The sequence below is a fragment of the Lissotriton helveticus genome, chromosome 10, assembly GCF_964261635.1.
Source record: "Lissotriton helveticus chromosome 10, aLisHel1.1, whole genome shotgun sequence".
NCBI classification, from domain to species: domain Eukaryota; kingdom Metazoa; phylum Chordata; class Amphibia; order Caudata; family Salamandridae; genus Lissotriton; species Lissotriton helveticus.
In genome coordinates, this window is record NC_136071.1 from 799,950,393 (window position 1) to 800,094,571 (window position 144,179).

The following is a 144,179-nucleotide window of genomic DNA, read 5'->3' on the forward strand; positions in this document are numbered from 1 at the left end:
TGTACTCCTAAGTCCTCAACATCTGAGTCCTCATCCAAGTCATCATCATCCTCCTCTTCAAGGGGATCAACTGCAGGGGGGTTCCCTCCAGTTCCTGTATCTAGGGAAGCTGCTTTTGCCTTCTCTAAGTCATCCTGTTCTAGGATTTCTACCAGGATTAGGCAGGTGGGGCTTCTGCCCCTTTTTAACCCTCTTGCTTTGCACAAGGCAATCAAGTCTCTGCGGGTTAGTTTGTCATATCCAAAAGTTGCCTGGGTAGGGTCAACTGTCACAGGACTAGACCCTGAGGCCTTTCCTGTGTCAGACATGGTTACTAGTGAGGTGTAAGTGGTGCACTTACCTACACTAAGTGTTTTCCTACTGGACCTTGCTAGTGAGTTGTAGTCAGGGGTGTGCTACTCCCTTCAACCTACAACTACTAAGTTCAGTAGAACTTAATATGCTAAGCTTTTGATTTTATATGTACCTAGAGGTACTTGATGTGATCTTTCAATTTGATATAAAGATTGCAATGGTAAAACAACAGCAAGCTCAAATCCGCACCGCTGCTCACCAATGTGTGAAGTTGGCCTGGTAGGGGATGTTTCCAATTCTGGAACCACCTACTACCTGACCAAACAATCCCTTATGGTGTCTGGTTGTAAGTCAACCTTATTAGACAAGCTATCCTAGGGGTAGCATGGACTAAGCAGCCTAAAGGCTTAACTTAAGAGGTCGTGTTAAGCGAGCTGTTTTACCACATACAATCCTGTAATACCAAATGAAAGGACACCACACAAGTATATATTATAAAAATATATGTGTTTATTACTAAAAACAATCCCCAGTATTCTTTATGAATAAAGGGGCACAAGCGTTAAATCAAAAGCACTGTTTAAACATACAAGTTGCACAATTATGGATGAGGGCGGGGGGCCACTCAAACCATATACTAAACAAGTGGTATAAGAGAGGCCACTCGAACAGTGGTTAGGCCTAGGGCCTAGGGAATCGCTGGGAGCAGTCAGGACAAGCAATGCTGAAGTCGGGAATGGCCCTCGGGATTCGGGAGATGTGCGGAAAGCGCACGCATGCACCAATGTTAACCAATGGTGCGTAAAAGTGAAATAGTTAAAGTTTAAGGACACTTCCGCTGAACCTAGAGGAACCAAACTTAACACACAGACCCTAGAGGTGTGCACCAGTGTGGGAACACCGGCGGAGCAAAGTTACCTCACCCACAGGAAGTGGGTGCACAGGGTCGAAGTGGCGTCGGGTTTTGACACGCAGGCTCTTGGTGCTTGGAGCTGAAAGGGCTGCAGGCAGGGTGAAGACGAAGTGTCCGGTGGAGTCCAAGGGTGGACTCAAGTTGTAGAGTACCTGAAAGCAGAGGGGACAGAGTCTGGGTCACTCAGCAGTGACCAGGGTGGAACCAGGACGGAACCAGGCAATGTCGGGTGCAATCAGGTGGTCGTCGAGGAGCTTCTCTCCGCTGTCACGTGGGCTCTGGGGCATCTGCGACGTCCAGGAGCAGGTCACGATCTGTCCCACGCAGGCTCTCACCGTCGGTGCAGTCGGCTTCAGGTTTGGAGCAAACAAGCCTTGGTAAGAGCAATCCACGCAGGATCGGAAGATTGCTTCTCACTCGGACCAGGAAGGTCAGAGTCGGGGCTCCTTTTCAGGGGAGCTGGTGTGGATCTGGAGCAACCAGATTCACGAGTCTTCTTTGGTAGTTCGTCGGCACAGGGACCACAAGCCAGCTGGCAAGTGACCGGGCCAACGCGTTGAGCCAAATCGTGCCAAAGGGACCCACGCAGCACTCGTCGAGTGTGGAGGGCTGAACTTCGGCTCAGGAGTAGCTCAGGGTGGGGGCTTCTCAAACCCCGGTGTACAGCTTCGAGGGTCACTCGTGGGCTGCACGGTCAGCGTCTCGTGGTCACTTCAAGATGGCGTGCCCCACGCTTCCGGTCGCCTCCACGGGTCTCAGCTTTGCATGGACTGTGGATCGGGCTGTTAGAAGCTGGGCAGGCTTGATCTCGTCGATCTCAGTCGCTCGAGTTCCGGCGGGAACTGCAACTAAGTAGACGTCGAGGGCTGGATGGTGCCTGCTGCTGCAGGGTGGTCACTCCTTGACCACAAGGGAGATTCTTCGGGCTTCCACGTTGAGATGGAGGGCGAAGGGTCCAGAATATCGTTTCAAATGTTTCTTCCAGGAAATCTGATGTGCATTGGCACTGCTCCCACTCTTATTCGAATCTGGTGGGCGTGATTACCTGCTAGGTCCCCTCCTATGGGTGGGACCCAGGAAGTGGGTGGATACACCCCCTTCCTTTGATCCAGGCCGCCCTGGCACGAGGGCTGGAGTGCCCCAGAACCGGTTTGGCCGGATTATGCAAGGGGCAGCCTTGTGCGCCCCAGGCAGTGTCTGGTTTCTTTCAAACCTCCCTGCTACAATACACTATCTCCTGTCTGGAGGGCGGTGACACCCTCCTGTGACAGGAAACCCTTTGTCCAGGACCCCCTTGACTGGGTTTCGGTCAGCTCCAGGGGTCCAGACATTTGTCTGTGGCAGAGGCATCCATTTTGTGGATCTTAAGGCCTTTGGAGAAATCAACCGCATTAAAGTGAAGTAACATGTCTTACCCCTCTAGAGGGGTGGAATGCCATCCCCGTCGCCAGAACTGGCGAGGGGATGGTATTCCAAAGCGTATGACACCTTACACGACATGTTTTGATAAAGCCAAACCAGAGTTGCTAAATAACCGCGAGGATTATAAGGCACTTAATAGTATATGGTATGGCATTATCCTGAAACAGCTTAGGGATTTGTTCCCGACGGCTGCAGACAGGCTCAGCTCATGCTAGAGCTCCATCTCACATAAAAACCATGCACCCAGCCTCCAGGATTGGTGAGGCCTGTCTATAGGAGTGGCTCACAGGTTTACATGTGTCCAGATATAGGTTTAGACATAGGTATACTATATCTAAGCAAGGGGTGTGTACACCACCTTACCCCAGCTGAGTGATCAGCCAGTTGTGTCAATTTAAGAACCAGCCAGGGGTGGCAAAAGATATGCTGCAGCCCCTGGTAGGCCTTAGTGGCTCCTGTGCCCTGTGCACCTATAGTGCATTCTACAGGGGCTGACAAGGAGTCCATTTCCAATTGGTATGTGCCTATAGCACATGTGTCATTAATTTAGTGAGAGAACAGCAGGCTGGGGGTCTGATCAGCAGGCCCACAGCCTCAGTAGTCGAAAACCAGTGAAGCAAAAAGCAAAAATTTGGGGTGACCATAGGATAGCAGACCCTACTCTCCTACAACCATCAATTCGACTTGTTTGCCATTGATAATTAAGTATGCACAACGTCTAGTCAATTTAGGACCTACCCCCTCCACACAAAGTATGCAATTCTCACTACCACCACACTCTTCTTCAACGGCAGCCACCTTGGATTTGATACTCTGCCTACACATATTGGCAAAATGGCATCTTTTACCACATTTCCTGCAATCCTTATTTAAGGCTAGACATTTCTTGTAGTCTGCTGTGTGATACGTGCTGCCACACCTGTATCTGTTGGGCTGTTTTGGTCTAGAATAAGTGGTAGAAGATTTGGTCACCGCCTCAACTTTTGATCCTGCTTTAGTGACACTCATTACTTCCCCCACTAAACTTGCTTTCCTTATATTTCTTTCATACATAGCTGTGATTTCTCAACAACCTCGGCCATGTCTATGGCATCTCTCAGTGATGGATTTTTGGCTGCCCATTGACCTCTCGGATTTTTTTATTTCTGCATTGTACTACTAACTGATCGCATATCAACTCATCAGACATCACCCCAAACATGCACTTTACTAATAACTTTCTCAATCTGGCCACAAATTCATCAATGGTTTCATTTTCTGTTTGAGGAGATGTATGAAATTTGAATCTATTCATGACTAGATTAGCTTCCTTAGCAAATATATTTAGTGATCTTTTCTTTGCTTCAACATATACATCTGTAATAGCATCTCCTTTGGCTTGTCTTCAGGCTGGTAGATACTTAAAAATAAGTTGACCCTCCTTGCCCAAAGTGTTTAGTAACAAAGTTTTCATTCGCGCAGCACTCGATTTTTGCCCATCTATGTACGTCTTAAACATTTCGGTCCAATTCTCCCATTCCACATCATGAGGACCAGATTGAATTAAGAACAAGGGAGGCATGATTATTGGGTATAGAGTCGAAATATCGAGTTTTTATTATCAACTAGACATAATATTGAGTAAAAAATATAGAATAGACATAATATCGACTGGACAGACTATAGACTACCAAAATATCGACTAGAACATTTTAATATCGAATAAAATGGACATAATATCGAATCAAAAATACAGAATGGACATAATATCGACTAGACAGAATATAGACAACAAAAATATCGAATTTAAGGTAAGTTAATAATAATTTTTAATATTTGTGTAATATAATTCTGTAGCGGGTTGTGGGTTTATATTATAGGGGAATTGGGTGGGAAGTAATTTAATTATAATTAAATATGTTATTTTATTTATTGGTATTTATTTAAAATTAATTGTCACTTAATTATTAATTGGTAATTAATTAAAATATAATTGGTAGTTAATTTTAATTGATTAATTGATAAATATGTTAATTTTAGTAATTTGTTTTCTGTAGCGGGTTTTGTGTTTATAGGGGAATAGGGTGGGAAGTAATTTAATTATAAATATTTAAATATGTTATTTTATTTATTGGTATTTATTTAAAATTAATTTTCAATTAATTATTAATTGGAAATTAATTAAAATATAATTGGTAATTAATTTTAATTGATTAATTGATAAATATGTTAACTTTAGTACCTTGTTTTCTGTAGCGGGTTGTGGGTTTATAGGGGAATAGGGTGGGAAGTAATTTAATTATAATTAATTAAATATGTTATTTTATTTATTGGTATTTATTTAAAATCAATTGTCAATTAATTATTAATTGGTAAATAATTAAAATATAATTGGTAATTAATTTTAATTGATTAATGGATAAATATGTTAATTTTAGTAATTTGTTTTCTGTAGCGGGTTGTGGGTTTATAGGGGAATAGGGTGGAAAGTAATTTAATTATAATTAATTAAATATGTGATTTTATTTATTGGTATTTATTTAAAATTAATTGTCAATTAATTATTAATTGGTAATTAATTAAAATATAATTGGTAATTAATTTTGATTGATTAATTGATAAATATGTTAATTTTAGTAATTTATTTTCTGTAGTGCGTTGTGTGTTTATAGGGGAATAGCTTGGGAAGTAATTTAATTGTAAGTAATTACATTTTAAAAATATTTTTATTTGTGTCTAATTTATAATTATTTTTATATTGTACATTAATTTATTGGTAACTGGTAAATAATTAGTATTGGTAGGTAATTTTTATTATTAGCTAATTTTTATTTGTAATTGTAATTGATTAATTAATATGTTTGATAAAATAGTAAAATATTTTAATTAATTTGTAATTGGTATTAATATTTATATTTATATATGAAGTATTTACATTCCCTACTATTGCACTCACTCGAGTGGGAATATTAATTTTTAACCCTACGCTATCCAACGCTTTCCCTACTGTTGCACTATCTGGAGTAGGAATAGTAATTTTTACCCCTACGCTATCCAACGCTTTCCCTACAGTTGCACTCACTGGAGTGGGAATAGTAATTTTTACCCCTACGCTATCCAACCTTTTCCCTACTGTTGCACTCTCTGGAGTTGGAATAGTAATTTTTATCCCTACGCTATTCAAAGCTTTCAGTACTGTTGCGCTCTCTGGAATGGGAATAGTAATTTTTACCCCTACGCTATTCAACGCTTTCCCTACTGTTGCACTCACTGGAGTGGGAATAGTCAGTTTTTATCCCTACGCTATCCAATGCTTTCCCTACTGTTGCACTCTCTGGAGTAGGAATAGTAATTTTTATCCCTACGCTATCCAACGCTTTCCCTACTGTTGCACTCACTGGAGTGGGAATAGTAATTTTTACCCCTACGCTATCCAACTCTTTCTCTACTGTTGCACTCTCTGGAGTGGGAATAGTTATTTTTACCCCTACGCTGTCCAATGCTTTCCCTACTCTTGCCCTCTCTGGAGTGGGAATAGTAAATTTTACCCCTACGCTATCCAACGCTTTCCCTACTGTTGCTCTCTCAGGAGTGGTAATAGTAATTTTTACCCTCCCACTATCCAACGCTTGCCCTACTGTTGCACTCTCTGGAGTTAGAATAGTAATTTTTACCCCTACGCTATCCGACGCTTTCCCTACTGTTGCACTCACTGGAGTGGGAATAGTACATTTTACCCCTACGCTATCCAATGCTTTCCCTACTGTTGCGCTCACTGGAGTGGGAATATTAACTTTTAACCCTACGCTATCCAACGCTTTCCCTACTGTTGCACTATCTGGAGTAGGAATAGTAATTTTTACCCCTACGCTATCCAACGCTTTCCCTACTGTTGCACTCACTGGAGTGGGAATAGTAATTTTTACCCCTACGCTATCCAACGCTCTCCCTACTGTTGCACTCTCTGGAGTTGGAATAGTAATTTTTATCCCTACGCTATCCAAAGCTTTCAGTACTGTTGCGCTCTCTGGAGTTGGAATAGTAATTTTTATCCCTACGCTATCCAACGCTTTCCCTACTGTTGCACTCACTGGAGTGGGAATAGTAATTTTTACCCCTACGCTATCCAACTCTTTCTCTACTGTTGCACTCTCTGGAGTGGGAATAGTTATTTTTACCCCTACGCTGTCCAATGCTTTCCCTACTGTTGCGCTCTCTGGAGTGGGAATAGTAGATTTTACCCCTACGCTATCCAACGCTTTCCCTACTGTTGCTCTCTCAGAACTGGTAATAGTAATTTTTAACCTCCCACTATCCAACGCTTGCCCTACTGTTGCACTCTCTGGAGTTAGAATAGTAATTTTTACCCCTACGCTATCCGACGCTTTCCCTACTGTTGCACTCACTGGAGTGGGAATAGTACATTTTACCCCTACGCTATCCAATGCTTTCCCTACTGTTGCGCTCACTGGAGTGGGAATAGTAATTTTTACCCCTACGCTATCCAACGCTTTCCCTACTGTTGCGCTCTCTGGAGTGGGAATAGTAATTTTTACCCCTACGCTATCCAACGCTTTCCCTACTGTTGCACTCTCTGGAGTGGGAATAGTAAATTTAACCCTCTCGCTATCCTATGGAAAAAATATTGTATATGTTTTGTTAATATTATATATATATATATATATATGTTTTAAATTAATAATATTTATTATTATATTAGTTTTAAATTAATTTTAAGATATTTTAAAAATTCGATATTTTGACTGTCTATATTTTTTCCTATTGATATTTTGGAGTCGATATTGTTGTACTTACCTGTTTGTAGATAGGAAGTCGATATTCTGGCATTCTATATTTTTACCTCGATATTTTTGCAAGTCGATATTTTGACTGTCGATATTCTGTCAGTGATCCGATTATTGCACAGTGAGACAAGGGTTACAATTCTATTGATGAGACAGTCAAAGTTGCTAAATAATATGAAAGGTAGCACTTAATATAAAGGTTGAAGATACACTTGAAACTTTAGCATATGTGTCTATGAAGAAGAGTCACATGGCAGGTAATGAGTAGCTGACACACATAGAAGTTATTGTGAGTGTCGTTGAAAGAACTGTAAAGGATATGTCAAGGTAAACAGTATTTTATGTAGATGATATGGATCAAGATTGGCAATGAGTTGCTGACACACTTAGGAGTTAGCGTGTGTGTCGCTGTAAAGGTTGTAAATAGTATGCACATGTAAATACTTTGATACGTAGATGATGTGGATCAAGCTTGAATGCCTGCAACACACTTTGAAACGGCGTGTGTGTCACTGAGCTGAAATAATAATGGCTACTTACACACAAAAGCGTGCACACGATGAGTGCATGGTGAAACACACCTTGGACGCTAGTGAAAGACCTTTGCTCCATGATCAAAGCGTGCACATCACTGAGTGCACTGTATAACAGAAGGAGTAAGGCATAAACAGTAAGGCATCAGGGGTGACGTTAAAGGTATGAGCGTGCCTGTGCACCAATTGCCGATTCCTGCTGAGGCTCGCAATGGAGCGCGCGTGCACACCAATTGCCGATTCTCGCTTAGGGGCTCGCCCTGTAGGTTTAGCCCAATATGCCTGGAGCACCACTGTAAGCACAGTGGGAACTCTGAAACAGCCACGGGATGACTCCATGAAGATCCACAAAGCTGAGTCGACAAGTAGTTGGGATACACTTGGAACGCCGTATCCTCCACTTGAGTTAGTCACTACCTCTGGGTTGAGAGAAAGGACTGGCTAACTCGTGGCCAAATTCTTGTGGCTGCCAAGGATGATGCAGAGGTAATTTAAAAAGGGCATTTATTTCGATGTAAGAATTTCCCAAGCCAGAGAGAAGCTTCTCTCACAGCCAGCCTTGCAGTAACTTCCGCCACAGTAACGCACCCACATTACAAACCATTCAGAATGTGGCAGACACTCTACATTCCTTTGACTAATTCCACACAGTACACGGCACAAACACGAGATCACAACACATACCTTGCATGGGTGGTCGATGTGTTTCACCCTCAATGGTTTAGGGATCCCCTCAGGACAAGGACTGGGTGGTATTTCTTGTAATCCCAGAAAGAATGATTCTGGGTGTAAAGGCCCCACCTTTACATGTTGCATTGGTCTTTCTGTGCTTCACCACTCAATCAGGATCTTTTTTCGAGTTGGTATAACAAATCAAACAATGTGCAGCATGAGAGAATACATCATCTGGGCAAAGTGAAGGCAGTGCCAAGCCAAATGATTATGGGTACTTGTTAATCTGTCTCTAGTCACCCCTAATAGAGCCGTCTTCAGCCAGACTTAAAAGAGAACTCTGTAAAAAGTGTTCAGGGTGGACAGTAAGATAGAAGATGGGGAGATTTGCTAGTAGGATGAGGGTGAGCTGACAATATAGCCATCAATCAATAAATATGGATTTGCAGAGCGCAACTGCTTCCCCCATGAGGGTGTTGAGGCGCAGTGGGATCATGCTTCTGGATCATGCTGCCTGTACCTATTGGTTAGTGAATATGTAATTTAACTCTTCAAATCGGCTGAAACTGTTTTTGTAAATCTTACAAAAACTTCTGGATGGACTTACTCTGAACTACAAAAAGGGGCTAATTGTGGTAAAGTTCTCAGTTCATGGCACATTTGGTGTACTTGGTTCAGTTATTGTTTTCAGTAGAACAGAAGAAACATTCTTATGATGCCTAAAATTGAAAATGCTTCTTTTGTTACCCATCTACAACTTATTTCACCCTGGATTAATCTGAACAGTCCAAACTACAATCTAGACTACTGCCCCAATTGTGTGACAGATTTCAAGCAGGTCTGCCGATGTTACCACGGTTATTTGCAAATTAATGCTTTAGTGAGCCACCCTCCCTTACTTTTACCTGCCCCAACAAATCTGTACAAAACCATGCATCAGTCATAGTAGCTGTCATCTGAATCTCTTCAAAGTTCATCAACTAATGCCTAAGTTATTTGCAGATTAACACTTTGTTACTGCTCCCCTTATCTTTGCCCCCATTTCACAGCGCCACATGAAACTTAACATAACATAAAAAATTAAAATGTGCTAAGGGTCTGCCAAACTTCATGCAGATTTGTCAGCTTGTAATAAAGTTACAGCAAATATCTATAAATGTAACACTTCTAAGTCTACCCAACGCCTTTTTGTAAGGCAGGTAATTTAACAGCTACTGATTCGATTTACACCCAATTATAAGGTTCTAGATTCATGCAAAGTTTGGTAGTTTAACCACTGTTGCTGTTGTTAGAGAACACAATTCCCTTTGGACATAAAATTGTAAACACTTCGGGGGAGATTTACTAAGAATTTATGCTGTGTTTGTGTCACAAAAGTGATGCGAATCAGCACAAAATCGTTCTTTTCCAATTTACTTTCCAGCGCTAAACTTGTTTAGAGCTGGAAATAACATAAAAGTAACACAAAACAGCGCATAGCACTGCTTTGCATTACTTAGCGCTAAGGGTGCGTACCATGGTTGGAGCATCAACCACTCAAGGTTTCTGATGCTAAACCCAATTTACTAAATAGAGTAGACAGGGTTTAGCATGAGAAAACTGTGCCCTTTTGATGTAGGTGCAACGAAGTAGAAAGGCTTTCATTTCTCCTTCCTTTCCTGACTTTGTTCATGTGCTGCACTATAAAGCACACATGCAAAGAAGGAAAATGGTTTAAGTCAGTCTATGCATAGTATTTTGTACTAGAAGGGTATCCTTCCAGTACGAAACCTATGCTAGGCTCACGGAGACACCCGTACACCATGGCGCAAAGGTGTCTCCGTGGCACACTGCAGCTGATTTCAGCACCGTGTTAGGAAAAGGGGACGAGAGTGCCATATTTCAGTAAATCTGGCCCTCTCCTCCTCTCTCCTTTTCACACAGCGCAGCATTTGCGGCTGCTGCAGTGTGCTGCATGAAAAAGTAGTAAATCTGCCGCTTCATTTTTGACCCTTTACCTGCCCCCTCAATGGCTCTGAATGAAATGACATATACTGAAGCTTAGCTGGATGTGTTAGCCATGTTCAAAATTTCGTGGAAATATATATTTGGAACCATGACAAAGAGTTACCTGCAGTACTGCTGCAACACTGACGGCATCAGTGAGTGACATTAAGCCACCAAATACATGTCAGACAGAAGAAATAAATATGGATTATTGCTTAAACTACATTAAGTATTGGTGTAAGGGAATATAGAGCCACACAATCCATTCTCAGCAAATAGTTGATGGTATTCAACAATGCAAGCCTTAGTTGTTTTATTATCCACTGAGTTTCTTTATTTCCGGGTCATTTGTATAACCCAACTAGCTTACCCGTCGCGCGTTGCTGCGATCTCATAAGAAAGGAAATTTAAGAAAACATCTTATGATAACATTCAATTTACATTGTGTCATTTTTATTGAAACATATTCATTTTAATATGGAAAACATTTTAAAGTGTTGTTTTCATTCTGTTTATTTATTCGAGTTCTTGTGGATACACGGTATTTTTTGTTTTTCCGTCTGGGGCGTACAGGAATAAATCAGAAGGTTTTCCGATGCGTGAGCTGGCCACATACAGTTGTCCACGTGAGAAGACGGATTCTCCAAATCTCATCCACACACTTGCAGCGATTGTCCTTGTGCTTTGTTGATGGTCATTGCAAAAGCGAGCCGGAAACTGTAAACGTTCAGTATTGGAAAGATTATGAGGGCCCTGGGGGGCCGGCGGACGATATTTAATTCTTTTTTTTTTGCCAGAAACCTTCACGGGAGTGTACTCAACAACTTCCCAAAGTTTCATGTTGATCGGATGAATGGTGTAGTAATGCATAAAGGACAAACGGACATACTTTCATTTTTATATATATAGATAGTTGTCAGCTTAATTGGACATTTTTGTTCAAATAAAACAAAAAGTCTCTTTATCTGGTCCAAAAAATAGACTCTTTCCATCTGCTTTCTTTTTCTCTTTGTACAAAGGACCTTGCACTCATATCAGGTGTATTGTCACTACAGAAATTACAATCTTAAAATAACATTATAAGATTTGGCCACTGGCAGTAGTTAGATGCTATAGCCTTTGCTTAAAAGCCACTCTGTTTCCCAAAATATAAATGGCAGTTCATTTATGGGACAGATATTCTAAATGTGATTTCTAGAAGTAATTTTCCTAGGTGCTGCTCCTACCTGGGATACAAAGCATGGGCTGCAGCCGTGACAAAACGTGGGGAAGGGGGTGGACAATGAGGATCGAATGCCTGGGTGTTTGAGGGTAGGTCTAGGTCATGGTCAGACCGGCTTAATTTGAGCCGGTGGTTTCCAGTGCTCAGCACCAGAACTTATTTGTCAACATCAGCACTTGGGGCAGTCTGCCACAAGGTGGCAGTGTCTGGCTAATTTAGAATTTAATTCAGTATAACTTAAAATTGACTATTAGCTGCCACCCAAACCATTCTTATTGCAATTGGGGCCTAAAATAGTTAGAATTTTCACTCTTGTAGGAGTGTGATGGTTAGTAGTTGTGTTGATACTCTCATTGGCAGCATGGCAGTGTGCGGTGCAAACTGCAGTGGCCGCCTAAGTATAGCCCTGGCCGGTATTATTTTACAAATTAAGCACTGGTAGGAACAGTGCTCGTGCCGCCATATTGATTCATATGCTTTACAGCAATATATGATTACTTACCTGTCCTGAAGGTGACAAACAAATGTTCACCGAAATTCCGCGTCGACAATCTTTTCTTTCTTTATAAATCATGTCAATTGTTTTTGGTGTATAAATCATGTTTTAATTTGTAACAGTGTTTTTAACATATTTGTATCTCCTTTACTACAAAAATTTAGAGAAATAAAGAAAAACAACATCTGTCAATATTTGTTTATTGGCTCACATTACTTCATGGAATTGTGCTTATGAGATGCTCTTTTAGAGGCTTGCATAATGTGTATGAGAATCTGATTGTTTTTGATCCTCTATTTGGTTTTATGTATTTTTTATGGAAATGTTTTTTTTTAAATAAAATAATGAAAAGGAACATTCAACTGTGTTTGTTCTTATGATTACTTAAATCACGTATCGTTGTAATTTGTATTACCTTAAACCAATGATGTATTGCCTTTCAGACCAGAAACACATTAAAAAAAATATTTTTTCTATTGATGTACAACACTTGCCGGTTTGCAAAATTAACTGACTTTGAATCCAATTAGAAGGGTCTCGTTTTTTGTTTCCTTCTTTACAGCAAAGATTCCATATTAATAATTGACCAGGCAACTAACACTGCTAATTCTTAAAAGATGCCGTCAGATGGTGGACCCACTGGTGTTATTTTTCCTTACAATGTTTTTTTATATTAAACTCTGAAACAGCCTCATCTTAGAAAGGGTCCACTTCAGTGGGTTGTCAGCAAATGAGAGAAGGTTATGTGCCATGTGATTTGATTTCATAGAAGGTAGATGTGATATATTGTCAAAAAGCCTCTAAAATTCACTGAAAACATTTCATCGGGATAAGTGCTGGCTTCAACTGCTCATAATATACAAATATACCTTTAAATAAGACTAAGAAATTCCCTTAAAAAAACATTTTTAACGTTATGAAATAAAACGAAAACCCGTCTATAAATGCTCAGTTATTGCAAACTCTTAAGTTGCCCCCTATTGTTTTTGGGGACAGAAAAATACTCTACACCTGAAGCCATGTTCTATGCTGTTGCCCTGTGGATGCTGCAACAAGAGTGAACATCTAGCACCATACACAGTATGGTATGTGGTGGGTCAAAACAACATGACTACAACGATAATGTGCAAACGTTGAAACTCACTGTATGGAATAAACTCCAAATGATTGCATGAGGTCACGTTTAGACATATTACCATTTTACCACGCCTCAATACACGACCACAAACATTCCAGCTTCAGATAATTTTTGTAATGTTTTTGCATGATCTAATTCCTCATAATTATTTGGTTTTATCTATTGCTTCATGCTACCTATCTGTCATTTCTAATCTCTGTTGATAACATTTTAATGATATCCAATTAAATGCGCAGGCTTTGCCAGGATATGAACTTTGATCCGCAGATCTCTGCATGTGTCAGCGTCATGTGCACATAAAATACCTGTACTGTATTCTGTTTCCCTTCTTTCCTTAATATAAATTATTTAACATCCTTTCCTAACGTTTCCTTGATTATGGTATATTTCTTTTTAATTACAATTAAATAGCGCATTGCATTATCCGCACAAACCTGCAATACATAGCCAGTAAAATGACTAATATCTAACTAATTGGTGCTACTTCTATTCAGCGCCATGCAAGCCATAAAATGAGTGAGGCTTTCTACATGGTATTATGGAAAGAACTGTTAATGTCAAAGTACGGTGAAAGTATCTAAACCTTTAATCCCCAAATTTGGCTTGGAGTTAGCCTCTAATGGCTACTAGCCCCCTGCTCTTCATGACTGAAATCAGATTAACCTTATTTACAAAAACGCTGTATTACACTAATGGTTCTGCTCCCATGTGTGGTCATTCGTTTGCTTAGCCCAGCGTTGACACGGAGTATGTTGACACAACTGGAACCACCTGGAAATAATTGTGAATGTGTCATACAGTTAGTTCACACAGAGGGCGTAAATGTATTTCCAAAGTCAGTCACTGATGAATGACTGTCCTATGCAAATACATAGTGCGTGGCCTTTGAGGATGTTGGTAGGATAAAAACCCACCTGATTTGACCTGGCACAATTATTCAATATCAAGCCGTGAAAACTGATATGAGAGACAATTGCACAAGCTTACACATAAACAAGGTGTTGGTTTTGGGGGTTGAACTCTCATAAACGTCCTAGCCATTAACAATATCGACTATGCAATTCCTCTACCAGACTTTGAGGTCCACATCACCTTTTTTCGGGTTTCTCAGCAATGTCACCCTTGATTCCCCTCAGGGCCACTTTTTTAGGACTCGACTGGCGTACACTGTGCAGCAGTGTCGCGCAGCTCGAGAAATTTTGTTTTTCACTTACTGGGTTTGAAGCCGCCTCTCTCTTCCATTGGCTAGCTCCATAAATGGAGGCTAGCCATTGGAAGAGAATAATGTCACTCATTCTTGGAGCAGATTCGTGGGCGTTTCTGTGTTTTATTTAAGCCCCGCCCCCTTTGTTTCGTCATGAAGAGATGGCCCATTTCCTTTTTTTTTTTTTTGAGGATGTTTGCGGTCCCCATTTTTTCATGGAGCTGGGGCGGGTGGGTCGCGAGTTCCATCGGGAGCCTGGCCCCCTCGTGCCATAGCCGTGCCTGGCGTTCTTACACAGGCACAGCACCCGGGCCATCAGCGGCCCGTAATTTTGTTTTCTTCTTTTGTTTCCTTCTGCAGGATCTACGAGCTCGACGAGCAACGGGTGTTTCCTGCTCAGGAGCAGCGGAGGAGCTGGGTCTCGGGGAAGAGCAAGCAGCAGCATCGGAGGAGGACTCCAGCTAGAGGCCTCGTAGCATGGTGGGCAGCCTTTGCAGCAACTTTGGAACAGCGTTTGTCGCGGCCATCCCCCGCGGCTCATCGTGTTACCATATGGAGGGCTGCAGTTTGCACAGTGCGGTGAAACATTGGGTAAACTTTCCCGGGCATGCTGTGCACGTTGACCGATTTGTTGCCGCAGTAGATTAGGGTGTGGTGCTCAGAACCCCGTGGTGGGTTCTATCCTCATAATGAGCAGAAATTTTTACTTCGCGCTATTTGCTGAGGGGATGTAGCTCAGTGGTAGAGCGTGTGCTTTGCAGTTGTGAGGTCCCAGGTTCAATCCCCGGCCTCTCCAGTGCTTTTCTGTTTTAGGATAAATGCTCCCGCAGCGTTTTAATTAGTGAGGCGAAGGTTACATGCCTGTAGCATATTGGCGCAGCGAAAACGATGGGATCGGTACTAACCATCCGCGGCGTACCCATTGTGCGGAATTTTGTTTTTAGAAATGCATTATTTGTGATGTAAAGGTTGAAGCAGCTGGTTATGAAGCCGGGCTACGGGGTTCGAGTCCTGGCAACGGCTCAAACACCCTGTGTTTCCGTGGGGGTTACTTTGGGTTGGCATACGCGCGCAGGAGATAAATTAGTGGAACGGGGGTTAAGCAATAAATGGTTTCCGGTTACCCTGTGTGTAAACGATGAAAGGAAATATGTGCACAAATACGTTCCATGGCTTATTATCTCCCCTGCGCAAGCCGACCCCTGGTTTTGCTACTTAAAGTTGGTTCTTAGTTATAAGCTGAAGGAATTTGCTGGGGGGGGAAACAGTTTAATGTGAAAAGGGTGTGGCGCAGCGGCCAAGGTGCTTGGTTCTGAATGCTGGTTGAACGGATCGATCAACGGCAGCAGGTTATCGCAGCACCATGTGACATTGGGCAATAGCGCACTTAATGTAACGTTGTTGTAAAAGCGAGTACACACGTTCTCAATCTTGTGGTAATTGTCCCAGTTGAAAAAAACACAAATTACGGCAAATGTTTTCCCCGAGGCAAACGTACGATACAGTATGCCTGCAGCACTCCCAGTGCAGTACATTGAGACAATAGGGAGCTTCAGGGTAGTGGTCACGGAAATTCTATGTTAATGTTAATGTTATGGGTGTCTTATATAGCGCTCGGCTACTCCAAGGAGTGTCCCGGCGCTTTCTGACCCATAGCTGAAAACAGAAGAGAGATGGAAAAGGAAGCAGACCTATCATTGACTATAAAGCCAAGTTTTCAGACCTTTTATAAAGGCCAACAGGTTTGGAGTACAACGGAGTGCCAAGGGGAGGGTGTTCCACAGCTTGGGAGCGAGATGTTTAAAAGAACGTCCCCCTATCCTAGCTTTCCTGATAATGGGGACAGTTGCCAGACCAAGGGATTCTGATCTGAGGGATCTTGTGGGCTTATAAAAGGTAAGACGTTTCTGAATGTAATTAGCCCCAACAGCATGAAGTGCCTTGTGGGCCAATGTAAGTGCCTTAAAATGAATCCGCTTTCTGACAGGAAGCCAGTGAAGGGAGAGTAACAGATCCGATGCTCTGGCATGGCGGGGAAGGCCAAAAATGGCCCTCGCAGCCGAGTTTTGGACTACTTGAAGTTTTTGCAATAGGTAGTCCGGAAGACCCAAATATAGAACGTAGAGTAATCGAGCCTGGAACAAATTAAGGCCTGAACCGTCATCTTCCTATGGACCAGAGGAAGCAGAGGGAGGAACTTACGTAACATTTTCAGAAGACCGAAACATGTGCCAGTAAGGCCTATGATCTGGGACTTCAGTGATAAATTATTATCAATTTTAACCCCAAGGTTTTTAGCCACCGAGGAGGAAGATGAAGGAGGAAACATATTCACCGGCCACCAATCCTGCCATGGCGGGTCTGCCTGACACCCAAAGAAAAGTACCTCTGATTTGTCAGGGTTGCACTTGAGGCTGTTTCACTGAAACCAGTCGAAAACAGCCCCAAGGCAGCCATGGATGCTCTCTCCATCGAACTCAGCACCCTTTTTACAGGTGAAGAGAAGCTGGGTGTCATCAGCGTATGATATGATCTGGGCTCCAAAAGACTCTGCCAGCACCGCCAAGGGAGTCATAAAGATGTTAAAAAGGGTCGGGCTAAGCACCGACCCTTGAGGAACTCCAACCTCCAAAGGCGGTACTTCGGCAGAGTACGGGGGGCCCAGACCACCTGTCGATGACCCGCCAGATAGGATCTGAGCCAGCTCAACACCGTCCCTCTCAGACCGATCTCATAGAGTCTGCTGAGGAGACCCGCATGAGGGACGGTGTCGAAGGCCGCCGACAGATCTAACATCACCAGCATAGCTCTTCCACCTGAGTCAAGTACTTCCTTAATGGCTTCATTTACGTCCAGGAGAGCGGTCTCAGTGCTCAGATTGGAGCGAAAGCCTGATTGGGTGGAGTGAAGCAGACCATGACTTTCCAAGAAAGTGGCGAGCACAGAGTGGACATGCTTTTCCACAATCTTTTTGAAGGAGTATGCTCCGGCGTGTCAGGTGGGGGTCAACACTAGGAAAGGAGAAATGTTCCTTTTCTTTAATAAACCCCTCACTCACCACCTAGTGGTGACATGCTTCATCATCGGGGTCCACCCTGGTGGCCTAGCGTCACCAGGGTGTGCTTCGACACCTGAAATACAGTGGAGCGGGTTTGTGAAGTGTAAGTGCAAAAAAGGTGATGTTAAAAAATGTCCTGGTTTGTCTTTCAAAATTGAGTTTTATTAAAAAGCAACTGGACAATATTAAAACAAAATGCGAGATACTGGAAGGGGGAAGTTACGACCTACGTATCTCTCTATGTGTTGGTGGTGTTTTTAGGTCAACATGTTTCTACCATATGGGAAAGTTCCCGGTATTCTTCAGGACCAAAGGAGATGGACGGTATGAGCCTCCTAAAGGACTCACCCTATCCTAAATCCTTGTGCAACCTAAGGCACAGTGTGTCTAGGTAAAAATGCTCACAACGTTGTGGAGCAAAAATTAAAACAAAAACCTGTGGGGAAAAAAAGAAATGAGTTGGCGTTAGGCGCAAAGCGTTATTACTAGCCTGTAACGTCGTGCAGATTCTTAGTGCAGTCATTCTGCATGCCACAGTGGTGATTATAGGACCTCAAATTATTGATGAGCATTGTGATATATCGTGGGTGACCGCTTATTATTAGGCCAGTAGGAGATATATCAATATCTGGTAGGTGCGTGCTAAATCACATGCAGATAGTACCATTTTATCGCTGAGGTTAGTTGGATAAAAGAAAAAATATAAGCATATTATCTTAGCAGCGCGTGGCTATTGTGACGCGCAATGTGGTTTATCACGAGTCAAACTCTGGTGGCTGGGGGTGACTCCAAGTGAATAGACAGACAAGACTGACAGAACATGGATTACACAGAAGGTGACAAAAATATAGGATGGCGGGGGTCAGGCTTACTATTTTCGTTTTTGTTAGATGCCTCGTCGGGCAGGGGGTAGGTACATCACGCGATACAACGTACTCTAAATAAAGAGGTGTTGTGTCCGTGATTCAGATCAAGACAATAATATGGCGGTATAGCGGTAAACAGACCGCGCGTGTAAATGTGCACGCCGGTAAGAATGGTCAATTACTTACAGTTGTCTGGCATGGAGTATGGCCCGTTACCTACATCTACCGTCCGCTGCTCGGCTGCAAATGCCGGGCGGGCTTCAATGGTAGATAATGCTTGCTTCCGGGTGCGGTCACGTGGGTCCGCGTCACCGGGGAGGGGGCGGGGTTGGAGTATGGCAAGCCGCCGAGGCCCTCGGTTGCCATAGATACGCAGTACGCGCTGGAAAGTAGAATGCAGGCGTCATTGCCTGCGTGAGGGCGAGGCGAGGGTTGGCTGTTACGAATACTTAGTAGGTCGTAACGAGTATAGATGCTAAAAAAAGTTTGTAGCATGAATACGAATGATTAAACAATGGAGATACCGATGAAAACAAAAAGGCGGGTGAAATCACTCTTAAGGGATGGGTCTTGAATATAGACCTAGGACTTTGTGGTTGTGTCAAATGGACAATAGTCCATGTAAAACGACATTGTTATTAGAGAAAAGGGTGACTGCAACGTGAGATTGTTGAGAACTAGGGGGACGGTCACATTGTTGGGTGGCCCAGAATTGTGTATCTGGAATTTGGCAGGTAATCTGAACAAGATGCTCATTAGTCTCGACACAGTGCCAATGTGCACAGTCAATTGTTGGGTGGCCCAGAATTGTATATCTGATATTTAACAGGGAATCGGAACAAGATGCTCATTTCATCACAGAGGTCCACGGAATATTATCGTTCAACCCCTGTTTATGGGTCGCAAGCCTGTAAATCCAACGCTGCTCTTTCTCGAAGAGGCGGGATTGTACATTAGGGCCTGGTTGCAGTTGCTCTATGACTGTCCATTTCATGTCATTAGGGGTGTGATTGGCTGTCAGGAAATGGTCGGTCAGTTTTGTAATGTTTTTCTTGCAGCGTATTGTGCTTCTGTGTTCACAGATCCGTTGCTTGACTTTGCGGGTCGTCATCCCCACGTAAGGCTTCCCGCATGTACAGGTGATTAGATACACAACATTGCTGCTGTTGCAGTTCGTGTGGCTCCTTTGTTCCCAGATCTTGTCCCTTTCGAGGTTTAACGTTTTGGTGTTTTCCGTAAGGTGGCAGACACTGCAGTCGCCACAACGGGAATGACCTGTTACAGGTGGTAGCCCCCATAGTTGCGTGAGCGTGGGGTTGTTGCTCTCGAGGGTCTTCTTTGGTCTGGTATTGACCAGATTATCCTTCAGGCTTTGCGCCCGTCTGTAAGAAAAAAGTGGCTTGTCCCAATTGAGGTTGCCGGAATTGACCATGGACCAGTGTTTATTTATGCTTCGACTGACTTGGTTTGAGATTGCGTTGTAAGTGGTCACGCATGTCAATGGAGTTGCTGGTTGGTTCCTCACGGTTTCTTCCAGGAGGGTATCCCTCTGTTGGTTCCTCGCTCTCTTTTGACATTTGTTAATGATCTGTGTTGGGTAACCACGGTTTCTCAGCTTGGTTGTTAGTTCTTCTGCCTGGCTCTTGTAGTCAGTCAATTCGCTGCAGTTTCTGCGTAGACGCAGATATTGGCCGTATGGTAGATTTTCCCTTAATGGCCGTGGGTGGAAGCTCTCATACCTTAGCAAGTTGTTTTTTGCTGTTGGTTTGAAGTGGGTCTTTGTTGTGAGCGTGTCATTCTCCCTTTGGATTTCTATGTCCAAGAAAACCATTGTTTTTTTATCCATGCTGTGGGTAAAGTGTAAATTGGGGTCACAGTTGTTAAGCCAAGTGATGAACGCCAGTAGAGATTCCTGGGAGCCTTGCCAAATGGTTAGAACATCGTCAATGTATCTCCGCCAGAATTTGATATTGTCAAAGTAGGGATTGTTGGGTGTTAAGATATATTTCTGTTCGAAGTCGAATACATAGATCCCCGCTACGCTCGGTGCGAAGACACTGCCCATGGAAGTGCCCCCTGTCTGGAGGTATAGTGTTCCTTCGTGTTCGAAAAAGTTCCGTTTCAGGGCTAGTGTGGCACAATTGATGATAAATTCTCTGGGTGTGCGGTAGTCCCAAAGGGTTTCTTCCAGCGTTTTTTTCAGTACCTCTATGGTGGCATCCTGGGGAATGTTAGTATACAGGCTTTCAATGTCCAAGCTTACTAGGATGGTATCTTCTTCCAGTTTGATGTTCTTAAGTAATGTTAGTAAGTTCTTGGTGTCCCTCAGGTATGTGGGTGTCTTCTGTACGATGGGCTTCAGAAAGAAGTCACAAAACCTCGAAAGGGGTTCCAACAGTGAACCTATGCCTGAAACAATTGGTCTTCCTGGGGGGGGCATTTTGTTCTTGTGCATTTTTGGGACCACATAGAAGTAAGGTACTTTGGCATCTGTCTTGCTGAGGTAGTCAGCCTCCTGTTTGGAGATGTGGCCCGCTGCTTCAGCTGTTTCCACAAGTTCTAATATTTCTGCCCGCAGGTCTTCGGTGGGATCCTTTTTGAGTTGTAGATAGTTCTTAGTGTCGCCTAGTAGACGTCTACATTCCGTCTGGTAGTCCGTTATATTCATCAGGACCAATCCTCCCCCTTTGTCTGCTGGCTTTATCACTATTTTTTCATCCTGTTTGAGATCCATCAGGGCTTTCTTCTCTGCCCTGGTGTTGTTGTGATAAAGTGTTGTGACTGACATGTTCTCTATGTCATTGAACACGGCCTGTTCGAAGGTGTTGATTTCGACGGGGGTGGTATGCGGAGGAGGTACAAAAGTAGATTTTGTTCTGAGACCTGTTTCATTGATAGTGGCCTCTGTGTTATCAGTCTGATTTTTTTCGAAAAAGGCTTTGAGCTTCAATTTCCTAAAGAATGCTGCCAATTCACAGTGTAACTTGAATTTGTCTAGTGCAGCTGTTGGTACAAATCCAAGTCCTTTGTTCAGGACTTGTGTCTCTGTTACTGACAGTATTCTTGATGATAAGTTGGTAACTAATTCCTCGCATTGCTGGGGCCTGGCTTGTTGGTCCCCGTTTTGCTCCTGGTGTTGTTTCCTATTGTGTCCTCCTCTTCCCAGTGAACGTTGTTCCCCCGTCTGTTTCGTCCTCTTCCGCGCCTGCCTCTGTTTTGAAAAGGAGGCCGGAATTGGTTGGGTGGAAAGGGGAACTGCTGGAACGGTGGTTGCCATCCATACATCGGGAACTGTTGTGGCGGTTGGTAGGGGTTCATAAAGGGAGGGTGGCTAAATTGTGGCCATTGTTGGTGCCCTCTATATGCTCCTCCTTGTCGTTGTCTTGGTGTGCTACTGTTAGACCCTCCGCTGTTGTTAGAGCTTTGAGAGGTGTTGCTTGAAGCATCTGAGTCTTGGTCAGGTCCCGGAGTAACTTTGTAGTCCGGATCCGAGTACGGGTATGCTTTGACAAATTTGAATTTCTTGAGGTCCTTTTGGAATTTCAGTACCTTTTGTTGGGTAAGGTTGTCTCTGTATTCATTTATTTCTTTATTGAGATCATCTAACTTTTTCTTGTATCCCGTAATCGTGGCTTTGATTTGGCTCTCAGTCAATTGGATTTCTATTTGGATTTTCTCTGAGAGACGTACTGCAGTTTTTAGTATCAAGATGATCCAATCATGGGTGCAGTGCCATGCTATTAGGGCCCAATCCTTTCTAAATTCCGGGTCGTCTAAGAAAATTCTCGGGGCGTTAGTAACCAGTAGGCCATTTGGAGCAATGTTATTAGTTACATATTCTTTTAGTATGGTCCCGTGCAGTATGGTTCGTATACGGTTGCGTTTCATTTCCGTTAGTTTCTCCCATTCCGATGTCTGTGAGATAGTGTTACTGATATTTGCGTCCGCAAAATCATTAAGATTGCTCATGATTGAGTCTATTTCTTCTGTAGAGAAAGATAAGCCTGGGTTTTCCGCCATGCCTGTATCGCGTCACCTCAACTGTGACACCAGTGTTGGCAGTGTCTATGCTCTCGCAGCTGTGCGCTGCCTCAATATCGGAAAAACAAAGGAGAGAGCAAGGGATGGTGCCCACTCCAAGTGGGCAGAAGGTACTCCTGTTCCCCTGGACAAGGATATGCAAAACAAAAGAAGGAGTATGCTCCGGCGTGTCAGGTGGGGGTCAACACTACGAAAGGAGAAATGTTCCTTTTCTTTAATAAACCCCTCACTCACCACCTAGTGGTGACATGCTTCATCATCGGGGTCCACCCTGGTGGCCTAGCGTCACCAGGGTGTGCTTCGACACCTGAAATACAGTGGAGCGGGTTTGTGAAGTGTAAGTGCAAAAAAGGTGATGTTAAAAAATGTCCTGGTTTGTCTTTCAAAATTGAGTTTTATTAAAAAGCAACTGGACAATATTAAAACAAAATGCGAGATACTGGAAGGGGGAAGTTACGACCTACGTATCTCTCTATGTGTTGGTGGTGTTTTTAGGTCAACATGTTTCTACCATATGGGAAAGTTCCCGGTATTCTTCAGGACCAAAGGAGATGGACGGTATGAGCCTCCTAAAGGACTCACCCTATCCTAAATCCTTGTGCAACCTAAGGCACAGTGTGTCTAGGTAAAAATGCTCACAACGTTGTGGAGCAAAAATTAAAACAAAAACCTGTGGGGAAAAAAAGAAATGAGTTGGCGTTAGGCGCAAAGCGTTATTACTAGCCTGTAACGTCGTGCAGATTCTTAGTGCAGTCATTCTGCATGCCACAGTGGTGATTATAGGACCTCAAATTATTGATGAGCATTGTGATATATCGTGGGTGACCGCTTATTATTAGGCCAGTAGGAGATATATCAATATCTGGTAGGTGCGTGCTAAATCACATGCAGATAGTACCATTTTATCGCTGAGGTTAGTTGGATAAAAGAAAAAATATAAGCATATTATCTTAGCAGCGCGTGGCTATTGTGACGCGCAATGTGGTTTATCACGAGTCAAACTCTGGTGGCTGGGGGTGACTCCAAGTGAATAGACAGACAAGACTGACAGAACATGGATTACACAGAAGGTGACAAAAATATAGGATGGCGGGGGTCAGGCTTACTATTTTCGTTTTTGTTAGATGCCTCGTCGGGCAGGGGGTAGGTACATCACGCGATACAACGTACTCTAAATAAAGAGGTGTTGTGTCCGTGATTCAGATCAAGACAATAATATGGCGGTATAGCGGTAAACAGACCGCGCGTGTAAATGTGCACGCCGGTAAGAATGGTCAATTACTTACAGTTGTCTGGCATGGAGTATGGCCCGTTACCTACATCTACCGTCCGCTGCTCGGCTGCAAATGCCGGGCGGGCTTCAATGGTAGATAATGCTTGCTTCCGGGTGCGGTCACGTGGGTCCGCGTCACCGGGGAGGGGGCGGGGTTGGAGTATGGCAAGCCGCCGAGGCCCTCGGTTGCCATAGATACGCAGTACGCGCTGGAAAGTAGAATGCAGGCGTCATTGCCTGCGTGAGGGCGAGGCGAGGGTTGGCTGTTACGAATACTTAGTAGGTCGTAACGAGTATAGATGCTAAAAAAAGTTTGTAGCATGAATACGAAAGATTAAACAATGGAGATACCGATGAAAACAAAAAGGCGGGTGAAATCACTCTTAAGGGATGGGTCTTGAATATAGACCTAGGACTTTGTGGTTGTGTCAAATGGACAATAGTCCATGTAAAACGACATTGTTATTAGAGAAAAGGGTGACTGCAACGTGAGATTGTTGAGAACTAGGGGGACGGTCACATTGTTGGGTGGCCCAGAATTGTGTATCTGGAATTTGGCAGGTAATCTGAACAAGATGCTCATTAGTCTCGACACAGTGCCAATGTGCACAGTCAATTGTTGGGTGGCCCAGAATTGTATATCTGATATTTAACAGGGAATCGGAACAATTCCCCAGGATGCCACCATAGAGGTACTGAAAAAAACGCTGGAAGAAACCCTTTGGGACTACCGCACACCCAGAGAATTTATCATCAATTGTGCCACACTAGCCCTGAAACGGAACTTTTTCGAACACGAAGGAACACTATACCTCCAGACAGGGGGCACTTCCATGGGCAGTGTCTTCGCACCGAGCGTAGCGGGGATCTATGTATTCGACTTCGAACAGAAATATATCTTAACACCCAACAATCCCTACTTTGACAATATCAAATTCTGGCGGAGATACATTGACGATGTTCTAACCATTTGGCAAGGCTCCCAGGAATCTCTACTGGCGTTCATCACTTGGCTTAACAACTGTGACCCCAATTTACACTTTACCCACAGCATGGATAAAAAAACAATGGTTTTCTTGGACATAGAAATCCAAAGGGAGAATGACACGCTCACAACAAAGACCCACTTCAAACCAACAGCAAAAAACAACTTGCTAAGGTATGAGAGCTTCCACCCACGGCCATTAAGGGAAAATCTACCATACGGCCAATATCTGCGTCTACGCAGAAACTGCAGCGAATTGACTGACTACAAGAGCCAGGCAGAAGAACTAACAACCAAGCTGAGAAACCGTGGTTACCCAACACAGATCATTAACAAATGTCAAAAGAGAGCGAGGAACCAACAGAGGGATACCCTCCTGGAAGAAACCGTGAGGAACCAACCAGCAACTCCATTGACATGCGTGACCACTTACAACGCAATCTCAAACCAAGTCAGTCGAAGCATAAATAAACACTGGTCCATGGTCAATTCCGGCAACCTCAATTGGGACAAGCCACTTTTTTCTTACAGACGGGCGCAAAGCCTGAAGGATAATCTGGTCAATACCAGACCAAAGAAGACCCTCGAGAGCAACAACCCCACGCTCACGCAACTATGGGGGCTACCACCTGTAACAGGTCATTCCCGTTGTGGCGACTGCAGTGTCTGCCACCTTACGGAAAACACCAAAACGTTAAACCTCGAAAGGGACAAGATCTGGGAACAAAGGAGCCACACGAACTGCAACAGCAGCAATGTTGTGTATCTAATCACCTGTACATGCGGGAAGCCTTACGTGGGGATGACGACCTGCAAAGTCAAGCAACGGATCTGTGAACACAGAAGCACAATACGCTGCAAGAAAAACATTACAAAACTGACCGACCATTTCCTGACAGCCAATCACACCCCTAATGACATGAAATGGACAGTCATAGAGCAACTGCAACCAGGCCCTAATGTACAATCCCGCCTCTTCGAGAAAGAGCAGCGTTGGATTTACAGGCTTGCGACCCATAAACAGGGGTTGAACGATAATATTCCGTGGACCTCTGTGATGAAATGAGCATCTTGTTCCGATTCCCTGTTAAATATCAGATATACAATTCTGGGCCACCCAACAATTGACTGTGCACATTGGCACTGTGTCGAGACTAATGAGCATCTTGTTCAGATTACCTGCCAAATTCCAGATACACAATTCTGGGCCACCCAACAATGTGACCGTCCCCCTAGTTCTCAACAATCTCACGTTGCAGTCACCCTTTTCTCTAATAACAATGTCGTTTTACATGGACTATTGTCCATTTGACACAACCACAAAGTCCTAGGTCTATATTCAAGACCCATCCCTTAAGAGTGATTTCACCCGCCTTTTTGTTTTCATCGGTATCTCCATTGTTTAATCATTCGTATTCATGCTACAAACTTTTTTTAGCATCTATACTCGTTACGACCTACTAAGTATTCGTAACAGCCAACCCTCGCCTCGCCCTCACGCAGGCAATGACGCCTGCATTCTACTTTCCAGCGCGTACTGCGTATCTATGGCAACCGAGGGCCTCGGCGGCTTGCCATACTCCAACCCCGCCCCCTCCCCGGTGACGCGGACCCACGTGACCGCACCCGGAAGCAAGCATTATCTACCATTGAAGCCCGCCCGGCATTTGCAGCCGAGCAGCGGACGGTAGATGTAGGTAACGGGGCATACTCCATGCCAGACAACTGTAAGTAATTGACCATTCTTACCGGCGTGCACATTTACACGCGCGGTCTGTTTACCGCTATACCGCCATATTATTGTCTTGATCTGAATCACGGACACAACACCTCTTTATTTAGAGTACGTTGTATCGCGTGATGTACCTACCCCCTGCCCGACGAGGCATCTAACAAAAACGAAAATAGTAAGCCTGACCCCCGCCATCCTATATTTTTGTCACCTTCTGTGTAATCCATGTTCTGTCAGTCTTGTCTGTCTATTCACTTGGAGTCACCCCCAGCCACCAGAGTTTGACTCGTGATAAACCACATTGCGCGTCACAATAGCCACGCGCTGCTAAGATAATATGCTTATATTTTTTCTTTTATCCAACTAACCTCAGCGATAAAATGGTACTATCTGCATGTGATTTAGCACGCACCTACCAGATATTGATATATCTCCTACTGGCCTAATAATAAGCGGTCACCCACGATATATCACAATGCTCATCAATAATTTGAGGTCCTATAATCACCACTGTGGCATGCAGAATGACTGCACTAAGAATCTGCACGACGTTACAGGCTAGTAATAACGCTTTGCGCCTAACGCCAACTCATTTCTTTTTTTCCCCACAGGTTTTTGTTTTAATTTTTGCTCCACAACGTTGTGAGCATTTTTACCTAGACACACTGTGCCTTAGGTTGCACAAGGATTTAGGATAGGGTGAGTCCTTTAGGAGGCTCATACCGTCCATCTCCTTTGGTCCTGAAGAATACCGGGAACTTTCCCATATGGTAGAAACATGTTGACCTAAAAACACCACCAACACATAGAGAGATACGTAGGTCGTAACTTCCCCCTTCCAGTATCTCGCATTTTGTTTTAATATTGTCCAGTTGCTTTTTAATAAAACTCAATTTTGAAAGACAAACCAGGACATTTTTTAACATCACCTTTTTTGCACTTACACTTCACAAACCCGCTCCACTGTATTTCAGGTGTCGAAGCACACCCTGGTGACGCTAGGCCACCAGGGTGGACCCCGATGATGAAGCATGTCACCACTAGGTGGTGAGTGAGGGATTTATTAAAGAAAAGGAACATTTCTCCTTTCCTAGTGTTGACCCCCACCTGACACGCCGGAGCATACTCCTTCTTTTGTTTTGCATATCCTTGTCCAGGGGAACAGGAGTACCTTCTGCCCACTTGGAGTGGGCACCATCCCTTGCTCTCTCCTTTGTTTTTCCGATTTCCACAATCTTTGCCAAACCCGGTAGAAGAGATATTGGCCTATAATTTGCATGATACTCAGGATCAAGGCCAGGCTTTTTAAGAAGTGGAACAACCATTGCCTGTTTCCAGGCCAGAGGGACAATGCCACTTGGCAACGATAGATTAAGAACAGGATTTATTAGAGGGTTCAGAATCTTGGCGGTACTGGCCAAAAAGGTAGCAGGACAAGGGTCCAGAGGGGAGCCTGACTTGATCTTGAGAAGGAGATCCAGAGAGATGGAAGCAGACATAGCTGGAAACTCCGACAGAACAGGACTGGACTCAATGGATAAAGTTGATGGGTTACTAAAATTAGAAACTGTACTGAGGCCAGAGGGGGGAAAGGAGTCTTGGATCTGTTTAATTTTTGTTGTGAAGAAGTTTGAAAACGAAGTGACCCAAGGCTCAGAAAACTCGTGCTGAACTGCACTAGCCTTGGGAGAGACGCAGGAGTACAGTCGTAAGTCCGTAGGTAGTCACTAACATATTACGCCGAATTCCAGGCATATTGTATGTGTATCTTGCGTACATCTACAGAGGGTGTGCGTGTAGAGGGTGGGCCATTAAATAAGAAAGCTATTTACAAATACGGGAAAGCTGGGCTGTAAAAATTGCTTTCTCACGTGTGTTAATTCCGTACACATCGTCAGATACATTGTCATGCTTAGGTTACACAGAACGTGCATGCTTTTCTGCCCCCCTTCCCTCGTTGTGCATGCTGTTTCCTGCTTGTGACCCGGTTGCTGTGTTAGGTGGGGCTGGGGGGAGGGTGGTGGGAGGAGTCCGCTGGTGGGCAGGTGTGTGTGTGTGTGAGGGTGAGTTAGAAGCACTGCGGGAGAGAAGCTATGGTCTGAAGAGCACACACCCACCATGGGGCAAGAACCTGGAGCAAGAAAAAAACACAGTGACGCCAATCCTCAGCACCACTGCTCTCACCCCAGCACCCGCGCATTTCCACTTGCTGTTTCCCAAGTTTAACCTGCACGTTTGCCAGAAGGGCTCTATTCTGAGCCCCGCGTCCATCTGCTCAAACCCCCTCTTGTGCCCTCAGCTCTGACCGGTGCCCGGCTCCGACATAGTGCTCTTACCCCTTGGTCATCAACTCTTGCCCCGTACCACCCTCTGACCTCAAGCAGGGCATTCGTCCCTTGCCGTGTTGCTCTCTGCCCTCGTAGGTGCCCTCAGCTCTGAATCCTCTGCCATCTGATCTCACCCCGGGCCCTCACTCACTTCTTACCCCTGTACTCTCAGCTCTTACCCCTCTGCCCTCAGCTCTTACCCCTCTGCCCTCAGCTCTTCCTAGGCCCTCACTTCTGGCACCTGGGCCCTCTGACCTCAACCCAGGCCTCCAGCCCTCACCACTCTGCCCTCTGCCCTCACCTGTGCCCTCACTGACTCCTGTGCCCTCAGCTCTTACCCATGTGCCCTCCGCTCTTACCCTTGTGCCCGCAACTCTTACCCCTGTGCCCTCAGCTCTTACCTGTGCCCTCAACTCTTACCTGTGCCCTCAGCTCTTACCCCTTTACCCTCAGCTCTTACCCATTTGCCCGCAGTTCCTACCCCTTTGCCCGCAGCTCTTACCCATGCCCTCAGCTCTTACCTGTGCCCTCAGCTCTTACCTGTGCCCTCAGCTCTTACCCCTGTGCCCTCAGCTCTTACACCTGTGCCCTCAGCTCTTACCCCTCTGCCCTCAGCTCTTATCCTGCCCTGTGCCCTCAACTCTTCCTAGGCCCTTGCTTCTGACTCCTGTGCCCTCAGCTCTTACCTGTGCCCTCAGCTCTTACCCCTCTGCCCTCAGCTCTCACCCCTCTGCCCTCAGCTCTTACCCCTGTCCCCTCTGCCCTCACCCGTGCCCTCAGCTCTGACACCTGTGCCCTGTGACTCTCGCCAGTGACCATGGCCAGCATGGCGGGGGAGATCGTGGCCTTCCTGCTGGCCCTGTCGGGCTGGGTGCTGGTCTGCTCCACGCTGCCCACCGACTACTGGAACGGCACGGTCATCACCACAGCCACCTTCTGGTCCAACCTGTGGAAGACCTGGATCACCGACTCCACCGGCATCTCCAAATGCAAGGATTTCCCGTCCATGCTGGGCCTGGAGGGTGCGTCCCGACAGGGGGGAAGGGGGGGCTGCTGGGGGCTCTGACCACCGCTGGAGGGGCTGCTGGGGGGCTGTGGCTCTGACCACCTCAGGAGCGGCTGCTAATGTAAAAACATCTTCCCATGCCATTATCTCACCTGTGTCTGTTGTGAAATATTATATAGCGTGCAGTTGTCTGTTTTGGCCATTCAATTATATACTTCTCTTTACTGATTGAGGATCATTATTGTAAAGTTGGCAGTAAGAGCAATGAGGAAGGGAGAGAATGGCAAATCGATTGTTACAATGGGGTTCATTTACAAAGCTTTTATCTTGTTTAAGTTGCTTTTACGCCTGGATCAAGGCAGAGCAAGTGATTGTGATTCATTAAGGTGTCATGTACTTGCACAAGTTCGTTTTATGTATTGTTTTGCAACTGTATTTATATAGTGCTTACTATCCCTGACAAGGTGTGGTTGGGTGGATGGAGTCAGTGGATGAATGGAGTTGAGTGGTGGCTAGGTGGATGGACTTAGTGGGTGGATGAAGTGTGTGTGTGTGGCTGTGTGTGTGTGGCTGTGTGTGTGTGTGTGTGTGGCTGTGTGTGTGTGTGTCTGTAGCTGTGTGTGTGTCTGTGGCTCTGTGTATGTGTGTCGGTGTGGCTCTGTGTGTGTGTGTGGCTCTGCGTGTGGCTCTGTAGGTATGTATGTGTGTGGGACTCTGTGTGGGTCTGTGTGTTTGTGTGTGGCATTTGCGAGAGATTAAGCTATTGGCATTGTAAATGACAGTGCCATTTATTTATCTATTTTCAAAACCGACACATAAATAAAAATGTTGTCATTTACAATGCCAATAGCTCTAACTTTTTCAAAGGCGAGACCGTTGCATTGTAAATGCTTGTTTTACTTCTCTCGACTTATTGCTTACTACTTAGTTACAGGGCTTTATTTGTGCCTGTTATTACAGGCTAATTTACAACAAGGGGTGGTGATGGACAGAGTCTCTGAATTAAGCAGAGTACTCTCACCCAGTCAAGAGATCAGGGCTAGATCCAACACCGTTTTTTAGCTCATTGCACCATCCCAGTTTCAGAACCTGGCTGTATGCAAATTAGTCTGTCCCTGGCCCAGTGCATCATGGGAACAGGGCAGACCAGACTACAAAAGCCAATTCTTACACTGGGAAGGAAACAAGCTTCCGGGGACCGGTTTCTGCCATTTCAGGCGTCTTCGGCCCGGCTTGCTTGAATCCTGATGGTACAATGAGCAAGGGACTCACATCTGAGTATACCCTTCCACGCTTAGGGTGGACAAAATAATTTACAACAAGGGGTGGTGATGGACAGAGTCTCTGAATTAAGCAGAGTACTCTCACCCAGTCAAGAGATCAGGGCTAGATCCAACACCGTTTTTTAGCTCATTGCACCATCCCAGTTTCAGAACCTGGCTGTATGCAAATTAGTCTGTCCCTGGCCCAGTGCATCATGGGAACAGGGCAGACCAGACTACAAAAGCCAATTCTTACACTGGGAAGGAAACAAGCTTCCGGGGACCGGTTTCTGCCATTTCAGGCGTCTTCGGCCCGGCTTGCTTGAATCCTGATGGTACAATGAGCAAGGGACTCACATCTGAGTATACCCTTCCACGCTTAGGGTGGACAAAATAATTTACAACAAGGGGTGGTGATGGACAGAGTCTCTGAATTAAGCAGAGTACTCTCACCCAGTCAAGAGATCAGGGCTAGATCCAACACCGTTTTTTAGCTCATTGCACCATCCCAGTTTCAGAACCTGGCTGTATGCAAATTAGTCTGTCCCTGGCCCAGTGCATCATGGGAACAGGGCAGACCAGACTACAAAAGCCAATTCTTACACTGGGAAGGAAACAAGCTTCCGGGGACCGGTTTCTGCCATTTCAGGCGTCTTCGGCCCGGCTTGCTTGAATCCTGATGGTACAATGAGCAAGGGACTCACATCTGAGTATACCCTTCCACGCTTAGGGTGGACAAAATAATTTACAACAAGGCTCCATCAGGATTCAAGCAAGCCGGGCCGAAGAGGCTGAAATGCCAGAAACCGGTCCCCGGTAGCTTGTCTCCTTTCTGGTGAAGAATTGGCTTGGTAGTTTGGTCTGCCCTGTTCCCATGATGCACTGGGCCAGGGACAGACTAATTTGCATATAGCCAGGTTCTGAGCTGGGATGGGGCAGTGAGATAAATAACGGTGATGGATCAAGCCCTGATCTTTGGACTGGGTAAGAGTGGTCTGCTTAATTCAGACACTCTGTTCATCACCACCCCCTTTTCTGTATCGTTTTTGGCCACTATAGGTGTGGCAGGGTATACTCAGACATGAGTCCCTTTCTCACTGCTCCATCAGGATTCAAGCAAGCCGGGCCGAAGAGGCTGAAATGCCAGAAACCGGTCCCCGGTAGCTTGTCTCCTTTCTGGTGAAGAATTGGCTTGGTAGTTTGGTCTGCCCTGTTCCCATGATGCACTGGGCCAGGGACAGACTAATTTGCATATAGCCAGGTTCTGAGCTGGGATGGGGCAGTGAGATAAATAACGGTGATGGATCAAGCCCTGATCTTTGGACTGGGTAAGAGTGGTCTGCTTAATTCAGACACTCTGTTCATCACCACCCCCTTTTCTGTATCGTTTTTGGCCACTATAGGTGTGGCAGGGTATACTCAGACATGAGTCCCTTTCTCACTGCTCCATCAGGATTCAAGCAAGCCGGGCCGAAGAGGCTGAAATGCCAGAAACCGGTCCCCGGTAGCTTGTCTCCTTTCTGGTGAAGAATTGGCTTGGTAGTTTGGTCTGCCCTGTTCCCATGATGCACTGGGCCAGGGACAGACTAATTTGCATATAGCCAGGTTCTGAGCTGGGATGGGGCAGTGAGATAAATAACGGTGATGGATCAAGCCCTGATCTTTGGACTGGGTAAGAGTGGTCTGCTTAATTCAGACACTCTGTTCATCACCACCCCCTTTTCTGTATCGTTGTTATTACAGGCAGCGGGTACAAACATACATTTTTGGGGAATGTGAATTCTTTTTTCAACATCCGACTCTAAGACAGAGCAAGACAGAAAGAAAACGAACCCGCAGGTGTTAGATAAAGAGAAAGGAAGGGTAGGGTAGGGTGATGAAGAAAGAGGCATGAGGTGGTATGAAAACCAGGCTGCCTTAGAAAATGAATCAACCCAGCACTCGGCAGCACCAGCCTTGGGCTCATAAGGAGAGGTTTGGGCTTACCCGAATATATTTATATGTAGGCATGCGTGTGAGGTGTGAATATATATATATATATATATATATATATATATATATATATTCACTGAAAAAACCATAGGTTATAGACCATATATAGTTAGGAATTAGCATTTAAAAAACCTTATTTTACTCACACAAAACCATTGAAATTCCATATATAGTTAGTTGTACTAACTATATATCGCGCACCCGCAATCCACTGCTGATCATGTCACATATTACATCATTCATGACATGGTCAGTGACATCACTGATGACATCACTGATGACATCTCAAATGACATCACTGATGACATCACTGATGACGTCATCCAGTCTGTATAATTCTGTAAAGTTAAAATATGTCTTACATAATGAAGAATGAATGGATGTATAAGTGTCTTGATGAAGGATTTAGTAGGGGCATGGCTGACTGTATGAGTGACTGATTAAATGTGTCTCACTGAGTGCATGGGTTAGTGACTAAACTGTCTTAATTTGTGCATCATTATGTCTGTTGTTCTGTAAACTGCTGCATGTGTTGATCAGTAGCTATATGATTAACTGTATGGGTTATTGATTGGTTGCCCAAGCATTTGTATGGGAGACTGAGTGTGTGTGTGGGTGGCTGGGAGGTGTATGACTCTCTGCATAGATGTGTGAGCAGTTGATTGACTAGATGTATGGGTTCAAAAGTGCATGTGGAAACAGCTGTATGGGCGGTTGACTGTGTGCATGAGTGTATTGGTGAGTGAATGGATATCTCAGTGCTACATGTCAAAGTAAGTACATATGTAAAACACAGTACATGTGAGAGTTGACATATATAAATAACTGTGCATAAGAGCCAGTGAATGTGTGAGTGGCTGTATGGATCATTGTGAACTTGTATCCAGGATTGTATAAGTGAGTAAATATGTTTTAGTATATGTTTGAATAAGTAAGGTGTGTATAACTGTATGGTTGAGGAAATGGAGGTGTGATTGATTCTTTGCATGACTGACTAAGTGTCTGAGTAACTCCATGGATGAGTGACAGTCTATGAGTGTCTGTTTACACTGAGTGTATCTAAGGTTATATTAGAGTCTGAAGAGGTTCATCGTATTATCACATGAATGATGTCATCAGTGATGTGATCAGTAATGTCAAATGAGATGTCATCAGTGATGTCATCAGTGATGTCATTTGAGATGTCATCAGTGATGTCATAAGTGATGTCATTTGAGATGTCATCAGTGATGTCATAAGTGATGTCATTTGAGATGTCATCAATGATGTCATCAGTGATGTCACTGACCATGTCATGAATGATGTAATATGTGACATGATCAGCAGTGGATTGCGGGTGCGCGATATATAGTTAGTACAACTAACTATATATGGAATTTCAATGGTTTTGTGTGAGTAAAATAAGGTTTTTTAAATGCTAATTCCTAACTATATATGGTCTATAACCTATGGTTTTTTCAGTGAATTTTCAAGGTTTTGTAAATGCTAATTCCTAACTATATATGGTCTATAACCTATGGTTTTTTCAATGAATTTCATTGGTTTTTTAAAAGCTAATATCTATAGCTGTAAAATTTATTCTTCTTTAAATCCAAAAATATATTTTATATGTTTATTAATAATTTTGTTAAATATTTTTTTTGTTTCGCTCCCGGTCCGCGAACCGGGAAGCTTCCCGTTAGCTCAATTTGATTCCGCGATCCGGTCCGCGAACCGGTAAGAAATCAACATAGTGACGGTATCGCGTTGCCGCGTAATGCGTCTTATGACGTACTGCGTTAGCGCACCCGGAAGTGCCCCGGGGCGCGGACCGAGGCGCGAAACGCAACTCCCCGGAAGCGATCCGCGGCGCGAAAGCGCGACGTATCGCGTTGCCGCGAAATGCGTCTTGTGACGTATCGCGTCAGCGCACCCGGAAGTGTCCCGGGGCGCGGACCGAGGCGCGAAGCGCAGCGAACCGGAAGCTAACCGGGGAGCGTTCCGCAGCGCGTAACATGAGCGTTAGAGGTCATGTGACTTGTTAATAAAACTTTTCATTGGTTCATTTCACTTTTAGTTTCATAATTATGGAAGGCTAGGTCAGGTGACCTAAAAATAACACTTTTCATTGGTTGAGAAGTATTGTTTTTTCCAAATGATGAAAACCCCTCCTTCTTTCCTCACTCTGACTTTCATTATTGTAAGAGGAAGACCTATTTTGCTTCTTGGAAGACCTATTTTGGTTGTGTGAAAATGGCTTCATTGATTGCTGCAGCTGGTGCACCCCCACCACCACCTCCACCTCCTCATGGGAAGAGAGGACCACCTCCCCAGGTGGTTACCAACACTGAGGAGGAAGATGAAGAAATGGATGAGGAGGGAGAACAACCACAATTCCTGGAAGAGTTGCCCCGGGTTTCAAGAAAGAAAGCCAGTTTCATCTGGCAGTTTTTTTCCATCCCTCCTGGCCAAAAAAAGGTCAATGCCAGGTACGCAACATGCCTCATATGCAAGGAACAATTGTCCAGAGGGACGGACAAAAAATACAGTTATGGTAATCACACCATGCATAGGCACATGACGAGGAAACATCCCCTAAATTACAGCCGGGCGGAATTAAGAGATATGATGGACAATCCTAGAGCAACTCCTGTGGCGAGATCAACAACATCGGTTTCTTTAACACCAGAGGAGGCACGGGAAACTGTGCCAAATATCCAACCAAATTTTGGGAATATGATACATTTATGTATGCGCTGTCGTGCATTATTAGCTTGTGGCAACATGAGCATCAATGCACTCAACCTTGCATATGAACACCATGATTGCCCTAACCGCCCCCAGTAATTTTTTTTTGCTCCTGTTGAGCCCTTTTCAACGCCTGTTTTTTGTTGTTTCCCCCCCCAAAAAAACCAAAAAAAATATAAAATCGTTCAAAAAATACAAAAAAAACAAAAAATGTTCAAAAAATACAAAAAAAATATAAAACAACAAAAATATAAAAAAAAAAGTTCTTTTCAGAACTACCTTCCCTTTCAAAAAAAATTGCTACAATGTTTAGCACTCTGGCAAGCTCTATTTCTTTTGGTTCGCTCCCGGGTTAGCTTCCCGGTACGCGGACCGGGAGCTAACCAAAAAAAATTTTTTTTTTTTTAAAAAGTGTAAGTATAAGGAAAGTAAACAGAGAGTGATGTTAAAAGAAAGACAGCTATAGGGAGTAAAGAAGAGATACTGTTTAATAGATCTATTTACCGAAGAAAAGACAGAAGAGGGTATAATTGTGAAAAACAAAATAGATAACGAAGTGAAAGAAAAACAAGCATTGGCATAGCCAATAGATCTCGCCTTTGGGACCTTCTAAGTATTTAGTTATGCAGCATAATATCCTTGGTGCAGCAACATCAACTGTTGCATGTCTAAACACGTATAAGGTCCCAAAAGCGAGACCTATTGTCTATGCCAATGCTTGTTTCTTAAGTAGAATTGCAATATGTCTGACTCTTCCATGTGAAAAGATCTTATCTTGTGCTCTAAAGATTGCTAAAGTCTCGACAGAGAACAGGCTAGGCTGTAAGTAGGGTAAATTGCGCTTGGTGATCTGTTTGAGGGAGCGTCTGCTTTGCCTGGTGTCTTTGGAGAGCAATTTTGATTGTTATACTGGACAATATAGCCCTAATATAAATAACATAGGGGCATATTATCAACATAGGCAATAAAAGTTTTGCAGCTTTTTTCGGCAGAAATGTGTCGCTAAAGCTGCTTTTGCGGCAGAAAACTGCCGCTAAAGCCGCTTTTGCACCAGTTTTCTGCCAATAAAAAGAGCAATAATTTTATTGGCTGTATTCATAATATGCCACTTAGTGTGCTTCAACTACACAGAGAAAGCATTAAGAACAAATAGTGATACAGTGATCAGTCAAAGACACTAAGAGTAATAGAGATGGAGTGAGTGAACAAGAGTGAGGAACTATGAGAAGAGAGGGACTGAGAAAAAGAATGGAAGGAGTTGAGTAAGTATGTAATAGAGAAAGGAATGAGGGAAGTAGCAAAGGCAGGAAACTGAGGATTAAAGAAATGAAGCAGTGGAACTAATAGTAGTTCAATGTGATAGAAATGTAACGAAAAGAGTACAAAATATTTACCTTATAATTGTCGTTAAATTACTCACTTTTTGTTTTTATACTTTCAATCTGTGAAAGAGAGAACAAACATTAGAAAAATATAAAAACATGTATTAAAAAATTACAAAAGACAAGGGCAAAGATTGAAGGACAAACAGTTTTTCAACAACTTTGACACTTACAGAAGCTACACAGTCCTAAAGATATACATTTTAAACTAACACTATCTTGATGCAGATGAAGTGAGGCCTATATTAAAACATGGTGCATATTTTGCATTGCTGTTGTTTCAGAAAAGTGTTGCAAGACACTAAAATTTTAAATAATTGCTTCAGGATGCCAATAAGATGTCTACTATCCAGAGTTTTGTTTCAGGTGAGGCCTACTCAGGGTTGCAGATGAAATTTCGAGTTGTTGAAGAGAATAGAGGACATAATACATGTGAAGGTCTACCAATGAAGTGAGTCATGTCCACTGCAATCTTCAACAAAGTCCAAACCTCCTATGTTTCCCTGGACAGACCTAAACTTGATCTGCACAATGTGATTCGTAATGATAGGAAACACAGGTGATGTAATTGAAATACATGCAATTTATTTTGCTCATTTCACAATCACATCACTTGTGTTTCCTTTGCTTAGGTATCTCATTGTGCAGATGTAGTCTAGCATATGAAAGAATACGCAGAAGTGCAGCACTGCATGCAACAACTTTGACACTTACAGAAGCCTCACCTTCTCCATGCCTCCTACACAGTTCTACATATACATCATAAATGCAAACAGTACAGAATTAATTATACATGTTAAATGGTTTATTTTTGCTGTTCTCAGAATGTATCAAAATTCACTAAAAACAGTGACTTGAAGGTATTCATCATGTAACAGCGGGGGAAAAAAAAACACAATCAAAATGATTGTGTTTAAAAAACCCATACAACATCAGAAATCAAAAATCAGAACTCCTTAAAGTTAACTTACTTTCCATGACGTCCAAGGATGTCCTATGAACAGCTTACACTCTTTTGTGCTGTTATTACTTTCAGCCCGACACTTTCTGAAAGAAAATCTCCATCGTTTTTAAAAACATGTTACATACAATAAATGACTTCTTGCTCTCTACCACAAGATTCCACAAGGCCAAATCTTGTCAGAGCCATGTATAACTCTTGGATTTCTTGTTAGCCAATTCCGTCTTTTCACATTTCCGCAACTTTCAGAATTAAAATGTTGAAGATCATTTTCACAATCCTGGAATAGTAATATCTTCCCCTTCTTGCTCAGTCATGTTCTACTTTTCCTATGACACTGCTACAAGCAGACTTACACTACCTCTATGACTACTACAATTATTTAATTCTCTACATCACTTTTAATCACAAAGCAATGTAAAACAGTAGACAGCATTGCAGACTTACATTCCCTCTACTCCATGTTTTGATTGGCTGCTTCAATTAGCTTATAAAAAGAAACAGTTTTTCTGAACTCATTCAAAGTGCACTTATTTCTCCATGATGTCCAGTCTTGTGGTTAGAATTTATGTCTCTGAACTACACCTATCCTCAAGGCCAAATAGTGTAGAAGCCATTAGAACTTCTTGAAATTCCACAGAACACATCCCGAAATTATATCCCTAAAATTTTGGTTTTAAAAACACCAGGTAAGAGTTTTTAAGGTCATACGGCAATTTTTTTTTGAAAATTAAAACAGAATCATTGCAGAATGACCAGCCATTTCTAGACTTTAAATAAGCTGTGTAATGTCCTGATGTTATTGAAGGGCCGTCATGATATATAATTGCTGTAGTTACAAAAGTCCTTCCTGATATTGACAACTGCGAAGCTACAAATTTTTTTATTAAAGTTGTCAATTTTGTTCCATCAGGCCTACACCGTTGGAACATTAAAATGACGTACTGGCCATATGTTCGTATAAATAATGTGGACATCATTTCAGATTTACATTGGCTACACTCCATGTTGTGATTAGCAGCTTTTACTAGCTTATTAAAGGAGACTGATTTACTGTCTGGCAAAGTTAAATATATAAATCTTTCTGAGTCTACACTAGTAGTACTTGATACCATACAGTTCTCGCAGTCATGCTGCCATTGATAAGAAAGCCCAAACAGCTGATCTACATCTACACCTTCAGCATGTAATACATCAAGCATATACATTAAAAACTCCTGACAATCTTGCTGAATATTTTGAGAGAATTGTGTTTGGCCTGAACATCTGTCTAACAGATTTCGAATTTCAGACACACTTTCTATGTTTCTTCTATCAGTGGTACATTTCTCTAACACAGAATTTAACAAACTGCAAAATCTTTGATCAGAATTGACCACAATCTCTTCTTTTACATTTTTTAGAGAAAACAAAACATTAATTACTACATTAGCATAGCAGTTGACACCAGAACTGTTTTCAAACTGAAAACCAACAACATCTTCAACAGAATCCTTTTTGTTTCTGCTTGTAATTTTAGGTTCATTGACTTTTTGTCTTTTTGCTACAACCTCCCCAGTATTGTTCTCATTTCTTCGTTTCCGGCCTACCACACGTTTCTCAAACAAAGGAAACTGAGGCAAATGTGGCGCATACTCTCTTCTTAACCTATTGTATTCCTTAACACAATCTAGATCTGCACAAATGTTTGTGACATCACACTCAATCAAGTACAATCCCGATAAAGTTCTAACTCGTGACAATGCCACATATGCCATACCCTCCTTGAACACAGAACTGCCAATATTCACCAATGCACTGTCTACACTTAAACCTTGCGATTTATGGATTGTCACCGCATATGCCAAGCAAACAGGAAACTGCTTACGGCGAACATATAAGTCTTTTACAAGCAAAAATCTAGCAGAACAACGAGCAATTAGCTGTACTTCCTCAATGCCATCAAATTTAATTTTTAAAAATTCAATTCCATCTCTATTTCTGTATTTCACAAAATCAACAACATTACCCATTGATCCATTTACCAGACCTCTTTCAACATGTAAATTCCTTCTTAAAATTATACGGCAGTTCAAGCACACATTCAGAGTCTTTTCAAAACCTGCAGTTTTAGATATACTCTTCTCTAATGAATCCAATTTTGTTTTCAGATTCTCAGACAAAATAATTGTTGATCCCATATGCTCTACTCTATCAATAGCTTCCAGTTTCACAATCTCTTGCTTTTCTAAATGCAACATTTTGTTGTTAAATTTGGCACATTCTGCAAGAGTTGGCATCAAACATATTCCAGATTTCTTTTCAGTAATTTTCTGAAAAATATTCTCAGGCACAACATCTTGTTCTGGATATAAATTTGACAGTAATCGTGCATGTAAAACTTCTTTGCCATGCTCGGTCACTTTTCCAATTCTAACATCTTGTAGAATAGTCTTGTAAACTTCATCCTTCGCCTGACGCATATTTTCATGCAGTTCAGCATAATTGAAGTTTAACCATATATTGACGTTGCCAATGCTGCCTAGGCACTTCCTGGTATCTTTATGCGTGAGCATTTTGAACACAGGTTGCCCTTTCACTGGTGTCAGCTGCAGAAGATCTCCGAAAACAATGATGTGTTTGCCACCAAATAACACATCATACTCTGTTTTGAGAACTTCTTGCATCCTCAAATGCACAAAGGCAAGCATGACATTGGAAACCATGCTTACTTCGTCAATGATAAGAAGTTTCATTTTCCTCAAGATTCTTGAAACTTCAAAACAAGCATCTCCAGATAGCTTGTGATATTCTAATTTGTTGTCATGCTCCACTGGCAGCATCAGTAAACGATGTAAAGTAATCCCTTTAATATTATGTGCTGCCAGTCCAGTTGGAGCAGTGACAACACAAGACAGCGATGACTCTGTCCTTTCCTGCAAATAGCATGAAATTGCTTTAATGAGGAAACTTTTTCCAGTTCCCGCTTCTCCACTCACGTACAGTCGGACAGGCTTCAACGACGTACATGAGCACTCTTTCTTATCATGACTTAATCCATGATCAATTTGCATGGTAACTTCGTCATATATTTTCCTCTGCTCAACGTTGAGTTGCCTTTCCAACTCTTCTAAGTTAACTGCATCCTCCTGAGCATGTGCCATGGCTCTTTCCACTTCATTCATAGCAGTGGCAGCTTCATTTTCGATAACAGGTCCTCCTAGTGGATCCTGACTCAATGAAGCAGAACTCTGACTGTCCTGAGAACTGTCTCTGGCAATCTCGGCTGCAATCGTTGCTTCCTGCTCAATTTCCGCATTCAACATTTCTACATATTTTGGAAAAGCAGGACATTCTATGGTCTCCTTGGCGGCATTGAAAGAGTCTTCGTAACAGAGAAAATCTCCAAGCAGTTCCTCTTCTGCACGCCAAGGCTTGAAAAGTTGCAAAAGTGCTAAATAGAAAAACTCCTTTTTTCAGGAGATTCGCCACTCAATTTTCGATGGTTTACCAAGTGGCATTTTCTTTGCTTGACCAGACATCCCTCACTTCCTATTACAGCATACACTCCTTTCTCAGTATCTTCTTTGATGTTCCTCTTGAATATGTAATTTTGCAGAACCTCATACAGACAAACATTCTCGAGGTGACTGCTTCGATTTGGATAATATGTATCCAACATGTTTGTCTTCAAAATGTCGGTACTGTTTGGCTCCTTTTCCGCCAAATACTCAATTTCCCGCACAGGTTTGAGAACTCGATTACGCGTTGCAGCAAGACCAAGACTCGCCCAAACGATACTCCTGGACTTGGCATAGAGACTTGCTGAAGACAACCGGTCAGAACATTCGTACGCTCCGATTTCTCGATGCGACAACATCTTCAGACTGAAACTGTACAACTTCTTGCTGAGGCTCTTTTCATGGGAAATGTCCTCCCACATATCCTTCAATTCTGTCTTCTCTTTTTTGGTGATGTAAGACGTCACATACCGAGCCACAGCCATACAGTTATCAGCCACAAACTGTATATCCATGTTAGCATTCCACATGGACAAAATCACCGGGTTGTAGTCGTTGATGTACTTAGACTCTTCGTTCCTCTTCAAATTGTATGTGTTTTTAGGTGATTTCTTCATCACATTATGTCGCAGCGAAGACATCAAACTGTTTACTCTTCCTTTAGAAATCACCGGTCGTGGAAAGCCGAAACGACATTTAGTGTAGAACTTGTCTTTGTTTCGGAATTTACGACGGCAGTACTTTCCACATCGATGGCTTTGGAAACGCAGAACTTTTTCTCTTAGGCTTTTCTTCTCCTTTGCGTTTGGAACAGCACACGTAGAATACTGTTGGATGAAACTCATCACTGAGTCTTCTGGATCCGTTCCAAATTTAGGTGCATCCTTGATCCACAGCAACATATGTATATGAGGAGCACCTCTTGCTTGGTACTCCTTTCTCCAGAAGAAATCCAACACCTCTCCAAGAGGTGGATTCTTCTTATTCATGATGAAAGACATCATAGCTTCAAATCTATGATTGAAGTACCTACATACATTGACTGGATCCAAAGAGCACAGTTCTCCGGGTGTCTTGAATTCGATGTTATCTACGTTAGCATTTGCCTCTCGTAGAAATTGAAGTAAGTCTTCCCAGCCATACTCGGCACAGCTCAGAGTGAGGAACCATGTGGGAGTACCTAAGTTCCTCAGCATACATTTTAAATCACCATGACGACGGTACCAGTACTCATTAGTACCACGCTGACACGCCATGAGATTAATCAGGTGAGAATCCAAAATACTATCTTGGACATTGACTTTATCCATAAAATCACTTGCCGAGATGTTTTGCATGTGTATACCACTTTTCAAGATGTGGTTCACTGCATATGACAGTCCAGACAGATCGCTTTCAAACAGGAGATGAAACAAATAAGGAATGCATTGTCGAAACCTAGCATCTCCTTCATACAATCGCAAAGTCCGGTATTCAGAAGCAGGAATTTGATGAGGTCGCTCATCATATCTTCCTCCCTGACCTGTTGGAAAAAGCTGTGGGAAACACCGAGCTTCCAAACTTTCCTCCCAAACACTAATGGGACTCCCTTTGGCTTGTTTCATTTGAAACAACTCAATAGCATTCCCCATGACTTCCTTGGAATGCAAAGGATGAACACTATAATGTTCATATATTTCTTCACTAGTAGAGGGTTCTACTTTCTCAATTTGACCAGCACACAAATCGCTATCCTCTTCCTCACTTACTTCCTCTTCTGCAACATATACATTTTTATAGTATTTATTATTTTTTTTCAAATACAATGTTGCCTTTTTAACTTTCCTAACATCTACTAAATCTTGCCATATTTTCTTATTCTTTGTCGGAACCCCATTAACTAAGATAACCAGAGGTTCCTCTTCCACTTTTTCTACTCCAATTGTGTTAATGTTTTTCTTGAAATCTAGAGGCAAATAAACAACTCTTCCCTTTAATCCTCTCTGTAAATCTGATGGAGGCAATTTCCCTGTCTTTGGCTCCATTCTTACAATAGCCTGAAAGGGATGGATACTTTGAATCAAAATAGATTCATAAGTATTTAAGTCCTTCAATTCAGAAGGAATCTCAACCAATTCCAGATTATTATGAACTGCTCTAGCAGGCATCTGGTTTTGTTTTAATTTGTTACAACAATAAGTACACACACGTTGATCCAATCCCAAATCAAAACAATTTTCTACCATCAAGTATGTTGCAAAATCCTTCCATTCACTATTATTTTCCCTTTCACTTTTTGCATATAAATCCACTAACTTAGTCTGATTCTTATAATAAGTGCGTCGACAACACACACAAGTGAAATTAGGCCTCTCACTTGATTTCACGTCAAACGTCGCAATTTCCCTCTGGAAATTATCTGTACTGGAAACCTGTACACTATCTTCCACATGACCCTCTACTTCTTGCTCAATTTCAACATTCTCCTCTTTACTTCCAAAGTAACAAAACTCAATTTCTTCACATATATTCTTCACATCTATTTCAGAACCATGCAAAAGAGCAGCGCATAATTGTTTCAGCATAATTGCTGGACTCTTAGCATAATACAACATTCTAACTAATTTCCTCACTTTGTTATGATGCACTGCTAGCATCCTGAAATGATGAAAAACACTCTGGCATACTCTCCTGGAAAGACAAGCCAGTGAATGACCATGCAAACCTGTCACTTCTCTTACTCTGCAAGGATCTAATTCTTGCAACAACATCATTTTCTGCTTCAAACTTTTTTTGTTAAATGACCGTACAAAATCACAAAGCAAATTGATGGAATCCTGTCGCACACTGCAAATACTACTACACTTCCAGGTGTACACAGGACCCTTAGCACGTCTTCCTAAAACCTCATTACCTAACACCTCTTCTGCCTCTGTTGTCACAAGTTTTTCTTTTTCAACTGGACAACCATCTTTCACTTCATAAGCACGACCACTGGTGTCAACTGCATGCACCAAATCATTATCCTGGAAATAACTCTCCTCATTAAAAAATGCCTCACAGCTTGAACTATGCATCCATTCTCCAGAAAAAACTTCACAAAAATTACTACGATTAACTATTCTCTTCCATCTACTATTTCTTTTGAAATCAAAAATTGCCTTGTTTAGCTTCCTAATCCTATTGATTATCAAAATAAATAACTTACGTTTAATTTCAAATGCCTGATCAATAACTTTCTCAACTTTTTTTTTTCTCTTATAAAAAACTAGTTTCTGTTGACCTTTCTTAATATTTTTTAACAAATTGCCAATTATCCTGTTGCGGAACATTCGTTTACGAATCTCCCTAAACTGTTGTTTCCTTCTACTATCATGCACAGATTTATCTCTTGCTCTAGCAGTAACATTTTATGGACTGAAACATTTTCTGTAGTAATATTTTTTTTAATACAAATATTTCTTATGAAATATTTAGAGCTCTTACCCGGTGCTTTCTTCGTGGCTTGAGAAATCTTTTTGTTAGAGGACTGCTGCGTTTTTTTTTTCACCTGCTGTCTTTGACGTTTTGCAGCCTTTATCTGTCTTTGTATTGTAGGCATGGTGAAATCTTGAAATGATCTGCAGTTGAATCTGTGGAAAAATATAATAAAAAATGTTATTAAACATTATTACCAAACAGTAAATCAGTAACAGTGATCAAAAACTTAACATACTACTTGACATTTTAATTTGAAGATTTTTTAGTCATTGGCAATTTTACAATACAGAAATACCAGAAAAGAAATGACATTTATATTTATGTTACCTATGATATTTTATATGTGAATCTGATCTAATTTTATGAGCATATTTTAATATTTTATTGAAGACACTACACATAACCTGTTTTTGAAGGTGTCTTTATTTTTAAATTAAACGGTTTACCTTTTTACTTTTTATTGATTATAAATTTTAAAAATAAATGTTTATATTTCCAAAGGCTCAAGCAGGTCAGCTTCCCATCCTATATCATATAATTCGGACAAATCTGCATCCTCATCACGCTCTTCTTCATCCTCAGGATTTAAATCATCCAAAGGATCAACATCCACTGATGTTTCAATTACAAGTTCAATGATGAGGTCAAAATCAACTGATTGCAGATTGTCGCTCATGTTGAGGTTGTCTTTATCTTTAAAGAAAGATAACAACAATGAGATGTTGCAGAGTAAGAGACAAATCTCACAGATTATAATAGTAAAATTGTTTAACAAGATTAACATTTTGCAGCTATTATTTAGCCATGTCCAGCAATGCTGAGCAGGTGAAGCCTATGTCTAATTTTCCACTGAACAGGACTCATCTCTTCTTAACCTTGGATAAGCCTCACCGACTCTGTGTCCCCTGCACATACTTAAATGTTAAAGGGCAGATTTATATTAAATGGCACATCCCCAGGCATGCACCAGTTAACGTGCACCACTGCTCTGCCACCCATGGTGTGCCGCATTTACAATCAGATAGGAGAAAGCTGCGTCAAACCCTGCGCCTGCTTGAAGCTGGCATAGGTCTTGACGCAGCATTGTGGAGATGGGGCACCCCTGAGCCTTGCTGGAGCTGCATCGCACTTGCGATACAACTCCAGCAATGCGCCACCTTTACGGCACAGATGCGTCACGCATCTGTGCCGTTTTTGCCCCATGCTGCGCCGCATTGTAAATGCAGCACACCATGGGTGGCGGAACAGCGGCGCAGGATGACTGTCACATCCCTGGTGATGCGCCAGTCATCATAAATCTATCCCTAAGCTTCTTATCTTGTTACAGATGAACTGCCATATGTATCATCAAAATATTTTACATTTTCTAAATAGCGAATTTTAAGGAATAAATAGCGATTCTTTACCATTCCTAATTTGCGATGAGCAAATTGCTAATTGCAAGTTACCCATTCATTTCCATGGGCTAGGAGGCTCATAGGAATGAAGGTTTAATTTGCGATTAGCAATTTGCTCATCACAAATTAGGAATTTTTCCAAGGGTGCAGGGGTGTCTCAAGAACACCCTGCTGCACCCCTGAAAAACAAATTTGGGGGCATATGGCACACATACATGCCCTAAGGGCATGTGTTGGCGTCATATGGCACCTTTTGTTTTTTTGAAAGAAAGCTTTTTGAAAAGAATTCACAAATTACCACCAATTTACCACAATAGTTTCCAAATCCTTATTGTCATTTTTTACATAGTTTTTGTTTGATACATTGCATTTAAATAGTCACAAAATTTGCAAATCCTTCAGTGCAATTGCAAAATAAGGAATAGCAAATTTTGCTACTCCTTATTTTGCATCAAACTTGTTTGATACATACCATTTGTCTAATTAACATTTGCAAAGGCCGAAATTCGTAGAATTTTGATATTTGCAAATGCTAATTAGCTTGATACATATGCCCCAAGTGAGGCCTGTCTTGCGACATGGTGCATCTTTTGCATCACTGCTGCTTGGGTTTTATGTGGTACGTTTTTTTTACACCATGACATATCTGCCTAAATGCATCAATTTGTAATGTTGTCGCCTCATAGCAAATCTTTTGCACCACCGCTGCATCATAAAAGTGACGCACAGTGGCACAAAAGAGGCATACACCTATCATAAATCTGTCCCTAGCATTTTAAATGATTAATCCAGGATGACAATAAAGTGTGTCCTATCCAGAGGTTTGTTTAAGGTGAGGCCTACTCAGGATTGCAGATTAAAGTTACGCTTGATGAAGAATACAGAGGAGATAATACATGTAAAGCTCTACCAATGAAGTAAGTGATGTCTACTTAATTGCGCCAGTCACCATAAATGAATCCATAAGCTTCTTATCTTGTTAGACATCAACCGCCATATGTATCATATAACTATTTTGCATTTCCAAAAAAGCGAATTTTAAGGAATAAATAGCGATTCTTTACCATTCCAAATTTGCGATGAGAAAATTGCTAATTGCAAATTACCCATTCATTTCCATGGGCTAGGAGGCTCATATAAATGAAGGTGCAATTTGCGATTAACAATTTGCTCATCACAAATTAGGAATTTATTCCAAAGGTGCAGGGGTGTCTCAAGAACACCCTGCTGCACCCCTAAAAAAGAAATTTGGGGGCATATGGCGCACATAAATTTTAACAACATTCCTTTACCTCAACAACGATTTTCAAATCATAACTTCAAAACACTACACATGGGAAAATTACTTAAATTGTCCTTAAGACACATAAAAGCGTTTTTTGATTGGCTTTCCTGCCTGGTAGGGTCACTCTTAACATGGCTATGTAACACAAACATTCAAAATCTAAATTTTCCATGCACATGTGGGAGCATATTTACAAGCAATTTGCGCCACAGAGAAATGTCTTACACTAAAATGAGAAAAATAACATCAGGGACAGTCAATTGCCTTATAAAGAACCGTACACCATTATGTCCTTGTCATGAATTTAAAAACAATTCCTTTTCCCCAAAAACGATTTTCAAATCATAATTTCAAAACACTGCACATGAGAAAATGACTTAAAATGTCATTAAAACACATGAAAGCGTTTTTTGATTGCCTTTCGAGCATGGTTGGGTCACTTTTAACATGGCTATGTAACACAAACATTCAAAATCAAAATTTTCCATGCACATGTGGAAGCATATTTACAAGCAATTTGCGCCACAGAGAAAGGTCTTACACTAAAATGAGAAAAATAACATCAGGGACAGTCAATTGCCTTATAAAGAAGCATACACCATTCTGTCCTTGTCATGAATTTAAAAACAATTCCTTTTCCCCAAAAACGATTTTCAAATCATAATTTCTAAACACTGCACATGGGAAAATGACTTAAAATGTCATTAAAACACATGAAAGCGTTTTTTGATTGGCTTTCCTGCATGGTAGGGTCACTCTTAACATGGCTATGTAACACAAACATTCGAAATCAAAATTTTCCATACACATGTGAGAGCATATTTACAAGCAATTTGCGCCACATAAATCATAATTTTCTCCTTAAAGCACACTATTCTCTATCTAAATTAAAGAAATATTTTCTCACCTTAGCAAATACTTTGAGTTTGAAAACAGTCTCAGAAACACACCAATTTGTCTTCAGCAGAGCAAAAGGTATGCACTCCAGAGTCTGCAGCTATCAAAAGCACAGAAATGCTGTAATTCTTCACACATATTTCTCATGTCACCCAATCAAAACTCTTCCCTCACTTTTTTTCAAATGAAAACCCTTCCCCCTCTGCCCTTTCTGCCTATTTTCCATAGCAACCACCTCCTGGAATACCTCTGGTGTTTGCAAGTTCACACAACAATGTTGCAATTGAACTCTGAACTCTCAGTGCACCTGCATATCCAGTGCATTCTTTCATTTAATGATTTTTTATTGACCACTCAAAATACATCTTTCAAAGAACACATCTGTGCACCATAACTTTCTGTTTTCATCAATCAAAATCCACCAATCACTGTTACTGCTTCATGAACACAGAAACTCCACAGTTTTTTTTTTCATTTTACACTCTCATTTTTTCAACTGCCATTTCATTGCCACACTTCATCTGACTGCAGGAGAACCTTCTCTCACCATGTTTTCTGTCTGGATTGTTGGTCATAGTTATATTCACTGGGCTCAAAGGTACGTTGAAAGCAGGAATTTACCTAACCTCAATTTACAAGATGTGGAAATTAAGTGGTTTGGCCACAGAGGATTAAAATGTCACCAATTGATACCATTGGTGAAAACCTTTATGCATTTGCCAAAACCTGACCTGTTAATTGTGCACTGTGGAGGTAATGATTTGGGCACTTTGACTGGGGTAGGTCTAGAAATGCTTTTAAAGGACACCTTTGAGCAATTAATGGCACTTTTTCCTCAGACTGCCTTGGTATATTCAAATATATGCCAAAGACAGAAATGGAGGTGGTCAAACCAATTTTGTCCACAAATTGAGAAGTCGAGGAAGCATGTAAACAAATCTGTTTCAGCTTACATGAGAGACCATGGAATGGGCTCCCTGTACAACAATAACTTGCGTTACTACATGCAAGATATCTACAGAGGAGATGGAGTTCACTTCTCAGATGAGGGCAACAGAGTTTTCACTCTGAATTTAAGAATGTGCATTGGTACCTACTTATAAGTACCTAAATGTACCATAAACCCAAAAGCTCTTCTCAGAGCTACCCTACATCTAATCACTCACAATTATTATTTAACTCTAACATTTTCACTAATTTTCAACAAAATACGCTCCCTGGGGCGCTACCCGGTACGCGTACCGGGAGCTAACCTCGCGGAATTTTTTTAAAAAAATGTTTTTTTTCGCACATATAAGCCTCCTCAGCCACCCTCAGAAAACCTAGGGGGTCAAGATAACTCTACCGTGCCCCCTTCTACCCATTCTGAACATTATTTGCCCTCCATCTTGTATCTTAATTCGACTGAAACACAAAATGGTGGACTCCCGGAACGCTTAAGGTCCGCGAACCGAGGCGCTCAACGGTTCGCGTACCGGGTCGCTCCCTGGGAAGATAAAGAAAATAAAAAATAATCAACAAATCCAACAATCAATTAACATACAGTATTTGAAAAGTCTATCATTCATTTTTCATTGTAGTACGCTCCCCAGAACGCTTCCCGGTTCGCGTACCGGGCGCTACCCACGCAAAAAAAACAAAAAAAAAAAAATTTTTTTTTTTGCCCCGCGGGGCCCTTTTAAAACCTCCACATTAAACCTAGGGGGTCAGCGAGGATCTACTATGCCCCCTTATGGTTATTTCCCCCTTTGTTTTGGCCTCCTCTTGTCTCTCGATCCTACCGAGAGACAAGATGGCGGCCGCTCCGGACTGTTTAGAATGTTGACAGACACCGGAGAGCCAATCAGCTTCGCTACGCGAAGTTTTGGTACGCTTAAGGTCCGCGAACCGGGGCGCTGCCCGGTCCGCGCTTACAGATATATATCTTTTTTTGAACGTTAATTTCTCAAAATCCACTACAGCACATATATTGAGACCTACAAAAGGCACATCGGGCTACCAGTCCCTACAATTTAGCCAAGTTTCGTGCAAATCCATTCAGCCGTTCGGGCTAAAAGTGAGGCTAACCGCCCTATGGAAAACTCAATGTTAAAAACACGTTTTGGGACCCCCCTTTTTTCTCGGCCCCCCCTGGACGAACCCCCCCCCAAATTTTCAGGGGCTGCTCAGAAACAAAATGTTCCATTTTCCAGAAAATTTCAGCCAATTCCGTCCACAAACGCCAAAGTTATTAGACATCGAATTTTCAAAAATCCCATAGGGAAAAAATCCTAACTATATATACCTACTGGCGACCGCCAGTAGGTAATATATATATATATATATATATATATGTATATATATATGTATATATATTACCTACTGGCGGTCGCCAGTAGGTATATATAGTTAGGATTTTTTCTCTATGGGTTTTTTGAAAATTCTATGTCTAATAACTTTGGCGTTTGTGGACGGAATTGGCTGAAATTTTCAGGAAAATGGCACATTTTGTTTCTGAGCAGCCCTTGAAAATTTGGGGGGGGTTCGTCCAGTGGGGGCCGAGAAAAAAGGGGGGTCCCAAAACGTGTTTTTAACATTGAGTTTTCCATAGGGCGGTTGGCCTCACTTTTAGCCCGAACGGCTGAATGGATTTGCACGAAACTTGGCAAAATTGTAGGGACTGGTAGCCCGATGTGCCTTTTGTAGGTCTCAATATATGTGCTCCAGTGGATTTTGAGAAATTAACGTTTAAAAAAAGATATATATCTGTAACAGCGGACCGGTTAGCGCTCTGGTTCGCGGACTTTTCGCGCAACGGAGCTTTGTGAAGCGAAGCTGATTGGTTCTCCGGCGTCTGTCAACATTCCAAACAGTCCGTAGCGGCCGCCATCTTGTCTCTCGGTAGGATCGAGAGACAAGAGGAGGTCAAAACAAAGGGGGAAATAACTATAAGGGGGCATAGTAGATCCTCGCTGACCCCCTAGGTTTGATGTGGAGGTTTTAAAATGGCCCCGCGCTGCAAAAAAAAATAATAAAAATAATAATTGAACGGCTGAATGGATTTGCACGAAACTTGGCAAAATATTAGGGACTGGTAGCCCGATGTGCCTTTGCTAGGTCTCAATATATGTGCTCCAGTGGATTTTGAGAAATTAACGTTCAAAAAAAGATATATATCTGTAACAGCGCTCCGCTTCGCGTAACGGAGGTTTGCGAAGCTGATTGGTCATTCTGTCACTGGGCTATAGTTGGGCTACATCTGGCTGATATTTGGGCTACATTTGTTTTTTTGTGTGTCTGGCGGCCATCTTTGGGCTACATTGGGCTACATTGGGCTTCATTGGGCTACATTCGGCTAATTAGCAAATAGCTCATCGCAAACTAGGAATGGTAAAGAATCGCTATTTATTCCTTAAAGTTCGCTATTTAGGAAATGCAAATAACTTTGATGATACATATGGCGGTTCATCTCTAACAAGATAAGAAGCATAGGGATAGATTTATGATGACTGGCGCATCACCAGGGATGTGTTAGTCATTCTGTGCCGCTGTTCCGTCACCTATGGTGTGCTGCATTTACAATGCGGCGCATCATGGGGCAAAAACAGCACAGATGCGTGATGTATCTGTGCCGTAAAGGTGGCGCATTGCTGGAGTTGTATCGCAAGTGTGATGAAGCTCCAGCAAGGGTCGGGGGTGCCCCTGTCGCAGGGTTTCTGTTCTCACACAGAACTGTGGACAGAGGATTGGAACCTCGGCGAATTAGGGTGTCCCAAAACTCACGTTAGTAATCAAAAACTATTTAGCAAGCTAGGTACAGTGTCACATTGGATATAACAAACTCTCAATGTTTAGACAATCCAGAATATGAACTTATAGTACCTCAGGATACGTGGAACTCATGAACAGTCGGTCGTTATATATTTCTTAGAAACCAGAACATGGAGTTAAGAAGAACACATGTGTATTTGAAATGTTTATTTACTAATGCCGTCTTCTCAGGCGTAGTACCTTAGATAATAAAAGTACACATATTATCAGTAGCAAAATTACCAGCATAGTTACTAGTACATAAAAAGTGAATGGTGATAGTATGTTAACATGCTGTAAATGAATAAGAGTTAGCAACACTTATAAGCAGCCGCGGGCCGTGGAGGGAGTTACGGTGAGGCAGGGAGGCGGGGAGGGGGAGAAGCAGGGTGGAGAATACAAGTACACATATTATCAGTAGCAAAATTACCAGCATAGTTACTAGTACATAAAAAGCGAATGGTGACAGTATGTTAACATGCTGTAAATGAATAAGAGTTAGCAACACTTATAAGCAGCCGCGGGCCGTGGAGGGAGTTACGGTGGGGCAGGGAGGCGGGGAGGGGGAGGGGCAAGGTAGAGAGGGCTCCACCCTGCTTCTCCCCCTCCCCGCCTCCCTGCCCCATCGTAACTCCCTCCACGGCCCGCGGCTGCTTATATCTCACCCTCCCTAATACACATATTATATTATTTGCTAAGAAGGTCTCTTTGTGTTGGTTTAGGGCGTGTCCATACTTTAGTGTCTTAGATTTGAAGGAATCACATCAGCATACACCAGCTCTCTCTTCATGTGAACCGCATCAACTGTTGTGTATGTGTGTTCGGCAAAGCAATATAAAACCCGCCTCATGCCCAGAATTGGCAGAAGTTGCACTTATGTTATGAGTATGAAGTCGTGGAGATCAGACCTCATAACAATTCTGTATCGTGTTGTTCTTGAAACTTTAGCACTCGCTGTACAGATATAGTTTAACAAGTAAAGCAGATAGTAGACCAATAACATATTATTCTCATGTAAACCACGATGAACTACTAGGTGGAAAGCTAAAGCAACAACTAAGTGTCGTGTGCAGAAGTTGCAAAAAAGGAAAAATGGCGTTTAAACCGGTAATGAGCCCATGCTAACTTAACACGGTGTAAAGATATCCAGGACCTAGATGACACCTCCTCATGATCCGGAAACGAACTGAATAAGATAATAGAAGTGCCATCTCATGAGAGCAGATTGCAAGTTTATATGTGGACGGTCCGCAAGGTAAAGCATTAAAAACTAGGAAAATTCAATGCTAAAGAAAAATAAAACAGCCAAGTACTTTATCGAGTCTTAAGCCAATAGGCAAGGTAAATAATAAAAACTTGACAAATAAGTCAATGAATTGTCAATGAAATGCTAGTACTCAGCATATCAAAAATGAAAAAGGTCTATGACATAACTGTGTATGCAAAATAAGCTGCAACAGCCTCCAATAGGAAGTCACCGTCTTCATCCGAAAACAGTTCAGCCATCCAATTTAAAAGCGGAAAAGAACATACGTGCTCTCCCAGCACCGGATCCTCTATCACCATCAGAGGACAGCTCGGTGGGTTTTCAAGAAAGCTGTGTTCCAAGAAAGACTGTGCTGCCGCCAGTAAATTCCAGGGACCAAGTAGTCCATGCATCAATGCCACAGCCATAATCCTTTCGCCAGGACAAATCAACTCGTGAGTAATGATAGGAGTCATCAGCTGATTAAAGTCGACGTCAGGAGAAACCGGTCCGCAGAGACACAAATCAATGGCCCAATCGAAATCACAGGTCAGGCAGTGAAATACAGGCTGGACACAGGTGAAGTAGGAGAACCGAAAAGATAATCCATATGCCGTGCTTAATATCGCCAACGGCATTGTGCCATAATATTCTAGCATGCGATTGCGGAACAGTGTCAGCAGCTGCAGGGTCGGAGGTTGCATAGGAGGGACATCCATATTTAAAAATGTAAAAAAGCACAAGAGCGTCCGCTGGTAATGCAAGTAAAAATGCCAATCCACGAACCAGAGTGCAGAAAATACAATGAAAGGGAGCAGGGATGACTCCAAAGATTTTCTCAAATGAAGTCACGAGACCACTGGTAACAACTTTAAAAAAGTGTGCCAGGGATTTTGTGGAGGATGCGTTAAAGATAGTCGGAAACATGTTGCTGAAATTGAAAGGCAAACCTGTGTACGGGTGTTCGCTATGTGAAGTACGAAAGTTTCACGGGCCGAACTCAAGGCCACCTCTCTCTGAGACAAAAGAGCTCTTATTCTTGTCATGCCGTTGAAACGTGTCCCAAGGTTGGTATTTGTGGCCAGATTGAAAACTCCCTATGTTCATGTGTGGGAGGAAATAGAACATTTCTGCAGCAAATAACCCGTTCACTTACTGTTACGATAAAAGGAATACTTTTAATTAACTCAGAACAATCTTCATTATTGAGCATCAAATAACTACCATTTTCCAACAACTTGAACGTGGGGATGATAGCAGGAACTGGCGTGCCTTGCAACACGCAAGCCATATTTGGTCGGTGTTTGTTGCATGAATCGTGTAACTGTATGTGCCTACACATTAGTGAATGATCTGGCGTCTCAGTGCATTCCTCTCCATTCAGATAAACTTCTTGATCATCTTTGAAACATCTGTATGTGTATGGAAGCGACCAGACCTCATGAACAAAAGCACTACCTAAAGGTTCATAAAGACCTATTGGTATATATTTCATACAATTTGAAAACTTATATAAAGCAAAAGGCAGCGTTATTAAACCGTGGATAAGGCATGTTGCCAAAAAACCCGCAATCCTCTGCTGATGATGTCACTGAGCATGTCATGAATGATGTAATATGTGACATCATCAGTAGTGGATTATGGGTAATAGTATCTCTAGTTTACTCCCCTATAGCTGTCTTTCTTTTAACATAAGTGTGTGTTTCCTTCCCTTATACTTACTGTTTTTGGTTCGCTTCCAGTTCGCGTACCAGCGAGCGAACTAGGAAGCGAACTAAGAGAAATAGAGGTTGGCACAGTTCCAAATATTGTACCAATTTTTTAATAACGGGGAGGTAGTTCTGAAAAGAACTTTTTTTTTTATTTTTCTGAACATTTTTTTACTGTTTTTGAATTTTTCGGAACAGTTTTATATTTTTTGGGGTTTTTCTTGGAGGGGGCAATGAAAACGATTCATTGTAAAGGGCTCAACAGGAGCAACAAAACAAAAAAAAGAAGTATTTATTATTTTGGGCGTTTCGGACAAACTTGCATATGATAGTCAATAGCTCTGTTGATCAGAGTGATGCTTCTTTCTCCGTAGGAAATGAATCCATCGCAAAATACGCAGGTGTGTTTTACTTCACCAAATCTCATTTGTATATTTGGCACCATCTCCCTTCCCTCTGGTCCCGTTACTTCCGGTACAACAGATCTTCTGGCCATAATAGGGAGATTATCTAGGTCGTTCCGAAACTGTGCAGCACTGTAGTTGTTAGGATGCCACCTAGTCATATGGCGATGCATTGTGTAGTTTCCGAAACTGTATTTTTTGTCGGTCCCTCTGGACAGTCTATCTTGACATATAAGGCAAGTTACGTATCTTGCATTTACTTTTTTCTGACCTTTGGGAATTTTAAAAAATTGCCAAATGAAGTTTTCTTTCCGGTGAGACGTCTTGGGCTGCTCAGGCAAAAACTGCCTCTCTTCGTGCTCGTCCTCCTGTTCCTCTTCTTCTTCTTCTTGTTGAATTACAACTTGAGCAGGTGGTCCACTCTTCCTTGGATGTGGTGGAGGTGGTGGGGAAGCACCAGCTGAAGCTACTAAAGAAGCCATTGCTCAGTGATCACAAAGGGTCTTTCTCTCACAATGATGAAAGTCAGAGTGAGGAAAGAAGGAGGGATTTTCATCATTTGGGAAAAACAAGAGTTCTCAACCAATCAAAAGTGTTCATTTTAGATTATATGACCTAGTCTTACATCATTAGGAAACCAAAAGTGAAATGAACCAATGAAAAGTGTTATTACCAAGTCACATGACTTGCTGTGTTTACGTTAAGCGCTTTGCAGGGCCTCCCGGTTTGCTTCCAGAAACCTGCGCTTTGGCACTCGCTTCGCGTACCAGTTCGCTAACGTAGCACGTCATATGACGTATCACGCGACAACGTGGAACGTCATGCGTACGGGAGGCGTCACGATGTTGTTTTCTAACGCGGCACTTGCGGTAAAGAAACGTTTACCGGCTCGCGGTCTATTTCGCGGCATCAAGGTCAGCTAACGGGAAGCTTCCCGATTCGCGAAGCGGGAACGAAGAAAAAAAAATATTTAAAAAAAAAATTATTCATAAACATATAAAATATATTTTTGGATTTAAAGAAGAATACATTTTACAGCTACAGATATTAGCTGTTAAAAAACCAATGAAATTCACAGAAAAAACCATAGGTTATAGACCATATATAGTTAGGAATTAGCATTTACAAAACCTTGAAAATTCACTGAAAAAACCATAGGTTATAGACCATGTATAGTTAGGAATTAGCATTTAGAAAACCTTATTTTACTCACACAAAACCATTGAAATTCCATATATAGTTAGTTGCACTAACTATATATCGCGCACCTGCAATCCACTGCTGATGATGTCACATATTACATCATTCATGACATGGTCAGTGACATCACTGATGACATCACTGATGACATCTCAAATGACATCACTGATGACATCACTGATGACAACATCCAGTGACTGTATGCTTCTGTAAAGTTAAAATATGTCTTACATATTGAAGAATGAGTGGATGTATAAGTGTCTGGATGAAGGATTTAGTAGGTGCATGACTGACTGTATAAGTGAGTGATTAAATGTGTCTCACTGAGTGCATGGGTTAGTGACTAAACTGTTTTAAATTGTGCATCATTGTGTCTGTTGTTTTGTAATCTGATGCATGTGTTGATCATTAGCTATATGACTAACTATATGGGTTATTGATTAGTTGCCCAAGTATTTGTATGGGAGACTGAGTGTGTGTGTGGGTGTCTGGGAGGTGTATGACTCTGTGCATAGATGTGTGAGCAGTTGATTCACTAGATGTATGGGTTCAAAAGTGCATGTGGAAACATCTGTATGGGCGGTTGACTGTGTGCATGAGTGTATTGGTGAGTGAATGGATATCTCAGTGCTACATGTCAAAGTAAGTACATATGTAAAACACAGTACATGTGATAGTTGACATATATAAATAACTGTGCATAAGAGCCAGTGAATGTGTGAGTGGCTGTATGGATTATTGTGAACTTGTATCAGGGATTGTATAACAGAGTAAATATGTGTTATTATATGTTCCAATAAGTAAGGTGTGTATAACTATATAGTTGAGGAAATCGAGGTGTGATTGATTCTTTGCAAGACTGACTAGGTGTGTGAGTAACTCCATGGATGAGTGACAGTCTGTGAGTGTCTGTTTACACTGAGTGTATCTAAGGTTATATTAGAGTCTGAAGAGGTTCATTGTATCATCACATGAATGATGTCATCAGTGATGTGATCAGTAATGTCAAATGAGATGTCATCAGTGATGTCATCAGTGATGTCATTTGAGATGTCATCAGTGATGTCATCAGTGATGTCACTGACCATGTCATGAATGATGTAATATGTGACATCATCAGCAGTGGATTGCAGGTGCGCGATATATAGTTAGTGCAACTAACTATATATGGAATTTCAATGGTTTTGTGTGAGTAAAATAAGGTTTTCTAAATGCTAATTCCTAACTATATATGGTCTATAACCTATGGTTTTTTCAGTGAATTTTCAAGGTTTTGTAAATGCTAATTCCTAACTATATATGGTCTATAACCTATGGTTTTTTCTGTGAATATATATATACATACATATATATGTGCATATATATATATGTATGTGTGTGTGTGTGTGCTGTGCAAGTGTGCCTGCATTGCAGACAGGATTGATTTTGTGCAGGAAGGAACACCTTTCTGTACAAAAACAATCCCCTGAGGCATTTTTATCTTTCAATGTGTGCTACAGAATGCAGCGTACATAGAAAGAGGTAAGAATGAGAACAAATAATATATTTCTCCTTGATAAGCCTCCCCTAGGGTGTGTAGCATTTTGATTCATTTCCAGGTCTAGTAGTCATTGAAAATCCGAGAATGCACCAAAATCCATGGGTGTTGTGTGGGAACATCCACACTCCACCCGTGGAATGCCTCCCTGGGGCAGAGAACGAAACGCAGTGATTTGCACTGCGTTGCATTACACTAGATTTATCAAGCCACTCAGTGTCACGCATGGAGGTATTGTGTGGCTTGATAAAGCAAAGTTAAGAGTTGCATCTCTTTTGCACCCTGTTGCATTGTGCAAAAGCAATGTAACCCCTTAATGAAGAGGCTGTGCTTTTTTTCTACACATGATGAACTTATGCTGATCGCATGTAAGAAAGATGGCGATGTGGTCCACTGATTTGAATTGCACAATAATGATACATTAGACAGGATGCCAACAATAGATGTACTTACAACAGTAAATGGTAGACCATTATGACAAATTATCTGCAATCTAGGTATGATTGAGATATAGAGGATGCAATACGATGAAGAAAGAGTATACTCACGCTATTCTGTAGTGCACAATAGTTATTCAAGGTTAGATACTTTCTATGTATTGTCTGCACATGCGGGAGGATTCTAAGAACTGAATATTTGGACAGGTTAATTTTGGGCCATACTGGAACAGCTGGGGTATCACTTGGCTTACTCGAAGCAGGGGGCTAAAATTAGAGGGGTGGCGATATTGTCTAGATCAAAAGATGTCCTAGTCAAGAAAAAGCTCGAGGATCAATGGGGCAGGTGAGTTTTGATAGAATGTATGATAAATGAGAACTGGGTTACACTGGGGTCAATCTATGGATCAACTGAAGATGACCCGGAGATATTCTCATTTTTAGATCTGGAATTGGCAGCATGGGCTTCACATGTGATTCTCTGTGGGGACTTTAATATTAACGGGGTAGGAGGTCTAGGTTTAGAACCAACTGAGAAGTATCAGGGGCGGAAGAAGCAAGTCGGTCGCACGATTTTAACCCTAGCAAGAAACAATGCGTTAGTAGACGTGTGGACAAAATTGAAGCCTCGTGATTCTGGGACCACCTATTACTCAGCCCCCCACAAGGTGTGTGTTAGGCTAGATTATTTTCTGACTTCTAATAGTCTCTTGTTAAATTCCCAGATCGAAAAACTTCCTCGGATCGTTTCCGATCACAACCCTCTCATTCTTTCCTTAGTTATCACAAGGAAAGTCAGGCCTAAGCGCATGTGGACTTTTGAGCGGGGTTATTAAAGGACAGTACTTATGTTCAACACATGAAAGGTTGGATTAAAGGTTATTGTAAGGATCCAGGAGCAGTTTCTGCAGGAGTGCCAGGAACTGAAGACAGGCCCAACCCGTCTCCCCTGCACCCGTTGTGTCTATCAAACCCTAGAACACAAAGGTGGTATGGAGGGAAAGGAGGGAACAAAACAAGGGAAGGCAGGGAAAAAACAAGACTCCACGGACTGGTACCCTCAAGGTGGAAGCAGTTGCTAGAAGGAATGTGTGATGGTTATTAAACAACAATGGAAAACGAATTACAATAAATTGTATAATCTCTGTATATTCACCTCAAAACTTGTATGATGTTTTCTATGAACATTGACCAACTCGATCTTAAGTGTATCTCTCCCCCCACACCAACAGCAAAATAACTAACCCTTGCCTGGTTAGAAGGAAATGTAGATACATCTCTAAGTTTCACTAAGATGGGGAAAAGACATTAGATTCTGTTTTCTCCTACCCTGTGGTGCAAGGTTTAAACTGAGGAAGTAAACTTGTCTTATTAACGGGTCTCGGGTCTATGATATCTGAAATACAATATCACAAGCATAAGCAGATAGGTATCAAAGTCAGAGATATCATTATACAAAAGGAGCGCCAAAAGCGCTTTACCCGTTCTTCTCTTCTGAAGCACTGTGACGAATGCCAGCCTTTAGAAATACCAGGGAGTCCAAAGAAAAGTAAAAATAGGGGAAACAAGGGAATCCTCCAAGCAGACCACCCCGAACACCAACCCCTAGGAACAACCCACACCTGCTCTCCACAAGTCCGGCCAACCGACGGAACGCAAGTCCGGCCGGTGGGCGGAACCGGGAGACGCAGGCTGAGGCTCCAGAGGGAAGGAGAGAGGAAAGCCGGCAAGGGGAAATCAGGATGCTAGGAAAGTTCGGGTCCGTCAATACAACTAAGGATGGAGGCGAAGTGGGGGTAAAATGCCTCGCTCTGAGTATAGAGCGAAAAGACCCCAAAGGAGTTGCAGGGAACAGATAAGTCCAGCATATTCAGATACTGACGCGCGAGTCCGGACGCCATATAACAAAGATGTGCAGCAAAGGACGGCTCTGGGGAAGTGACGCAACGCAACAGCAATGAGACACTAGAGCGTGAAGCACCATGCAATGGGGAAGTCAGGCTTTAGACCCTGCCTGACCTCCCTCGCACATGCGCATTATCGGGCGGCCATCATTGTCGAATAGCGCGAACTAGCCGGCGAGCTGGCAGGCGTGACAGTTATTGGGACATCAATAGGGAAAGCACTTCCTCAGGAGTCACTTGGGATGCCTTTAAAGCAGGTGTTCAAGGTGAAACTTTAAGCTTCAGTTTGTTTAGACAGAGGCAGGAGCTGGTAAGGGCTTCAGAATTGACTAGGGCTCTTGTGGAGGCTGAGGAGATGTTGGCGGTTCTCTCAACAGCAGCTGCACCCGTAGAGCAGGCACTTATTGACTTGGCTAGGGCCAAAGCTGAGGCAGAGGAGAATTTATATAGCAAAGTAGCTGCCACATACTTATCAAAAAAAGAACAATGCTATGAACTTAGCGAACACGTGGGTCACACCCTAGCAGTTCGTGCAAGGCAGAAAGCTGCTTTAGGCGAAGTCAAAGGGGTCATTGATGGTCCTGGCATTTGTTCACAGACTCGAGGGGAATACGAGAGGTTTTCAGACAGTTTTATACAACACTATATGATGAGGAACAACCAAAAGACCCCTTGGAAATTGAATCTTATCTTAGAGGTATTCCTGCCCCATATCTCTCTGAGGAGAATAGAGAAGTGCTTGATTCACCCCTGGAGGCGGAAGAGATTCTAGCTGCCTTGGCGAGCTTACCGTCAGGTAAGGCAGCAGGACCCGACCAGATACCTATTGAATTTTATAAGATTTTTCATGATGTAATTTCCTCGGACTTGATTGCTACAATGCAGCAGGCCCAGATAGGGATTTCTGTTCCCAAATCCTGGGCGGGAGCAGATATTGTAATTATTTTATCAAAAGGTAAGTCTTCTACAGATCCGGGGTCTTATAGACCAATAACGTAGATGAACTCCGACGCAAAAATCTTTTCCAAAGCTTTGGCCGTCAGGTTATCAAAGGTTATAGACACATTGATTAGTGTAACTCAATGGATTCATACCAGGAAGAGGCTCGACACAGCACATCCGTAGAGTCATTACTTTATTTGATGCCACAGAAGTTCCAGGAGACCCTAGTCTGCTATGCTGTTGGATGCTGAAAAAGCATTTGATCGGGTCTCCTGGGACTACATCTGGTCAACTTTAAGATGGTCTGGCATCGGAGAGGGCTTTATTCAAACTATTCAGGTGCTATATTTAGCTCCCATAGCACGCGTCTGTGTGAATGCTGAATATACGTTGCCCCTAGAGATTAAACGAGGCACAAGGCAGGGCTGCCCATGCTCGCCACTGCTCTTTGCGATGTATATAGACCCCCTGCTCTGAAAACTAGAGGCGAATGAGAGGATTCTTCCTATTAAGACCAACCGCAGTGTCTGTAAAATTCTGGCGTACACAGATGATGTGGCAATTGTCACCCCAGCACCCACAGAGGCTGTAAGGGAGGTCGAGTTGGAAGCTATGGGGGTCGGCCGAGTCTCTGGATATGCCCTTAACAGACCTAAAACTCAGATTATTAAGAATGAGAAGGCGGTCTGCTCGGAGTATCGGGTAGTGGATTCTGGTGTTTATTAGGGGATTAATATCTCTGCGGATCTGGACAAAGTGGTGGACAGGAACATAGAACCTATAATTAATGAGGCAAAAAAGGACCTGGATAGATTGCACAATCTTCATCTCTCTATAGTGGGGCGTACTAATATCATCAAAATGATCCTCTTACCAAAATTTCTATACCTCTTTAGGGCAATCCCACTCACATTTGAGGCAAAATGGTTTGGCATTTTAGAACAGCTGATAAACAGATTTATATGGGCACATGGCAAGACGAGAAGGGCCTTACGATACATGGCGCTCCTTAGGGACAGAGGTGGTTGGGCTGTCCCTGATTTTAAAATGTATTATTGGGCATCAGCCCTGCAGTATATGTCTGGGCTTTTAGGGGAAAGGTGCACCAGAGCTAGAGGGTACTTTAGACTCTATTGCAATATACTCAATACTGCTGGGAGGGGAATGTCATGATTCCACAATCTAGTCTCTCCTGGTCATGATCGACCCCGCTAGATCCGCCATGAGTTTTATATGGCGTTATGTTTAATAAAACCCACCCCTTTCCCGTGCACCCGCACGTCCTGGTAGTCAGTATGTGTGTATGTGATTTTTGAGGTGCTCTGTTTATAAGGGTGTTTGTATTCTCTAAATATATCTTTTGATGTGCCAAGTGTTTTGTACAACCTTTGAACGTATAATCGTTTTCTTGTGTGGCTTTAAAGATAAGATGCTGCAAAACTGTTTATTTCCCTCTGATTGCCAAGGTAATCTTTTTTAACAACTTGCAGCAAGACTCAGAGACGCACAGACACTTGTCACGCCAAGCCGCGCTGAGCCGAACTGCTCGCGTCGGCAGAGCGTGATCGTACGCACGTGTCTTCTGGGTGCGGTCTGGGTGCGGTCTACTATTTAAACCGCACCCAGCCTTCTAGAAGACTCTTTGCCTTCCGCGTTTGCTCGAGGAAGGATCGCGTCTGGGGGCTCTTGCTGGAACTTACCTTTTTTGAAGAATCTCAGCAGCTGGAAGTCTTCTCTACGGAGTTTCCTCGATCCCGATTCCTGTAAAGACAAAGATGCAACAAGATAAGTACATTTCTTGATTCTTTTCATTAGGCGCCCATCGCAAGAAAGACAAGAACAATTTTTGGAAACATTTCTTCTTTCAATCTACAAGAAAGAAGATAACAAAGACGCTTTCTAAGAACAAAAGACTTGTGTGATTTTAGGCATTACAAGAAGATATTGTGATGTTAGGAGTTTGTTTGATATTCTTAGACAGATAAGATTCTAGTCTTGATGTTACAATGAAAGGCCTCTGGTAAAGTTATGGTCTATGCGCAGATAGAGTTTCTTCCTGTGTTTTTTCACTAATGTAAAGCAGGTCAAGCCACAAGACCTTACAGGGTCCCTCTTTCCGTGCTTAAAGAAAAGGTTACAAGTAAGTTAAGGATAGAGTGTCACTAGTATGTTTAAGGTGTTAAGAAGGGATAGTGTTTAATAGTACTCGTTTGTTTTTTGTAGCAAATCCTTGTAAAGAAGCATCTAGAACCACTTACCAGAAAGCAACCTGACGACTTGACCATCAAGACAAGATCAAGACATACTGGACGTTTGCCAAGACAAATCTGATCGCAGGTAGGCGTTTAAGCTAAAACTCTCTAAACTAGAAGACAGGTTAGGGAGTTAGTCTTTTGTATAATAGGAAGAAGAGAATTCAAAAGGGCTTTTAATTAAAACCTTGATACTTGTTGCCTCGCAGGTCGACAGCAAGAATCATCCAATCAATCAACGTCCAGTACCGGCCCTCCTCCCCTATTTCTAGTTCTATTTTTACTGTGAATTTAAGATCAGTAAGAGTATAGTTAGTCATTTGGGAAGTTGGTCCCTTGCGTCTCTTCGAAAATCATCTACGTCATCGACGTAGCCTGGTTTGACAGGGATGCAGAGAATGTCTTTTTGAAATATACAGACCCCAGTTATTTTAAGAGGACAAAGTTTAAGACCTTGTTGGCCGCATATAAGATATGGACATCGTTCAGGAAGAAGTATGGGTTAGGGAGGTTTAATGCATATACCCGGTTATATAAAAATGATACTATTCCTGTGGACATTTTTGCAGATTCTGTTTTTACAGATTGGGGATGGTGCGGGGTGAGGAAGGTCGGGGATCTGATGGGTCTGAACGGAATATGTCAGTTTTCTGATATTCAGCTGCTTTATGGGGTCGAGACAAGGAGCTTTTTTTAAGTACTTACAAGTTAGGAGCTTTTTAATATCCAAAAGAGGAGGCTCAGCTGGGTTTGGGGAAAACCCAATTATGGAGGGTAGGGATAGTCCCACGATTAAAAGGCTCTATGCCAAGTTGTTGGCAAGTAGAGAAGATGACCTAAGGAAGTATGAAAGTAAGTGGGCAGAGAAACTTGGGGTACGGCATGAGTGCTCCATCTTTCATTGGAACTAGCATGAAATATCCTCTGCTCTGCCGCACTTCAGGCCCAGCATTATAAAACAATTTACTCGCCGGCTAGGATTGCGCAGTGGGGGGGAACAGTAAAGTAAAAAGTAAAGTCCACATTTGTAAAGCGCACAATCACCGGTAAGGGTCTCTAGGCGCTGGGGGCCGTCGGGAAGATTAAGCGAGCTATTGCCCAGAGTCACATGGTGCTGGGCTAATCTGCCGCCGGAGCCGGGGATCGAACCCTGATCCCCAGATTCCAGCGTCAGTCGCCCTGGCCGCGGCGCCACACCTCTCCCCAGTGGGTATTACCTGCCCCCGATGTGATAGCACAGATGCTGAGATAGTACATGTCTTTGCTACTTGCCCACATTTACAGCCACTCCTCAGAGCTATAGAATCTTTTCTAGGGAGATCACTTGGAATTGAGACCACCCTCTCACTGGCAAGAATTGTCTTAGGCATTGATGGTGACGGCATAGATAAGCCTGCAGGTTATTTTATATTCCTGGCTATGGCTGTGTTACGAATCTGTATTGCCTCAGCATGGCTTTATTAAATACCACCCACCTTTCATCAAAGGTTGGCTAGATTCCTTTCTGTTTATAATCTTGAGAAAGGGATGTATGCAAAGAAGGGCAAAAGGGGAAGAAGATTAGGGTTGCAAATATGAGAGCCTTTCAATAAGTGGAAGGAAAGGCAGGACGTAAGTTTTTAGGTACTCTCCTTGCCTTTAGCTTTATGGGGTTACATTCTAGTTAGCCATCTTCTTTTTTTTAAATCTCTTTTATTTTGTAAGCTTACTGGTATCCTCAATGTAATGAAATGTTAATTCTGGTGCCTAAAATGGCTTTATAGTACCATGCATTTTTGAATTTGTGTTACCCTCTGTATATTATGCAAGTCGCCAAATTGTTTTTGTTTTCCGTATATTGTATACTGTGCTCTGTAAAAAAGAGGAGAAATAATTAATAAATATAATTTTTTTAAAAGATAGATATAGAGGATGCAATACGATGAAGAAAGAGCATACTCACGCTATTCTGTAGTGCACAATAGTTATTCAAGGTTATATACTTTCTATGTATTGTTTGCACATGTGGGAGGATTCTAAGAACTGAATATTTGGGCAGGTTAATTTCGGGCCATTTGCAATGTGTGACAATATACATTGCAATCAAGTAGAGCCAAAAGTTCTCCCAACATGGTGACTCCCCCCTTATAATTTAATGGACATTCCCTTACGAGAGGATTGCTCCCAAAATTGAGTAATTTAACCCCTTGGCCGCGGCGGTAATTCCACCGCGGCGCTGGGCGGGAGGGGGGCCATGCGGCGCTGCCGTGCTCGTGACGGAACCATTCCGTCACGAGCCACGGGCGCGCTGTGCTTGTGACGGAGTGATTCCGTCACGGCCCCACCCGCTCATTAGAACGCACCGCGCATGCGCAGAATCGCGGCAGCGTGGGCGGGGCGGGGCGGCGCGCCATGACGGAACCACTCTGTCACCAGCACAGCGCATCCGTGGCTGGTGACGGAGTGGTTCCGTCACCAGCACACAAGGGGTTAATGAACATTCCCTTACAAAAGGACCTTAGAGCAGAAGTAACAAGGTATTGAAATGTATGAATGATCATGCACAACCAGCAGTGTTGAGTGCAAAGCAAATGATGTGGTGGTGAGAGGTTTTCCAATAGGTAACATAGTAGGGGTCAGCCAACAGCTAGAAGTAGAAATAGAAATAGGACCAAAAGAACACCAGATTAAAGAAATGGAATTAACTGTAGTTGGGAGGCAAAGATTCCAGTGATAAGCAATTTGGGAAGGTTGCAAAAGATATACTAAAATTAGAGGCAAAACGTGAGAGATACCAACTAACGTCATTCAAGTGATAGCTCTATAAGGAATGTAATACGCCTGGTAAAATTTCATATATGAAAAGACTTGACCCACCAACATATAAAGTACCACTACAGAATGTGTTGGGTAGAAATGTTTTTACGCAAGATGGAATAAACAAGATTATCTATGAAAACTCAATGGAGCTGCTTTCATGGCGCTGTATCAGGCTGTGGCACAGGACTTGGAGAATTAATTGAATGAGCTGCCATACTGCCGCACCAGTAAAGAGACTTACAGATGACCAGAAACAGCCATTGGTACAAACAATGATAAAATATTAGATATTGAGAAGCATAGATGATTTGAATAATGGTAAGGCACCAGGAGGGAATGGGTTACCGAAAAAAATATAATGAGAAAATAAAGACATATTAACAGACACATTGCTAGGAGTAATACTGGAGACTAACCAGATGTAATATTTGCCTGACAGGTAAAACTATCGACTTTAAGGCTTATTAACAATGTTTATGTTAAACACAGACACAACATACTTGGTAAAATGATAGCTAACTAACTCATAGAATTGATTGTAGGTATCATCCAACATAAGCGACAGAACACGGACACATTTTACATAGATTGGCACGTTATGGAATCGGTGAAGATACATGTTAGAATGATTATGAATTAAAATCACTAGACACAGAAAAGGCATTTGACTCAATTGATTGGCCCTGCCTTTTCAGAGTTCTTGAACTAGAGTTTGGACCACAGGCTTTGGAATGCTTTGGGCATACAGAGCCCCATGGGCATCAGTTAAAACAAACTCCATAGTCTCAGACCAGTGGGAACTAGGGGAGATACTGGGGAGCCCATTATCCACACTGCTATTTGTAATAACAATAGCCCAACTGGCAGACATGCTACGACAGAAAATGCAGAATGTGTGTATTAATGCCAGATGGAGCATTTGATAGCATTGTATGCTGGTATATTTTACTAAACCAGTAATGTCCATGGAGATATTAATGGAATGGATTGAGATGTTTGGTTGGGTTTCTGATCTGAGGATTAATTGGGAAAAGTCAATGATGTATTATATCCAATCATTTTGGCGAAGTAAATTTAGGAGATTGGACGACAAGGTTGTCCAATGAGATGGCATAGCAGCCTTTTTTATATTTAGGAATGCAGGTAACAACAACCCTGATGATGCAGCAAACTCTGAACATAGGGAAAGTGTGGTGCTCATTGGACTCAATAATAGGTTTTTAGTTGACACTCCACTGTAACTTGCAAGTAGAATTGCTCTAGCAAATATTATTGAACTACCCAAATGTCTGTAAAGTGAGCCTGAATGATATGAAGATGAATGGAGATTACAATTAGCCGACATGGAATCACATTATTTGACTGCAAAAAGGAGATATCACATGACATGCTTCACAGAAGATGAGGAATTGGGTAAACAAGTACTACAGGGCATGCATGGAGGTATGACTATCCCAAGACTAGTATTAAGTAATAACAGGTGGGACTAATATCAACCATATACTATTAGCCTAAAGTGAGGACAGGAGTACAATAGTGTAAACTAATTTAGACATAATGCCCATGCATTCCAGTGACATAATTATGGGATATGCTCTTCTGCCCTTCCCTGGCTGTTGCAAATATTTTGCTTTCTTTTTGTTAGGTGTTTTGAGTTTTATTGACCTCTAGTGCCAGGATGCTCCTAGGGAGCAAGTGGACACGCTGTAGAAGTGAACTTAACATAACATTCATGGACCACCCAAAAAACATAATAGTCAAGCTCAAAGATCAAGACTGCAGCAGCCAGATAAGTCCTCACCTTACACAGATGATGTGACATTACTCCCACTCTAAAAGCACTTCACCAGTTAGTAGTGGCAAGAAGAATATTGATGAAACCCTTTGCATTTGACGCGTGGCTATCCATAGTGTGGAACCAATTTTCTCACAAGCAAAACTCAGTTGATATCAGCAAATGAGGAGCCTTAGATCTAGTATGGTTCCATGCCTGATAATCTCCTATTATCAAAAGCTCACTTGGGTGGGAGGTCCTTCCCAGGATATAGAGGGGAAACTTTAGAATACAATCTGAGAGAGGATAAGGACTATCAACAACCTCTGAGATTATGGAAGAGAAATAAAGACCTAGCTATTCCTAAATGCTGGACCCAACTGAACCCAAATTGCAGTCATTGTATGGTTTGTGTTTGCTGCTTGCAATAATATCCTCACTACTTTGCCTACAACCACAATCATCGGTCGTGAGTATATGCCACTGCACCAAGTTTGGAGCACACTGTCTTGGCCTCATCGACGACACCAAAACTCATCACTAATAAATGCTGCTGATAACTTTCTACCATACATGCACTACATTTGTAGTAATTACTTACCCGCCTTCCATGAAAGCATCTTCGAGCCTCGTCAAGACATAGGAGAGTGCTACACACATGCCATATATAATATATAATATATAAGAATCTAAAAGATAAAAAGAGAACAGTCAAAGAAGGCTTAAATCCATTTACGATGTAGAGATTTCTGCCATGAGTGCAGACAGGAACTGGGCATTCCAATTGTGTGGTTTGCCTTACGAATTTAGGTACACTCAAAAACATCTACATTTGTGTGCATTTCCAACCTCTGATTCATTCCCTTTCTACCCTGGAAATTGTCATGATTGTACAACAGCCAAGGGATGGCGTAACTCAATTTCCAGGGTGGAAAGGGGAATGGATCACCCCCAGATTTGCTAGTAGTGTGGGAGAATGTTTTTCTGCACATCGAAAAGTATTTTCCCCTTTGAAACAAAGAATTTCCATTTGCACAGGGGATCCTATTCCCACTGTGTGGAGCACGATTAGGAGCTGCATGGAAAGGCAAATTGCCTTCTCAGGAGTATGTCTGGAAAGTTGTTGGGTGACTGGGGCAGTTAGCTAAATATTAGGGGAAATATTAGAATGCGAAATGGGCTTAGTGTCTGCACCAAGTCATTTCTGAGCACAAGCGAGTCCAAACAGGGAGGTTACAAGAGAAATATGATCTTAACCTTTTTGTCATTTGTCTGGATGCCATGGTAACAAGGTAAATAGGGTAGGGTATTGTTGTGTGAGCAGGGTGGCAATAACCCAAGATTCTAGATGGACCAATCAGTCAGAATCTAAGGAAAACCCTACAAAGAAGCAGGACTAGCTGTGGTAGCTGTGGTCCACTGGAGAGTGGAAACAAGGTGCAGGTGAGAGTCTCTGTGCCAGGAAGGGGTGGTAAGAATATCTGCACATAAATTGAAGCCATGGGCCCTAAGTCTTGGTATTCAAATAAGGGGGAGTAAAGATCAAAGCTTAGGTATCTAATAGCCCAGAGCACAACCAAACTATGCAGCAGACTGTGGCCCAGAAGCAGTTTCAGTGAGTTAAATTTCCAGCACAGGCATAGAGGTTCCCAAGGAGGGTCCAAATCTCACATAAGCTGATCTAGGAAACCTCCTTCTTACTACCTTCTTATTGTCTGTGTTTCTAAGAGGACTGTTACCACTGCACCTGAACTGGGAAGTTGCAGATCAACTTATTTAACTTATTGGATCAGCAAATTCAGGTGTCCCGGGTTGGACCAATGGCCATGGACAAAGGGAAAACCTCCAATAACATGAAGGGCTGGCTGTAGTTGGTTGTGGAGGCTAGGGCATGATCTGTGAGGCCAAGGTGAAAGATGACTGGTGTGCAAGGAAATGGAGGCTAGAAGATGGACATGGAAGATGGAGCCAGTGGGGCTGGTCTCCTAGGGCTCAAATGTGTGATAATTTAAGTGGGAAGAGTTTGATTCTTCTCCCTTGTCTGGGCATCTACCTCTTTGTGGACTTGGTTCCAGTCCAATACGTCTGGTTGCACTAGACGTACAGTAAGTTGTTGAAGCATGAGTAGCTAGCAAAGTTTTGTGACAAGACATTGCTGAGGCGTGTGGGAGACAGAGGTTGGAAGGCCTTGATTGTTGCTTTACCATACTGCTGAAAAAGACCTCCAGAATTGAGGGCTCAAAAAATAAACATTAATTAAGATGGCATAATCTCCTTATCCTTAACATTTTTTGCTGTGCCAAGAAGAAAAAAACCTGACAGTGATGGGCAGAAAAAATACATCAGACCGTCAGCTCTAAATAGGACGTCTTTTCTGAAGTCCCTACTCTGATGGCCGTACTCCATTGGCCTGTGGGATCACGTTCTTTGACAACGGAAAAATTACAGCCTATCCAAGCCAAAACAGAGTGGACGGACAAAGGCTGTGACAGACAGAGTACTTGCCTACATTTGTGGTGGAGTACTCATCTGCCAAACTGTAAATTGGCCCCTTTATCCATTGCCACTGCAAATACCAAAGCCATTTCATTATGGATTGGATTTGTGTCCCATAGGTTTTGCAGACTTTAGTAATTACCTACAACATATATGTGCAATACGAAAATGCTTCTTGTTCCCTTAGGTACTCTTTGGGCCAGATTTACTAAAAGGCAGGCATCACAGAGTTATGTGAAACCATGCAGTGCTGCGTTGCGCAGTAAAAAATAGTGCAGCGCTACATTTGCAAAGATCCACACGCCAATGCTGACATCCTCCCTACTCACTGACAATACAGCTGGGGCCTTGTGTGACGTTTGCACTCACGCTCCAATCTGAATTTTTACACAATGACAAATGTGCAAGGTTAATGTCACACATTATTCCATTTATCTGTTTTAATTTGCTGCTTGGAATTAATGAAAAAGCAGATCATGCTACCTGAGTAAATTTGGCTTTGTGTGAAAACCTAGGAATTTTTGCTTTATCCCTGTCCTGTTACTCTGCCATTACATTTATCTTAAGGGAGTTTGTGCTGCTCAAGGCAAAGTCGTTTGGTTTTGAGCTCGTGTCAGCTTTTCAGACTAAAATATATTTTGCATGGGAAAGTTGATTGATCAGAGCTGACATTTGCGCCTCTTTCCATCAAGCTGCAGCAATTTGCTCATGATAATGACGCTCAAATGCTTATTTAACCTGTATGTCGGAACGGCGCAGCCCTCGTTTATTAATCAGTTTAAGTACACAGTGTATGATTGGCCTAGCACTCATTAGCAGTATACACTGTATAAATAGCATTTCATTGTGCCAGGGGTATGGTGTGTGATATATATACTACTTTTTTGTGAATTTCAGACTAAACCAGGTTCCTAAGAAATAGGTTGTGATTAGGAGAGGAGGCCAACACGTATGTTGGACAGTGTTTGAAAGCACAGTGGCTAATTTTTCAGCAGGTTCACTTAAAGTATCTTATATTATGAGCAGAGGAAGATGAATAAAGCAATATGTACATGATTTTCTGCAAGTGTCAAAGATGTGAATTGAAACCATGCCTCCGGGGAAAACTTGGGTAAGACGCTAGTGGACAATATACCAGCTTCAGGCGCCAAGATGGAGTAAGTGTCTAGATTATAACTCTAATTACAAAAAAGGGGTGGTGATGGACAGAGTATCTGAGTTAATCAGAACACTCCTACCCAGTCAACAGATCAGGGCTTGATCCATCACCGTTTTTTAGCTCACTGCACCATCCCAGTTCAGAACCTGGCTATATGCAAATTAGTCTGTCCCTGGCCCAGTGCATCATGGGAACAGGGCAGACCAAACTACCAAGCCAATTCTTCAATGGAAAGGAAACAAGCTTCCGGGGACCGGTTTCTGGCATTACAGCCGTCTTCGGCCCGGCTTGCTTGAATCCTGATGGTGCAATGAGCAAGGGACTCATGTCTGAGCATACCCTTCCACACTCATGGTGGCCAAAATAATTACAAAAAGGGGGTGGTGATGGACAGAGGATCTGAGTTAATCAGAACACTCCTACCCAGTCAACAGATCAGGGCTTGATCCATCACCGTTTTTTAGCTCACTGCACCATCCCAGTTCAGAACCTGGCTATATGCAAATTAGTCTGTCCCTGGCCCAGTGCATCATGGGAACAGGGCAGACCAAACTACCAAGCCAATTCTTCACTGGAAAGGAAACAAGCTTCTGGGGACCGGTTTCTGGCATTACAGCCGTCTTCGGCCCGGCTTGCTTGAATCCTGATGGTGCAATGAGCAAGGGACTCATGTCTGAGCATACCCTTCCACACTCATGGTGGCCAAAATAATTACAAAAAGGGGGTGGTGATGGACAGAGTATCTGAGTTAATCAGAACACTCCTACCCAGTCAACAGATCAGGGCTTGATCCATCACCGTTTTTTAGCTCACTGCACCATCCCAGTTCAGAACCTGGCTTTATGCAAATTAGTCTGTCCCTGGCCCAGTGCATCATGGGAACAGGGCAGACCAAACTACCAAGCCAATTCTTCACTGGAAAGGAAACAAGCTTCCGGGGACCGGTTTCTGGCATTACATCCGTCTTCGGCCCGGCTTGCTTGAATCCTGATGGTGCAATGAGCAAGGGGCTCATGTCTGAGCATACCCTTCCACACTCATGGTGGCCAAAATAATTACAAAAAGGGGGTGGTGATGGACAGAGTATCTGAGTTAATCAGAACACTCCTACCCAGTCAACAGATCAGGGCTTGATCCATCACCGTTTTTTAGCTCACTGCACCATCCCAGTTCAGAACCTGGCTATATGCAAATTAGTCTGTCCCTGGCCCAGTGCATCATGGGAACAGGGCAGACCAAACTACCAAGCCAATTCTTCACTGGAAAGGAAACAAGCTTCCGGGGACCGGTTTCTGGCATTACAGCCGTCTTCGGCCCGGCTTGCTTGAATCCTGATGGTGCAATGAGCAAGGGACTCATGTCTGAGCATACCCTTCCACACTCATGGTGCCCAAAATAATTACAAAAAGGGGGTGGTGATGGACAGAGTATCTGAGTTAATCAGAACACTCCTACCCAGTCAACAGATCAGGGCTTGATCCATCACCGTTTTTTAGCTCACTGCACCATCCCAGTTCAGAACCTGGCTATATGCAAATTAGTCTGTCCCTGGCCCAGTGCATCATGGGAACAGGGCAGACCAAACTACCAAGCCAATTCTTCACTGGAAAGGAAACAAGCTTCCGGGGACCGGTTTCTGGCATTACAGCCGTCTTCGGCCCGGCTTGCTTGAATCCTGATGGTGCAATGAGCAAGGGACTCATGTCTGAGCATACCCTTCCACACTCAAGGTGGCCAAAATAATTACAAAAAGGGGGTGGTGATGGACAGAGTATCTGAGTTAATCAGAACACTCCTATCCAGTCAACAGATCAGGGCTTGATCCATCACCGTTTTTTAGCTCACTGCACCATCCCAGTTCAGAACCTGGCTAAATGCAAATTAGTCTGTCCCTGGCCCAGTGCATCATGGGAACAGGGCAGACCAAACTACCAAGCCAATTCTTCACTGGAAAGGAAACAAGCTTCCGGGGACCGGTTTCTGGCATTACAGCCGTCTTCGGCCCGGCTTGCTTGAATCCTGATGGTGCAATGAGCAAGGGACTCATGTCTGAGCATACCCTTCCACACTCATGGTGGCCAAAATAATTACAAAAAGGGGGTGGTGATGGACAGAGTATCTGAGTTAATCAGAACACTCCTACCCAGTCAACAGATCAGGGCTTGATCCATCACCGTTTTTTAGCTCACTGCACCAACCCAGTTCAGAACCTGGCTATATGTAAATTAGTCTGTCCCTGGCCCAGTGCATCATGGGAACAGGGCAGACCAAACTACCAAGCCAATTCTTCACTGGAAAGGAAACAAGCTTCCGGGGACCGGTTTCTGGCATTACAGCCGTCTTCGACCCGGCTTGCTTGAATCCTGATGGTGCAATGAGCAAGGGACTCATGTCTGAGCATACCCTTCCACACTCATGGTGGCAAAAATAATTACAAAAAGGGGGTGGTGATGGACAGAGTATCTGAGTTAATCAGAACACTCCTACCCAGTCAACAGATCAGGGCTTGATCCATCACCGTTTTTTAGCTCACTGCACCATCCCAGTTCAGAACCTGGCTATATGCAAATTAGTCTGTCCCTGGCCCAGTGCATCATGGGAACAGGGCAGACCAAACTACCAAGCCAATTCTTCACTGGAAAGGAAATAAGCTTCCGGGGACCGGTTTCTGGCATTACAGCCGTCTTCGGCCCGGCTTGCTTGAATCCTGATGGTGCAATGAGCAAGGGACTCATGTCTGAGCATACCCTTCCACACTCATGGTGGCCAAAATAATTACAACAAGCATTTACAATGCAATGGTTTTGCCTTTGTTAAAGTTAGAGCTATTGGCATTGCTCTTGACATTATTTTTATTTATGTTTTTTTAACATAAATAAATGGCATTGTCATTTACAATGCCACTAGCTTTATCTCTCGCAAATGACACACACAAACACCCACATCAGAATTTGCAAGCAAGTAAAAAACCATGCACCCGTAAATAGCAGAGGGAAGAGTCTTCTACTGGGACACCCAAAGATCAAAGACACGGAAGCGGGAGGGGGGGGGCGGGAAAGACACGAAAGCGGGAAGGGGGGGGGGGCGGAAAAGACACGAAAGCGGGGGGGGGGCGGGAAAAACACGGAAGCGGGATTGGGGCAAGTTTTACAGAACTTTGCCAGCAATAACAATAGCAACTAGATTAGCGTTAGAGCATCAGTGGGGGCGCGGATGTGGAAAAATTTAGATATATCACATCTTTCAAATCTACTGTTGTCATCAGCCCCGGAAAACGGAGGCGATACTGAAACCATGTCCATTAAATTTCAGGAATGGATATCAAAAGCAGCGGACGAAGTTGCACCTGAAAAAATCTATCGCCCCAACAGAGCGACTCCTTCTGCTCAATGGTACACAGAGGAGCTACGGCTCCAGCGCCAGTTCTGTAGAAATTTAGAAAGGCGCTGGAGAAAGCACTATAGTTCTTCGGCTAAACAAGAATATAAAAGTGCTCTAGCAATATATAAAAAAGCCATCAGTATACAAAAGAATCTGTTCTTCACTGGTCGAATTGAGCACGCACAGAACTCAGCTAGGATGCTATTTCAAGTGGTGAACTCTCTGTCCAATCCTCCAGCTGGATCTACAATAGAGAATTCCCAGGAATTTTGCACCGCACTAGCCACATTTTTTACCACTAAGGTAATGGATATTTATTCCACCTTCTCCAAAGAGCCGGCAGGAAGAACTGCTGATTTAACCATTCAACCAGCACTGAAGTATCCTTCCCTTACTCAGTTTCAATCAGCTACCGAAGATCAGGTCAACGTACTTATTGGCAGGATTAAATCAGGCTCTCCATTGGACCCATGCCCTCCAGCCATAATGAACCAACTACACAATGTGGTTACTCAGCCGCTGACCAACATATGCAATTCCATCTTTAAAACCGGTGTCTATCCTCAGATCTGGAAGAAGGCTATTGTTAAACCTTTGATTAAGAAGCCTTCCTTAGACCCTACCATCACTTCCAACTACAGACCTATTGCCTGCCTTCCCTTCCCTGCCAAAATATTAGAGGCAATAATGAATAAACAGCTCTCTGAGTTCATTGAACAACATAAGCTCTTAGATGATACTCAGTTCGGGTTCCGGAAGGAACACGGAACTGAGACAGCATTGGTAAAAGCCTCGGATGAAATTCGAGAGATCATGGATTCGGGAGGCGCGGCAGTGCTTATCTTGTTGGACCTGTCTGCTGCCTTTGACACGGTCGACCATGTTATCTTGGTCGACCGTGTCGCAGCTCTTGGAATTAGTCATCTGGCTAAAGATCTTATAGCCTCTTTTCTAGTCAATCGTAAACAGGCAGTCAAATTGGGCAACTACTATTCGCCCACTTCTGAATTGCTCTGTGGGGTCCCTCAAGGATCCTCGCTAAGTCCCACGCTTTTTAATATCTACGTTGCGGACTTGGCGAGGGTCATTAAATCTCATGGGATGCGATTGACTACTTATGCGGATGACACCCAACTTGTGTTGGCAGTACACAAGAATGGTCCAGTGGTGGCAGCTAAGTTTCAGGAGGGGCTACTGGATGTACAATCATGGATGCACAGTAACTGCCTGAAACTTAATGCAGAGAAGACCGAAGTAATGACCTTCGGTAAGATCTCCCCCGAATGGTCCTCAACATGGTGGCCCAGTCAGATGGGCTTCCCCCCGGTTCCTGCTGTTAAGGTTAGGAATTTGGGAGTTATCTTCGATAACAAGTTATCATTTGGTTACCATGTAAATAAGGTGGTCTCTGCTGCATTCTTTGTGCTGAAGAAAATAAAAAAACTCATGCCATACCTGCCTGCCTCGGCAGGGAAAACACTGATTACCACCTTAGTGTTTTCGAAGTTGGATTATGGAAACGCCCTCTTCCTTGGTACACACAAATACATTCTGAATAAACTACAGTCTGTGCAAAACATGGCAGCACGGATCCTACTTAATATCCCCTGGCGACACCCCACTTCAGTAGCCATACGCCATCTACACTGGCTAAGGGTGGAGAGCAGAATCAAATTTAAGGCGCTCTGTATCGCCTATAAGGCCATTCATCAGACTGGACCGAAATTCCTAAAGGAAGCTTTTCAGGTGTACATACATGGAAAGGATCTAAGATCAGCGGCAAGCTGTTTATTGCATGTCCCCCACACAAGAACGGCCACATGGGGAGATAGACGTTTCCTGGTAACAACTCCCAAACTGTGGAACACACTCCCCCTGCATATTAAAACAGCACCAACACTCATTGCCTTTCGCAAGGCCTTGAAGACATGGCTATTCAACCAATAAGTTCACGCTCTGAATTTTGTGCATCCCAGAGTATCTCACTGCGCCTAGACACCCACGGGTATTAGTTGCGCATTAAAAATTCCAAAAATAAATAAAACTATTATGAACACTGACAAACTGGGCATACAGATATCAGTTTTACAGACATCAGGATGTTTGATACCAGGAAATCTGAGGTGTCGGAAAGCTCTCCAACGTACCCCCTTTTTAGACTTGTTGAAAACTCTTAAAACTGACGATTGCTGCCCGGAGCCAAGGAAGATACCTACCTAACAGACCAACACGCGACGCAGATAATAGCAAGGCTGAACCAGTCTCACACCCTTTAAAACAAAGACCTCCAAGTATTACACCACTGGAGCTCGCGAAAATGCAGGGCCCATTACATCACATCAGAATTTGCAAGCAAGTAAAAAACCATGCACCCGTAAATAGCAGAGGGAAGAGTCTTCTACTGGGACACCCAAAGATCAAAGACACGGAAGCGGGAGGGGGGGGGGCGTGAAAGACACGAAAGCGGGAGGGGGGCGGGAAAGGAACGGAATCGGGAGGGGGGGGCGGGAAAGGAACGGAAGCGGGAGGGGGGGCGGGAAAGGAACGGAAGCGGGAGGGGGGGCGGGAAAGGAACGGCCAGCGGGGGGGGTGGGGGGGTAGGGAGTTTAAAAGTCTTGGTTTACTTACGAATGTTTCCTCTGTTATATTTGGCGGCTCTGAAACACAGAAGTAAAAAAAAAAGTTTCAGCACTCACTGGTAAGAGAGACAGCTTGTGGAAAGAGTTCTGTGAGCCAAAGCAATATATCATTAATGTCCACCAGGGCACACGTGTGGCATGATAGATACCCTGAGCGTCAGAAAAGTGGACTCATTTTTTTCTTTTTTAAAAAGTGTTGAGCATGTTTCCATATAAGAGGGCATGCTTCTTACCGGTGGTCAGCCTTTTCCCCCTCATTGTCAGGTGGTAGCGGGGGCGGTGTTGTGCGCCCCTTCCTAATGTTCCGAGTGCCTGGAGGAGCTGTTCAGATTCCATTTCTTGGCACTACGCCACTTCACACATCATGTAGGAAGCCCCCTGCGACAGCCCGTCCGAGGTGGTCTCCCAGCCGTCTCATTTACGCGGAAGCGTGGACTCGCGGTCGTGGGGCGCTGGGGGCGCTCAGCAGCACACCCTTCATTTGTGCAAGAGCGGGGAGTTAGACTGCCGTAACTTGCAGTCTGAGCGCGTCCTGCCTGCTGCCCCTGCCTTCCTGCCTGCGTGCTGCGCTACCAGGCAGGCCTCCGGGTTGCTATGGTGCTGCATACAATGCCATGAGAGAGCAGGGTTTCCCTCTCCCTGCACTAAGCAAACACGGCTACTCCTCCGGCCTGCCCGCGGCCCGCTCGTGTGAAAGCAGAGCCTCCTCGCGGTAACTGCGCATTCATTGTGAATCATGTTCAGCCGCCAGGGTTGTGTGGTGATGCGTGAAGGAACGGAAGCGGGAGGGGGGGCGGGAAAGGAACGGCCAGCGGGAGGGGGGGTTGGGAAAGGAACGGCCAGCGGGAAAGGAACGGCCAGCGGGAGGGGGGGGCGGGGAAGGAACCGACAGCGGGAGGGGGGACAGGAAAGGAACAACTCACCTGGACTTCCTCGGCCGGCGGTCGGCCGCCAAATGGACCAAGCAAACCTCGACGAGCCCAAAAAAAAGCCCCGCCCACCGCTGCATGACGTGGCCAAAAGGGAAAAATTGTCGGGAACGCCCCCGAATCTGGTCCGGCCTTGACGGACAGATCCGGCTCCCAATGGCTAGCCTCCATTTATGGAGCTAGCCAATGGGAGGAGGGCGCGAGGAGGGGGCGGATACCCGACTCCACAGAGGAAAACATTAGATTTTGCTGGTGCATGCGTACTTCGTACGCATTGCCGAGACAAAACCTAAAAAGGGGGTGGTGATGGACAGAGTATCTGAGTTAATCAGAACACTCCTACCCAGTCAACAGATCAGGGCTTGATCCATCACCGTTTTTTAGCTCACTGCACCATCCCAGTTCAGAACCTGGCTATATGCAAATTAGTCTGTCCCTGTCCCAGTGCATCATGGGAACAGGGCAGACCAAACTACCAAGCCAATTCTTCACTGGAAAGGAAACAAGCTTCCGGGGACCGGTTTCTGGCATTACAGCCGTCTTCGGCCCGGCTTGCTTGAATCCTGATGGTGCAATGAGCAAGGGACTCATGTCTGAGCATACCCTTCCACACTCATGGTGGCCAAAATAATTACAAAAAGGGGGTGGTGATGGACAGAGTATCTGAGTTAATCAGAACACTCCTACCCAGTCAACAGATCACGGCTTGATCCATCACCGTTTTTTAGCTCACTGCACCATCCCAGTTCAGAACCTGGCTATATGCAAATTAGTCTGTCCCTGGCCCAGTGCATCATGGGAACAGGGCAGACCAAACTACCAAGCCAATTCTTCACTGGAAAGGAAACAAGCTTCCGGGGACCGGTTTCTGGCATTACAGCCGTCTTCGGCCCGGCTTGCTTGAATCCTGATGGTGCAATGAGCAAGGGACTCATGTCTGAGCATACCCTTCCACACTCATGGTGGCCAAAATAATTACAAAAAGGGGGTGGTGATGGACAGAGTATCTGAGTTAATCAGAACACTCCTACCCAGTCAACAGATCAGGGCTTGATCCATCACCGTTTTTTAGCTCACTGCACCATCCCAGTTCAGAACCTGGCTATATGCAAATTAGTCTGTCCCTGGCCCAGTGCATCATGGGAACAGGGCAGACCAAACTACCAAGCCAATTCTTCACTGGAAAGGAAACAAGCTTCCGGGGACCGGTTTCTGGCATTACAGCCGTCTTCGGCCCGGCTTGCTTGAATCCTGATGGTGCAATGAGCAAGGGACTCATGTCTGAGCATACCCTTCCACACTCATGGTGGCCAAAATAATTACAAAAAGGGGGTGGTGATGGACAGAGTATCTGAGTTAATCAGAACACTCCTACCCAGTCAACAGATCAGGGCTTGATCCATCACCGTTTTTTAGCTCACTGCACCATCCCAGTTCAGAACCTGGCTATATGCAAATTAGTCTGTCCCTGGCCCAGTGCATCATGGGAACAGGGCAGACCAAACTACCAAGCCAATTCTTCACTGGAAAGGAAACAAGCTTCCGGGGACCGGTTTCTGGCATTACAGCCGTCTTCGGCCCGGCTTGCTTGAATCCTGATGGTGCAATGAGCAAGGGACTCATGTCTGAGCATACCCTTCCACACTCATGGTGGCCAAAATAATTACAAAAAGGGGGTGGTGATGGACAGAGTATCTGAGTTAATCAGAACACTCCTATCCAGTCAACAGATCAGGGCTTGATCCATCACCGTTTTTTAGCTCACTGCACCATCCCAGTTCAGAACCTGGCTATATGCAAATTAGTCTGTCCCTGTCCCAGTGCATCATGGGAACAGGGCAGACCAAACTACCAAGCCAATTCTTCACTGGAAAGGAAACAAGCTTCCGGGGACCGGTTTCTGGCATTACAGCCGTCTTCGGCCCGGCTTGCTTGAATCCTGATGGTGCAATGAGCAAGGGACTCATGTCTGAGCATACCCTTCCACACTCATGGTGGCCAAAATAATTACAAAAAGGGGGTGGTGATGGACAGAGTATCTGAGTTAATCAGAACACTCCTACCCAGTCAACAGATCACGGCTTGATCCATCACCGTTTTTTAGCTCACTGCACCATCCCAGTTCAGAACCTGGCTATATGCAAATTAGTCTGTCCCTGGCCCAGTGCATCATGGGAACAGGGCAGACCAAACTACCAAGCCAATTCTTCACTGGAAAGGAAACAAGCTTCCGGGGACCGGTTTCTGGCATTACAGCCGTCTTCGGCCCGGCTTGCTTGAATCCTGATGGTGCAATGAGCAAGGGACTCATGTCTGAGCATACCCTTCCACACTCATGGTGGCCAAAATAATTACAAAAAGGGGGTGGTGATGGACAGAGTATCTGAGTTAATCAGAACACTCCTACCCAGTCAACAGATCAGGGCTTGATCCATCACCGTTTTTTAGCTCACTGCACCATCCCAGTTCAGAACCTGGCTATATGCAAATTAGTCTGTCCCTGGCCCAGTGCATCATGGGAACAGGGCAGACCAAACTACCAAGCCAATTCTTCACTGGAAAGGAAACAAGCTTCCGGGGACCGGTTTCTGGCATTACAGCCGTCTTCGGCCCGGCTTGCTTGAATCCTGATGGTGCAATGAGCAAGGGACTCATGTCTGAGCATACCCTTCCACACTCATGGTGGCCAAAATAATTACAAAAAGGGGGTGGTGATGGACAGAGTATCTGAGTTAATCAGAACACTCCTACCCAGTCAACAGATCAGGGCTTGATCCATCACCGTTTTTTAGCTCACTGCACCATCCCAGTTCAGAACCTGGCTATATGCAAATTAGTCTGTCCCTGGCCCAGTGCATCATGGGAACAGGGCAGACCAAACTACCAAGCCAATTCTTCACTGGAAAGGAAACAAGCTTCCGGGGACCGGTTTCTGGCATTACAGCCGTCTTCGGCCCGGCTTGCTTGAATCCTGATGGTGCAATGAGCAAGGGACTCATGTCTGAGCATACCCTTCCACACTCATGGTGGCCAAAATAATTACAAAAAGGGGGTGGTGATGGACAGAGTATCTGAGTTAATCAGAACACTCCTATCCAGTCAACAGATCAGGGCTTGATCCATCACCGTTTTTTAGCTCACTGCACCATCCCAGTTCAGAACCTGGCTATATGCAAATTAGTCTGTCCCTGGCCCAGTGCATCATGGGAACAGGGCAGACCAAACTACCAAGCCAATTCTTCACTGGAAAGGAAACAAGCTTCCGGGGACCGGTTTCTGGCATTACAGCCGTCTTCGGCCCGGCTTGCTTGAATCCTGATGGTGCAATGAGCAAGGGACTCATGTCTGAGCATACCCTTCCACACTCATGGTGGCCAAAATAATTACAAAAAGGGGGTGGTGATGGACAGAGTATCTGAGTTAATCAGAACACTCCTACCCAGTCAACAGATTAGGGCTTGATCCATCACCGTTTCTTAGCTCACTGCACCATCCCAGTTCAGAACCTGGCTATATGCAAATTAGTCTGTCCCTGGCCCAGTGCATCATGGGAACAGGGCAGACCAAACTACCAAGCCAATTCTTCACTGGAAAGGAAACAAGCTTCCGGGGACCGGTTTCTGGCATTACAGCCGTCTTCGGCCCGGCTTGCTTGAATCCTGATGGTGCAATGAGCAAGGGACTCATGTCTGAGCATACACTTCCACACTCATGGTGGCCAAAATAATTACAAAAAGGGGGTGGTGATGGACAGAGTATCTGAGTTAATCAGAACACTCCTACCCAGTCAACTGATCAGGGCTTGATCCATCACCGTTTTTTAGCTCACTGCACCATCCCAGTTCAGAACCTGGCTATATGCAAATTAGTCTGTCCCTGGCCCAGTGCATCATGGGAACAGGGCAGACCAAACTACCAAGCCAATTCTTCACTGGAAAGGAAACAAGCTTCCGGGGACCGGTTTCTGGCATTACAGCCGTCTTCGGCCCGGCTTGCTTGAATCCTGATGGTGCAATGAGCAAGGGACTCATGTCTGAGCATACCCTACCACACTCATGGTGGCCAAAATAATTTCAAAAAGGGGGTGGAGATTATAACTCTAACACAGTAAACTTCGGTATAGGATGAAATTGATTGCAAATATGAATGGAAAAGGCATATCTTCTACTAACCAGTATATGTGCAGTGTTCCCTAATAGTGGTGCAAATTTCACCTACATGCCTTAATTGGATAAATGCCTAAAACTGGTGGATCTTCCACTAGAGGATTGGCTGAGGTGCAATTTCGACTGGGACCACAAGCCTAATGTCTGAAAGAGGGACATGCAAACGTCTTGCCAGCTAAATTCTGAGTGGTACTGCTGTGGGGTGGTAGAGCCCGCTAGAATGCATAATATCTTCATTCCTATGTATTTTAACAGTGTAGAGTACGTCACTCTGTTCTCAGTAGGGAAATATTCAATTCATACAGAAGTTTAAACAGGAACTACATTTATTAAAACTCTTTTCCAAATGCTGGTTTCCTCCATCGGTGTCATCAAACCCAACGCATATTTACAACATTGCAATATAAAGTTGTGATCCCATTAGCATGGACAATAAAATCCATTGTCAGTATATCTGTTAGCAAACCATTGTTTGCATTCTTACAGTTGTTAGGTTGAGTCTGGGCAGCAGATGCGCTGCTCTGGGTGCCATGTTGTATTGGAGCATGGACTTCAAGCCCCGCCCACTCTCCGCCCATATTTGTTATAGGCTTGTGTCATCTTTATTCATAAATGCTGGCTTCTGATTCGTTAATAGGCTTGTTATTCCCTGTAATAATGCAGTTGATGTGTTTTTTTTTTAAATGTGTTATGTTAAGTGCTTTTGTAAAGTGCATTCTCACACCTTGTAATTTCCCAAAGTGCTTTCAGAATCTGGGCTCCATTTAGGGGGCTTGGAGTCTCGCTCACTGGAGTGGACTTTGAAGAGCAGAATGGGGTCAGGGAGAGAGCCCAATGGAGACTAAGGTAAGGCTAAGAGGCTGGAGAAGTCACCTAAATACACTTCCTTGAGTTCTTGTGGATAAGAGACTCCAGGGTCCTGTGCCAAAGTCCAGTAGGACACTACACTGAGTTTAAGACAGACTGCTGAAATCTAGATTTTTATAATATTCAAGCAGGTCCTAAGGTTGAAATGTGCATTTGCATATGTACATAACATAAATACAAATACAGAACATGATATAAATTAAGATACCATAACATATGGAAGGAAGAAAGGAAGCTGGCAGGGGTTTTAAAAATATATTTTAAAAAAATGTTATAGAAAGAGGTTTTGAAAATAAAACACGCCTGGTGAAGGCGTTTCAGTTCAGGTTAATCTACCACATAAAACCCCTTTTGGCTTAGAGTAGCAGTTAACAACATGAAGCCATGTATGAAATTCTAAATAATGAAAATGTTTCCTCCTATCAGCTGTCTAATGGGCCTTTCCATTCACAGAGTGCCAGCATCCATTCACCTTTGATGCACCACGTGCCATGTCGGGAGAGGAGCTATGAATCAGTGTTTTGTCTGCTGGCCTGCACTATGGCCTCGAGTAAAAGGTTCCCTCTGTGTGCAGCTTTCCAGGCTTTATTATGAGCTTTAGCAGAAGCGGGAGCCCGTCTGTAATGGTTTTACATCAAAGGGCGGCTTTCCAGCAGAGAGCATTATGAGGGGGGAATATTGTAATAGAAGCCCTGTACTGGAAGTTGTTTGCACATGGCAAGGTAAGATCGCTTTAACCAGTTGGTTTCAGTTTTCTGCTTCTGCCGCAGCTTAATTGCATCCCCAGCAATTAGAATTAAAAGCAGAGTTTCTTACTCATTACAGCTCCAGTCTACCCCGGCGACTTCCTTTCTGCACCGAGGAGACAGCACAATCCCCACTCTTAGCTAAAACTCACAAAACATGTTAGTGTGTCATTGTTAGGGACCTTTGGTGCTATATAGGAGAGTGCTTGATTCAATCACGTTTTGCCACCTGGTCATGAAAACAGGTGTGTCGAGGTGGTAATAAGAGGCAGACAGCAGCTGATGTACAATGGATACAACAGCAGAAACGAGCACAACTCTACATTACACAATTACCCGCAGCCACACCAATACACCAGCAGCACAACAGCCATAAAAGCATAAAACACCACACACAATATGACAACACACCAGCAAAATGCAAAGGTACACCAACACAACATAGGCACACAAGGGCAAAACACATTAACATACAAATAGCATGTCAAGATAAAATAAAAACAGCAACACAACCACCAGGACACACTAATACACACCAAAAAAGCACAACAACACAGTAGCATACCAACACAACACAACAAAGCAATAATACACCAAAGCAAAACAACAGTGCATCAGCAGAACAATTCGATTGTGCTGTGTTTTGTCATGTTAGATTTTGTGGTTGTATATTGTGCTGGTGGTTTGATATGGTTGGTTGTGCTGTGTCTTTACTGTTTAGCCTTATGTTGTGTTTGTGTTGTATTTAGTTATATTATGTTGATATTGTTATTGTTGTGTTTGGTTTTGTGTTGTTTTGCATTGTGCTATCATTACGTCGCATTTTGAAGGAGGTGTTTTGTGTTGCTGTATATTACCGGGCTATACAGTATTCTTTTGTGGTGGTTTGTTTTTTTCGTGTTTCCAATGTGTATTTTTTTGTGTTGTATTTTACATTATGGTGAATCGTTGTTTTATATTACTGTGTACTGATTGTGCTGTATGTATTGTTTTTGTAGTATTTTTGGTTGGTGTACAGGTTGTGGTGTTGTTTTGAGTTTAATTACTTGATGGTAGTGCTTTGCTTTCATGTTGTACTGTGGTTGCATTGCCATAGTGTTGTTGTGTTGAGTTCTGTTGTGATTGGTTGTTTTGTGACTTGTCATGTTTTTGTTGTATTTTTGTTTGGATGTGCTGTGTTATTGTATGTTTGGTTAATGGTGCTGTATTATGTAGATTCTTTGCAAACCTTAACAGCTTGTATGTTTTCAGCTGAAAGTAGCATATCACATTAAAATGCAAATGAGAAATATGCATTTACCTGTGCTAAATTTAATACCATACCACATCTACAGCTCTTCTACTTTATATGACACCACTCAGTGTAAAACCATCTCAAATAAAAGACTATTCTGCCACTAAGGGGCCTAGATCGTGTCTTCTGGGCAGAGAAGAAAGAAGAGACGCATCTATGATCAACACTGGGGATGTAGGCCAAGTTGCAGTCAGGAGGCTCTCTACAGTCTCAGTATGCCTGAAGTGTGAATAATCTCCCGTAATGGACTTTCCAGGATGGTGAGCAGTCACCATATGTTATTTCCTATTCACAACTTTGAGTGGTTCAAAAGGGGCATCAGATTTGCATTTTCTCTGTTGTTGCACCATTACTCGATCTCCTTCATGTAAGGGAGTGTCCTTGGCACTTCAAAGATTGTCCACATATACTTTCATCTTTTGCGTATGGCACAAGTCTGTTTGACGAAGTTCACCATCTGTTGTAGATCTTCTGTTGGCCCATTGTGGAAACTTGGTCATCATCGTTTCCAGAACATCAGGCTGTCAGGACTTTCATCCGTTGGTGAATGAAGAATTGACTGGTAAGCTTGAAGAGCAGCATGGAGAGCTGATTCCAGATGAAGCTTCTTGAATGTAGCACACTGGACGATCTTTTTAAGTGTGCTCATAAAGCTTTTGACAACACCTTTTGCTTGCGGCCAAAGAGGGGTGCTTTTGTGATGCTTTACATTGAGAAGATTAAGAAAATCTCTGAATTATTGACTGCTGAACGTGGGTCATTGTCAGACTTTAGTATTGAAGGAACAGCCCTTGTTACAAAAATGCCATCTAACCTCTTGATGACTCTTTCTTGAATGGTCAATCAGAGATCTTCTACCAATAGAAAATGGGAGTATTCATCGATAACCACCATCATGTGATGTTCATTGTCAAAAGGACCAAAGAAATCAACCGCGATTCTCTCCCATACATGTTTTTGTAAATTCAACATGTTCAAGATATGTTGAGTGGTTTTGGGAGATAAGCAATTGCACAAATGGCAGGCCTTCAACTCTCCTGTCAAGATGAGGAAACCAAACTCTGTCTTGAAGAGCTCTTTAGTGGCAACAATTCCATCAGTTACCTGTTCTTGCAAACTCTCTGGCATGACAAATCTTGAACCGTGTAAGACAATACCTTCTTGAATAACAGACAGTTCATCTTTAAAATTTTTGAGCTTCTGCTATTCGGTGTCATGTGTGAGAAGTCGAGTGTTCTGGTTCCAGGATCGATTGCAGGAATGATTAGTTCCAGTGAAATAGCGGCGGCAGTACTGGGCTTTACAATGAAGGTTATGTAGGCTTCGACCACTTTGGAAGGGGTACCACAACACTGTACTGGCAATCGTGAAAAATAGTCCGCAGGGTTTTGATCTTTCCCTGGTCGGTGCAGGATTGTGTAGTCATATTCCTGTAGTCACAAACCCGAATGTTCCGTTCTAGGAGGCATCTTGGCATTTGGATCGCCAAAAATGGTAAGCAATGTTTGATGATCTGTTGTAGAGTGAAAGGTTTTCCATAAAGGAATATGTGGAAAAAGACTGTGCTTCAGACACGCCGATATCGCTCCTAAGTGTGGAGGTTAAGATATTGGCTAAATTATAAGGCGGAATGACAGATTAAGGTTATTATTACATTAGTCCACCCAGATCAGTCGGTATTAAGCTCCACCATGGCACCAACCACAACCTCCACCATATCTATGTGGTAATGTTGCAAATAGCGAATTTGAACATAACAGTGCTGGTGCTATCACTAGATGCCAAGATGGCACTTGATATGCAGAATGGCACTATTTGTTTGCAGTGCTGGAGAAGCTGGGTTTCAGCCCCAGGGTTCTCCATTGTGTTCTACTCCTCTACACTGTACCACTTGCTTAGGTCTATGTCAATGGCAGCTGATCATGGGTATTTCAGTTATCCAGAGGCACCCGGCAGGGTTGCCAACTTTCACCCTTAATTTTCATCCTGGCCCTCAAGCCTCTGTTGGCCTGGATTTGGCAAGATCCGCTCTTTCAGGGCATGCAATGGTAGGGAATGTGGAAAGATAAAATATCCCTATATGCTGATGATAAGACAGATCTGGAGGAAGGCAATGACATTCCTAGGGTAGGAAAATACTATCACCCGGATGACACAATTGTGGGAGGCAGCAGTTCAACAATCCCTGCAGGATCAGCCAGGATTTAACACATGCAACTTGATAGGAATCTAAAGCGTGGGAGACGTTTGGAAACGAGGGGAGATTATTCCATGGGCACAATTGTAACAATATCAAATGCAACCCATGTATGTCTACCGCTATTTGCAGATACGATACGCCCTACAAACAGTCCTCCCAAAGGGGTGGAGTTGCCAGAATCCTCGCTTCTAGAGGACAGATGTCTTGCTGACTATATGCCCCAGAAGGCTATTTCACTCCCCTATAAAGAATTGGTTCACAACACCTCAGAGGTTATGCAACAGTTAAATGGGAAATGGGAGAGTGATGTCGGAATTTTTAATGAAGGTGAATGGGAGGAGGCTATGGCATCCCCCAGGGAGATGGTTATCTGGTCAGGCTTTTGTTTGATTCAGCTACGAGTCTTACACCATTCATTCTATAGTTCGAATGGGGCCGTCGGAAGACGACCAATGATAAAGGGACTGTGGACAGACAGGCACATTCTTCCACATCCTTTGGGAATGTCCCCTTATACACACCTATTGAGATGGGGTAATTGACTGTTTGCGTTCGATTGGGGGTGCTTGCATATAGTTGTCAGCTGAGCAATGTGTCCTGAATGTGTGGGGAGAGACATATGCCACAAGGGCCACTAGAATGTGCTTGACGAAAAGCCTGGTGGTGGCCAAAAGGAACATTGCTAAATCCTGGTGTTCCGCTCAGCCACCAGACACTGATGCCTGGAAACAGAATATAGATTGGTGCATGTCAACAGAAAGGTGATTTATGAAAGTAGAGGCTGCCGCCTGAAAATGGGGGGAAATCGGGGTGGGCTGGAACACCCATTACGTGCAATATTAGTGACTATAGGTGACATGGAAATGCACAAGATTTTAATTAATGATGTGTGGCTCAGGGAGATGCTCATTGGGGTGATTGGGGTGTGAAGGAGAAATGTGATGGCATTACAAAATGTACCAATGCTATGCCTGCTAAAACATTTTGTGTTTACTGTTTCAAATAAAAAGATTTTGTTTGAAAAAAGAATAGGTGGAAATGTTCACAAGCCCGCACCACTGCTAAACTATCTTTCCCAGGTTGTGAGAAGGTACATGCAGTTTATGACAAACTTCTGCTTGCATATACCACAATATGCCTTTGAGCATTTGAGTGTCCACTGTGTTGAGGAAGGATCCCATCTAACCCGTCCAGGCTTACGTCAACAACAACCTCTATATGAAGCTTCAGATGAAAGTAGGCCATTTCCGTGGCGTTCTCAATTGTATGCTTGATTTTCTTAACACTTTGTTCACATTCATGTGACTAGTAAAATGAAGCATTTCTTTTTGTTAAGTCTCTTAAGGGAGCAGTTACTGTGGCAAAGTCACGTGTGTAGCTGGAACAGTAACTGGTCATGCCAAACAATGAAGGTAACATGGTAAGATCTTGTGCGGAATTGGTGGCTGGCAAAGCTTGTACTTTAGCTGGATATAGTGTCACAACCCTATCAGAAAAGATGTGGCCAAATAATTTGAGTTTTGTTTTGTGGAACTCACATTTCTCAGCATTCAAAGTTAAACCTGCACCAGCAAGTAAACAACACACTTGTGGAAGAGCTTTATCATGTTCCTTTTGTGTAGCTCTGAAAACCAAAAGGTCATCACTGTAATAAAACCATCATTGACAGGCTGTATGACAGGTCAAATGACATCTTGAAAAAGTTCTGCAACTGATGATACACATAAACTTCATCATTTATATCAGAACAAACCAATATGGGTAGTAAAGATAGTAATGTACCAGCAATTTTCTTCGAGTTCTAATTGATGATATAATTTGTTCAGATCCAGGTGAGAGAAGACTTTGGCACCATTTAGTAGTGTGATCCTGTTGACAATGTGCGGACCAGGATGTCGTTCTCATTCAATTGCCTTGTTAGCTTGACGAATATCAACACAGATGCCTACAACTCCTTAATTGTCCTTTTTGGGCACTACCACTATGGGCGAAACCCACAGAGTTGGATCCGTAGATCACTTAATGCTTTAGTAATGTCTCAAGCTCTTTCTCATCAGCTTCTTGTAGATTAAATGCAAAGTGAATATTTCTTTGAGCAACAGGATGAATGTCCTCCTTGGTATACAGTTGCATTTTCAGGGTCTTATGGTTTCCCAATCCATGAACCAACGACGGGAACTGATTTACTATTTCATGATCAGCATTCATGTTGTTTTTTACAGATATTAGTCTCAAGTCAGCAGCAATATGGAAACTGAGTAAACAGGCAGCAGAGGCCCATGCAGGTAAGAGCGGTGGGGTGGTGGGGCCGGATGGGGGGGAGAATTTGATGGACATTGATGAGGGAAATTAAATAAATAATTAATATTTTCTCATTGTCGTCTGTCAAAATCCCCCCCCACTCGACTCACCGCTCTTAGCTGCACGGGCCGCGGCTGTAAACAGGCACTTGACGCAGTACCTTGAAATGCATGAATGAGTGAATATACTTTTGTCTTCTTGTGTTTCATGGTTGTTACAAATGAACCATGACACTTTAATGACGCCAATACGGCCCATGTATTCACTTTAGTCTTTGACTGTGTGAGATAGGGAAAAGGAAACAGCTCATTGTATTTCTCCTCAGACATAATGTTTATCAATCCACTACTGCCAATAATAAAAGGTATGGTGCAAACGTTTACTTTCAGTGCAATTTTCGGAAAATGTATGAATGACTTTGGTGATTTTACTCATCGACTTTTCTTTGACTTGTGTTCTTCTCTGCATGCGGCCAGTCCAACATGCGCACATTTTTCTAAGGTAAACATTGTACATCCGTCTTCCTCACTGTTACTTGACAATGAAACTGAAGGACTCTTGGATGAAGATTTAGACGACGATCAACTTCGTTTAGTGTCAATTAGTCTCAGCTGATGTTGCAGCTTGGCCCTGTGGGTGTGCGTAGAACGTCGTTTCTGGAACGTTTGTGCGTCAATTTTGTTTTCTTGTTGTGATGCACTTAGCCTTTTCTTTGCCTTGCAAACTGTTACAAAAGGGTTCTCCTTTCCACCTCCTTTACATACTTGCCCAATGGTGGGACATTTACCGTCATGTAGAAATGAAAATCCACATCAAAAGCAGTTTTTTGCTTTAAAGACATCACTTTGTGTCTTTCAGCTCTGTGTTTCTGCTTACTTTGCATGCTCAATACTGACTCATTCTGGGCACCTCCGGCCTCCATGTCAACAGCTTATCTATCAGCACATTCCTTATCTCTGGCAGCCATGACAATTCACTCCAGACCAAAGATTTCTCTCAGCATTCATCGTCTGATTGAATCTGACAGACATCGGTCGATAACTTAGAGACAAATAGCTTCTTCATAATTGAATTAATTGAACTTACAGTGTCTAAAAAAATTTGTCAACTGTTCCACAAGCTTTCTGTCATTCCTGGTTGAAAGTATATCTTTCATAATCTTTCATAATCAATGCAATGAATTAAACTTGAAATTTACGCTTCTTTGATTTGACGGTATGTGACTTTGTCAGTTCACAACAGTTTCTCAATTACTTTTCTTACTTCTTCACTGGCAAGATTTTTGAGGTATTTGACAAGATTTTTGTTATCTGCTTCTTCTAGTGCATCAATGAAATCATCCAACATTTCAGTCCATCTGTCACCAATATTTGAATTTTTGGCGGTATTGAAGGTAGGCCGAGGTTTTAGGAATGCAACAGCATCACAACCTTTGGAACTTTATGCTGTTGAGAGCGGAGCTCGCTCCAGCAGCGTCTGCTGCCCACTTGTACAAGACACCTTTGTTAAACACTAGTCAGGTGCAACCACCCGGGTAGTTGTGCCAGCTCTCTGGCTGTGACGTGCTGTCTTCTTCATTAGTGGTGGGTAGCAGCTTTGTTTTTTGCACAGGTTCTTCACCCTTCTTGACTCTTTGCATTGTATTTGCTTTCTCTTTTAGTATTTCCTTGCATTCAGAGGTCACTGCCTTTTGCACTTCTCTGTACCTGGTTGTGGCTGCCTTTAGCATTATCGTACTGTATGATTTATAGCTCAGTGCTGTGTAGTGGCGCAATACCTCTTTCACTGCGTTACTAGCAGGTTTCTGGCCAATGATGAGTACACTTCTCAGTGAGGCTTTTGTTATTTTCAAAAGCTTCACACTGGCTTGAGGCATGCTTTGACTCTACTTACTCCAAATGTCTTCGACTTCGACTGCGGCCCATGTGATATGCATGAGCAGTTCTGCAAGAGCACTGTCCATCTTTGGGAAACGTATCCCCTATCTTGTTGCCAGTTGTAGCATCCTCCCCAGTCTGGGTACTCCTAAATGAATATACCACACAAATAATTTACTATTAAACACCTTTATTCCTCTCTGTGTAACTCCAAACTCAACATTCTAAACATGAACTCTATTCACCACACCCAAACCCTTACTTCACAGTTCTATGGAGTCCATCAGGAACCAAAAGGGTCCCATCATAGCTAACTCACAAGACTCTACAACCTTCAGAGAGGCAGGGTTCGATATATGTTCCTTTTAACTTGAACCATGATACTTGAACTTGAAGTAACAATGTGGTGGGTGCTTTTCATCCCTGTCTATTGAGGGATAACTAACTGCCTTGTATGTGATTGTTCCAAGCATTGTGAGAAATAGGTTTTACAGTATTACATACATTATGCCCCAGATAAAAAGTGACTACAATCTCAACAAATTTCGAAAATGAATTACTTTGTCTTTTAGTAGAAAGGCATGGTATACTAAGACTATTGCTGCTGCTTAAAGATTCAAAAAAGGAAGTGTTTCCAAAGAAGTAGTAGCAGATGTGAGGGCACTTAATATTGTCTCCTAGAATATAAAAGAAAATCATACAGTGCTAGCACAGAAAAGAGAAATGATTCTCGCTATCCTACTCTTCACTAATTGTACACAAACCTCATGATGGAAGGTAAACCTTAGCCCGTACAGCCTGCCCGCGGTGCAAATTAGAAAATGCCGCATTTGTTCACATGTTCTGGGAATGTCCACTGTTATATGTGTTTTGGGGGGAAGTCACGACCAGACTAAATGAGGTGTCAGATAGGGATATTCCGCAGACCCTGGGTTTCTGCCTGCTACATTGGTTTCCCCACACTGCCCGTAATAAGTTTACCAGTAAATGTATAGATATAGGATTAGTCCTAGCTAAAAGAGAGATTACTAGCCATTGGAAGGCGGTCAATGCTCCTAACGCTTCACGATGGCTGTGAGAATTTATAAAGTGGGCTGACTGTGAGGGGATTTCCAGAATACAAATGGCTCTGAGAACCAATAATGACAAACTGTTAAACGCGGCTACGGCATGGGTATCGATGGTGGACTTGCTCAAGAGCCCGACTGATGAAGATGACTGACCCTCTGAAAGGGGGACCCGTACTTCTGCCATGGAACATTACCTCTGTTGAGTAGGAGGTTTGAATGTTGGATAGTGAGATTGATATGAGAGCACCCCCCTAAGTGGAAGCATACTTTCTGACACAGTGATTCCAATTGGACGGCAGGAGTGTATGGGGCGCGACATAGGGGGTACGGGGTAGAGCGACATGTCTGACAGGGAGGGGGGTGGGCAAGGCTTGTGGGGGGAGGAGGGAAGGGGGGGGAGTTGATGTTTAGTTAACTCATTGGATGGTGGGGTGAACCAGACTATGATCAAGCCTGGAGCAGCAAAGTTTTGACAACCTGGATAGAATTGGAGGTCGCAACATCCTAGCAATGTCGGCTAGGTGGACAACTCAAGAATGTAGGAGGTGATGAGACTTCGATTAGGTAGAACTGATTAAGATTGTGGCATATTATTTGTCCAAGGTGTTAAAGAATGTAATCCTACGTGCACTATGTAATATGAGTGTTGCTGCTTATTCATATGTGGCAAATGAATAAAATCTGTTTACAAAATAAATGGAAGGTAAACCTTAGGATACATCTTGCACTGAGAAAAAGATAAGAGAAGAAAACAAGCAAAAACAACATGCATCAGAAAGTATCAACATTTAGAAATTCTACAAAATAGAATAGATAAAATGATTTGTCCTGGAGTACAAGCACAATTCCAACTTTCATACCAGAACACAAAAAGATGTAAGCTTTGCAGGGTAATCAATCTTCTATTAGCTAGGATTTCCATTTCTCTACACATCAGTGACATTGTTAATACTGGCAACTTCCACAACAAGAATGTTGCCTGGGTTCTATTTTCCAGTCGGGGAAAAATATGTTTCTTGTGACACAAACTATGGTTAACAATAACCCTAACTACTGCATGCTTAAGTTGGCTACTGATCTTGTTATAACCAAACCTTCATGCTTTTAGGGAAAACTTTACTGGCTTTCACTGAAAGATAGAATACAAATTAAAGGCATCTGTCTTTCATCTTTCCTTAGCTTCTCTTTTTGTGTCTGCATATGATTCATCTTCCTCCTCTTCTCCCTGTCTGTGGCTCTGAGTTTAACATCCTCTGTTATGCAAACCACTGTGGTATGTTGGTGCAAACAAGAGTTTGGCTGGCCATTCCGCTGTTGCTCAGTACGGTGTGTTTCAATATGCACGCAGGGTCTGACATAGTGCTTTTGCTACTGGTATGTTCTCTGAATTGGCTCGTTGCATGGTTCTTTTTAGTGTGCTCCTGAATCTCTCCACCAAGCCGTTTGCTTGTGGCTCCACTGCTGTTATGCTGTGGTGATTGATGACTAGTTGTCCCATGAATTCTCACAACTCTCCACTCGTGAATGGTAGGCCATTATCTTACTGTATGGTCATTGAGAGACCCCACGCAATGAAGATGTCATCCAGGGTATGGATTACTTTCGATGCAAAGATGGAGAATACAATTCTTTCTAGAGGGAACCAGATGTATTCATTCATGAGCACTAGCAGGTGCTGCTCTGCGGCCATGGAGATGTCGATGCCTACCAAGTACCATTTTTTTCAGGAAGATCCAACATTGTCAGTGGCAGTGGTGTTGATGTCTTGGAGATGAATTGACATATGAGGCATTTCTGCAGTTTCATTTCCACCAGGAACCACAGTCGGTCCCACAGTGCTCTCTTTGTGGCTACTATTTGTTGGTGCCCTTCATGTACTAAGTCAATTGGTTGTTCCTCGGGTTCTTGAAGAGTACAATCCTGGAACCCCTTAAGATGAGCCCCTCTATTTTTGGTGGCTTATTCGTACTGAATGTGTGGAATGCTTCTATATTCGTAGGGCCTTCTACCTTTTCTTGTCTGTGTCTCCATGCTTGTGTCCTGATCAGGTGCTGGATGGCTTCCAGGTCCTTGTCTTTATTTGTCGCTGTTATGTGGATTGATAGGGCTGTTGGCATACTGGTGCTGACTAGGAATTGTAGATATTCTTCTGCAACTGACATGCTGTCCTTGACAATTTCATGGGATGCCTTGACAGGTAGTCTGCAGGGTTCTTTTATTTCCCTCATTGCGGATGATTTGATAGCCCTACTCCTGCATCTTTAAATTCTTTTGGGGTTTCTGAAGATTGTCAGCATGGCATAGTGGCCCTGTTATGATGGTGATTGTTTTTCCTGTAGAAGAACATGTGGAAATGCTTGAAAGCTCATACTACTTACAGGTTCTATTTTTCTGGTTGTACGTTTGCTCTCTCAGTGTCAGACAGGCTCCGGCTGGTGCACAAAATCACCTGGCATGGGGGTTACAGGTCTTCTGCATGTTGCGTTAATATTGCTCCAAGCCCTACTGGGCTGGCGTCCTTTGCTATTTGTGTGTGTAGTTTGGTTCAAAATGTGCCATGACTGTTGCGCATCCTATAGCATCTTTGATCCTCTTGAAGCCTTTGTCACACTCAGACGGTCCCTTGAAGTCTGCATTTTTTTGTTTTGTTATTTGTCTGAGGGGTGCGCTTATGGTGGTCTAGTCCTTGAGATACATTGCACATTAACTAGAAATGAGAGCCCCTATCTTCAGTGGGTTGTGCTGGTGAGTGACTTGCCTTTGTTCATGTCTGGTGTTCCTTCCTCTGTGAAGCTGTGCTCCAAAAAATTGTTGCTTGGTTTTGTAGAACTCACAATGCTGTGAGTTTAGCCTGAGGCCTGCGTTTATGAGCAGTTAACATGGCAATGCAGTGAAGCATCATGCTCTGCTTCTATCACTCCCAAAACGATGATGAAGCCGCTGTACTTGAGTGCATTGACCACAGATTGTAAGGGCCGGCAAATGGCCTCTTGGAAGATTTCTCCTGCCCACGATATCCAAATGTTCAAAATGAAAAGTCCAAGGTGTATGAAGAACATTGTGATATACCAACACACTTCCTCAAGATCTAGTTGAGAGTATCCTTTGTTTAGATCACGTTCGTGTAGAGAAGATCTTGACCCTCTTCAATTGCGTGATCATGCCTGATTTGTGTGGGCCTGGATGACATTTGCTGGTGCATGTTGACTCATATCATTACATCTTCCTTTGTGTGTTTCTTTGGTACCACTACTATTGGTGAGTTCCTGGGGATTGGGTCCCAGGAGACTTAAAGGGTGGCTACTTTGAGGAGGCTTCTGAATTCTTTCTCAATGGTCCCCTGCAAGGGCAATGCTACTCACCTGTGTCCTTGTGCAACCAAGCAGATTGTTTCATTTATGTGTAGGATAACCCTTGTGTCTTTCAATTCTCACAGACTGCTGAACAGCTTTGGGAACATTTGTGTCAATGGCGGTCTGGCTTGTATGTTATAGCTGACGGCTATAAGTTCTATGGCCACCTTTGTGTTGCAACTTAGAAGGCAGGCGTTTGGTACTTTTCCTTGTGGTATGTATAGTGTTGCTTTTATGACCTTTGACATTATGCTTAAATTTGTCTCAAATGATCTGAGGCTTAGTAGTGATTTGGAGGCTGCCAATGTTCATACTTCTACATCAGTTTGCTTCAGGTTTGGTGCTGGCTGCAGTTTTCAGTACCGCTCTACGCACATCACATTAATTAATGCCTGCTGTTCATGATGAACACTATGGGGCAGTCATTAGCACTCATGTGTACTATTGGGCACTTGCTCCACCACACTCATTTCTATATGACAAACATTTTTGTTGGCGTAGTGCACAATCAGTGTTCCTAAGCTTGTCACTGTAGGAATGAAAAGGAGGGCGGGTACTGAAGTGTGCTGGTCCAGAACCTATATTTCCACAGCTACTTTCTGTGGTCAGTGCTGATGGCCGAATGTGAACTTGACCTGTGTCCTAGCCCCTGACTCTACACTAACGATTTGCATTTGGTCATGTTTATTTTGGAAGTGTTGTTACAATAGCTTGCCTAAGGGTAACTGGGAGACTGCTGTTTTAAGGGTAAGTAACTGTGTCATCTTCCCCTGCCTGTGTCAGGGTCTCCTCTGTGTCGTCAGCATGTGGCACTAGTGTATCTGTGACAGTAACAGAATTAGTCCAGTATGATGAATGTACAGCTTTGATACATTTTGGGTTGAAATAAAAATAGACTTAATTTTGAAAAAAAGGGTACGTTTATGAAATATATAATGAGAGGGATCAAAATATATGCTTGCTCATTCAGGAGTTCGATGGGGATGACATTGATAGCCATTGTACAGTCATAACAGTTTTTGTGTGAGGTCTGAATGACGGTGCTAACAATGGGCGCAATTGGTAATATTATGATTGTTTGGCCTGTCGTGCTCGAGTCTTCCTAGGGAAGAGTAGCAGTCATTTTGAAGCTTCGTGAAAATGGTTGTACTACGGTATATCAAGCCCAAGAATATCAACATACAAGGATATCGTGAATAGGATGTCCAGGGATAAAATATCTAAAAGTAAGTACAAACAGGAAAGTATAGATTTGCTATTCCTAACATTACATCTGCAACCCTTAACACTATTTACACTTACCTTTCGATATTTTGTCCCTCGATATTCTGTTCACTATATTCTTGTGTGTGTGTGTGTGTGTGTGTATATATATATATATATATATATATATATATATATATATATATATATATATATATATATATATATATATATATATAGCTACGACCTCAGCTTTCTCTCACCAGAGCCCAGTGACGGATTCCATCGACGCAGAAGAAGAGAGGAAGACCCAAGTGCAGGTGAGCAGTAATTTTATTCAGTTGTTTGGAAGGCCCACCTCGACATAACGTTTTGGCCTACCCAGAGGTCTTGGTCACATGACGCAAAAGTGGAGGAAGGCAGCATTTAAAGTGCAAGTGCGTGATTGGTTATCTCTCAGTCACATGCTCTTACTCCAGAATACATTTCATGGAGAAAAGACTATAGAATCTTTTCAATCAAATTCTAATCCCTGTTGTATAATATACAATGTGCAAAAAGCAGCAAGAGATTATGTACATAGTATGTTTCATAAATTCAGACCTTAGATAATGTCACAATTTCAGAACACTATAATTTTGGCGGAAATATGTGAAAAATATATAATACATTTAAAAAGCATTTCCACTGTCCAATACTATTTATATACAAACTGCAAAATAAATTTTGCTAATGTAAACACACTGTACATAGTTCTCAAAAATGAATTTAAATACCACATCATTTGGACTGTCCCCCAAAATTTTTTGGGAATAATAATGTTGCAAGCTGCACATTTGTGATGTAAGGCGCACAATACTGTGACAAAGCCCTGGAGGAGATAATATCGGTTTAAATACATTATCGCAGCCTCCCTATACACTCACAATATTAACTTAGCCTAGTATTATAGTCTAATTAGAGCAATAATTGTTCAAAACCTAGTGAACGTGCTTATGATTAAAGATTGTGAAAATCAGAAAGTTTTGTTTTCTTGCATAAAAACTTATATGCATGCTTTTGAATTCAACCTACGCCTAGGTTGAAAGAATATTTATAGCTGGGTCCACATTAACTGAAAAATATATAAAGCATACATTAGCATTGTCCCAGAATATGCACATGTGTACAGTGGCTAGAGTCTACTGAATGCCAGAAACCAGAGATCACCTGTTGAACTGATGATCAGTTGTTTAGATCAAATAATTTCAACATGAGATCTATAGGCACGTCTAAAAATCCTCTGTGGAGTTGAGACCTCCTGGTGTCTTACTATCCATCTCCAGGATATACCTGGTCTCCAAACTCCTCAGAGCACCCTCTCTGTCACCACCTCTTCTTAAGGGGCTTATCGCATCGATGGCATAGTATTTCAAGAGTGCACTGTTATTGTTGTGACACTCTTTGAAGTGCCGAGCTACCGGGTACGCGGAATCATTGGTCTTGATAGCCCGTATGTGCTGGAGTATTCTCTTGTGGACCTGCAGCTTGGTACTCCCAACATACCGCAGGTCACAAGGACACTCCAGCACATACACCACGTATTCACTCTTGCAAGTCAATTGTTTATTGATTTGCGTGGGGTAGCTGAAAAAGGAATAATATATTCCGATTTGTTGACCCCATGGAGGCAGGCCTTACAGCTGGAACACTTCCTAAAGCCCCTACTCTTGTCCAACCAGTTGTCTCGAGAAGCAACCTCTGGACTAGGTCTTACCAGGGAATCCTGCATGGAATAGGCTTTTCTATAGGTGATCAGAGGTTTTGCCGGCATGGTGCTTCCTATGACAGGGGCACATTTAATTAAACTCCAAAATTTGGCTACTGATTTTCTCAAGGCACCATGTTGCCTATTGTACGCCCAAATTAGTCTGACCGATTGTTTATCTTGAGGCTCAGAGTGTTTCTGTTATATATAGACATACATATATATATATATATATATATATATATATATATATATATATATATATATATATATATATATATATATATATATTTATGTATTTTATCACTGTAAAAATCTAAGGTTACAGAGATGTTATAGTTAGGCTCAGATTTCCTTCATACAAAACCAGTGAATTTCAGTAGTTATCATTACCTGAGCTAACTATAACTTAAATCCCCTCAATGCACTGCTTATGACCTCACATATTACATCACTCATGACCCCCCCTAAATTCAGCCTAACAAAAGCCCTGGGAGGTGGTGGTCCCCGGGGCATCGGGAGGCTGTGATGGGCCTCCCCCACATTCACTTATAAACTGGCCCCCGGGAAGTGGCTGTCCCCGGGACATTAATAAGCCCCAGGAGGGGAGGGCCCTTGTGCCCCCTCCTGTTTTATTAAAATGCCACCAGGACTTGGACCACCCAGGGGGTGATTAGTGCTTCATGTTTTTTAGACAAATGTTGTTTGGGCATGTGGGGTCCCGGTGGGACCCCCAAGAGGCCAATGGGGTCAGGGTATTTCTATCCTGCCCTCTTCTCTTCGTTTTTTAATGTTTTTTCTGGGACTTGGCTGAAGCCGGCTGCATTGTTTGAAGTGTAGGTAGCCAATCAGATCTCAGCACGAAAACGGGAGAGGTCGCGGATTCTCCACGTCCCTAAATATACAACTGGAAATTCCTTTAAATATCTCCACAACTACTGAATGGATACACCAATTTACAAAAAAAATTGCTTTCTGGGCCAATAGCTACCTTTCCGCCAAATCTTATTTAATTCTGCTCAGCAGTTCAGGCTGTAGCCTTGTCTAAAGTTTCCTATGGAAATTAACATGGGGAAGATGACATTTGGGACCCCCCTTTTTCTCGGACCCCCACTTGACAGATCACCCCCGAATCTTTCAAGACAGCAGTTGAATAGAGTTTTGACAAATTTGCAAGGATTCGTCAAACAACGCCAAAATTATTGGCAAATGAAAAAACGCTTTTCCTATGGAAACCACATATATATATATATATATATATATATATATATATATATCACCTCCACGTTGGTTCACAGCACGGGATTTCTGCAGCGCTCATGCATGTGCGTTGTCCTGCGGCTGAACCCACGCCGCTCAATTATGCCAAAAACTTTTCCTCATCAAAGGAAAAATGGGTCGCACAGCCAGATTTGATTATAACAGCAATCTTCTTTTATTACTAAATATCACAGGGCAATAGCGCAACTGATCTACGCGTTTCGGTGTCTCTCCACCTTGCTCACGATCAACAGGGTTGCCCCACCCCTTTACTTTTTAAAGATTACATTTTTTTCTTTACTCTCATTTCCTGTCACATGTTGTCCCAAGGATTCTGGTCCTTGTAGTTTACAACTTGTTATTTACAAAAAAAGTCAACCTTTAGAGTATTCAAAGTGATGTTATTAACCAAACATCTTTGTCTTGGTTCTTTGTTTGTCCAGTGTATGTTGCCTTCCAATAGGCTGTTGTTATTATTTTTATGCCTTCCAATAGGCTGATTTTGGGTTTATAGCCACTGCTGGACAGTAGTATGTTTGAATTCTTTTATACTATTTCTGCTTCATAGGTGCACATATAGTTCCTCCGATTGATTTAATCCATTTGGATGCAGGCTCCTCAGATTAATGATGAATCTCGATTCTGCTTGCCTCAGTTTTCTCTCCCGATCACCTCCACGTTCTCCTTTTGGAATTGTTTGTATGCCATAAAATTTTAATTTTTGCCAATCTGCCTGATGGTATTGTTCCATATGTTTTGCTATGGCATTTGACCGGTCCTTGTGGATTGTTGCCCGCATATGTTGCAGAATTCTGTTTTTCAATTCTACTGTTGTGCTGCCCACATACTTCATTGGGCATGGACATTCAACTACATACACCGTGAATGGAGTTTTGCATGTGATACACTGTCTGATTTGCCACTTTTTTTTGTTTGCCAAGGTCAGCTCTTTTGTAGGTTTGGCTATTTGGCACACCTTACATCCGTAGCACTTCACAAACCCTTTGGTTTTGAGCCAATCATCTTGTCGTTTCTTCTGAAAGTGACTGTGAATCAAGTGATCTTTTAAATTTTTGGCACGTCTGTATGTTATCGTTGGATGATTACCCACAATTTCCTTCACTGTGTCATCCAATTGTAGCAGTTTCCAATTTTTTCTTAGAATTTTCCCAATTTTTTCACTTTCTTGGGAGTAGTCCATGATCAAACGAATTTTTCCTTTTTCTGTATCCTCTTCCAGATTTTTTCTCTCTAGACATTCCTCTCTTGTCTTCATCCTTGTTCTATTCAAGCATTTTCGTACGATTTTTTGTGGGTATTTTCTTTTTATAAATCTCTCCATGGTCTGTTTGCTGTTTGCTTCCCACTGATCTTGTTCGCTGCATATCCGACGGACTCTCAGGAATTCCCCGTACGGTATGCTGTTTAACAATGTTTTTTGGTGGAAGCTAGTCGCTTCAAGCGTGGCATTGGTTGAGGTTGATTTTCTGTGCAATGTTGTGTGAATCTGGCGATCTTTAATATAGATTTCAGTGTCCAAAAAGATGATTCTTTCTTTACTCATATTGTAAGTAAATTTCAAGTTTGTTACACTGTTGTTCAATATTTGAAAATATTCCTGGAATTCCGCTTCTGTTCCGTCCCAGATTATTAAAAGATCGTCGATGAACCTTTTCCAGCTCACAATTTTCTCCACTGATGTTTCATATTTCGAATTCCAAGCCATTTCTTGCTCCCACCATCCCATAGTGAGACATGCGTAGGAGGGACTAAAAGAAAATCCCATCGCTGTTCCGTTCCGTTGTTTGAAGATCTCTCCACCGAATGTAAAGAAGTTCTCCTCTAAACAGATTTTGATCATTTCCAGTAACATTTTGTTATGACTACTGAATTCCAGATTTCTTTCCTTTAAGAAAAAATTGCATGCATTTGTTCCCATGTCATTGTCAATATTGGTGTATAACCCAATTACATCCATTGAGATCAAATGATAAGACTCCTGCCAAGGTGTATCCAGTATTGTTCGCAATAAATCATTCGTATCCTGAATGTATGAGTTCAATTTTGCAACAAACGGTTGTAAGAAGTGATCTATATATTCCGCCATTGGTTCCAACAATGACCCCTTGGCGGATATTATTGGTCTTCCCGGGGGATTTTTTTGGTCTTTATGTATCTTTGGCAAGAAGTATATGGTTGCCAATATGGGGTATGTCACTGTCAGGAATTTCCTCTCTGTTTCATCAATAAGTCCTTCTGATGTCCATACACTTAGTTTTTCATCAATTTTGTTCTTAATTTCCACACATGGGTTCTGTTTCAATTTCACATAGTGATTGGTGTTTCTTAGTTGACGATGGGCTTCTATCATGTATGCACTTCGATCCATTATTATCACGTTTCCACCCTTGTCGGCGACTTTTATTTCTATCTTATCATCCTCAGATAAGTTTTTCAATGCCTTCCGTTCCTCCTTTGTTAGATTATCGTCATCAAAATTCCATTTTAGTTTGTAGATGTCTTGAATCACTGCTTCTTGGAATAAATCCACTTTATTTCCTGGGCTCAATTGTGGGTAAAATCTTGATTTCGTTTTTTTTCCACTCAAACCTGCCCCACGTTGATTTACCACTTGTGATAAGGTGAATTCCTCCATTGGATCCTGGTTAATGTTCATTAGAGTCAACAGACCTTCTGCGTCTTTTATTTGTAACGTGTCCTCATTTGTATCCATTTGGTTGGGTCTTTTTTCCTTTAGTATATTCTCCTTGAAAACCTTTGCCAATTTGATTTTCCTGATGTACAGGTATAGGTCGATCCTGACCTGGGCCAAGTTCATGTGACTTTTCGGGCAGAAGTTTATGCCCCTTTTTAATAAGATAGTTTCTGTGTCTGTTAGCTGTCTGCTTGATAAGTTTATTACTTGTAATTCGTCAAGTATTATTTCCGTCTCTGCCGCATGTTTCTTGTTTCCACCCCTGTTCTCTCTGTTCCACCGCTTGCTCCTTTTGCCTCTTCTGTTGTATTTTTGGCCCATTGCCTTCCCCTTCCTCTTCCTCTTCGCGGTTGGAACTGTGGGGTTGGTCGATTCTGCTCCCAGTATCGCTGTTGCAGCACGAGGCGCATATCCCCTAAAAAAGGAATCCTTTTGTTTGCATCAATCTCATCACTTTGTACTTGTTCCATAGATGCCGTTGAAGATGCTAAGCTAGACATGCTGGACATGCTTGCCCACGCCATTTGTTCCTTTAATCCATCAAATTTTCTTGCAAAGGAGAAAATACGGCCTTCCAAATGGATTAAATCAATCGGAGGAACTATATGTGCACCTATGAAGCAGAAATAGTATAAAAGAATTCAAACATACTACTGTCCAGCAGTGGCTATAAACCCAAAATCAGCCTATTGGAAGGCATAAAAATAATAACAACAGCCTATTGGAAGGCAACATACACTGGACAAACAAAGAACCAAGACAAAGATGTTTGGTTAATAACATCACTTTGAATACTATAAAGGTTGACTTTTTTTGTAAATAACAAGTTGTAAACTACAAGGACCAGAATCCTTGGGACAACATGTGACAGGAAATGAGAGTAAAGAAAAAAATGTAATCTTTAAAAAGTAAAGGGGTGGGGCAACCCTGTTGATCGTGAGCAAGGTGGAGAGACACCGAAACGCGTAGATCAGTTGCGCTATTGCCCTGTGATATTTAGTAATAAAAGAAGATTGCTGTTATAATCAAATCTGGCTGTGCGACCCGTTTTTCCTTTGATGAGGAAAAGTTTTTGGCATATATATATATATATATATATATATATATATATATTTCCACAGACGTCTCCCCCACAAGAAGAAGACTTGAGGCAGCACTCGAGGTCCGTTCAATCCTTTATTTTCAATTAACACCATGGGCATTAACGCGTTTCGGGGGTTTACTTTCCTTTGTCAAAATGCCCCCCTGGTGAGTAAATCGCCACTGCTGCTTGCAATCCCTTCATCAAAGAAGTGTGTCCTTCCCACCATTTGAAGTAGCGTGGGTTGCCTCCAAAACACGGTATGGAGTCGCCTCTGTGTTCGCAGGTGAACCACATTTCCCAGCATGCAACATCATTCCCAGGCTGGCGGCGATCCCATCCATCGGTGCGTTGTTAGGTGAGTGACCGATGGGTTGTGTGAGCAGGCAGGGAGTGTAGCTAGTTTTCGGGGCATTTAAAAAGTCAATCACGGTCCTCTCCCCCTCCCATGCACTTCCATCCGTCGTGGCGCCGAGAACACCGTTAAAGTAAGGGTGTAGTCCCATAAAGTATGGACTGCGCATCCGCAGCCGTGTCCACTCCAGATTTCGTGCGGGGCAGTCAGGGGATCTTCCATGTAGCGACCCCCTTAACACTTGCGGGGGGTGCCAGCCTTAGCGCGCAGCAACACTCCAAGTCGCGTCGCTAACCACGCCATATGTTTCCACAGACGTCTCCCCCACAAGAAGAAGACTTGAGGCAGCACTCGAGGTCCGTTCAATCCTTTATTTTCAATTAACACCATGGGCATTAACGCGTTTCGGGGGTTTACTTTCCTTTGTCAAAATGCCCCCCTGGTGAGTAAATCGCCACTGCTGCTTGCAATCCCTTCATCAAAGAAGTGTGTCCTTCCCACCATTTGAAGTAGCGTGGGTTGCCTCCAAAACACGGTATGGAGTCGCCTCTGTGTTCGCAGGTGAACCACATTTCCCAGCATGCAACATCATTCCCAGGCTGGCGGCGATCCCATCCATCGGTGCGTTGTTAGGTGAGTGACCGATGGGTTGTGTGAGCAGGCAGGGAGTGTAGCTAGTTTTCGGGGCATTTAAAAAGTCAATCACGGTCCTCTCCCCCTCCCATGCACTTCCATCCGTCGTGGCGCCGAGAACACCGTTAAAGTAAGGGTGTAGTCCCATAAAGTATGGACTGCGCATCCGCAGCCGTGTCCACTCCAGATTTCGTGCGGGGCAGTCAGGGGATCTTCCATGTAGCGACCCCCTTAACACTTGCGGGGGGTGCCAGCCTTAGCGCGCAGCAACACTCCAAGTCGCGTCGCTAACCACGCCATATGTTTCCACAGACGTCTCCCCCACAAGAAGAAGACTTGAGGCAGCACTCGAGGTCCGTTCAATCCTTTATTTTCAATTAACACCGTGGGCATTAACGCGTTTCGGGGGTTTACTTTCCTTTGTCAAAATGCCCCCCTGGTGAGTAAATCGCCACTGCTGCTTGCAATCCCTTCATCAAAGAAGTGTGTCCTTCCCACCATTTGAAGTAGCGTGGGTTGCCTCCAAAACACGGTATGGAGTCGCCTCTGTGTTCGCAGGTGAACCACATTTCCCAGCATGCAACATCATTCCCAGGCTGGCGGCGATCCCATCCATCGGTGCGTTGTTAGGTGAGTGACCGATGGGTTGTGTGAGCAGGCAGGGAGTGTAGCTAGTTTTCGGGGCATTTAAAAAGTCAATCACGGTCCTCTCCCCCTCCCATGCACTTCCATCCGTCGTGGCGCCGAGAACACCGTTAAAGTAAGGGTGTAGTCCCATAAAGTATGGACTGCGCATCCGCAGCCGTGTCCACTCCAGATTTCGTGCGGGGCAGTCAGGGGATCTTCCATGTAGCGACCCCCTTAACACTTGCGGGGGGTGCCAGCCTTAGCGCGCAGCAACACTCCAAGTCGCGTCGCTAACCACGCCATATGTTTCCACAGACGTCTCCCCCACAAGAAGAAGACTTGAGGCAGCACTCGAGGTCCGTTCAATCCTTTATTTTCAATTAACACCATGGGCATTAACGCGTTTCGGGGGTTTACTTTCCTTTGTCAAAATGCCCCCCTGGTGAGTAAATCGCCACTGCTGCTTGCAATCCCTTCATCAAAGAAGTGTGTCCTTCCCACCATTTGAAGTAGCGTGGGTTGCCTCCAAAACACGGTATGGAGTCGCCTCTGTGTTCGCAGGTGAACCACATTTCCCAGCATGCAACATCATTCCCAGGCTGGCGGCGATCCCATCCATCGGTGCGTTGTTAGGTGAGTGACCGATGGGTTGTGTGAGCAGGCAGGGAGTGTAGCTAGTTTTCGGGGCATTTAAAAAGTCAATCACGGTCCTCTCCCCCTCCCATGCACTTCCATCCGTCGTGGCGCCGAGAACACCGTTAAAGTAAGGGTGTAGTCCCATAAAGTATGGACTGCGCATCCGCAGCCGTGTCCACTCCAGATTTCGTGCGGGGCAGTCAGGGGATCTTCCATGTAGCGACCCCCTTAACACTTGCGGGGGGTGCCAGCCTTAGCGCGCAGCAACACTCCAAGTCGCGTCGCTAACCACGCCATATGTTTCCACAGACGTCTCCCCCACAAGAAGAAGACTTGAGGCAGCACTCGAGGTCCGTTCAATCCTTTATTTTCAATTAACACCATGGGCATTAACGCGTTTCGGGGGTTTACTTTCCTTTGTCAAAATGCCCCCCTGGTGAGTAAATCGCCACTGCTGCTTGCAATCCCTTCATCAAAGAAGTGTGTCCTTCCCACCATTTGAAGTAGCGTGGGTTGCCTCCAAAACACGGTATGGAGTCGCCTCTGTGTTCGCAGGTGAACCACATTTCCCAGCATGCAACATCATTCCCAGGCTGGCGGCGATCCCATCCATCGGTGCGTTGTTAGGTGAGTGACCGATGGGTTGTGTGAGCAGGCAGGGAGTGTAGCTAGTTTTCGGGGCATTTAAAAAGTCAATCACGGTCCTCTCCCCCTCCCATGCACTTCCATCCGTCGTGGCGCCGAGAACACCGTTAAAGTAAGGGTGTAGTTTTTTGGCATATATATATATATATATATATATATATATATATTACCTACTGGCGGTCGCCAGTAGGTATATATAGTTAGGATTTTTTCTCTATGGGTTTTTTGAAAATTCTATGTCTAATAACTTTGGCGTTTGTGGACGGAATCGGCTGAAATTTTCAGGAAAATGGCACATTTTGTTTCTGAGCAGCCCTTGAAAATTTGGGGGGGGTTCGTCCAGTGGGGGCCGAGAAAAAAGGGGGGTCCCAAAACGTGTTTTTAACATTGAGTTTTCCATAGGGCGGTTGGCCTCACTTTTAGCCCGAACGGCTGAATGGATTTGCACGAAACTTGGCAAAATTGTAGGGACTGGTAGCCCGATGTGCCTTTTGTAGGTCTCAATATATGTGCTCCAGTGGATTTTGAGAAATTAACGTTTAAAAAAAGATATATATCTGTAACAGCGGACCGGTTAGCGCTCTGGTTCGCGGACTTTTCGCGCAACGGAGCTTTGTGAAGCGAAGCTGATTGGTTCTCCGGCGTCTGTCAACATTCCAAACAGTCCGTAGCGGCCGCCATCTTGTCTCTCGGTAGGATCGAGAGACAAGAGGAGGTCAAAACAAAGGGGGAAATAACTATAAGGGGGCATAGTAGATCCTCGCTGACCCCCTAGGTTTGATGTGGAGGTTTTAAAAGGGCCCCGCGGGGCAAAAAAAAAACAAAATAATAATAATCGAACGGCTGAATGGATTTGCACGAAACTTGGCAAAATATTAGGGACTGGTAGCCCGATGTGCCTTTGCTAGGTCTCAATATATGTGCTCCAGTGGATTTTGAGAAATTAACGTTGAAAAAAAGATATATATCTGTAACAGCGCTCCGCTTCGCGTACTTTTCGCGTTACGGAGCTTTGCGAAGCTGATTGGTTCTCCGGCGTCTGTCAACATTCCAAACAGTCCGTAGCGGCCGCCATCTTGTCCCTCGGTAGGATTGAGAGACAAGAGGAGGCCAAAGCGAAGGGGGAAATGACCATAAGGGGGCATAGTAGATCCTTCCTGACCTCTTAGGTTTGATGTACCATTTTGCCAAGTTTGGTGTAATTCCGTTCAGCCATTCAGGCTGTAGACGTATGTAAATGTCCTATGGAAAATTGCATGGGGAAAACACATTTGAAAGTGTTGAAATTTAGAACCAATTAAAATGTTACTTTGGTTTTGTATTTGTGTGTGATGAAAGTTAATTGGTTATGTATATATGTCAAATGAGAGGAAACCACAGCCATTTTGTGATACTACTGTCTGAGGTACATTTGTGAGGAATTTTTGGTGGTGAATTTCTGGTGTTTGATTTACACAGTACTAACACTTCTGCTACTTTTAAAAAGGTGAGTTGTTAATTTGTATGGGGAACTATGTTGTACACTTGAAGATAATTTGAAAAATGTTTTCTGTTATTTATTTGCAGTCCTTCTGTTATACTAAATACTTGATAAAGTTAGTTTTATATTATGTATTACTAAAGACGATAAATGAAAGTGATTATTTTTTTCTGCAATTTACAGCAAGCAATTTCAAAATAAAATGGCTCACAATGAAGAGACCGTGGCAATTTCTTTTGAATTGTCCAACACATTGATTGAAATTGAGAGCACCAATAATGAAATATTGTCACAAGGAGGACATGACTTGTATGATTCCATTAGATTGATTGAAATGGACAGCACCAAGAATGAAATATTGTCACAAGGAGATGACTTGAATGATTCCACTACATTGATTGAAATTGAGAGCACCAATAATGAAATATTGTCACAAGGAGGAGATGGCTTGTATGATTCCATTAGATTGATTGAAATGGACAGCACCAATAATGAAATATTGTCACAAGGAGGAGATGACTTGAATGATTCCACTACATTGATTGAAATTGAGAGCACCAATAATGAAATATTGTCACGAGGAGATGACTTGAATGATTCCACTACATTGATTGAAATTGACAGCACCAATAATGAAATATTGTCAGAAGGAGGAGATGACTTGAATGATTTTTTTGATCAATCTCTTGATGGCGAATTTATCGAGTGTTTGGAGACCATAGAGTTACAAGAATCATCATTGCAGACTTTTAATGAGGAGATTCCAGATGAGATGATTGAAGAGGAAATTACTGATGAGGACATGTTACTAGTTCTTTCAAATTTAGAAAATTCTGAAGAATAAATTTATATTTAGAAATCAAAAATTGTTTGAGACATTATTCATTTTTATTTTTAATTTATGAGGTTGTAGCGAAGTGATTGTAGTATAAAATGAGACTTATAGTATAGAGTGCAACATTTTTATGTTACATGGTAAGTTTACTCATATTTACTTCCCTTCTGCCACTATATTATCTCCAATGTGTATTTGACATGTCTTCTTCATCTCCGGCCTCCTTTCTCTCACTGTGTGTCTCCGATGCATCTTATCGCTGGTATTTTGTGTAATTACAGAAGAGAGTAAAATAAAATAGTTTGGAACGTGAAAAGGGGGCAAAGTAGAGTACTCCTCACCCCCTAGGCCTTTTTAGGCGGTCCCAAAAGGATCAGTTTCTGCTTTCCTGAGAGATTATGGTATGAGTTCCATATACCACAATAACTTGCATTACAACATGCAAGATATCTATCTCCTATTACCAACTTTTGGAGATATTCGCGGTAAGCGCGAATATCTCCAAAAAGTAACACCTGCCCTGAGCAGTTCTTAGCCATGTTATCCAATGGGAGGTGGATAACATGGCTAAGAGTATTAGCTCGGTAATGCATGAATATCGCTGAGTTTTTAGCGATATTCATGCATTGCGGCCGTTTATTATCGCATTTGCGATAAACCTTGATAATAGTAAGGTTTATCTTCGATAATTTCTGACGATGCTTAGTGGTAAAAAATTGGTTGGTAAGCATCGTTAGCGATAAATATCGCTTAACTTTGGTAATATGCCCCAACGTCTGTTAACGTTCGATTCGAAGGAAATGAGGAAGTGTTGAAAAACATTGTCTGCGCCATCTTGCCTTTTTTGAAATGCCACACTTTTGTCGTGCACGGCAGCCATTTTAGATGTCTTGACCAGACCCACTCTCTGCACGCTGTCGATTCGTAGCATGGCTCCTCACCCTCGTAAGCATCTCCCCCAGGCACTGGTCACCACCGCTCTCTGTCTTATGCATGGGCAATAAACCTTCCCCCATCTGCGCTGCTCTTCCCTGAGAATCACACTCTGTGCCCGCCCGACACCTCCCTTTCGCCCTATTCACTACCGCACCCTCTGACACTCCTCTTCCTCTGTGTCCGAATGTCCAGGCCGGTCCTAGGCTATCAGCTAGCCCTGCAGATGTAGTTTATGGCCCCAGCTGTAAAGAATCACCCCTCTTCAAAGGAGTTATAGTAGATCAAGGCCCACACCCGATGTGATCCGTCACAGCACACGCGTTCCTACTATCTGAAAACCATCCTGTATTGTGATTGGGGAGGGGACCGAGCCTGAAGCGGAAGATTCCAGGAATGACTCTTTGTACATCAAAGTTTTTACAATTATGTGTCACATTAAAAATATATAGCACTCCAACAAAGTAGTAGGAATATAAAACTTTAATAACATATAAATATATACAACAAAACAAAAACAGTAAAAACATTTAAACAACGAAGAGACCGTGGCAATTTCTTTTTAATTATCCAATAGATTTATTGAAATTGACAGCACCAATAATGAAATATTCTTGTCAGTAGCGGTCTGTTGTGCGAATAGTTCAAAGGCAGCAGAACGCGCTGAAATCTAGATGGCACTAAAGTGATGTCTAGCAAGTTGCCGCCCAGCACATAACGGCGTGGGGCGCCGCGGGGGTGAGTGAGTCCAGTAGGCACCACAGCTATTCTTACCGGCATTGCAGAATTACTGCTGGGGACAATGCCTGTGCTGTAGCAGGGTCACAGCAGAAACAAAAAGGATTCTGTTGAAGATGTTGTTGGTTTTCAATTTGAAAACAGTTCTGGTGTCAACTGCTATGCTAATGTAGTGGTTAATGTTTTGTTTTCTCTAGAAAATGTAAAAGAGGGGGAGGCAGTCCAAAGTTCCGTTAAAAGGGCAAAGGAAAGGATCGGTGGTTTGAACTATCAGTCAAAAAGGGGAGGGGGTGCAATAATTTTTCCTACCGGGTCACACTGTGCTTTCACCGGAAGTAAGGTCTGCAGGATTGTAGTAATTCAAAGTGAGGCTGGCGCCAGCATGGGAGCGCCGACGTCCCGCGGATACAGTTTCGTCACTCCACGGGCGATCATGGCAGTCATTCCCCATCGGGGGTCGGAGACTCCCGCGGCTCCTCTAGAATCTTCAAGGTCGTGGAGGACTACGGTGGTGGAGTCAACCAGTGACCGGGCCATTTCTTTATGTTGGGCCCGCTCTTGCCAGGTCGACCGCCATTTTGAGAGTTCGGCAGCTACCGGCGATCGCGGGGTCACATGAGCGGACGGGCTCCACCCTGCCTGGCGAGACGTTGCAGCATGGCCACAGTGGAAGAACCGTTATCTAGGTCGTTCCGAAATTGTGCAGCACTGTAGTTGTTAGGATGCCACCGCCTGGAGCGCTGAGGGTGCAGCTGGGAAGCCTCCACCTGGGGAGGCGGGAGAGGCCTGTTCGCACCGTCTCTCCCTCCCAGTGCACCCCACGGCGTCTCGCTTGAGATTTGTTATGGCCGGACCAGGCGATGAGGACGAGGGGGGGGTCGGAGGCATGTGCAAGACATCCCCCTCCAGTGTTGTCGCAGCCATTATAAAAGAAAGAAGTGTCCCGTCCGTCTTCGGGCCGGGCTTCCGGTGGATGTCGGCCGGACGCCCCTGGCTCTGGCCCCATGAACGGGTTTCTTGGTTTATCGGCTGCAGCCGGATCCCGTCGGCCTCGGCCCCCCGACCGTTGGTGGTCGGACCGGAAGAGCATGTGGCGGGACTACCTGCAACTCTCAAGGGCCACCGCGGCCGGACTGGGAGAGAGAGGGGAGGGTCGAGGAGACATTCCCCCCCCCTGCAACTGTTCAGCGTTGTAAAGGCAATCCCCTGGCCGGGTCCCGCTGGTCTCGGCCTCTCCTCCGGCTACACCCTACGTTAGGATCTCCTGGCCGAGGCGTGGCAGCAGGACCTGCCTTATATGGGCTGCTCCCGGCTGGGCGTAGCCGGAACCCTGCCCCACCTTGGAAGTTTCCAGAGTGGGGGTGGATGTTCTACTGACTTGCATTTTCCCTAGTCTATCGATTTTTTTGGCGTGGCAGGCGGTGGGACAGCGAGGGGTGATTTGGTTTCTCTTACTGTTTTTCTGGTCTCTCACCACTGGCATATTTTAACGTTTTCTTGTTTCTAGGACATTAATAGGTTTTATCATTACGTTATGTTATCGTTTCTTTGTTCGTTGTTTAATAAAAGTTCATGTTCATCAGTGGCCTACTGATTTTCGTTTTCCTATTTTTTTCTTTCCAGGTTGTTTCATGGTAAAGTTTCTGTTAACAGGATACAGTGATCACTTCGTTATTATTGCATATGTCCTTTTCACTAGGGGTGCTCTCTGGTCGGGCCAGATGACGTATCTCTAGTAAATGGTCCGGGTGAAAAAGGTGCATCAATCAGTGGGGAGTAGATAGGCATGACAGATTACAACGGGGGAGAACGGTCCGCATTACGTACCCTTTCACTACTTGCAAAGATTTTCCTACGTTTATTTGCAAACAGGGAATACCTCCAAAAAGAACTAATTCCCAAACAGTCAATGTTCGGACAATCAATCAATCAATGAGGAATGAAATAGGTACGACGTGTTAAAGGCTTGCGTTACCTACCCTTCACTATCTGCAAAGGGAGATAGAATATTCCTATTCTTCCTCGTTTGCAGGTAGAGAAGATCGTTAAGAGAATTAACTTCGAACAATTCAATGCTCGATTGAAACAATCAACAAGGGGTACTGTGAACACAAATGAACGCCGCTTATATACATACGCATTGCTATTTTCAACAGGTTGTTCCTAATGTTTCTATTTTAGCGAGGTCAAAAGAGATCCCATTAGTGGCCTACTGATTTTGCTCGATTCCTTTTGTTTTTTTACACGATTTTTCGCTATCTGCAAAGACTAAACAGAGTATTGCGACTCTGTGCTTGTTTGTAAATAGAGAATGAACCAAAGAGAACAATCAATCAAATGGAGAGAGAAGCAGGCACGACGGATTACAAAGGGGGAAAGGGCTGCGTTAACTACCCTTCACTATCTGCAAAGAGAGAGTACTCCTAATAGAAATGAGGGGTGGGGGGCAGCAATCAAAGCAGATCAGTGTGCATAAACACGAAAAAAAAAATTCTTACCACGTACTTGACATTCGACAGCTTATGATATTTGCTATTAAAAAACCATTGAAATTCACTGAAAAAACCATAGGTTATAGACCATATATAGTTAGGAATTAGCATTTACAAAACCTTGAAAATTCACTGAAAAAACCATAGGTTATAGACCATATATAGTTAGGAATTAGCATTTAAAAAACCTTATTTTACTCACACAAAACCATTGAAATTCCATATATAGTTAGTTGCACTAACTATATATTGCGCACCCGCAATCCACTGCTGATGATGTCACATATTACATCATTCATGACATGGTCAGTGACATCACTGATGACATCACTGATGACATCTCAAATGACATCACTGATGACATCTCACTTGACATCAATGATCACATCACTGATGATATCATTCATGTGACAATACAATGCATCTCCTCACATTTTAATATAACCTCTGTTTCACCCAGTGTTAAAAACAGAGTATAATTTTTGAAACCATTGACACACCAATACTAGTTACTACATACGTACTCACTGATTCCTACGTCTACACACACATTCACTCATTCACCCATACAATCATTCATACATACAATCACTCATGTTTACAACACAATCATATGCACTCATACACCTATACAGACACTCACACTCTGCCACTCATCCATGGAGTTACTCACACACCTAGTCAGTCCTGTAAAGAATCAATCACACTTCCATTTTCTACTCTATACAGTTAAACATAGAGCACCTTACGTTTTCAACCATATACTAACACATACTTACTCTCTTATACAATCATTGATACAAGTACACATTGATCTGTACAGAGTCACACACCTCCCATCCAGCCACACACACACTCAGTCTCCCATGGAAATACTTGGGCAATCAATCAATAACCCATATAGTTACTCATATAGCTACTGATCAACACATGCAGCAGTTTACAGAACAACAGACATAATGATGCACAAATTAAGACAGTTTAGTCACTAACCCATGCACTCAGTGAGACACATTTAATCACTCACTCATACATTCAGTCATGCACCTACTAAATCCTTCGTCCAGACACTTATACATCCACTCATTCTTCAATATGTAAGACATATTTTAACTTTACAGAAACATAGTCACTGGATGTTGTCATCAGTGATGTCATCAGTGATGTCATTTGAGATGTCATCAGTGATGTCATCAGTGATGTCACTGACCATGTCATGAATGATGTAATATGTGACATCATCAGCAGTGGATTGCGGGTGCGCAATATATAGTTAGTGCAACTAACTATATATGGAATTTCAATGGTTTTGTGTGAGTAAAATAAGGTTTTTTAAATGCTAATTCCTAACTATGGGGCCGATTAGGATGGCAGTTTTTCCGCATCCTCCGGGCCGGCGGAAGTGTCCGCCGGCCTAGAGGATGCGGAAAAACCGCTGCGGAGCCTCCAAAGACCCACCGCCAAATTAGGATGGCTGGTGGGTCTGGAATTCCGTCCGCCGCTTTTCCGCCGCGGTCGGCTTCCGACCGTGGCGGAAAAGCTATAACATGGCATGCGGTGTCTATGAGACACCGTCCGCCATATTAGGATGTTCGTAAATACATGCTTTTCCACGGCGGCTTTTCCGCCATGGAAAAGCATACGGACATTCACTTTGGGGGCCCGTTGCGGGCCCCCTGGGTGAATGGGGGGTGGGGGGTGCACATGGGGGGTACCTATGGTACCCCCCTGCATTTGCGTGCACAAAGCAGCAGGCACCGTGCGGTGCCGGCCGCTTTGTGCATGTAAATGTAAAACATGCTTTTTTAACATTGCGGCGGGTGCAGCTTGAAGCTGCACCCGCCGCAATGTTAAATATAGAGGATGTGACCGCCACCCTGGCGGTCACATCCTAATCAGCACGGAGGGAACGCCGCAGCCCCTGCGGACGTTCCCTCCTCCTCAAGGGTGGCGGACGGACGCAAGTCCGTCCGCCATCCTAATCGGCCCCTAAATATGGTCTATAACCTATGGTTTTTTCAGTGAATATATATATATATATATTCACAGAAAAAACCATAGGTTATAGACCATATATAGTTAGGAATTAGCATTTACAAAACCTTGAAAATTCACTGAAAAAACCACAGGTTATAGACCATATATAGTTAGGAATTAGCATTTAGAAAACCTTATTTTACTCACACAAAACCATTGAAATTCCATATATAGTTAGTTGCACTAACTATATATCGTGCACCCGCAATCCACTGCTGATGATGTCACATATTACATCATTCATGACATGGTCAGTGACATCACTGATGACATCACTGATGACATCTCAAATGACATCACTGATGACATCACTGATAACAACATCCAGTGATTTTTTGTTTCTATAAAGTTTAAATATGTCTTACATATTGAAGAATGAGTGGATGTGTAAGTGTCTGGACGAAGGATTTAGTAGGTGCATGACTGACTGTATGAGTGAGTGATTAAATGTGTCTCACTGACTGCATGGGTTAGTGACTAAACTGTCTTAATTTGTGCATCATTATGTCTGTTGTTCTGTAAACTGCTGCATGTGTTGATCAGTAGCTATATGAGTAACTATATGGGTTATTGATTGATTGCCCAAGTATTTGTATGGGAGACTGAGTGTGTGTGTGGCTAGCTGGGAGGTGTGTGACTCTGTGCAGATCAATCTGTACTTGTATCAATGATTGTATAAGAAGGTAAGTATGTGTTAGTATATGTTTGAAAATGTAAGGTGCTCTATGTTTAACTGTATAGACAAGAAAATGGAAGTGTCATTGATTCTTTACAGGACTGACTAGGTGTGTGAGTAACTCCATGGATGAGTGGCAGACTGTGAGTGTCTGTATAGGTGTATGAGTGCATATGATAGTGTTGTAAAGATGAGTGATTGTATGTATGAATGATTGTATGGGTGAATGAGTGAAGGTGTGTGTAGACGTAGCAATCAGTGAGTGCGTATGTAGTAACTAGTATTGGTGTGTCAATGGTTTCAAAAATTATACTCTCTTTTTAACACTGGGTGAAACAGAGGTTATATTAAAATGTGAGGAGATGCATTGTATTGTCACATGAATGATATCATCAGTGATGTGGTCATTGATGTCAAATGAGATGTCATCAGTGATGTCATCAGTGATGTCATTTGAGATGTCATCAGTGATGTCATCAGTGATGTCACTGACCATGTCATGAATGATGTAATATGTGACATCATCAGCAGTGGATTGCGGGTGCACGATATATAGTTAGTGCAACTAACTATATATGGAATTTCAATGGTTTTGTGTGAGTAAAATAAGGTTTTCTAAATGCTAATTCCTAACTATATATGGTCTATAACCTGTGGTTTTTTCAGTGAATTTTCAAGGTTTTGTAAATGCTAATTCCTAACTATATATGGTCTATAACCTATGGTTTTTTCTGTGAATTTCATTGGTTTTTTAACAGCTAATATCTGTAGCTGTAAAATGTATTCTTCTTTAAATCCAAAAATATATTTTATATGTTTATGAATAATTTTTTTTTTAAATATTTTTTTTTCTTCGTTCCCGCTTCGCGAATCGGGAAGCTTCCCGTTAGCTGACCTTGATGCCGCGAAATAGACCGCGAGCCGGTAAACGTTTCTTTACCGCAAGTGCCGCGTTAGAAAACAACATCGTGACGCCTCCCGTCCGCATGACGTTTCACGTTGTCGCGTGATACGTCATATGACGTGCTACGTTAGCGAACTGGTACGCGAAGCGAGTCGCAAAGCGCAGGTTTCTGGAAGCAAACCGGGAGGCCCTGCAAAGCGCTTAACGTAAACACAGCAAGTCATGTGACTTGGTAATAACACTTTTCATTGGTTCATTTCACTTTTGGTTTCCTAATGATGTAAGACTAGGTCATATAATCTAAAATGAACACTTTTGATTGGTTGAGAACTCTTGTTTTTCCCAAATGATGAAAATCCCTCCTTCTTTCCTCACTCTGACTTTCATCATTGTGAGAGAAAGACCCTTTGTGATCACTGAGCAATGGCTTCTTTAGTAGCTTCAGCTGGTGCTTCCCCACCACCTCCACCACATCCAAGGAAGAGTGGACCACCTGCTCAAGTTATAATTCAACAAGAAGAAGAAGAAGAGGAACAGGACGACGAGCACGAAGAGAGGCAGTTTTTGCCTGAGCAGCCCAGGACGTCTCACCGGAAAGAAAACTTCATTTGGCAATTTTTTAAAATTCCCAAAGGTCAGAAAAAAGTAAATGCAAGATACGTAACTTGCCTTATATGTCAAGATAGACTGTCCAGAGGAACCGAGAAAAAATACAGTTTCGGAAACTACACAATGCATCGCCATATGACTAGGTGGCATCCTAACAACTACAGTGCTGCACAGTTTCGGAACGACCTAGATAATCTCCCTATTATGGCCAGAAGATCTGTTGTACCGGAAGTAACGGGACCAGAGGGCAGGGAGATGGTGCCAAATATACAAATGAAATTTGGTGAAGTAAAACACACCTGCGTATTTTGCGATGGATTCATTTCCTACGGAGAAAAAAGCATCACTCTGATCAACAGAGCTATTGACTATCATATGCAAGTTTGTACGAAACGCCCAAAATAATAAATACTTCTTTTTTTGTTTTGTTGCTCCTGTTGAGCCCTTTACAATGAATCGTTTTCATTGCCCCCTCCAAGAAAAACCCAAAAAAATATAAAACTTCAGAAAAATTCAAAAAAAGTAAAAAAATGTTCCGAAAAATAATAAAAAAAATATAAAACAACAAAAACAATAAAAAAAAAAGTTCTTTTCAGAACTACCTCCCCGTTATTAAAAAATTGGTACAATATTTGGAACTGTGCCAACCTCTATTTCTCTTAGTTCGCTTCCCAGTTCGCTCGCCGGTACGCGAACTAGAAGCGAACCAAAAACAGTAAGTATAAGGGAAGGAAACAGACACTTATGTTAAAAGAAAGACAGCTATAGGGGAGTAAACTAGAGATACTATTACCCGTAATCCACTGCTGATGATGTCACATATTACATCATTCATGACATGCTCAGTGACATCATCAGCAGAGGATTGCGGGTTTTTTGGCAACGTGCCTTATCCACGGTTTAATAACGCTGCCTTTTGCTTTATATAAGTTTTCAAATTGTATGAAATATATACCAATAGGTCGTTATGAACCTTTAGGTAGTGCTTTTCTTCATGAGGTCTGGTCGCTTCCATACACATACAGATGTTTCAAAGATGATCAAGAAGTTTATCTGAATGGAGAGGAATGCACTGAGACGCCAGATCATTCACTAATGTGTAGGCACATACAGTTACACGGTTCATGCAACAAACACCGACCAAATATGGCTTGCGTGTTGCAAGGCACGCCAGTTCCTGCTATCATCCCCACGTTCAAGTTGTTGGAAAATGGTAGTTATTTGATGCTCAATAATGAAGATTGTTCTGAGTTAATTGAAAAGGGTCTGCACCTCTGTACGGGTGTTCGCTATGTGAAGCACGAAAGTTTCACGGGCCGAACTCAAGGCCACCTCTCTCTGAGACAAAAGAGCTCTTATTCTTGCCATGCCGTTGAAATCTGTCCCAAGGTTGGTATTTGTGGCCAGATTGAAAACTCCCTATGTTCATGTGTGGGAGGAAATAGAACATTTCTGCAGCAAATAACCCGTTCACTTACTGTTACGATAAAAGGAATACTTTAAATTCAGATTTGCCTTTCAATTTCAGCAAGATGGTTCCGACTATCTTTAACGCATCCTCCACAAAGACCCTGGCGCACTTTTTTAAAGTTGTTACCAGTGGTCTCGTGACTTCATTTGAGAAAATCTTTGGAGTCATCCCTGCTTCCTTTCATTCCATTTTCTCCACTCCGGTTCGTGGATTGGCATTTTTACTTGCATTACCAGCGGACGCTCTTGTGCTTTTTTACATTTTTAAATATGGATGTCCCTCCTATGCAACCTCCCACCCTGCAGCTGCTGACACTGTTCCGCAATCGCATGCTAGAATATTATGGCACAATGCCGTTGGCGATATTAAGCACGGCATATGGATTATCTTTTCGATTCTCCTACTTCACCTGTGTCCAGCCTGTATTTCACTGCCTGACCTGTGATTTCGATTGGGCCATTGATTTGTGTCTCTGCGGACCGGTTTCTCCTGACGTCGACTTTAATCAGCTGATGACTCCTATCATTACTCACAAGTTGGTTTGTCCTGGCGAAAGGATTATGGCTGTGGCATTGATGCATGGACTACTTGGTCCCTGGAATTTACTGGCGGCAGCACAGTCTTTCTTGGAACAGAGCTTTCTTGAAAACCCACCGAGCTGTCCTCTGATGGTGATAGAGGATCCGGTGCTGGGAGAGCACGTATGTTCTTTTCCGCTTTTAAATTGGATGGCTGAACTGTTTTCGGATGAAGACGGTGACTTCCTATTGGAGGCTGTTGCAGCTTATTTGGCATACATAGTTATGTCATAGACCTTTTTCATGTTTGATATGCTGAGTACTAGCATTTCATTGACAATTCATTGACTTATTTGTCAAGTTTTTATTATTTACCTTGCCTATTGGCTTAAGACTCGATAAAGTACTTGGCTGTTTTATTTTTCTTTAGCATTAAATTTTCCTAGTTTTTAATGCTTTACCTTGCGGACCGTCCACATATAAACTTGCAATCTGCTCTCATGAGATGGCACTTCTATTATCTTATTCAGTTCGTTTCCGGATCATGGGGAGGTGTCATCTAGGTCCTGGATATCTTTACACCGTGTTAAGTTAGCATGGGCTCATTACCGGTTTAAACGCCATTTTTCCTTTTTTGCAACTTCTGCACACGACACTTAGTTGTTGCTTTAGCTTTCCACCTAGTAGTTCATCGTGGTTTACATGAGAATAATATGTTATTGCTCTACTATCTGCTTTGCTTGTTCAACTATATCTGTACAGCGAGTGCTAAGGTTTCAAGAACAACACGATACAGAATTGTTATGAGGTCTGATCTCCACGACTTCATACTCATAACATAAGTGCAACTTCTGCCAATTCTGGGCATGAGGCGAGTTTTATATTGCTTTGCCGAACACACATACACAACAGTTGATGCGGTTCACATGAAGAGAGAGCTGGTGTATGCTGATGTGATTCCTTCAAATCTAAGACACTAAAGTATGGGCACGCCCTAAACCAACACAAAGAGACCTTCTTAGCAAATAATATAATATGTGTATTAGGGAGGGTGAGATATAAGCAGCCGCGGGCCGTGGAGGGAGTTACGGTGAGGCAGGGAGGCGGGGAGGGGGAGAAGCAGGGTGGAGCCCTCTCTACCTTGCCCCTCCCCCTCCCCGCCTCCCTGCCCCACCGTAACTCCCTCCACGGCCCGCGGCTGCTTATAAGTGTTGCTAACTCTTATTCATTTACAGCATGTTAACATACTGTCACCATTCGCTTTTTATGTACTAGTAACTATGCTGGTAATTTTGCTACTGATAATATGTGTACTTCTATTATCTAAGATACTACGCCTGAGAAGACGGCATTAGTAAATAAACATTTCAAATACACATGTGTTCTTCTTAACTCCATGTTCTGGTTTCTAAGAAATATATAACGACCGACTGTTCATGAGTTCCACGTATCCTGAGGTACTATAAGTTCATATTCTGGATTGTCTAAACATTGAGAGTTTGTTATATCCAATGTGACACTGTACCTAGCTTGCTGAGGAGTTTTTGATTACTAACGTGAGTTTTGGGACACCCTAATTCGCCGAGGTTCCAATCCTCTGTCCACAGTTCTGTGTGAGAACAGAAACCCTGCGACAGGGGCACCCCCGACCCTTGCTGGAGCTTCATCACACTTGCGATACAACTCCAGCAATGCGCCACCTTTACGGCACAGATACATCACGCATCTGTGCTGTTTTTGCCCCATGATGCGCCGCATTGTAAATGCAGCACACCATAGGTGACGGAACAGCGGCACAGAATGACTAACACATCCCTGGTGATGCGCCAGTCATCATAAATGTATCCCTATGCTTCTTATCTTGTTAGAGATGAACCGCCATATGTATCATCAAAGTTTTTTGCATTTCCTAAATAGCGAACTTTAAGGAATAAATAGCGATTCTTTACCATTCCTAGTTTGCGATTAGCTATTTGCTAATTACAAATTACCCATTCATTTCCTTCATTTCCATAGGGCGGTTGGACTCACTTTTAGCTCGAACGGCTGAATGGATTTCCACGAAACTTGGCAAAATTGTAGGGACTGGTAGCCCGATGTGCCTTTGCTATGTCTCAAGATATATGCTCCAGTGGTTTTTACGAAAATTAACTTTGAAAAATATATATTGGGCTACATTGGCCTATATATATGTTGGAGCCCAAATGTAGCCCAATGTAGCCCAATGAAGCCCAATGTAGCCCAATGTAGCCCAAAGATGGCCGCCAGACACACAAAAAAACAAATGTAGCCCAAATATCAGCCAGATGTAGCCCAACTATAGCCCAGTGACAGAATGACCAATCAGCATCGCAAACCTCCGTTACGCGAAGCGGAGCGCTGTTACAGATATATATCTTTTTTTGAACGTTAATTTCTCAAAATCCACTGGAGCACATATATTGAGACCTAGCAAAGGCACATCGGGCTACCAGTCCCTAATATTTTGCCAAGTTTCGTGCAAATCCATTCAGCCGTTCGATTATTATTATTATTTTTTTTTTTTGCCCCGCGGGGCCCTTTTAAAACCTCCACATCAAACCTAGGGGGTCAGCGAGGATCTATTATGCCCCCTTATAGTTATTTCCCCCTTTGTTTTGACCTCCTCTTGTCTCTCGATCCTACCGAGAGACAAGATGGCGGCCGCTACGGACTTTTTGGAATGTTGACAGACGCCGGAGAACCAATCAGCTTCGCTTCACAAAGCTCCGTTGCGCATAAAGTACGCGAACCGGAGCGCTGCCTGGTCCGCTGTTACAGATATATATCTTTTTTTAAACGTTAATTTCTCAAAATCCACTGGAGCACATATATTGAGACCTACAAAAGGCACATCGGGCTACCAGTCCCTACAATTTTGCCAAGTTTCGTGCAAATCCATTCAGCCGTTCGGGCTAAAAGGGAGGCCAACCGCCCTATGGAAAACTCAATGTTAAAAACACGTTTTGGGACCCCCCTTTTTTCTCGGCCCCCCCTTGACGAACCCCCCCCAAATTTTCAAGGGCTGCTCAGAAACAAAATGTGCCATTTTCCTGAAAATTTCAGCCAATTCCGTCCACAAACGCCAAAGTTATTAGGCATAGAATTTTCAAAAAACCCATAGAGAAAAAATCCTAACTAAATATACCTACTGGCGACCGCCAGTAGGTAATATATATATATATATATATATATATATATATATATATATATATATATATTTTTTTTTTTATATATATATATATATATATATATATATATATATATATTCACTGAAAAAACCATAGGTTATAGACCATATATAGTTAGCAATTAGCATTTACAAAACCTTGAAAATTCACTGAAAAAACCATAGGTTATAGACCATATATCGTTAGGAATTAGCATTTAAAAAACCTTATTTTACTCACACAAAACCATTGAAATTCCATATATAGTTAGTTGCACTAACTATATATCGCGCACCCGCAATCCACTGCTGATGATGTCACATATTACATCATTCATGACATGGTCAGTGACATCACTGATGACATCACTGATGACATCTCAAATGACATCACTGATGACATAACTGATAACAACATCCAGTGATTTTTTGTTTCTGTAAAGTTTAAATATGTCTTACATATTGAAGAATGAGTGGATGTGTAAGTGTCTGGACGAAGGATTTAGTAGATGCATGACTTGACTGTATGACTGAGTGATTAAATGTGTCTCACTGAGTGCATGGGTTAGTGACTAAACTGTCTTAATTTGTGCATCATTATGTCTGTTGTTCTATAAACTGCTGCATGTGTTGATCAGTAGCTATATGAGTAACTATATGGGTTATTGATTGATTGCCCAAGTATTTGTATGAGAGACTGAGTGTGTGTGTGGCTGGCTGGGAGGTGTATGACTCTGTGCAGATCAATGTGTACTTGTATCAATGATTGTATAAGAAGGTAAGTATGTGTTAGTATATGTTTGAAAATGTAAGGTGCTCTATGTTTAACTGTATAGACAAGAAAATGGAAGTGTCATTGATTCTTTACAGGACTGACTAGGTGTGTGAGTAACTCCATGGATGAGTGGCAGACTGTGAGTGTCTGTATAGGTGTATGACTGCATATGATAGTGTTGTAAAGATGAGTGATTGTATGTATGAATGATTGTATGGGTGAATGAGTGAAGGTGTGTGTAGACGTAGGAATCAGTGAGTGCATATGTAGTAACTAGTATTGGTGTGTCAATGGTTTCAAAAATTATACTCTGTATTTAATACTGGGTGAAACAGAGGTTATATTAAAATGTGAGGAGATGCATTGTATTGTCACATGAATGATATCATCAGTGATGTGGTCATTGATGTCAAATGAGATGTCATCAGTGATGTCATCAGTGATGTCATTTGAGATGTCATCAGTGATGTCACTGACCATGTCATGAATGATGTAATATGTGACATCATCAGCAGTGGATTGCGGGTGCGCGATATATAGTTAGTGCAACTAACTATATATGGAATTTCAATGGTTTTGTGTGAGTAAAATAAGGTTTTTTAAATGCTAATTCCTAACGATATATGGTCTATAACCTATGGTTTTTTCAGTGAATTTTCAAGGTTTTGTAAATGCTAATTCCTAACTATATATGGTCTATAACCTATGGTTTTTTCAGTGAATTTTCAAGGTTTTGTAAATGCTAATTCCTAACTATATATGGTCTATAACCTATGGTTTTTTCAGTGAATTTCAATGGTTTTTTAATAGCAAATATCATAAGCTGTCGAATGTCAAGTACGTGGTAAGTAAAAACATTTTCGTGTTTATGCACACTGATCTGCTTTGAATGCTGCCCCCCCCCTCATTTCTATTAGGAGTACTCTCTCTTTGCAGATAGTGAAAGGTAGTTAACGCAGGCCTTTGCCCCCGTTGTAATACGTCGTGCCTGCTTCTCTCTCCATTTGATTGATTGTTATCCAAGCATTTACTGTTTTAGAATTGGTTCTCTTTGGTTCATTCTCTATTTACAAACAAACACAGAGTCGCAATACTCTGTTTAGTCTTTGCAGATAACGAAAAATCGTGTAAAAAGACAAAAGGAATCGAGCAAAATCAGTAGGCCACTAATGGGATCTCTTTTTGACCTCGCTAAAATAGAAACATTAAGAACAACCCCTCATGACAAATACGAAACTAGTGAGATGAACTGAACTCCACACCATGATGGCTGCAATACAGCTCGGCTCCGCCACCCACCCCGCCCAAAATAACGATAAAGAGCGGCTGCCATGATTGCTCGCGGAATGGCCACGACGGAGCTACGAAATGGTGGTGCTCTCATGCTAACGCCAGCTTCAGTATGAAAAATCCAGAAACACTGTAGACTACCAATTCGATCAGTTCCGGTAGCGCCCCAATGTAACCCGGTAGAGAAGAACTAGCCCTCCCCTCTTTGACTGATGGTTCTTGTTGCCTGTCCCTTCTGTTGTCATTTAACAGAACTATTTACCCTGCTGAAAGGGGTTGTGTTCCGACCGCTAGTTGGTGGAGACATTTTGACTATATTCTGGACCTGTGTTGTCGCGTAATGCGTCATATGACGCGCCGCGTTAGCGCATCCGGAAGTCATCCGGGGCGCGACGCGCAGCGCGTAACGTAAGCATAACAGGTCATGTGACTTGTTAATAAAACTTTTCATTGGTTCATTTTACTTTTCTTATTCTAATGATGAAAGGCTTGGTCATATGACCTAAAAATTACGCTTTTTATTACTTCCGAACATTATTTTCTCTTAAATATATGTTATAATGTTCCAGGCTAATGTACTTTCCCGGAAAATTTACAACTGTCCTGCAAGTAAAATATATTCTTTTTTCGAGAAAAAGGGCGTTTCTTCGTCCCATGACGGAGCCGTTGAGCAAAAGAGGGTCGACCTGCTGTCTTAGTCGCCGATACGCCTGAATATGAGATTCTTATCGATCACTTTATGTTGCAGGAGTAGAAAACACAACAGCCCTTGACCATTTATCTTTACTGCGTTCCTGCGTATTATACCTTTTACCCTTCATGTAATTGGTCTGCTTTATTTCACTTGCCTTTGATTCTAAAACAGTGACTATTATTAAAAACTTTACCAATGTATATACTACTACCATGTTTTCTTTTAAAAACCTTTATTGTGAAAATTTCATTATACAAATACGAGCCTATAACCACGTGGGCCGGCCACGGAGCAAACTGTAATCGTATATGATGAGTAGACATTTACACTGTAGAGGAACGTAACGGGCGGGCCATTAGGTTGCAAGAACTAAGGTGTCTAACAGTTGCAGAATCGGTGGACGTACATTTTATAATTAAAATACGACAGGGCCAGTTACAATAAAATTATCTAGATATTCATTTGCGGGCAAGTACCATGCGTGACGTTAATTCGAACTTTCAATAGTACAGTAATCAATAACACATCAGAACTTAATATCAATAGGGATGTCGAAATACTCAATCAATTCTCGTCCCTGCCCGCCATGTGCTTCAAAACTGCATACGTATCTCGTGATTTCAAGGTTCTGCAACCAGTACACAACAAGGAGTTACGAGTCCCATTTATTCCGGCGCCATTTTGGGCGAGGACGGGCAGGTCCAGGATATAGTCAAAATGTCTCTACCAACCATCGACTATGATGATGTTCATATGCTGTATTTATAGAGTAACACTCATCTGTCCACATGAAATTAATTTGCCACAATCTAAACATGTCATTTTAATCTTTCCAAAGTTCTTCTAAATATTTGGGACCGTTTCCCTTGCCTCTGATGCTCTCAGTGCCACTTCTTTGATGAATGTACTGGCAAGTCGGGGGTTCTCCTCCAAATCTCTCTTTTATGCAGCACTATAATTAATTGGTGCCACCTCTCCATATGACGATGCATGGTATAGTTACCATAACTATATTTTTTTTCGGTTCCTCTGGAGAGTACATCGTGGCAGATGAAGCGTATAACGTACCGGGCATTTACCTTTTTTTGCATGTAGAGGAAAGGAAAAAAAAATCGAGCGTCCGAGTTCTAAGGTGTCCCAGGGCCATTTTAGTGGACCAGGCCCAAATCCAAAGAACAGGCCGCCATTTTGAGAGTCCTGTTGCACCCGCCTGTCGCTGTAGCATCAAGAGCGGCCAAAACTCAGCTGAATGGCAACTGAAACGGTAAAGGGGCGCCCCACTACAGCAGACGAGCCTCCACCTAGGAAGGCCTGTTCACGCCGCCTCCCCCCCCCCCCTTCGGGCACCCCACGCCGTTATTCGGAGCAGTATTGTAGGATGGCCACACCAGTGCAGCAACTTGCTAGACACCACCTCGGTGGTAACCGAATCTCAGCGCCTTGTGGTGTCTTCTATTCAGAAAACATTGTTGTGCTGCCTTCGACCTATTCGCCGCAAGTGCGCACGCAACTCAGCTGCATAGCTTGCTAGACACCACCTCGGTGCTAACCGAATCTCAGCGCCTTGTGGTGTCTTCTATACCAAAAATATTGTTGCGCTGCCTTTGGCCCCATTCGCACATCGGTCCGCTACTGCCGCCATCTCACAGGCCAAGGGGGCGCCCCATGCCGACTTTCAGCATTGTAGGATGGCCACACCAGTGCACCTTACTAGACACCACCTCGGTGCCATCCGGATCTTGGCATCTCAGCGCCTTGTGGTGTCTTCTATTCAGAAAATATTGTTGCGCTGCCTTTGGCCCCATTTGCACATCGGTCCGCTACTGACGCCATCTCACAGGCTAATGGAGCGTCCCACGCCGAGTTTCAGCATTGTAGGATGGCCACACCAGTGCCACAACTTGCTAGACACCACCTCGGTGCCATCCGGATGTTGGCATCTCAGCGCCTTGTGGTGTCTTCTATTCCGAAAATATTGTTGCGCTGCCTTTGGCCCCATTCGCACATCGGTCCGCTACTGACGCCATCTCACAGGCCAATGGGGCGCCCCACGCCGACTTTCAGCATTGTAGGATGGCCACACCAGTGCACCTTACTAGACACCACCTCGATGCCATCCGGATCTTGGCGCGTAGTGAAGCTGCAGCAGCTGCAAATAAGCTTCAGACAGTGTTACAACCGCTGCTCAGAACTCTCAACTATGACACCACCTCGGTGCCATCCGGATCTTGGCGCGTTGCGCTGCCTTTGGCCCCATTCGCACATCGGTCCGCTACTGACGCCATCTCACAGGCCAACGGGGCGCCCCACGCCGACTTTCAACATTGTAGGATGGCCACACCAGTGCGGCAACTTACTAGACACCACCTCGGTGCCATCCGGATCTTGGCGCGTTGTGCTGCCTTCGGCCTATTCGCACATCGGTCCGCTACTGACGCGAACTCACAGGCCAACGGGGCGCCCCACGCCGACTTTCGGCGCAGCATTGTAGGATGGCCACACCAGTGCTGCAACTTGCTGGACACCACCTCGTTGCCATCCGGATCTTGGCGCGTTGTGCTGCCTTCGGCCTATTCGCACATCGGTCCGCTACTGACGCGAACTCACAGGCCAACGGGGCGCCCCACGCCGACTTTCGGCGCAGCATTGTAGGATGGCCACACCAGTGCTGCAACTTGCTGGACACCACCTCGGTGCCATCCGGATCTTGGCGCGTTGTGCTGCCTTCGGCCTATTCGCACATCGGTCCGCTACTGACGCCCCCTCACGTGCCAACGTATTTTCTCCGCATTTTATACCCTATGCAGCATAACAGGTCATGTGACTTGTTTATAAAACTTTTCATTGGTTCATTTTACTTTTGGTTTCCTAATGATGGAAGGCTTGATCATATGACCTAAAAATAACACTTTTCATTGGATGAAAACTTTTTTTTTTCCCAAACGATGAAAGCCCCACCTTGTTTCTGGATGTTTCAGACTGAAGCTGGCGTCAGCATGAAAGCACCACCATCTCGTGGCTCCGTCGTGGTCATTCCGCGAGCAATCATGGCAGCCGCTCCCCACCAGAAGCCTGCAGGAGTCGGGGGCCCCCAAAACTTTTGTTGAATCCTCAAGGCGGAGGGGACGCTTTCGAGAATGGGGTCCAAGACCTAGCAGACAGTCGTCCGATTTCCAAGGTGTCCCAGGGCCATTTCAGTGGACCAGGCCCAAAAAGAAAAGAGCCTGCCGCCATTTTGAGAGTCCTGTGGCAGCCGCCTATCGCTGCACCGCAAGAGTGGGCGCAACTCAGCTGAATTGCGGCTTTTGACACAGTGGACCAAAAGCGGACGGAATGGCAACTGAAACGGTAAAGGGGCGCCCCACTACAACAGACGAGACTCCACCTGGAGAGGCCCGTTCACGCCGCCTCCCCCCCCCCCCGGGGCGCCCCACGCCGTTATTCGGAGCAGCATTGTAGGATACCAAAACCAGTGCGGCAACTTACTGGACATCACCTTGGTGCCATCGTTCTGCTGCCTTGGAACTATTCGCACAACAGTTTGCTACTGATGACCCACCCCCCGCGACGCCCCACGCCGGATGCCGAAATCAGTGCGGCACCCAGGCAACATCACCTGGGTGCCTTCCAGAAATCTGGACGTTGTGCTGCGTTGGGACTATTCGCACAGCCGACCGCTACTTCGTTGTTTTTCCCTAAAAATGTTTATATCTTCTTACTGTTTTTGTTTTGTTGTATATATTTATAAGTTATTAAAGTTTTATAATCTTACTACTTTGTTGGAGTGCTATATATTTTTAATGTGACACATAATTGTAAAAACTTTGATGTACAAAGAGTCATCCCTGGAATCTTCCGCTTCAGGCTCGGTCCCCTCCCCAATCACAATACAGGATGGTTTTCAGATAGTAGGAACGCGTGTGCTGTGACGGATCTCATCGAGTGTGGGCCTTGATCTACTATAACTCCTTTGAAGAGGGGTGATTCTTTACAGCTGGGGCCATAAACTACATCTGCAGGGCTAGCTGATAGCCTAGGACCGGCCTGGACAATCGGACACAGAGGAAAAGGAGTGTCAGAGGGTGCGGTAGTGAATAGGGCGAAAGGGAGGTGTCGGGCGGGCACAGGGTGTGATTCTCAGGGAAGAGCAGCGCAGATGGGGGGAGGTTTATTACCCATGCATAAGACAGAGAGCGGGGGTGACCAGTGCCTGGGGGAGATGCTTGCGAGGGTGGGGAGCCATGCTAAGGATCGACAGCGTGCAGAGAGTGGGTCTGGTCAAGGCATCTAAAATGACTGCCGTGCACGACAAAAGTGTGGCATTTGAAAAAAGGCAAGATGGCGCAGACAATGTTTTTCAACACTTCCTGATTTCCTTCGAATCGAACGTTAACAGACGTTGGGGCATATTACCAAAGTTAAGCGATATTTATCCCTAACGATGCTTAGCAACGAATTTTTTACCGCTAAGCATCGTCAGAAATTATCGCAGATAAACCTTGCTATTATCAAGGTTTATCGCAAATGCCATAAAAAACGACCGCAATGCATTAATATCGCTGAAAACTCAGCGATATTCATGCATTACCGAGCTAATGCTCTTAGCCATGTTATCCACCTCCCATTGGATAACATGGCTAAGAACTGCTCAGGGCAGGTGGTAGCTTTTGGAGATATTCGCGCTTAGCGCGAATATCTCCAAAAGTTGGTAATAGGAGATAGCGATGTTAGCGACTGTTTCAAGTCGCTAACATCTTGGCATGCCCACTATGCATGTCATTAGTGATAAATATCACTGACATGCAAAGTGGGGCCCAAGATGGTCGCTATCTCCTACTAGCGGTCGCTAACTGGTGTTAGCAACAGCTAGGTAATACAGAGATAATTTTATCTCCGCGAAGCGGAGCGCTGTTACAGATATATATCTTTTTTTGAACGTTAATTTCTCAAAATCCACTGAAGCACATATATTGAGACCTAGCAAAGGCACATCGAGCTACCAGTCCCTACAATTTTGCCAAGTTTCGTGCAAATCCATTCAGCCGTTCGATTATTATTATTTTTTTTTTTTTTGCCCCGCGGGGCCCTTTTAAAACCTCCACATCAAACCTAGGGGGTCAGGGAGGATCTACTATGCCCCCTTATGGTCATTTGCCCCTTCGCTTTGGCCTCCTCTTGTCTCTCGATCCTACCGAGAGACAAGATGGCGGCCGCTACGGACTGTTTGGAATGTTTACAGACGCCGGAGAACCAATCAGCTTCGCTTCACAAAGCTCCGTAACGCGTAAAGTCCGCGAACCGGAGCGCTGCCTGGTCCGCTGTTACAGATATATATCTTTTTTTGAACGTTAATTTCTTAAAATCCACTGGAGCACATATATTGAGACCTAGCAAAGGCACATCGGGCTACCAGTCCCTACAATTTTGCCAAGTTTCGTGCAAATCCATTCAGCCGTTCGGGCTAAAAGTATGGAAAACTCAATGTTAAAAACACGTTTTGGGACCCCCCTTTTTTCTCGGCCCCCCCTTGACGAACCCCCCCCAAATTTTCAGGGGCTGCTCAGAAACAAAATGTTCCATTTTCCTGAAAATTTCAGCCAATTCCGTCCACAAACGCCAAAGTTATTAGCCATAGAATTTTCAAAAATCCCATAGAGAAAAAATCCTAACTATATATACCTACTGGCGACCGCCAGTAGGTAATATATATATATATATATATATATATATATATGTATATATATATATATATATATATATATATATATATATATATATATATAGCACAGTGATAAATATATGTGGAGTTATGTACAGAAAATTTAAAGTAACCTACTGTTCAGTATTTTGGATTTGATATTTTGTCCATGATATTTGGATGCCTCCATATTTTGGATTAGATATGCAGGATTCACACCTGTGAAATTTTAAATGGCGACTCTTTCATTTTCCATGCTATACTGACGACAAAGAAGGTCCTTACCCATAACGTTGTGCTAGCAACTTGATAGTATTCATGGTCCTTGCAACTTATGGATTGCCTAAATGCTATTCCTAAATAACAAAAGTATTTCAAAGTATCCAGAGGTTGACCATTTAGGTACCACTGTCTATTCTCCATTCAGTAATTCTTTGTAAACACCACTATGTTACTTCGGTGGCATTTATCATCAGTTTATTTGCTGCTATATATTTTTCAAATTATGTTACTTCCTCCAGAGTCCCACAGCTGTCTAGTATGACTGCGTAATTTGCAAACATTGGTAAGGACAACTCTTTCTACACAGAGATGGCACATGATTGTGAGTTCTCAAGAAAGTTGTTTAAATCAGCCACACAAAGAAACTATAAAAGCAGGCCCATCACAGAACCCTGCTTTAGGCTCTCCTTAATCATACCTTGCTCAATACACATTGTCCTTTTGTTCACTTGAATCCAGACCCAGGCATCCTGCTGTAATTCTACCAAAAACCTAAGAAGTCGCTCTGGTATACCCATCATTTTAGGTCTAACGTTAGCAAAGACTTCTTTATTTTGCTAACATTATATCTAATATACCTATCTAGAAAGGTTTTCAGACAGTCCCATGATCCATTGATCTGTTATTGTGTTAGTTAAATTTTTCTTCCACCCACTACACAATATAGTGTCAGCCACTGGCTGGCTTCACTGTGAGTGATGGCTTTCTGTACTTTTGCAAGAAGCTCATCAACACACAAAGTCGTTCCCTTCAGCACCAGGGGCCAGTATGGCAATATGTGCTTTTCAAGACTGTAAATATGTTTTATTTACAAGGGCATGGCAGCTTCACCAACAATGAAGGTATGCAAAAGCCATGACAAAATAAGCATTACAAGGCCAAAAATTAGGCAGACAATGCCTGACCGATTGGCTTTGCCAATGCTCGTTTAACATGTACAACAAAAAAGATCTACAGACTTTATCAAAAAACATTTGAGAGGTCAATAATACAGGCATTATTTTAGAAACACATGCAGTTGTGTTTCTCTTAGTGTCCAGTTGGTGCTGGATGCATGTGTATCTGGGATGAGTGGCTCCAATGAAAGCATGTTGGTAAACATAGGTAATTTATATACTACTGACAATAATATTGTATGACTGTGTAACATATGCTGTGGGATAATGTCTGAACAGAGGTGTTTCAGCATGTGTGCCTGGAGGAACCTCTCAAAAGCTGGCATTTTCAATTCCTCTTCAAGAAATAGCTCCTCTGCTCCCTTTAGAGTGTGCATGTTTTGCCAAATACCTCCTTACCAATATGTGTTCATGCTGCTGTGGTATAATTCAGAGTGAGTTTGACTGCTGTTGTTCTCTGCTACTGTATCATCAAAGAAATCCTCTTGGAAAAATCGACTGATTCAGATATCTCACACTATACTGTTTTTTTGCGTTCACACATTTCATAGTATCAATCTAAGAGGGGACCCAAAAGGCAATTATAAAAATCTGTTTAATAATGCATTCAGACAAGACAATTATACAATTATATAAAAAAATACATATCACTTAAACACATTCTAAAAACAATCTCAATTTTTCCGGGAATTTTGCACATGTTATCATCAAGGCGTTATTAAGAGAGACAATAATCAAGATTTACACCTTTGTCTTTGCAATTTTGTTAATTCGAATGAATCACTATAACATAAGAATGTAAACATTGTAACACATATACTCCATAGTTCCTCGAATTAAACAAGACAAAACAGGGGGAGTGGGGGCATCGACACGTTTAGGTGGAAAATTATTGTGGAACCACCTTCTTCAGGACAAAAATAATACTAATATCCCTCTAAACGAAAGAGCAGTTTTACCTTCTAAATCTGATACTCCCATGGGTATTTGGGGCATGAGCTTAATCCTACTCAGATTCATGTTATACTTATGCGGTTATTGTCAGGGCTAAATTGCCTTCCACCTTTGCGCTCAAGCGTTTTATTCTTGTGGGATTGAATATGTCCCAACTCTAATTGGCAAATTATATCAGAGTTTCAGGATAAGACAAGAAACCTATATCATCAATTTGAAGTCCTACTTTCAGGACGTGGTAATGGGGACTAAAATGCCCTCCAATAGGTGTTTCTGTTTCCAATCGTGTGCGCCTCATCTATAAAGCTAATTTGACTACTTGAGTAAGAAAAATCCGCGAACACCGGTGATTTATTTCTTACCCAAAGTACACAAAAACTTACAACACCCACCCGGAAGACCGATAGTCTCCGGGTGTGATTCCATCTTAGAGCCATTTGCAAAATATGTCGATGTGTTCCTGAAACCATTCATGTGCGAGGTTAGGTCATACATAAAGGATACAGCTGACTTTATCACTAAAATTGAAAGTTTACCCTTTGATGACCAACAAGAATTAATGGTGACATTCGATGTCAATTCATTATATACACAAATTCCCCAAGAGGAGGGACTTGAAGCCATTGAATTCTTTTTAGACACAAGGCCCAGACCCCATAGAGTTCCAACAAAATTTATAATCGAATTGGCGAGCTTGGCTTTAAAACGAAATTTTTTCAGATTTATGGAAACTTTTTACATGCAGGTGAAGGGCACCGCCATGGGGTGTCCTTATGCACCGGAGATGGCGGTGCTCTTCATGGCATTGTATGAAGAACGATTCATCTTCCAGAACAATTCATATGGCGTACACATCGTCAGATGGTATCGGTAAATTGATGACGTCTGGTGCCAGTGGCGAGGGACCGAGACTCAATTGATAGAGTTCCACGAATGGTTAAACGCCAGACACCCTGACATTAAATTCAGCATGGCTAACAGTAACACACGATTAACATTTCTTGATGTAGAAGTGTTTCATGTAAATAGTGAGTTGGCCACAACTCTATACCGCAAAAAAACAGATAAGAACAGCATTCTCCATTATCGGAGCTTTCACCCACAGAGTCGGAAACAAAACTTACCCTACAGTCAGTTGCTTCGAATCAGACGCAACTGTTCGAGAAAAGAAGACTATCTAATAAATGCAGAAGTCTTGTGTGACCAACTCGCCAGAAGAGGATACCCCAAAAAAATGCTAAAACATGCGACCAAACGCGCATGGTTCACGCCCAGGGAAAATTTACTAATGAAAAAAGACAAAAAGCCATTAGAACAACTGGTATGTGTGACCACATATGGCCCACTGACCAACAAATTCAAATCAATAATCTTAAAAAATTGGCATTTATTGTCTAACTTAAATATTCCATTTCCCAAACCAATGTTTGCATTAAGAAAAAACAAAAGCATAGGACAGCAAATAATAAGGGCTGACTTGAGTATCCCCCAAATGAAGAGTGACTTACGCACATTATGGAAGTTTGATCCAGTGAAGGGCCATCACAAGTGTGGAACCTGTATATCGTGCGCAAGCACTATTGAAGGCTCCTTGTTTGAACATAACACCATTAGATGGACCCACACAGAGTTCACTAATTGTAAAAGCAAAAACATCATCTATGTGATTATTTGTCCTTGCGACAAACTGTATATCGGTAAAACCACACAACAAATCACACAAAGATTGGCGCAACACCGATCAAGGATCAAACAAAAGGTATTGAATGCACCAATGGTCCAACACTGCATCGATCAAGGCCACTCAGAAAAAGATTTGAAATGGTCAGTATTGTCAAAAATAAAGGCTCCCCCACGAGGTGGAAATGTTGAAGCGCTACTACTACAGAGAGAAGCATATCTGATTTTAAAATATGACTGCGTGAGTACAGGTTTGAATGAATACGGAGAATGCTATAATCTGTAAACGGGCCGCATGTAACTTGACCACGGCCATAAGTTTGCCCTTTATTTCAAGAAAAACACTCCACGGACTTAATGAAGCTTTTGGACTACACGTCCCAGAAGTGTTAAATTAAATGTCCCCTTGATCAACTGAAGTTCTAAACTACATGTCCCAGAAGCAGCATGTCACATGACTAGCCTTAAAGGAATCATGTGACCGCAATAGTCACTCACACGAGTGATTCTGTGGCAGATGGAAGCAGCACTGAAATTTGCAGGTAAAACGCCGCGCACGCCCGCGTAATAATACAAATAGCATGAGCATGCAGGGTACAGAGAGTACAATATATTTTTCATTTCTGTATCCGTAGCACAGGCGGCAACCCTTAATTAAGACTGAAAAGGGCAGCACCCCCACCTACTAAACAACCCAGCATTCGGCATGCTCCTGAACCGAACGAAGTAAGTTCATGCCATTTTTGTAAACTTCGCATGACATGTACCATAAATGTGGGAAATACGTTTTGCTAAGATATGATCCCCCTCACCTCCGCAGATAAACGGTCAACTGTAAACAAAGTAAAAAGAGGTGGCGGAGTTCACTTCCCCTTCAACCTCGTCTGGGACTAGCTTGGTGCACCGCGCCCTGACAAACAACAACAAGCATTGGAAATGCAATAGGTCTCGCAATAGAATAGCTAGACATTTTTCTTTTTGCAAATGGAAGAGTGGCGTTGCGTGGATGAGTGGCGTTGCGTGGATGAGTGGCGTGTGTGAGTGGCGTTGCGTGTGTGAGTGGCGTTGCGTGTGTGAGTGGCGTTGCGTATGTGAGTGGCGTAGCGTGTGTGAGTGGCGTTGCGTGTGTGAGTGGCGTTGCGTGTGTGAAGGATTGGTAGTGCGGGCACTGCTGCTTGGGGTATCTGCGAGATTTGTGTAAGTAAATGGAGAGGGGGGAGAGAGTTGTAAGAGAGAGTGAAAGAGGCAGAATCGTTGAGAGGAAAAGAAAGTGCGAATCTGTAAGCTGAGAGATGTGGCATAACAGAAGGATTGGTAGTGCGGGCACTTCTGCTTGGGGTATCTGCGAGATTTGTGTAAGTAAATGGAGAGGGGGGAGAGAGTTGGAAGAGAGAGTGAAAGAGGCAGAAACGTGGAGAGTAAAAGAAAGAGCGAAGGAATCTGTAAGCTGAGAGATGTGGCATAACAGAAGGATTGGTAGTGCGGGCACTGCTGCTTGGGGTATCTGCGAGATTTGTGTAAGTAAATGGAGAGGGGGGAGAGAGTTGGAAGAGAGAGTGAAAGAGGCAGAAACGTGGAGAGTAAAAGAAAGAGCGAAGGAATCTGTAAGCTGAGAGATGTGGCATAACAGAAGGATTGGTAGTGCGGGCACTGCTGCTTGGGGTATCTGCGAGATTTGTGTAAGTAAATGGAGAGGGGGAGAGAGTTGGAAGAGAGAGTGAAAGAGGCAGAAACGTGGAGAGTAAAAGAAAGAGCGAAGGAATCTGTAAGCTGAGAGATGTGGCATAACAGAAGGATTGGTAGTGCGGGCACTGCTGCTTGGGGTATCTGCGAGATTTGTGTAAGTAAATGGAGAGGGGGAGAGAGTTGGAAGAGAGAGTGAAAGAGGCAGAAACTTGGAGAGTAAAAGAAAGAGCGAAGGAATATGTAAGCTGAGAGATGTGGCATAACAGAAGGATTGGTAGTGCGGGCACTGCTGCTTGGGGTATCTGCGAGATTTGTGTAAGTAAATGGAGAGGGGGGAGAGAGTTGGAAGAGAGAGTGAAAGAGGCAGAAACGTGGAGAGTAAAAGAAAGAGCGAAGGAATATGTAAGCTGAGAGATGTGGCATAACAGAAGGCTTGGTAGTGCGGTATTGCGGGCACTGCTGCTTGGGGTATCTGCGAGATTTGTGTAAGTAAATGGAGAGGGGGGAGAGAGTTGGAAGAGAGAGTAAAAGAGGCAGAAACGTTGAGAGGAAAAGAAAGTGCGAATCTGTAAGCTGAGAGATGTGGCATAACAGAAGGATTGGTAGTGCGGCACTGCTGCTTGGGGTATCTGCGCGATTTGTGTAAGTAAATGGAGAGGGGGGAGAGAGTTGGAAGAGAGAGTGAAAGAGGCATTTACAATGCCAATACTTTTAACTTTTTCAAATGTGACACCTATAGCATTTGTAATGCCACATGTTTTGTATGTACGTGACTTACATGTATTCACCACTCCCGACTTTCACAAGGATGATGGAACCCATTATTTTACAGAGAAGCAGGAAATAGTTTCCATATTTCAGAGTTTCCTGGGGAAATTGTGTTTTATACCACTGCATTTTGTGCAATAAAACCACCAAAAACATGTAATATATGTAACATAATTTAGTGACCTTGGAGGTATTAAGGTGTTTAAATCATGGGCAACCAGATAATGTTCATCATGTCAGGAGGGTACGATATAGCCTTCTGTACAAGATCTAAAACTTGTTTAGTGACTATTCACATTGAATTATGTAACGTGGAAGTCCAAAATATCGGTTTAACGTTAACCTCGACAAGAAGAGCTGGTATGTCCAGAATCAAACGGATGAGGGAGGCAATGTGGAATGTCGACTCTCTTTGATGTTATCTCCTTTTACGACTACGTTATGTTTGCTAACTGGCTCCTTCACACACCGGTTTTTGATTTACTTTGAATTAACATAGATTTAAGCCACGAGCTATAAAGGTTACACATGCCGTCCTAGCCACGGTTCAAATACCCGCTAGTAATATACGGAATTATTGAATTAAGTAGAACTGAACAGGTCTAATAGTACAGCTAGGAATTAGAGGTGGGAGAGTGACAAATTAACAGGGCGAGTCGAGTGAAGGATCAGGCTAGAGCCCGCGCACGTCCCGAGCCATGAAAATGTTCCCCATGTCCATGTGCACACATGTAAAGTATGCAAGTCTCTTCAAAATGAAAAAATACATTTAAAAATGTAAAAAGCCAGTTGAGAGCTCGCGCACGCTCTAGAGACGCTAGTCTGGTTGGTCAAGGACAGAGCAACTCAGCTGGTGATTGGTCGGTTTTGTTATCGTTTGAATGTCCCGCAACGTGGGTGCGCGTGCTACAAGTGAAGTGCTACTGCTTTGCTAGTAAGAGGGAGTACAGAACTAAACAGGTGGAGAGAGGACACCCACAGCGATAGCACTAAAGAAAGGATTAAAAGGAGACCAAAGAGGGGGAATGAAGTAACGAGTGACCAGGGAAGGGCGGAGTCTTCACAAAAAACTTTGGCTGAGAAGAGACAGTGAACGAAGGAAGAGGGGCTGACAAAGCGAGAGGGTGAGGAGAGAAATGAGACCGAGGGGCACCTAAGGAGTGAGTGGGCTTTGATTTAACAGTGAAGGAGGTTATAGAAAGAGAGGGTAAGGAACGGGAGGTTTGAGAGTTAGAGAGGACCGGGCCGAGCCCCAAGAGAGATGGTAACCTGGTGAGAGAGCGACAAATTAACAGGGCGAGTCGAGTGAAGGATCAGGCTAGAGCCCGCGCACGTCCCGAGCCATGAAAATGTTCCCCATGTCCATGTGCACACATGTAAAGTATGCAAGTCTCTTCAAAATGAAAAAATACATTTAAAAAAAGACGGAGGGCATTGCTGTGGGGAGGGGGTGGAGGAGAAATGCACACGGCGGGCAGGGGAGGGGGCGGAGCGGGGAGAGCGAGAGCGGCATGTGGGTGTGAAGAAGCCGGGCCTTTGAAGTGAAGCTAAGCTTCACTTCAAAGGTGTCGGAGGAATGCGGGCGGCTGTGCGGGGAGAGCGAGAGCGGCATGTGGGTGTGAAGAAGCCGGGCCTTTGAAGTGAAGCTAAGCTTCACTTCAAAGGTGTCGGAGGAATGCGGGCGGCTGTGCACGCGCTTTTAAGCTCAATGCACATGCGCATTGAGCTTAAAAGTCACGGGCACTGCAAGGAATCGCCACGATTCCTTGCTTCTTAGTTAAATGTTGTTTAAGCCGCAATAGGCTCGCAAGCTCGATGCGCATGCGCATCGACAGGCGAGACCTAAAAAGTAAGTGCATTTTACCTGGGCGGTGAGCCCACGAGCCTTACCTGCTTAGATACAGTTTTAAACTATTGGAACTAAAAAAAGCGCGCCATTATTGTTACAGATATTAACCAACTGCCTAAACAAATAACGAGAAACATCGACTGGAAGACATGTATCACCGCTAACTCATGTGAGTCACGGTTTTTAATTTCTTTATAAAATAACTAACACACAGTCCCCGTGAACAACAAACAGAAACAATTGAATTGTTTGTATTGCAGAACACAGGGAATGTTTTCAGCCAAGATCCCTTGAAAAATGGATCAAACCTGCATAAAAAATTCTACGATAAGGTAACAATAACTTGCTATATCGTAATTACCAGTGACGACGTTAATAAAGGTCCCACACTAAATAAGCCCTTCCGCTTATGCCCAAACAGGTACCCAACCCAAAGCCCTGAAGAAGAGCCCGATAAATAGATTACGGACTCGGAAACGCGTCGGCTTCTTACACATTCGCTTGAATTTCGAATGTTTTTTCTTTCATATAAGGCTTGTTCAATGTGTCATATGAAATAAACTGAACACAATACGAATTGTATGCCTGTATGATACCAGACCAGAGTGTTAATGAAAATTGTATTAGAGTGGTCTGGTTGCAATAGGTAGTAGGGTACTATCATAAGAAATGACTTTTCTGATCTGTTCGGTCAAAAGTGCTTAATGTTTTGTCTTTTTGTTTTGTAATAATTGTGTCTGACATTTGTAAATATATTGTTTTCAGTACTTGTAAATACATGCCTCTGTGCAGGACAACGAGTAAACCTCGGATTTTTTGCTAAATTAAAAAATTTCTATCTAATCTTTCATATAAAAAAAAGTGAAGCGCCCAAGGATTGAATCACTTAGGGTGCAATTCTGCTCCAAATAATAAAGCTGCAGAATCTAAAAACAGTGACCGGGTCTCCTCTTTTCTTGAAAAATCATCTATAAAGCGTGCATCAACAGCGATTTTTTTAAAACATTTGTCGTACCAGCGACCCATGTCCTGCATAGCACACTGGTTCTAATTTTCGGTCTTTGTCTCGCTTTCTCTTTGTCATTTTAAGTGGTACGCCCTAGTTCACGATGAGCTTTGAGGAGAATAGACAGGAAAGCAGCTGGCTGCCAAGTCAGTTTGTTGGGGTAAAAGTGGAGAGTTTCCATGTTATTGTCAGCCCATTATCTCTTTGTCATTATAACATGTGTGGTCTCAGTATAACATATTGGAACCGATGCCTAGAGACTATTTTGTAGTGCTGGGTTTGAAGTAACCAAACATAGCATAAAATAATATAGAATAAAGTAGTAACCATGTATACATATGTGTGTGTTATTTGTATGGCGGAAACCTGAAGGCTAGGTTCATGCTTTATGGGACCTGGTACCCTCCTTACGTGGTAAATAAACAGCTGAGTCAAGTGACTAGATCACATTAGCAAATGTCATGATTAGAAGGGTAAATATGCTCGTTGACGCTCCTGTTGGCCTCCTTGTATAGCAGTGTAACTCAGTTTAGTAAGGATCGATTGACTGAAGAAGCCCAGTATAGCGGACGGTGTGAGCAGGGATTGACTATCACAATGCAGACGGCAAGGGTGTGATTGGCCATCTGGCTTGTTGGGGGGTCTTTAAAGCCAGTATAGGTCTTAATATTATAGAAATTGAAGAGATCTGTTTGGTGAATGCTGGAGGGTATGGATGCCTTTTGCAGGCTGGTTCTCGGCTTCATGATGCTTTTGAAGCATTTTCCTAGGTTGAGACTGGATACAGGAATAGCCAAAGTTTGGCAAAGGTGGGAACTAGTCCTAGCACAAGATGCTGGCAGGTATTTCCCAGTGGTCGTGCATCCATTGCAAAGGCTGGAGGGACTGTGAGCCCACTTGTGATACAGCCTGCACTGTCCATATACAACAACACACTCATTTTCTCATAGGCCAGGAAGGTACTCATTTTCTCATAGGCCAGGGAGATGCTCTATTATTGGGATGCTATAGGAATCAGTAATTAGGGTAGCCTCAAGGGCCCAGCATAAGCAATAGGAGGCTGACCTCACAACAACAATCTCCTATGCTTGTTGAAGGATAGAAGGCTTGGTAGGAGTAAAGTCCCTGCACGAGTATCCATGTAGTATGATCACAGATTTGATCCGCATTGACATGATAAAAAATCCTAACAAAGTGGTTTAGCACACTGAGATCCGCGCATGTGCTTATTTGGGAGGGAAGGGCTTATATATACAGGCCGTTGCCAGTCACACAACAAGAGGGAGGTAGCACATATTGGTATGAAAGCGAGGTACAGTCCCCAGGGGTAGACCCTGCACTGCCCACGCCCACTCTCAGGGTAAGAAGAACTTTTCAACAGCGAATGTATCACGACCTTCAGGCCACATAAGGGTGGGGGACACAGAACTGCACTCTGCCCTGGGGCCCTTATTCTACACAGAGGGGCTGAGAGGTAATAAAGTACAACAAAGTGGTGGACCAGCAAACTATTATCAAGGTTCTGCCCCTCTGCTGTTTTTCCTGTGCCTTCTCTTTCTTTCATTCAATCAGCCATATGAACAAAGTTCTCTTCTCATAGACCTAAAAGAAAAGAAAGGCCTTGCACAATTAGGCACTACTTTATTAGTAAAGGGAGTCTTTCATATTTAGTGCCCAATTGTGCAAATATATATATATTGACAAAGGCTTTGAAGCAGAAACGCTTTTCTCTGGTCGCAGGGTCGAGGGAGAGCCAAGAAAATAAATAATGCCGTATCCTTACAGCCTGTGTGCGTGCCTTCAATTGGAGCTGGGCTGGGTGTTTATATATATATATATATATATATATATATATATATATATATAAATATATATATATATATATATATATAAATATATATATATATATATATATATTCCCTTCCTAAATCTCCTTGGGTCCCCTCTGCTGTGTTCTGATCAGGTCCCCAGCGCCAGGAAGCCGTTCGGTCACCGTGCGCTTTATTAAATATGTTATTCATTCATTCATTCATTCATTCATTCATTCATTCATTCATAGTTGCAAGGTGCTTGTTGTGACTACATTTACAGCAGCTTAGCTAGTTTGCATGTGTCTGTGTGTATGGAATCTTGGAGTGCATGATGACAGCGTGGAATGTTAGTATGCCTGGGACTGGAGGAGTGACAGTTGGAATGAGTGGGTGAGCTATGAAGATCAGCTCCTGGTGGGGCCATGTACTAGCTTGGATTAACTTTGTACCATCTTGAATTGATCCTGTAACCAACATCAATGATCCTGTAACTACTTAATAAATCTCTACTTGGATCTACCTCATGACTACCATTATACTTCATTTCAGTGCTCAATGAAAAAAGTGCTGTGTGAAATAAAGAAGGTAAGAAGGGATATCTTTAGCTAGACTCGTTCAACATAGGGCATGAATCGGGCACGCAAATTCGCAAGTCACTCAGCAGGTCTTATCACTGGCCTTGTCTTTGTTGTGTCTAGAAAGGGCTATTAAATGGTGTTCTT